At 31.7% G+C, this 143541-nt stretch overlaps 16 protein-coding genes and 1 long non-coding RNA gene across 25 annotated transcripts in view; 6 read left to right on the top strand and 11 right to left on the bottom strand.

Moving 5' to 3' along the window:
* The first annotated feature begins 14781 nt into the window (after window positions 1-14781).
* LOC118038337 (ubiquitin carboxyl-terminal hydrolase 25) lies at window positions 14782-21329 on the top strand. Of its 4 annotated transcripts, none has more exons than XR_004685749.2 (11): window positions 14782-15354; window positions 15432-15897; window positions 15976-16051; window positions 16166-16258; window positions 18249-18335; window positions 18444-19225; window positions 19654-19782; window positions 20149-20285; window positions 20398-20539; window positions 21052-21213; window positions 21266-21329. XR_004685749.2 is itself a non-coding variant. In XM_035044656.2 (9 exons), exons 1-9 carry the CDS (start codon window positions 15162-15164, stop codon window positions 20403-20405), a joined length of 1971 nt encoding a protein of 656 aa, XP_034900547.1. In that variant the 5' UTR covers window positions 14782-15161; the 3' UTR covers window positions 20406-20761. The 4 variants fall into 4 exon arrangements, 2 of the variants coding, with proteins under 2 accessions (XP_034900547.1, XP_073268670.1); XR_012171233.1 differs by having other exon boundaries at window positions 20414-20539; XM_035044656.2 differs by lacking the exons at window positions 21052-21213; window positions 21266-21329 and having other exon boundaries at window positions 20398-20761.
* Window positions 21330-22590: 1261 nt separating this feature from the next.
* Window positions 22591-24003, top strand: LOC118038339 (probable glutathione S-transferase parC). The gene is made up of 2 exons (XM_035044657.2): window positions 22591-23257; window positions 23564-24003. Exons 1-2 carry the CDS (start codon window positions 22883-22885, stop codon window positions 23909-23911), a joined length of 723 nt encoding a protein of 240 aa, XP_034900548.2. The 5' UTR covers window positions 22591-22882; the 3' UTR covers window positions 23912-24003.
* A 9750-nt stretch (window positions 24004-33753) lies between these two features.
* LOC118038340 (probable glutathione S-transferase parC) lies at window positions 33754-34893 on the top strand. Its single transcript, XM_035044658.2, has 2 exons — window positions 33754-34083; window positions 34390-34893. Exons 1-2 carry the CDS (start codon window positions 33769-33771, stop codon window positions 34735-34737), a joined length of 663 nt encoding a protein of 220 aa, XP_034900549.1. The 5' UTR covers window positions 33754-33768; the 3' UTR covers window positions 34738-34893.
* Window positions 34894-37811: 2918 nt separating this feature from the next.
* On the bottom strand, window positions 37812-38916 carry LOC118038341 (probable glutathione S-transferase parC). Its single transcript, XM_035044659.2, has 2 exons — window positions 38479-38916; window positions 37812-38373 (listed from the first exon to the last, which is right to left on the bottom strand). Exons 1-2 carry the CDS (start codon window positions 38791-38793, stop codon window positions 38029-38031), a joined length of 660 nt encoding a protein of 219 aa, XP_034900550.1. The 5' UTR covers window positions 38794-38916; the 3' UTR covers window positions 37812-38028.
* A 12049-nt stretch (window positions 38917-50965) lies between these two features.
* LOC118038321 (F-box protein SKIP19) lies at window positions 50966-52587 on the top strand. Its single transcript, XM_035044643.2, has 2 exons — window positions 50966-51288; window positions 51740-52587. Exons 1-2 carry the CDS (start codon window positions 51029-51031, stop codon window positions 52338-52340), a joined length of 861 nt encoding a protein of 286 aa, XP_034900534.2. The 5' UTR covers window positions 50966-51028; the 3' UTR covers window positions 52341-52587.
* A 1511-nt stretch (window positions 52588-54098) lies between these two features.
* On the bottom strand, window positions 54099-55068 carry LOC118038344 (probable glutathione S-transferase parC). Its single transcript, XM_035044661.2, has 2 exons — window positions 54687-55068; window positions 54099-54578 (listed from the first exon to the last, which is right to left on the bottom strand). The coding sequence occupies exons 1-2, from the start codon at window positions 54999-55001 to the stop codon at window positions 54234-54236; spliced, it is 660 nt and encodes a 219-aa protein (XP_034900552.1). The 5' UTR covers window positions 55002-55068; the 3' UTR covers window positions 54099-54233.
* A 3308-nt stretch (window positions 55069-58376) lies between these two features.
* On the top strand, window positions 58377-60168 carry LOC118038343 (F-box protein SKIP19). The gene is made up of 2 exons (XM_035044660.2): window positions 58377-58835; window positions 59289-60168. Exons 1-2 carry the CDS (start codon window positions 58474-58476, stop codon window positions 59896-59898), a joined length of 972 nt encoding a protein of 323 aa, XP_034900551.1. The 5' UTR covers window positions 58377-58473; the 3' UTR covers window positions 59899-60168.
* A 5382-nt stretch (window positions 60169-65550) lies between these two features.
* On the bottom strand, window positions 65551-66884 carry LOC118038345 (probable glutathione S-transferase parC). Its single transcript, XM_035044662.2, has 2 exons — window positions 66144-66884; window positions 65551-66038 (listed from the first exon to the last, which is right to left on the bottom strand). The coding sequence occupies exons 1-2, from the start codon at window positions 66456-66458 to the stop codon at window positions 65694-65696; spliced, it is 660 nt and encodes a 219-aa protein (XP_034900553.1). The 5' UTR covers window positions 66459-66884; the 3' UTR covers window positions 65551-65693.
* Window positions 66885-67992: 1108 nt separating this feature from the next.
* Window positions 67993-73545, bottom strand: LOC118038346 (ribokinase). Its single transcript, XM_035044663.2, has 4 exons — window positions 72796-73545; window positions 69932-70117; window positions 68901-69096; window positions 67993-68803 (listed from the first exon to the last, which is right to left on the bottom strand). Exons 1-4 carry the CDS (start codon window positions 73450-73452, stop codon window positions 68712-68714), a joined length of 1131 nt encoding a protein of 376 aa, XP_034900554.1. The 5' UTR covers window positions 73453-73545; the 3' UTR covers window positions 67993-68711.
* Window positions 73546-78298: 4753 nt separating this feature from the next.
* LOC118038322 (uncharacterized) lies at window positions 78299-80240 on the bottom strand. The gene is made up of 6 exons (XM_035044644.2): window positions 79897-80240; window positions 79591-79818; window positions 79089-79452; window positions 78864-78991; window positions 78632-78767; window positions 78299-78538 (listed from the first exon to the last, which is right to left on the bottom strand). Exons 1-6 carry the CDS (start codon window positions 80238-80240, stop codon window positions 78299-78301), a joined length of 1440 nt encoding a protein of 479 aa, XP_034900535.1.
* A 5480-nt stretch (window positions 80241-85720) lies between these two features.
* On the top strand, window positions 85721-90317 carry LOC118038347 (peptide methionine sulfoxide reductase B1, chloroplastic). Of its 2 annotated transcripts, none has more exons than XM_035044664.2 (5): window positions 85721-85957; window positions 88578-88683; window positions 89080-89145; window positions 89219-89416; window positions 90016-90317. In XM_035044664.2, exons 1-5 carry the CDS (start codon window positions 85759-85761, stop codon window positions 90044-90046), a joined length of 600 nt encoding a protein of 199 aa, XP_034900555.1. In that variant the 5' UTR covers window positions 85721-85758; the 3' UTR covers window positions 90047-90317. The 2 variants fall into 2 exon arrangements, with proteins under 2 accessions (XP_034900555.1, XP_034900556.1); XM_035044665.2 differs by lacking the exon at window positions 90016-90317 and adding an exon at window positions 89506-89730 and having other exon boundaries at window positions 85726-85957.
* A 678-nt stretch (window positions 90318-90995) lies between these two features.
* On the bottom strand, window positions 90996-92848 carry LOC118038348 (homeobox-leucine zipper protein ATHB-52). 3 transcript variants are annotated; one of them, XM_035044667.2, is made up of 2 exons: window positions 92211-92848; window positions 90996-91300 (listed from the first exon to the last, which is right to left on the bottom strand). In XM_035044667.2, exon 1 carries the CDS (start codon window positions 92726-92728, stop codon window positions 92216-92218), a length of 513 nt encoding a protein of 170 aa, XP_034900558.1. In that variant the 5' UTR covers window positions 92729-92848; the 3' UTR covers window positions 90996-91300; window positions 92211-92215. The 3 variants fall into 3 exon arrangements, with proteins under 3 accessions (XP_034900558.1, XP_034900557.1, XP_073268786.1); XM_035044666.2 differs by having other exon boundaries at window positions 90996-91303; XM_073412685.1 differs by having other exon boundaries at window positions 90996-91308.
* Window positions 92849-111713: 18865 nt separating this feature from the next.
* LOC118038350 (signaling peptide TAXIMIN 2) lies at window positions 111714-112754 on the bottom strand. Its single transcript, XM_035044668.2, has 2 exons — window positions 112544-112754; window positions 111714-112066 (listed from the first exon to the last, which is right to left on the bottom strand). The coding sequence occupies exons 1-2, from the start codon at window positions 112639-112641 to the stop codon at window positions 111943-111945; spliced, it is 222 nt and encodes a 73-aa protein (XP_034900559.1). The 5' UTR covers window positions 112642-112754; the 3' UTR covers window positions 111714-111942.
* Window positions 112755-115798: 3044 nt separating this feature from the next.
* Window positions 115799-116401, bottom strand: LOC118038351 (uncharacterized). Its single transcript, XM_035044669.2, has 4 exons — window positions 116368-116401; window positions 116099-116284; window positions 115970-116004; window positions 115799-115880 (listed from the first exon to the last, which is right to left on the bottom strand). The coding sequence occupies exons 1-4, from the start codon at window positions 116371-116373 to the stop codon at window positions 115859-115861; spliced, it is 249 nt and encodes an 82-aa protein (XP_034900560.2). The 5' UTR covers window positions 116374-116401; the 3' UTR covers window positions 115799-115858.
* An 11378-nt stretch (window positions 116402-127779) lies between these two features.
* On the bottom strand, window positions 127780-129969 carry LOC118038352 (uncharacterized protein At4g28440). Its single transcript, XM_035044671.2, has 2 exons — window positions 129588-129969; window positions 127780-128254 (listed from the first exon to the last, which is right to left on the bottom strand). Exons 1-2 carry the CDS (start codon window positions 129865-129867, stop codon window positions 128064-128066), a joined length of 471 nt encoding a protein of 156 aa, XP_034900562.1. The 5' UTR covers window positions 129868-129969; the 3' UTR covers window positions 127780-128063.
* A 7632-nt stretch (window positions 129970-137601) lies between these two features.
* Window positions 137602-140285, bottom strand: LOC118038353 (uncharacterized). 3 transcript variants are annotated; one of them, XR_012171163.1, is made up of 5 exons: window positions 140163-140285; window positions 139987-140046; window positions 139330-139425; window positions 139051-139167; window positions 137602-138540 (listed from the first exon to the last, which is right to left on the bottom strand). It is a non-coding gene; the product is annotated as an uncharacterized lncRNA (long non-coding RNA). The 3 variants fall into 3 exon arrangements; XR_012171162.1 differs by lacking the exon at window positions 140163-140285 and having other exon boundaries at window positions 139987-140152; XR_012171164.1 differs by lacking the exons at window positions 139051-139167; window positions 140163-140285 and having other exon boundaries at window positions 139987-140152.
* A 1572-nt stretch (window positions 140286-141857) lies between these two features.
* The window catches only part of LOC118038354 (D-amino-acid transaminase, chloroplastic-like), a 3542-nt gene continuing 1858 nt past the window's right edge, over window positions 141858-143541 (bottom strand). The window contains exons 3-5 of the mRNA XM_035044672.2: window positions 143334-143509; window positions 142520-143193; window positions 141858-142204 (exon numbers count right to left, since the gene is read on the bottom strand). Coding sequence (XP_034900563.1) covers window positions 142104-142204; window positions 142520-143193; window positions 143334-143509 — 951 coding nt within the window. The 3' untranslated portion in view covers window positions 141858-142103. The remainder of the gene's footprint in view (window positions 142205-142519; window positions 143194-143333; window positions 143510-143541) is intronic.

A 143541-nucleotide genomic window follows, 5' to 3' on the forward strand; every position in this document is an offset into this window, starting at 1 on the left:
TATCTACTGCAAAGGAGGATGTGAGAGTTTCAATGGTAAGAGCATTAGTGAATAAAATGGAAGGAATAATTGTTTCAATGGAGTGGGAATTACCAATTTGAATAGTGTTGGAGTAGCTTAAGTTCTAGTCTTTAACCTTTGCTAGAAACACTTCTTTATCAAACACCAAATGTCTAGAAATTTAAACCTTGTTATTTTTTAAGTCTAGACATCAATACCCCTTTTGATTGCGTGAGTATCCTAGAAAAACACATTGTTTGCTTTTGTGTGCTAGATTATATGGTTGATATGGTCTTAAGAAAGAATAACATAAGCAACTAAACACAAAGAGTTCAAAGTAATTTGGGGTTTAACCATTTAGGACTTCATATGGGCTGCAATTTTGTTGCACTTTGACAGGTAATCTATTGATCAAGTAAATTGCCATTAGAAAGCTAACTACCCCGTAGGTTTGCTCCAGACATGATTGTTAATATAATTAACCCTAGCTCTTAAATATATCTATATTTCCTTTTAGTTATTCCATTTTCCTAAGAGGTATATGAACAAATTAACTTGTGAAAAATTCCAAAGTTACTTAAGAAGTCTCTAAATTGATTGGACAAAATCCCCCTTCATTATCACTATGGAACTATGTAATAAAGAATCAAAAGAAGTTATTAGCATGGACTTTAAATTTAAGAAAAGTAGCAAAGACCTCACACTTATTATGTAAGGGATGGATATATGAGTATCCTAAGAAATCATCAATAAACAAAACATAATAACAAAAACCACTTGATTGATGAGTGGATTTTGAAGATGGCAATTTTTTTGTTTATACTAAGAGGACATTTAGAACAAAAGCTTATTTTATTATCTTTTAGAAACAAACCAATATAGTTTGACTTTGCAAGTGATTGTAGGATAGCTTATGAGGGACGACCAAGTCTTTAATGCAACTATTCAGTTGTAGTCCTTTTATCTTCTTAAACACATATCCTCTTTCACCTATAGTGGTTAACTAAACAAATAACGTTTTCTTAAGGTTTGAGGTTTTGGTTTCCCTATACTCCGTTTGATTTTATAAGGTTGCTTACCTACCTCCATTCATGATTAAGTTTCCATAGCGTAGGTCTATATGAAATGACTAACAAGTGTATTGTTGTTATAACAAAGTATAGGTACATTAAACTCATTCTGGAAAGGATATAGAGGAATATAAGAAAGAAAATTTTTAAAACTAATACTTCAACATTTACACCCTGATAGATGATGTTTTTTCTTATAAGAATATGCTTACAGAATGAGTAGAACATAAGTCATTCAAGGGAATATACCTAGTTGGCTACTCATATAATGTTAGGAATGCTTATTCTTTAACTGATTGAAACTCAAATGAGAAAATTCAACAACAATTCATATTGATCATAGAAAAAAAAATGAAAGACTATATAAGATATTGATAATAAAAAAAAACCTATAGAGGTTGTTAGATCTAGTTGCAAATAAATAATGACTATTAAAATGGTTGAATAAAAAAAAGAATACTTTTTTGACATTAAAAGAGTTGAGAAGATCTTTGATTAGTTGGTGTGTGAGGGTAAATTGAGCTTATTAACAATCATAACATTGAAAGTAAAAAAATAACCTTAGAGGGTAGGTGCATTAGGTCTAAATTGAATGTTTGATACTTTAATAAAATTAACACCTTAATTTTGACAACAACAATCACACAATTAAATAAGGAATAAATGAAATACAATAGATAGTGAGAGAAAGACATCAATGTTATAGTGATTTGAAAAACTGCTTAGTCCACTCTTTGAACTTCCATCTAAGTATCCATTATCAAATTACAATCTTCTTAGCAAGTAAAACCTTATCGAGTACACTAATATTTTTTAAGGATCAAAAATAAAAAAACCTTACAATTATAATCTTATCAAGGATCAAGATTTAAACATTTCAAATGGTTCACAACCAAATATTACCCAAGTGGTTTAAGTGGTACTTATATTTTTAGGATAGATAAAACTCTCACAAAAACTCTCACACTTCACATGAGAAGATTACAAAGGATTAAGCTCAAGTCTTTACAGAGATGCAATATAGCTCAATAATGTGAAAGAAAGATTTGATGCAATTTATGATTTAAAGCTTTACAAGAATGGAAAGAGGGATTAAAGCTTTTTGGATAAAGCATCAATTATATAATTTTGTGAAGTTGCAAGCACTTTCTCACGAAGTCAAATTGTTGTATTTATAGGTGAAAAACATTGCATAAACATTATTCTCATGTAAGAAATTTTGATGTTTCAAAGTTCTCTTCTACTTTGTTAGAAATGGCTAAGTGCATGCTTCTTTTGGAAGAAAACAAGCTGCTGCAAACAACTTGAGTATAAACTAAGTTAATCATGTCAAACAAGTTAACTCTTGAGTGTTAAACACATTTCTTCTAAAATTATAATTTTACCATTTTAGCTAAGAATGGATGAAAAGTGTTTTGGTGATTAAAAATGTAAAAACACATATAATAAATTTTATACTCTTTGTTTAAAAGGAATTAAGTGATAATACCAAAGTATTTGATAAAAGTATTTCTTATAAGGTATTTTCAACTATGTATAAGTTTTGTAAATAAAAATATTTTGGATGGAAAATTTTAGCAATTAAAATAATTTTTAGAGAAAACTATTTTTTATGATGCCAAATTAATTTCTATGAAGACTTGATTATATTCAATTAAGATTAGGCATCTTCAAGTCATATTTGAATCTAAAAAGTCTATATTCCTTCAAATTGATGTGGAAAACGTCCAACAATATTTAAACCTTTGACTAACACATAACATTACTAATTGTTGTTATCATCAAAATAATTAATTCATGGGTGTTAATGACCTATTTGCTAATAAACATCCCCACTACTAATAATATTAATAAGAATAATTACCATAAGTGATATGACTCATAGAAATATTGATACGATCCAAGTAAGGTTGGATTTAGATTTTGAGTTAAATATTCTACTATTTAGTTTTACGCTATTAAACATAACTTTCAATTAGACTGTTGGATCATGCATAAAATTTTATAGGCATTTATAGACATGCTTTTCTATATTGAATTAAAATTTCAAGTCAATTGAAGTTCAAGAATGGACTATTTTAGAGAGTCAAAGTTACTAAACGAATGTTGTCAAATCTGTCTATCTAGATCTTTATCTATAATTTGAACTATATTTAGAGCTACATAAGAAATTATGTTGATATACCAATTGGGTTGGAAAGTATACATCCACACTTTTCAGGTGGTTATGGTAGACCTGTTAATTCATCTAGACGAGAGAAAATGATATGTTTGAAATTAGGATTGAAATCTGCCAAGAATATGTGAAAATTAGAGAAATATTGTCTTCTTATGTATTGTCGATTCCAGTCAATACAAGGATTTTTTAATACACTTGGAAACATGTGTGATAGCTATTGGCTTACATATTCTACAAGGATTTCATGTCAAATAAAAAAACATTTATGGAATCAATTATTACCATAGTTTGCAAGGATTCTATATCCATTGTGGAATGTATGTAATGGTAAGGAGGCTTGTGATTCTTTTTTTTTTTTTTTTTGTTATTTTCCTTATTTTACATGATTTCCTAGCACATTAAGGAGACTATAAGGAGGCAATTTAAGGGGAAAAAAATTCCAGCAATTAAAAACAAAGTTTTCTAGCTAATTTGATGCATAATGTTTCGACAAAGCTTCCAAGGAAAGCAAAGGGGGAGATTTGGCTATACATGGGGATTTATAATAAGAGGAATTTGTTTTATAATATTTTTATTTATTTATTTTAGTGTTGAATATTATTAGGTTTAGACTTTAGTCCAAATTGGGTTTGTTTTAGTCCATTAGATATTGTTTTAGAGTTTATTTCAGTATTAGACTTATGTTAGTTAATTACTAGATTGAGCATATTGGTTTACAACCCAAAAAAGGTTCATTAGTATTATTTAGAGGGGACTATATATTGCTTTTAATGCTACAAGTTTCAGAAGCTATGATGATTTAAATGAACAAGATTTTTCCTTTGTTGCAAACAACATTTTTATATAGGGACAAAGATTGTACATCGACTTATTGAAGATTAACTAACTTTGTGGCGTCATTTACATACTTTAGATTTTTAGGTATAAGGTTATTTATGGGTTCAAGTTTTTTTTTTTCAATACTTTTGATTCTTTGATACAAGTTTATCTCTAGGTCAGGCTTTAAACCTAATATTCAACCTTCTTTGGTACAAGTATGTATTTCTTAGAAACCAAATCTAGAAAAGCACTAGAATTTAATCACATTCATTTTTTGGACAAGAAAATAAAAATGGATGATGATCCATTCCCTAAAATAACAACATTAATGGATACCCACAAGCTATATAAGTTTATTAAAAAAAAATAACAATAAAAGGTAAAGCCCAATCGACCAAGAAAAAGACTAAAATTGATTGCGGACACTAGTATTAGAAAATGATACACAGGTTATGGTAAAGCCAAAAGATGGTTTAACTAGCCAATAATATAACTATTAATAAGGTATTTACATGCCTTACCTACTTTATAATTCTCCTAACTTTAAGGATTTAGGGAGTAAAACTAAGCTAATTAAGACTCAACAACAACCCAAAACATTCAAGTCTAAGAGACTAGCTGATAATGAGTATCATAAACACCAACCATGATAGAAATCATCCAAGCCTAGTGATGAGGACAACAATGCCATTATTAATAACCATAAACATCTCCTAGACTTATAAAAAAGATAAAAGTAAAGGCAATTGTCTAAGATATAGTTTAGGAGAATGCAACACCTAAACATATTGATAATGATAGATGATGCATAACCTATATGTAAACCCTATATTTTTCTAGTGTGAACTCCCACCATAAATAATAATAAATTAGTATCCATAAAATATTTATGGTCAACAACTTGACGGGAATAAGCCAAAAATGATAAGTATTAGAAATAATTGGAGGAACAAAGATAAAATAATAATTCACAAAAAAAAAAAAGGAATTTCATATAAATTTTCCTACCATGGTTTGTGACCAAATGGAAAGAAAAAAAATAAGAAGGGTATGAGATTTTGTAAATGTTTGAGGGACAACAATAAATGTGTTGTTTCTCAAACACATGTCAGGGAATTTTTAAACACGTGTTAAAAAAGAAACTAGCTATAAGTATTATGATGTTCATTTTATGGCATCAAAAAAAAAAAAGTGATTGACAACTACTCAATTTAAGTTTTATGAGAAGAACTTTGAGGCATAGAATAAACAAAAATCAGACATGAAAATATAGTTTGCTAAAGGACTTGGTTTGCAGCCTCATCAGGATGTAATATGGTTCCAAAACTGTAGAGCTTGTTTCAAGAACAAACAACTAAAAATGGACTTTATTATTTAACAATTAGCTTTAATAAACTATAGGATGATCATGACAAACTCATTAATGAGAAGTAGAATTTAAGAGTTTGGAGTGATTGTGACAATACCCAAATTAAAACTAGTAGGATTTAGAGAAAATCAAGAGTTTAGAGTGGTTGGTTATGGTTTATAGAGTTGTGGTAGTAAAGTGCATTAAGGAAAGGTTAGTTCTTGAAATTTCTCATAAAACCCTATACATTTGAGCTGTTAATAGGTGTCAGAAAGCTTAACTTCCTTTGATTTTATTTTATTCCATACATTTGACTATCTCTAAATTATATATATTGATCGGGGTTAGGTAATGGAAATTTGAAATTTTTTTAATTAAATTTTTAGAGGCTTTGTCATAAGAATTGTATAGTTTAAGAGATAATTTGGTGTAATTGAGGTCAACCATTGGTTTCAACCCATGAGTGGTTGCCCATGATTAAGAAAAATTAGGGGAATCCTAGATTTTAAGTTTAAATTGTGCAAGCTATATGTTATAATATGGAATCATATATATAATCTAGATTATAATGATTGTAGATTGAATTGGGATGAGTTATAGCATTTTGATTTGTTTTGAAGGAATGGGCATGTAGAATTTTAATGTAAAGATGGCTTGAATAAAATGCTCATTATGTGTTTTACAAAACAGACATTGAATTTAATTATGGACATTTAAGACATTAAAATGAGGTTATGGAATTGATTGAATAAATGCATGAACATAAAAAAATTGGATTGTGAAAATGATTGACAAAGGTGTTAAACGTTGAATGCTAGTGTATGAATGGATGTTAGTGTGAATGAATAGAAATGATAGATAAAAATAGCATGTCCATTAAATTGTTCAAAAAAATGTTTGATGATGTGAAATAATAAATGTGACGAATGGACCAAAAAGTTTTAGGTATTGAATCGAGATGTTTTAATGGAATTCATGAGGGACTTCAAAAGTGGGACCTACAGCTGAAGGGACACACTCTACAAGAGTTCCAAGTAGGTGTTTGTTGCCTTCTTCTTTGAATTAAATTATTGTCTTCGTAAAAAGATTATTTAATTTCATTTAGGAAATGAGCAAAAAAGATTATGGAAATATGGAATTAAATTAAATTAAAGTTAGTCATTTAGACAAAGACTTATGGAGTTAAAATTTAAAGTTGGTTGTTTGGATAAAAACTTATCATATTAAATTAAAGTTGGATGTTTGGGCGGAAACTTATATAATTAAATTAAAGTCGATTGTTTGAATGAAGACTTATGGAATGAAGTTTAAAGTCAACTATTTGGATAAAGACTTATTATCTTAAATCTAACATCATTTATTTGGATGGAGACTTATCATATTAAATTTAACATCGGTCATTTAGATGGAGACTCATTTTGTTAAACAAGCCAATCATTTTGATAAGGGTTCTTATAAGAAAATAAACTGGCTACACAAGTAGCAGTTAATATTAAAAGAACAAGTCAGTCGTATAAGCAAGGGCTAATATAAAAAAAAATTAAATAAATGTTATGCATCTAGGGTAAAATTACTTAAGTATTATGTCTTCAGGTTATGATAACAAGATATGATGTATGTATTAATATCGAGATTAACACATGAAAATAATTCAACCATTATGATAAAAGTAATGTATAAGTTAAGTATATCAAAATATATCAATTATATTAATTAAGATAAGACATGGGTTTTGGATTGTAAAAGTAAATTAAGAGGTATATGGTTAATGTGGATTTTGGTTATGATTATTGAAATAAAATAGCAAACATATGGATATTATGGGGTACAAGTTACAATGATTAAATATGGGACATTGAATATAGTTGTCCTAGAGTATGAGTTAAGGATAATGAAATTGGATTTATGAATAGGATATATCTTAAGGTATAAGCTTTTGAGTATTTACATAAATTAATGGGTTTTGATGATGTGTGCAATATGGGTTATGAATGCATGAACAAAATAATATGTGAACTATGAACATAAAAATGAAATAATAAATTCTCGATCAACATATAATACAAGTTAAGGTGGATGGATTTAGATTGATAAATACATCTAATTTTCTAAACTCAAGTTGTGAGTATCGTTAGTTTAATAAATCCAAAAACAAATACAAACACTTTGAACTCTAAATTGAATTAATTAATCCAAAATTAATTTGACAATATAGAGCCAATACTAATCAAGTTATAAGATGATGCTGGTTTGAATTCTTATGAAAAGAATTCCATGACAAACTTTGTTATGACAAGTACGATGAGACTTGGCGGCTTTGTATTGGTTATAAACGGTTAAATTATATAACTGTGAAGAAAATACCTTTTATTGGATCTATAAATCACCCAACTAATTAAAAAAGACATGTATCTATGAAGTCATATTAAAACCAAATAATATTAGTCAAGAATAAAGGAATTGATTGTTATCGAAAATAAAAGAATATATTGAATAGACATAAGAGTACATGGATATTACATAGATGTGTAATTGCTTAAGCATCGAAATAGCTAGGGAAGTATGAAATGAATTATCTAGATCATGATGTACAGATAATTACCATTATATCATTTTGTATACTTGTAGATATTGACTAGATGAAAACTTATACAGTTTCTTATTGATTAAATAGGTTAAAGTTATGATGTACAAATAATGATGAATATATTTTTAAAAAGGTGGATCAGTTTGATGAAGGACTAAGATTATACTTTGACTTTTACTCTAAGGATGTCAAGAGTGATGATGAAAATTGTGCCTAAGCAATAGGATATTTATCATAGTAATTTGATTTCAAAATGAAATTCAGCACTATTAAGCCATGAATATATTGACTTGTAGAACGAATATGATATAAAGGTTAATTACTACAATTGTGTAAAACAAGTGTATTATATAGTTGATTACTAATTGGTTCTTATTGGTACACATATCAATAAAACTAGTATAATGGGATGAGTTCTTAGAGATTGATGGGCAGAATATTAGACTAAGAAAGATGCAAGCTACGACAACATATTACGTAAAATGATAAGAGAAAGATCTAGCATTAAGGAAAGTTAAAGATAAATTATAAAATTGGTATGGTTCTTATACATGGGAAATGGATCGTAATGTTATAGTTATTTCTAAGGTTTGATAAAGATATTAGTGGTAATAGATATGTATATCATTAATTTATAATTTACTATATTTTATGTTACATATGCATCCAACCCATTTGTTTCAACCTTATGAACATTCTTCATATTCTTCTATGTAATTAGTGTAAATATAGGAAAGTGTAAAACAATTTAATGTATTGTGTCTAGATTTATTTCTTGTGTTTTAATTAATACACTTTAAAAATCTATAAGTGAGAAGAGAGTAACACCTCTTCTTAATTTTTAATGTTGATAGTTTTATAAATGAGTATACACACACATACACATTAAGTGGATGATGATTGTGTTTTTAAGTAGCATGCATGAGCCTATATATGAGCTATTACGTTTGAGTTATTATTATTAGTTACATATATTTTAAAGCAAGATGAGATTTGTTAAAGTTCCGGTATAAGAAAAACTCTATTTCAAATTTTGTTAATAAAATAGATAATTTCTTACTTTAATAATAATAATAAATCCCGCTTATGGTGGATATATATATGTAATGTAAAAATTGTATTACATGTGATAAATGAGAGTGACTCTATAAGAGACAAACTCTAAAAATAAAATAATTTTTTTTTATTTACACTTAAATGAAAGCATCAAATGAATAATTATGGATTAGAAATTAAAGGTTGTTACATGACCATTTTAAAAACTAAATTTCATTAAAAATTTAGGGTCATTACACTATATTTTACCAAAGAAACAGGTTTTGGAGACTGAACAAACTAGTCCTATGATCAAACAACTTTAAGCACCATTTCAGCTATTTATAAGAGATATATAAGATCGATAAGCATTAAACAAGATTTTACCTAATCCTGTATAAGGCAACAATATTGATCATAAATTATTTTTTGCTAAAAACATGATCATGCCATAGCTTAAAACCTTGGTATAAATAATGAAAAAAAGGGTTTAACATCAATAACCTCTTTGTCCACTTAATAGTAGGTAAAGAATGCTTGTTTTTCTCTCTAAGTTTTAACCCCTCATTGTTCTTTCTAACCAACTAATTTTTGATATTAATTTCTTTCTATGAACATCACTACCCTTGTCATTAACTCTTTCTATCACTAAGAAGAAGACAAAGAAGAATAAAGAGAATGTTGCATTTTTTCCTTTCTTTTTGTTGCTAGAATTTTTGGTCAGCTTTAACCAAAAAAAAAAAAAAAAGAGGGAGAAATTGTTTTCTATATAATTACAAAAATGCAACTTATTTGGTCTTTAACATGCATAGTTTTTGTAAAACCTCTAGTTACAAAATCTTTCATACATAATTCTATTCTCATTTCATTTAGAATTAATAATATTCATTTAGGACATTTATCCCTAATCACAATAAATTTTCTCATGATTTTTATCATTCTTTGTTAAAAATTATGCAATTAAATATGGGGTTTATACCAACAACTGGCATGATTCATGCATACATACATACATTTATTTTATTTATTATGGTATTTACCATACTATTTTACCAATTTCAAACCAATGCCACGTGTCATTTCTAGTAATTTTACCCAGTTACAACATTTTGGCATATTACTTTATTACTTAATTCTTTGATATTTTTAAACTAACTCACTGTGAACCCTCCACTTAATTATAACATATTGTTTTTTAATTATCATAAAAAAAATCCACTAATAAACATGAATTTGACTAATTTTAGACTGCGAGTTTATAAAAGTCATCTAGCTCTAGCAATTATTAAAAAAACACCTTAGTGGGGTATAAATGTTATAACTTTTTAGGCATAATGACCTATCTTTTTAAGGTATAAAGACATACACCTTTCTCAATATCTTTTTGGCCAAATTCTTGATTATGCATCCCCTCTTAAATAAAGTTAGTCACATGTCTCTTTTTAGGAGGTTGATTGTATACCTTCTCTTTATAGGACTACTAATATATCTCTATTAAAAAGTGTTTAGCCATGCTTTCCTTATTCATATATTGGCCATCCAAGTAGCTGAAGTCCTTGGTGGTCCGGCCATGTGTCCTTTTAGATTAACCTTGCATCCCTCCAAAATGAACTAGCCACTTGTTTTCTGTTAATAGATTGGTCGTGTGTGCATACCTCTCTAGACTAGATTTATATCCTTTTTTTTAATAATATCTTATTGTTCACCCCCCTTTAAGGATCAACTATGCATCACTTTTTCAAGGGACCTTGTAACATTGTTTTTTTTTTTTTTTTTTAACAAGGTCTAGTCATACATTCCTTCTTATTGGGTTAGCTATCTAGGTAGCTAGACCTGTCTCCCTTCTTAGTAGATTAATTATGCATCTCCTAGACTAACCTTACATCCCCTCTCGGTAGACTAGCCATATGTCATTTTTAATGGATTAGTCGTGTGTCCCTACCTTTTTTTACTAGCCTTGTGTCTTTCTTCATTGTACTGAGCACATGTCCTTACATAGGACTGGTTGTGCATCCGCTATCAGCAGATTGACAATGCATCCACCCTTAAAAGTCATTTTCCTAACCATAAACTATGACCATCCAAAACAATTATTGGGTTTGTATGTGTAAACCCATGGTTAAAATAATTTTAACTATTAAAATTTTAATTTGAAGATAAAATGGGATAAATTAAATTTAGGATATTAAATTAAATAAAAATGAGTGAAATTAAATGAAGTGGAATAAATGACATGGTAGTTAATTGTTAAAGGAAAAAAGTCAATTAAGTAATAGTGGGGTCAAAATGATATATATGAGATTATAGGGTCAAAATACAAATAACAAAAAATAAATTTATAAATACCCTTCTCCTTCCCTAAAATGGTCAACAACCATGTTTAAGAGAGGGAGGTAAGGGTTTTGAGATTTTTCTTCTTATTTCTTTCCAAATTCACTTAAAAAGACTATCTTGAAGTAATTAAAAGGGGTTGTTAAAGGATTAAGAAGGGAAAGTTTGGTGGTTAGAGAAATGTACCATTAAAAGTGAGGGGTTTTAGAAAGATTTGAAGAAGAAAAAGGAAAGTGTAGGGAGCTAGAGTTGTTATTGCATTTTTTTTGCTTGAATTATCATCTACTTAAGGTACCAAACTCAACTCAAGTGATTAATTTGGATGATTTTGTAATTTGAGAAATATTAAGTATGTTAGTGTGGTGTGAATCTTTAGTTATGGATTTTGGCTAGTTGAATTGTTGTTTTTATAATTGATTTATGCTTGTTAATATGAAAAATAATTGAATAATGACTCAATTGAAAAAATTGAAAAGAAAAAAAAATCTCTTCCCCTTTTTAATGGAAAAACATTTGTATGAATTGAGATTGTTTGATGGATTCCATGAATATTGTATGTAATTGTGTTAGGATGAACGTATATTGATTATAAAAGAGGTGGAATTAGAAAAGAAAAACCTACCACTGATTGACCATGGAAATTCGATTAAGACTTGATAAAGTGGAAGGGGTTTAATTATTTAAATGGTTGGGAGATTTATGTTTAAATATGTTATATGAAGTATTTAAGATATTATAAATGAATTAATTGAGAGAAATTAGAAAGAAAATTCACTCCCTCTTTGAATGAGGGTTTTATCCAACCTTAGGTAAAAAAGTGAAATTATATTGTTGAATTAGTTAATATATGAATTTGAGATTAATTATCTTGAATATAAGATAAAATGACTTACTCATGGATGAATTAAAGAAATCTGAAAAGACTTTGACATTTTTATCTTATATATAGGTGTTGGCAAAGGTTAAATAGAGAGATGAGAAATTGATTGAATTAATTAGTATATAATGTATGAAGAAAATATATAATGGTATCAAATGGGTGATGAGATAATGGAAAAAAAATCTTAAAAACTCATGTTATGTGTTTATGAGGAAAATTTGATTTTGTAAACATGCACCGTTTAAGGAAGTTTTAAATTCTTTAGTATTGATTTAAGATTTAAGATGAACCAAAAATTTGAAAGTTGTTTTAATGGAAAAAAAAAACTTGGCAAGTGATGTACTATATACTTATGAATACAAGAGAGGTCGATGATGCTGAAGATTAGACAAGAGGAGAAGGATCATTATGAGCATTAGATAGGAGTTTGGTTCCTCAATTGTTATTATGTCAAGTTTTAATGTCAAATTTATGTAATTTTTCTTAAGTTTCGTAGCGTGGGAATGTAATGTTATGAAATGAACATTGAAAAATAAGTTTAAAACTTGACTAGTACTTGAAGAGGTATTAGAGGCTTTGATTGATCCGACAATCGGGAGTTTGAATTTGACTAGTATCTAGATAAGTATTGGAGGTGTCAATCGATCTGATGACCGAGAGCATAAATTTGACTAGTACCTATAAAGGTACTAGAGGTATCAATAAACTTGACGTTCAGAAATTAAGAATTTAACTAATACCAGGTTGGTAATAAAGATATTGGCCGATCTAATGACCGAGAAGTTTATAATTTAATTAGTCCCTCATATGAGACTAGAGGTATTGATTTATTGAGTGGCTAAAATGATTGCTCATCATTTTAAATTTTTTAATAGTTATTTATGATGTAAAAACTTAATAGAAAATTGATTATTCTATTATGTTGATTATTACTTTATATCTCTTATAATATAAATTAAATTATTTTCAGGATTTTCAGAGGTTCAAGATGTGTAGTAGAACCATCTTAGATTGCATATATTAGTTGTCAATGATGTTGTTAGGATTGATGTTAACTCTCATATAATTTTGAAAAACATCTTTTGTTATATAATTAAATTCAATGTCTTTAGTTATGACTATAAAACTTTATAATGTTTTCTTCTTTTACTAATTAACATAAAATGCAAAAGATTTAGCTATTATTTTTTTTTATCTTTCATTTATGTTAAATTCTGTGATATAAGCATGACATAATTATTAAAATGTATGTGATGATGAGATGAATGTAATTTATTATTGATTGTGTAATATGTAAAATGATTCAGGATAATTAAACCTAATAAATTTTGTGAAAAATGGTCCGAGATGATTTGACTTTGAGATGAATTGATTTTTTTATGGAAAATATCAATGATGTTGATATTTGAGACAATCTTATTATAATAAAAACTCTGTCAAAATTTAAATAAAATCTTAACACACTAAAAAATATGAATCGGTCAAAAAGAATTTATTCCGATTATTTATAATTTCACATAAGTTGTTGGGTTGTTATAGGATGAGTGAGTAGATGGGCAACATATATCAAATAAATTTCATTGACTTACTAACCAATAATCCATGTCATTAAAGTCATCACATGTTTAAAACATATGGCTTTGTCTTAATTAGTCGTACGATTGCTTCTTATAAAAAGCAAAGCCTATACTTTAAAAATCAGTTTTACATTAACATGATTTATCTTCTAAGATCTTATTCCATAATAAATGCATGCAGGTTCAAGTCTATATAAAAGGCCTTGAGTCCCAATTGAACTCTGTTTTATTGTGCAAATGTTTCTTGTACAAGAGCCTCATTTTTTCAATTTTTCACAATAATAATCCAATTTAACCTAAAAAACAAATATATTCAGTGAAAGTTTTTCCTTGACCTCATAACCAGGTACAAAAGCAACGCTTATCTATAGATTTAATGTTACACCATATCCAAGTATAAAATTACCATATCTTTTAATCTTGAGGAGTATAACTTAATTAGTTAAATTTTAGATTTGGTTTGTAAATATCAATAGTTCGAGTCTCATAAATTTTAAAATCATCAAATATTTATATAATTAGTAACTTCAGGGCTTATAAGATTAATCGAGTACACATAACCTATTTAAATTACATGGTACAAGTTAATTATTTTATTTTAAACTAAATGTACCTTATTTTAGACATGAAGCAACTAATGATAGACGAAATATAGGTATTATTACAAAACCTATTGGTTTAGAAGGGGGTATAGAACTTGTGACAATATAATTATGGTTGCTTTTCAAATAATATTTTATTTTAAAAATATATGTCATAATATTTTTTTATTTTTTTAAAATTATTTTTAACATCAACATATTAAAATAATTTGAAAATATTAAAAATAAATTAATTTGAAATAAATAAAAAATAAAAAAATTTAATTTTTTTTTTAAATATTTTTAAAATAAAAAAACAAAAAAGCTCGTAGAGGTCTTAATAAGATAATACCCAAAAAAAGCTCAATGACAAAGGAAGGGGTAATTCCTCGAAAACCTGAGAGAGAGAGAGAGAGAGAGGCCTTTTTTCGGGTTTGGTGATCGTGGCCTGCTGCCTCTGCAGCTTCTTCCTCCCTTTAAAAAATGCCTCTATTTTTAATTCCAACCCTTCCCCTCCTAGTCAATAATCCCTAATTCTTTCTTTCTTTGGCCTACCCTAAAAATATAAAGAAAGAAAAGCAAAAAGAAAATAACTACGATTCGTCTCGTCTCGTCTCGTCTCGATTCGATTCGATTCGTTTCGATGCGATTCGCCTTCTCACGGCGGCTCCGGTGGTGGTTGACGACAAGAATCGACATCGTTTCAAATGAAGAGGAAGAAACAACATCATCGATTTCGTTTTGCTATTAATGAATGGGCGGGTTTCAGCTGCAAAAATTGCAAATGAGTTGGCAACCGAGTTTGCTTAGTCAAAAACGAAAAAATGGTCCTCCTTTAGGGTTAAAGAATCTCGGCAACTCTTGTTATCTCAATAGCGTCCTTCAGTGCCTCACTTACACTCCTCCTCTTGCTAATTTCTGCCTGCGCCTCCAGCACTCCTCTCTCTGTAAGCAATTTTCACTTTCAATTTCTGCTCTCTCTCTCTTTCAATATTTTTGTTAATTTCTTAAAGATTTTTTCAAGGTGATTCCGTTGCTAACGGAGATAGAAAGAGAGACTGTCCGTTTTGTATTCTCGAAAAACGGATAGTCCGTTCACTCAGTTTGGATCTCACGCTTGACGCGCCAGCTAAGATTCAAAGCTGTTTGAAGATTTTTGCTGAGCATTTTCGCTGTGGACGACAGGAAGATGCTCACGAATTTTTGCGGTATGTGATTGATGCGTGCCATAATACGTGTTTGCGTTTGAAGAAACTCAGAAGGAAAGGGATTGAGAACGGTGGTGGTGGTGTGAGTGTGGTTAAGGAGATATTTGGAGGTGCATTGCAAAGTCAAGTGAAGTGCTTGTGCTGTAATTATGAGTCGAATAAAGTTGATGAGATTATGGATATCAGTTTAGATGTTCTGAATAGTTATTCGGTAAGAGATGCAATGCAAAAGTTTTTTCAGCCAGAGGTCTTGGATGGGAATAACAAATACAAATGCGAAAAGTAAGTAGTTTTGATTTATTTGTATTTTTTTTTAATGTTTGTTGTTGCTGTTGTGTTTGAGAAACTTTGCTTGTTTAGATGTCAAAAACTAGTGGCAGCTAGGAAGCAAATGTCAATACTTCAAGCGCCAAATGTTCTTGTTATCCAACTGAAGGTGGGTTTTAACTTTCCTTGATCCTGTTCTTGTTGTTGTTATTTAGGTGTTTAAAGTTGGTTGTGTTGCTGCTTTTGAGTAATGAGAGTTATTGTTGGGTTTTGGTGTTTGCAGAGATTTGAGGGCATATTCGGAGTGAAGATTGATAAGACCATTGCATTTGAAGAAGTTTTGGTTCTTTCAGGCTTAATGAGCAAAACAAGCCAGGTACTGATGATTTGATGGGTTCAATCAGTCTGTTGAGTAGATTTGCGTGGCTGGACTTTGGTTCTTTACAATGAGTATAGTTTGTTATAAATGCAGTTCTCATTGTTTGATATGTACAATATTTCTGACAACACACATTGACCTTGTTTGAAATTAAATTAAGTAAACTATTAGACTTGCAATTTCTTGATGATGGAGTGTAAACTGTAGATTATATCATTATCATATTTTTCACATCACCTTGAATTTACAAGATTCAAAAACTTAATTAATGGGCTCAGACTTCAGAACCAGGCTTTAGCTGGTAGAGTTGCATTTGTCTGAAACAGAAGGCTCTTGCAGTGGTTTCAAGTTTTGGATGTCCTGTTATTTGCAGAATTGAAGTCTTAGACATCTTTATGCTAGACTCTGTCTTAAAACAGTGGAGTTCAGATTGAATGTGTATATAATGAGAATGGAAACACAACCCCTAGCCTGTCATGAGCGCCATTTTATGGATAAGACAAATGAGCACCATTCCATGTGTGGTTATTTTCCATCTCTCTTCTTGAAATATTAAAGCAAGCAAAAACCAATCTGTGGTTCCATGGGCACCATTCATATTCCATTTGCTGTTGTATTGTCATAAAGAATGTTATTTCCACCCTTCCTTTTTAATTGTTAAAAAGGAAGGCTGAAAAAGAGAAGACTCCTGCTATGCTGTGTATTATTTTTCAATTGTAATCTCCCTAGTCCCAACAACATCATGATACCTTAAATCATCTTCAACTCCTCTAGCACTGCCATTCAATTTGTCTGTATGACTTGGAATCATAGCATGTCATAATGAATTTTGTTGATAGAGAGCATACAATAAATGAATGTGACTGTTTTCTTGCTCAACTTTGAACTTTTGTCATAAATTAATCCCTGAACCGATTTAAACTTATGTTTGAGACTGATAGAACCAGTTCAGAGTGTCAAGCACAAATGATTATGCCATTGATTTTCAATATCATCATTTGCAGAAACAACATAGGATAACAGTCCATTACAACTAGGGGATCTTCTGTTAAACTAGTTTGCTGGTGGTTTGTAGAATTCCTCCTATTAAGAGACATTGTATGCCAAACCATCGCTTCCCAAGCTTCCACACTCCACCTCAATCACCATTTAGTTCTCTTTATTGCCCCATTCTCTTAGAAATTGGAAAAAGAATTAGGGCATCACAGCCTTTTGATGCTTTGAGACAAATAATTTTGAACTTAAGCAGAAGAGGACCATATTTTGTCAATGCTTTGAGCTTTTTAATGTAATTAATTGATCAGAACCTTATGCTGCATACAGGCGGCTACTTTTCAGATAAAACTGAATGTGCTTTTGCAGTAGAAAACAAAATTAACAGATATTACGTCTGACCGAAAGACAAAATTCATTGTTTTAGCATGTGTCCTTTCTCTTTTGAGATCAATTAATTGGTATTTAAGTATCTTATTTATGATTTTTCTTTTAATTTACAAGATTTGGTTACTGGTGACAAATTGACAATAGAGAGATTTCAATTTGATGGTGACTGCCACCTCCCAACAAATAAGAAAAGGAACAATAAAACTATATAAAGAAAAAAGCTACCTGATTGGCACACATGTAATCCATAGTTTGCATTGACATCGTTTGTTTTTGTTTTTCTTGTTTGTAATTAATTGTTATCAATATTTCATCTGGCTGATTGTTCTCTCTCATGACTGTATATAAAAAGATAAGGCAGTACATATATTTTTTGGGGTCCCATATTTATAAAAGAATTGATGGGAAGTCGAAGTACATTATGATATGTTAATTAAAGTAATTTCTTTGATGCAATGCCTTGTATGATTGAAACTCTAATGTATGATTGAGCATAAGGTTCATCCTTACTATAGCTGTCGGTATCTTGCTATGGTATATTCTCTATATGTATATATATATATATTTATTTATTTATTTCTCGTGCTTTTTTAATCCATCACAGGACCCACAACCCGAGTATAATCTTTTTGGTACCATTGTGCACTCTGGATACTCCCCGGAATCTGGACACTATTATGCATATATAAAGGTTTGTTTACTGGGTTTTTATGTACTTCATTATTAATTTTGGTTTGTGCTAGTTATAAAAGCAGCAACTTCAATTGTTATTGATGTTATTTCATTGTTGTGTGTGCAGGATGCAATGGGTCGGTGGTATTGCTGCAATGATTCATACGTGACACTCTCTAACCTGCAGGAGGTCTTGTCAGAGAAGGTCTATGTTCTCTTCTTTTCTCGTACTAACCAAAGGCCAGCATCCACTGCCTCCTCTTTTGCTTCCTATGGAGTAAAATCACGCGAATCAAATGGATGTGTGGAATTTAAAAGTTCAAAGGGTGCTGTTCCTCTGAAAACATTACCTACAAAACCACAAGTTGAACAATCTTCAAAAAAGGATATTTCAGCCATGTCTAGGATTGATAGAGTGCCTTCAAGCCCACTGGTAAAGTCTAGCATTTGTGGGAACTCTGGATCCAAAAGTACCCCTCTATCCGTTAATGGAAAGGTTGGTCATCTGAAGGGTCAAAACAAGGGAATGAATGGGAATGTGAAAGAGACAGTTCGTGTGGAGAAACGTGATAAAGATGTGTCAACAGTAACAAGCAGTAATGGTTTTGAAAAGCATAAAAATGTTGATGCTGTAGAAGGTGAAAACTGTCATGCATTTGCAGCAGCAAGTGAAAATGGTCATTCTCAAAATGCTGCTTTTAATTCTGTAAAGCCCCTTGTCTGTGACAGTAATGGTACAACAAGTAAGGTGACAACAGGAAGAGTACATGATCACCTTGAATTGCAAAGTGGCAGTATGAAGTGTTGTGCTGACATTTCAGGTTTGAAGAGAAAGCTAAAGGAGGACACCTCCATTTTGCTTGCACAGGATTCTCAATCTCTAGCCAAAATTGAAGAATTTAAAGAAGCGTATGTTACATTATACTTAATCTGTTTTGAAGTCTTATTTAAAACTGATTAGCTTCTGTGGAATAACCTAAATTTCCCAATTTATATTGAAGTTTATTTTGATTGATGTGTGTTTATTAAATTTTGTGGTTGTGATTAATTAGTGATTTTAAACTCTCAAGTTAGATCCTGATTGTGACTAGTTGGATTGAAGCTGTGTTGGACTTTTAGATCTTAATACTAAAGCCTAGTATTCTGATGAATTTCTTTTGAAATTGTTTCATTGGTGAGCCATTTCATGAATCAGTTGTTTAAACTGGATGTCTACATTAAACATTATTCGGATAGTTGAATGTTAATTATGTGCTTGCTAACCATTTTGGTTAATCATCTTTACTTTTCTTACCATTTTTTTTTGCTTGTTTGTGTGCTTCTATATTCTGTTTCAGCCTCAAGCAACAAGCATCTTTGATTTTGGGATCATGCGGTTTTTTTGATAAGGTTTATGATTTTATGCGTGTGAAAAAGAGGTTGTGTGTTCAAGAAGCAGGAAACAATCCAAGTGGTACTGAATTAAAGTAAGTCTCATTTAGTTTGATTTTCTGTACAGTTTGATTTATGTTCAAAGCTTTGATGCTAGTAATTTCCCTTCATATTCAATGTCACCAGAGAAACATGCAAAGCCATTTAGATTCTTGCAAGTAGAGAATATGAATCTGGATTCTGGAGGCAAGTAGAGAATTGTGCCATTCTGGATCATTGCCTTTGCATGATCAGAATATGTATAAATCTCCAAATCTTTGTGTCAAAAAGTTTTGTATTAAACTTGTGCCATTCTTGTCATGTTTCTCTGGTGGTTGCATGTTTATACAATTAAATAGAGTTATCTAAATAGGATTAATGTTATGGCTTTAAACTGGTGTTCCCTTTGCTCTGAAATGCAGGAAGTTGTTGATTGCAGATGCCAAGAGAACCTTTATTTCACAAATACCCGAGTCATTGAAAGAGGACCTTGTCAAACGCCTCCAGTCATTTAGTCAAGAGAAACGGCATTCCTCAGCAGTTTTAGGGAACTCAACTGGTAATTGAGGGTATTTTTTTTTTTTTGGTTTTTCATTTATTTATGTGGAGTCCTCGTATCACAGTTTGGCTGGTTGCATGACCATTACTTTTCTGCTATGATATTTTTGCAGTCTCTTGATTTTGTAGCTGGAGGAGCTTGGTGTATAATCTGTACCACTAATTAATGGATTGACATAGATGCCTGTTCTTGAGATCGCAGCTGGGTAACTGTTGTGACCTGTATCTTTGAGCAATTGCTTGCAGTGACAAGAGGTCATTATCTTGTCTTTTTTATTCTTAATTGCGGCAATATGTTATACTGGTAGATGCACCATTGTTGGTGCTGAGAACGGCTGGGTTCAAAATCTTGCCAGAAATTTTCTTCCTTAAGGCTGTAAAGTTAGTTTTTGGCCGAGAACGAGTCAGAGATCCTATAGATTTTGTACCATACCTTTTTTGGCTATATTTTAGCATAAAATCCTCATTTTATGGATACATTGCATTTCTTTTAGTAAAAATGTTGCTGGATAGTCCTTGAATCCATACACTATCTATGGATTTGCCCTTAAAGCACGACATGGTTTTATTCCTGTAATTGCCCTCCCGCTCCACCTTCTTTGATAACATTGATGCTTAATTAGCTCATAGTTGTCTTTATTATTATTATTATTATTATTATATTTTGCTTTTGCCTTGCATGCATTTTTGATCGCATTTTTTTCTGGGATGTGCATCTGATCCGAGGGCATGGATGTGTTGTATGTTGGCTTGTTACACGCCTAAAGTCCTTTTCAAATTAAACATTTTCCATGGAAGCTGAACATGAATCTGGATTCTGGAGGCAAGGGGAAGTATCATATACTATCCTTATGTGGCGTAATCAAGTAGAGATGCGTCGAATATACAATTGTAATGGAGAGTCACGGAGACCTAGAGCGACGTTGCAGGTAGCTGTTTTACTTTTGGCTAATCTATTTTATTTTATTTTATTTGTTGCAGATAGAATTATATAAAAACTTAAGTGGAGGGATTATCTTAACCGAGTACAGATTTATTATTACTTTTTTTTTTTTTTGTCAGTTTCTTTCAGTCAGGCATTTGATGATTATTTATTTTGTTGGGCACGTTAATCTGCGTATCTTTGGCCCTGGCATTATAATATTGTTTTTAAAAAATCTTGATTTAATTTATTTTTAGTGTTTGTAGATTTTACTGATGTTAAAAATAAAATTAAAAAAATAAAAATATATTATTTTAATATATTTATAAAATCAAATGCTTTAAAAAATAACTTATATTTTCAAATTGGTCTCCTAAACAAATTCTAGATAGATTAAGATCCGAAATACAGCAGGCCCGGTTTATGTTTTGTTAGACGTTTATGTTAAAACAATGGATGGTTTGCTTCAGACCCAAGCGAGGGCGTTGAAATTGGTACGAGGATACTAGTACTGTCAAAATGATAAAAAGAAAAGAAAAGAACACAATGCAAGTAGTCCGTCATGAACATTCTTTAGCGGTCGAGGTTTCTTTATTATTTTATTTTTCAAGTAATACAAGGGAGGGATAGAAATCTAATGGCTGAAATAGTAATAGGAAAAAAAAACCTAAAGTATGAAATTGTAAAAAAAATAATTAAATTTAAATAAAATAAATAATAATTAAAAGAATGGAGGTTAGATTTGATAGATAAAAAAAAAATTAAAGGAGATGAAATTAAAATATGGTTTTATTTGTATAAATTATTTTAAATAAAATAAATAATAAAAAAATTAAAATTAATTTTGAAGGGAAAATAAATTGAGGAGTTATTTGTAAATTTGGAGTGAGCATGAAATGAAAAAGGGTTGAAAATGTCAAATCAGACACTTATCAATTATTAGTGGAGGGGTTATTATGATGATTTATATGTCACCAGGAATCCAATGTTTGGTCGCACATCATTCAAAACACATAACAATTATTCTATCATGTTACACGACAATAACTTGAAGAAAAAGATAAAAATGAAAAGACAAAAATATCTTGTGCATCAACTTTAGATTTTTTTTATTATTATGAAGATAATTCTATCGTTTTGGTGTGAAAAAATAAAAAAGATGAAAAAGTCTTTTTGCAATTTTAATAATCTTTTTGCTTTCACATCATTTTATCATGCAAGGAATTTTAGAAAGATGAAAAAACCCTAAAAAAATGATTTTGCTCCAAAATAAGCTTTGTTTGTTTTTTTTATAAGAAAGATAAAATAATACAAAATACTGTTTCAATCCATAAAAATAATAAAAATACTGTTTTCTTTGATGCTTCTTAGACTTTTTTTTTTTTAATATATATATTTTGGGCCAAAAATCAACGGTAAAAAACGTAAAGCTGGAGGGAAAAAGATGTAGATGATAAAGAATTCGCATAAGCGGGTCTCGTTTGTACTCCCTTGTCCTTTCTGTTCTTTTTTTACCCCTTCGATCCACAATTTCATTTGTACCTGACGTTTTCAAACACGACATGCAAGACTTCTCTCACAAGAAAAATCTGAGATTGGATCTCCGGCATTGATAACTTAGTCAAATTGTTAGGTCTTACGCAAGCAATGACGGCCTTAAAAGAACCTAGACATGCATGCATGGGAAAGTATTCAGTTATAAATATGGAAAGCGAATAAGAAGTTGTGAGATAATAATGGCAGAAGAAGTGGTATTACTGGGTTTTTGGGCTAGTCCTGTTGCAATGAGGGTGAAAATTGCTCTGGCAGAGAAGGAAATAGATTATGTGTCCCGAGAACAGAATTTGTTCAACAAGAGTTCTTTGCTTCTAGAGATGAACCCTGTTTACAAGAGAATCCCTGTTTTGATCCATGAAGGAAAGCCGATTTGTGAATCACTCATCATAATTCAATATATCGATGAAGTTTGGAAACACAAAGCTCCTTTATTTCCCTCCGATCCCTGTGAGAGGGCTCATGCTAGGTTCTGGGCTGACTATGTGGATGAACATGTGAGCCATCCTTTTCTTTTCCTCTAGCTAGTTAATTTGTTCTCCTTTATTCAATATATCGATTTCTTTTTTTAAACATTGTTTTTTCGGAAAATTTCCTTTTCTCTCATTGGAGAACATACTAGACATTAGGCATATGTAATGGAGGAAGCTCTTCCTCACTCTAACTTCTCATATATTGATCATTCCAAGATGCGAAGTTTTGAGACTTCCAAATTTGTAGCCATGATTCTTACGCAACTAATCACGTCAAAGCTCAGCACTTCTTCACCTTTATAAAAACTGTCTGATGATGGGCATTTGCAGATTTACCCAAACGCACAGTTGTTATGGGCAAGAAAAGGTGAACGCCAAGAAGCAGCGAAGAAGAGTCTCATAGAAAGCTTCAAAGCATTGGAAGGAGAGCTTGGAGACAAGCCCTACTTTGGGGGTGCCAGTTTTGGTCTGATAGACATTGCACTTATTCCCTTCTACAGCTTTTTCTACGCATTTGAGACCCTCGGAAGATTTTCCATGGAAGAGGAGTGCCCCGAGATTGTGGCATGGGCTAAGAGATGCTCGCAAAGGGAAACTGTTTCAAAGTCAGTAGTGCTCGACCAGCACAAAGCTTATGAATTTGTTTTGGAGCTCATGGCGTGGCATGGGGTTAAGTGATAGAGATAATCCGAACAATGAATAACACAAAGAGATAGCGATTCTATTGAATAAAGCCTTTCTTTTCCCCCCTATTTATGGGAGGGCTGATATTTCTCTTTTAAACACTACGAGATTTTACAGTTTTACTGACGGATATATTCCGTCAGTATGTGATTACGAGTTCGTTGGTAATTTATTTATTGACGTCTTCACCGACGGAATATGTCCGTCGACTTTCCTTTCTTTGGTAATGCCACATTCCATCGCTATATCAGTCGGCAACATAAAAAAGCATTTGCTGATGGTTTTACAGACGGAAATTACGTGCTAAAAAAAAATTTCTTGCTTGAAATATACCAACGGATTTATCCCGTCGGTGATAGTGTGACATACCGACGGATACATATCGTCGGTAAAGTTGTCAGCGAGTGTTTGAAATACCGACCGAAGATATCCGTTTGTACATTCATCGGTCATTGTGGCAGGTACTGTCAAATACCGATGGATTAAGTCCATTGGTAAATCTGTCGTTCATTGTTTGAAATACTAACCGAATATATCTGTCTGTAAATTCATCAGTGAATGTGGCAACTATTGTCAAATGCCGATGGATTCATTCCTTCGGTAAAACCCTTTGTGATTATTTTTTAAATTTGTTTTTAAAAAATTATTTAGAATACATAATATAAAATTATATAAATTAATGGTAATAAAAACCAATTATGTAAATAAAATTTCTATTAAACATAAAAAAAATAAAGTTAAATAATATTCATTAAAAACTAAATGTGTTTCAAAAAAAATATTAAATGAACTATTAAAGGTAAATAATATTTATTACAAATTAATATAAAGGTGGAGTTGGAGGAGGAGGAGGAGGAGGCTGGTGGTTATACAACAAAAAAGGATGAGGCGCACATGTTACACTCTGTGATGCAATGTTCATGACCATTTCACGAAGTTGTTCATGATCCGCTTTTTGTTGTGCATGCTCCGCTTTGAGTTGTGCATACTCTGTTGATAAGTGATCATATTTTTTAGTGAGCTGAGCCGTATGTTGCTGCAAGGTCACGAAATCCTTAGATTGGGTGCTCGATACTGATTGGGAGTTCCCAATGGTTGAAACACTACGGGCCGCCCGCAAGTTTTCGGCCATAGTGTTGGAGAGCCCGTAAACCCGATTTTTATCGGGTCCACCAGACAATTCAACCTTCATCCACAAATCCAGATTGAATTCCAGATGGGTTAAAGGATTGTCCCCATATCTCTCCCTCAACCGGTTATTATAGGTCTCCTAAAAATAAAAAAAGCAATCATCATATTCAATTCAATAAACATAATAACTTACAAAATAAAATGGTTGAAGAAACATACCACGAAATGTTGAGCACGGTTGTCAACGAACTGTTGCGCTCCCTTTTGATGATTTTGACTCCGCACGTGCGTCTCCACAAACAGCTCCATTGTGCTTGGCTCACATCCAAGAGACGTAGCCTATAATAAAAAAAGATTTATTAACAACATATTAATTCAACAATATATTTTATTTAAATTAATCTTACCATCTGTTTCGTATGTGTAGCAAACGGAACAGAGCCGCCGGTGTGCGTTGTCACCGAGCAATGGATTGGCCGATTTCGGTTACCAGCATCAGACTGTGAGCGTTGTGTGAACCACTCAGACGTCACATGCTCAAGATAGAGCAGCCATATATCTGCCGGATGTATATATCGGCTTGGCTCACGTCCAAGAGACGTAGCCTATAATGAAAAAAAAATTATTAACAACATATTAATTTAACGATGTATTTTATTTAAATTAATCTTACCATCCGTTTCACATGTGTAGCAAACGGAATGGAGCTGCTGGTGTGCGTTGTCACCGAGCCATGATTTGGCTGATTCCGGTTGCCAGCACCAGACTGTGAGCGTCGTGTGAATTACTAAGACGTCACGTGCTTAAGATAGAGCGGCCATATATCTACCGGGATGTATATCGGTTTGAAATCCCTCCAAACCGCCACATCGTTTCAGCCTTGGAGAGCATTATCTCTCGTAGTTTTTTTTATGCTTCATACCGAAAATCACGCAACCTACTTCCATAGCGAGAAATTAAAATTTGAAACATAAATTTTTTTTCTAAAAAAAAGTTGTGTTGTTTTTTATGTTTATCTAGTTGCCTGCCGTGATTTTCCCACACCCTCCTCACAATAGTGTCATTTTCACTGTGCGAGGAGAATTTTTCCAGTGTATAAATAAATAAATTTCAATAAAAATGATAATTCATTTACAATTATATTAATAATTTATTAGAAATAAGTTGGAAATTATATATTAACACCAACCTCAAATCTGTCAAACCATGCATTGATTTTAGGCATCCATTTAGGATGTCTTGATATCTGACTCCATTGAAATAATAGAATCTCCATCGACGATTTAAACGCCGATGATATTACTCGGGCGGCCTCAATGTTTGTGAACATGAAAATAAATGAAATAGTGATTACTTCATAAATTATGTTATTATTATTATTTTTTTTAAAAAACTAAAACCTTAACAAACTTATATTAAAAGGTCGTCCTTCCACTATGCCTCGTACTTGCGGGTAAATTGATTCTGCTGTGAAGGCACGCTGCCTCTGTGCTATGAACCAACGCTAGAAGAGGCAACATCAGTTGATGACGCAGGTGGTGTAGGTGCCTCTTCTTGAGAGGCACAAGGAAATATTGTCCTTGCTGTTGGACGAACTTGATGCGACCAGACGTGAACGACCAGCTCTGGTTTTCATTCTGCGCATCTACCCAATTAAATGAAAATGTTAAAAAAAAATTCGATAGCACCTCCCCTATACTGGATACTACCCAAATCCTCAAACCTGCAAATATTAACAATAGCCACAACCAATTGACCCAATCTATACTAATTATTCCAACATATTCAATTACTAATCTTAAGGTAAATTCAACATTAACAATTACAATTCAAAACATTATTCAATAATTATGCCAATACAACAAAACAATAAATTCAAAATAAATGAAAACAATTAAACACAAATCAGGCAATAATAGAGTAAAATTAATAATTCTTCCAACATATTCAATTACTAATTCTAAGGTAAATTCAACATTAACAATTTAATTCAAACAAATTATCAATAATTATGCCAGTACAACAATAAAATATATATTGAATAAATTAAAAAAGAATTATAGACTAACAATTAAAATCAATGGACACAATTACACAAATCATGCAATAATATAGTAAAATTACTAATTATTCCAACATATTCAATTGACTAATTCTAAGGTAAATTCAACATCTAACAATTATAATTAAACAAATTAATCAATAATTATGTCAATGCAACAATAAAATATATTCAATAAATTAAAAAAAAATTATAGACTAACAATTAAAATCAATGGAAATAATTAAACACAAATCATGCAATAATAGAGTAAAATTACTAATTATTCAAACATATTCAATTACTAATTCTAAGGAGTAAATTCAACATTAACAACAAATTAACTAACAATTATGCCAATACAACAAATAAAACATATCAATAAATTCAAAAAAAAAAAAACTATAGACTTTATGAAAGAAATATACATACCTTAATAATGTGTTGAATTCAAAACTTTATCTGCATTACAAAAAAAATACACTAAACAAAAAAAACATAACAAGAATAAAAATAACTAAAAATAAAATAAAATGAAATAGAAAAAAAAACAAATAACTTTTAATGTGATGAAGATTCACAATAAATCTTGCTAGAGATTCTAGTTGAAAGCCTTGAAGGATTGAGAGGAAAAAAAATCGAAATTTTGAGGTGAAAAAATGGATGAGAAGAAAAATAAACTGAAGGGGCGTTCGCTGGGACTTATAGTCAGTTTTACCGACGGATTCATTGACGAAAATAAAAAATTATTATTATTTTAATTAAATCCGTCGACAACGTGTCAAAAATCCGTCTGTAATTTTTGAATTTTGCACCAAAATTTTTAATTACCCTCCGTATTTTTCACGGTCCGTCGGTAATTCTATTGGTAATATCACACGGTTAGAGGTGCATTCAATGCATACCCTTTGGAATTCACACATTTTGTCGGTATTTTTGTTGGTAAAATTTGTCCACCGATGGACATTAATTATGTTGGTATTTGATGTCGGTGATTGTGGGCATTTTGTTGTAATTATTTTAGAACTCTCTATGAGATGCCAACGGACGTTATTCCGTCGGTATAAACATCGGTGATTGTGGCATTTTGTTGTAATTATTTTTCAACTCTCTGTGAGATGTCGACGGACATGTTTCCGTCAGTACGGATGTCAGTTAATTCGTCGGTAAGTACGTCAGTGATTGTGGAATTCTATTGTAATTATTTTTGAACTCTCTATGAGATGCTGATGAACGTTATTCTGTCGGTATAGACGTCGGTGATTGTTACAATGTACAATAAATGTGTCATGACCTAATTTTTAAATAAATAATACAAAATGAATGGATAAAAATATATTTGAAAATGGGGTTAAAACAATACAAATTGAAAGATCATGGATGAAATTATCAGATTTGAGAGTAAATTTGTCAGAAATTGAAGAATTAATAAGTTTGGAAATTTAGTTAAAATTTGGATTAGTTTAATTAATGAAATTCAAAGAATTAATAAGTTTGTGGACTTAATTAAACTTTGATTTAATTAATTAAATAAATTCAGGGACTTAATTGAAATTAATCCAAGGGTAAAATTAAAAATTTATTGATTAAGGGACCCAATTGATACATTTCAAACTATTTAGGGACCAAATTGAAAAAAGTCATGCCAAGGACACAACGACGCCATTTTGGAGGCATTGTTCATCGTCTCCTATGCTTGCGTGGATGAAGCTGGTTCAACAGGGAAATCAGCAGCAATTCAATCCGATCAAGGGTCACGTCTCCTGCCTATTATCCTCAAGTTGTTATTTCCAGTGCCAGGAGGTTAATTGCAAAGGTGGCACTCTGTTTTTCCAGAAAAAGAAGCAGAAATGAACGTGCCTCACGATCGTGAGGCATGAAGCCATTCTCTGGCTTTATATAAAAGCCAGAGAAGGCCATAAAAGGGGGAGGGCCTCAGCAACAGAGGGGGAGCTGACGAAAAAAAATCAACCCAGAAACCAGAGCAAAGACAGGAGGAAGAACACTGGAAACAGAGAAGGAGTGGAAAGTCAATAACACAGGGCACTGAAACAAGAAAAAAAATAGGGGGCAGAGCAGGATCCGAAACAGCAAAACTGGGGAAAGAATCGACAGATCATAGAGCCGAACAGAGACTAAAACCTAGGGAAACAGAGAGAGGGAGAGACTGGGAACGAATAAAAAAACCAGAGACAAAGAGAACAAGAACATAGACACGCAGAAGAACAAAGACGGAGAGAAACAGAACTAGGGGAAACAAACAAGAGAAACAAAGAATGACCAGAAAGAAAGAAAACGAAAAGGGAGACAGAAGGTTATTGTCCAGCCAGCGCGCCTTCGCCACCACCATCGTCTTCGTCCCTTTCGTTTCCTGCACTGAGGTAAGCGCCGCTCCCTTTGCATTTTAATTCACTGCTACTGTAGCAGTGAATTACAATTCATTGGGCAGGCGTGCCACCCAACCGGGTCACTGGTTTAGACCAGTGACCCAACCGAGTTAGCCTAGCCCCCAAAATAAAAAAAATAAAAAAATAGAAAAATAGAAAAGTATAATAAATAATAAAAAAACAGAAAAATAAAAAAGGTAAAAATAAAAAAAATGTGTATGCACAAATAAAAATAATGTAAATTTATTGGTTTATTCACTGACGCCAGAGTCAGGAATAAAAATACTGGTTTAAATTTATATTATTTTTATTCGTTGTATTTTATTTTATTTAGCTAGAAAAATAAAAAAATATGTGCATATGTAAAAATAAATTTATTTTTATTTATTTGTTCACTTGCGCTAGAGTCGGGAATACAAAATATTGATCTAATTTATTTTATAGCTACGTGATATTTACCAACGCCAGAGTTGGAATTATCCGTAGTTGAATATTCACTAGTCCTAGAGAAAGGAATATTGCAAGGAAACCATCAGAGCATAAACCAATAAATATTTAGCAATTTAAGACAAAACCAGCAATGCAGTCTGCCTCCAGCAGAATGTAAAAGGGGTGATAATGTCTTCCCTATTACGTAACCAGTCCCGTATCATAGAATCTCTGTTGACCAGTTAGGGTTCTTAGTGAGCATAATACTAGGTGGCGACTCCTTAAACTAAACCTTTTTTCTAAAAGAACCAGATGCCAGAAATCCATTCTTTTTCCATAATCTAGATAATTTTTTAATTGTTCGCCGTGATGTCCAGGTGCGACAAAATATTGTATTTGTATTTTCTATTTACCTTCCTGCAAAAACTTCAATGATAAACTGTCCATCGCACAAAACAATAGCAACAATGCTTAAACAATAAATATATATTTCGTGTTACAAAATATATCATCCATAATGTAAATTACATGAAGAAAAGGGTTTTACACAGGGCTTCATTTTGATAGTTAGTCAGAATTTTCTTCTTCTTCGTCATCAATTGAATAGTCATCACCTTCATCGCAATCTTCAATATGGATATCATCTTCTTCAATATGGTGTGGCAGAGGGCAGAATTGGGTTGTGGTTGGGGCCGGTTTGGTAAGTAGTAGGCTGAAAGGATGGAGGAGGGTTCAAGGATGGAAGATAGGTAGGTGGGGTAGGAGGTACCGGTGAGGATGTTACCTGTTCAGACTTTGGAAAAGGAAAGACATTTTCATGAAAACGAACATGACGGGAGATATAAATACGATCAGACTCTAAGTCAAGACAACGATAACCAAGATGGGATGAGCTATAACCTAAAAACACACAAGGTGAAGACCAGAAATCTAATTTATGAGCATGATATGGACGTAAAAAGGGGAAACAAAGACACCCAAAAGTACGTAGGAAGTTATAATCAGGAGTGCGTCGAAACAGACACTCAAACGGAGATGTATTTTGGAGAACAAGAGTAGGCATACGATTAATAAGGTAGACCGATGATTCAAAAACATAGTTCCAAAATCGCAATGGGGCACTACACTCGCCTAAAAGGGTTAGGCCAATTTCGACAATATGTCGATGACGACATTCAACAGTGCCATTTTGTTCATGAGTATGAGGACAAATTAACCGATGATGAATACCAATGGTCTGAAAAAATTTATTTAATTTACGATATTCACCGCCCCAATCAGTTTGAATAGATTTAATTTTAAGAGAAAACTGACGCTCAACAAGTGTTTGAAAACGTTGAAAAGTGAAAAAGACATTAGATTTGGCAACAAGCGGATAATACCATAAATGTTTGGTATGCGCATTGACAAAAATAACAAAATAGCGGAAGCCATCAGAAGAAAACATAGGGGTAGGACCCCAAACATCACTAAAAATTAATTCAAGTGGGGCAGACGTTTTGTGACCCGTAGGTCGTAATGAGAAACGAGACGACTTTCCTAAAGGACAAGCTTGACATTGAGTAAAAGAACATCTAGAAGTACATACAATTTTATTGCCAGAAACCAACAAATTGAAAATGCGAGGGTTTGGATGACCCAAACGACGATGCCACAGGTCGGTAGTCGCAGAGATGCAAGGAGACCAAAAAGCTTGAGGAACTGATGTGGCAAAAGACTCGGACAGGATATAAAGACCACATGACTCTGACCGGAAAGGAGAACTTCCTTGGTGACGAGATCCTTCACATAAAACATACAAGCTTGAAATTCAAAATAAACATGATTATCACAACAAAATTTTTGAACAGATAACAACGGTTTGGTAATGTGAGGCACATGGAGAACATTAGATAATGTAAACATGCGTTTTGGGGAATGTAATTTAGTATGTCCAATATGGGTTATGTCAAGGCCCTTACCGTCACCAACATGCAAATAATCATTACCAATATAGGGTGCAGAATCGGTCAAAGATCCAAGATCAGGTGTGACGTGTTGATTTGTGCCGGTGTCAGGGAACCAAGTCGCAGCATAAATATTCCCAACAACACGATGAGCAGAGGGCTGCGGAGAGCTGCTATGAAATTGGGAACAATAGAGAGCTATGTGCCCAAAACCAGAGCACAATTGGCAGCGTACATGCTACTGTCTAGACCACTGCCCAACACCAGAATTGCACTTGGTCTACTGCCAGTGGTTTGGCCGCCAATCTACAGCAGATTGGCTCCTGTTCTGGGGAGTGAAACGGTTGCTATGGGGACGCCAATTACCTCTAGAGCGACCCCTGTTGCGACTGAAGTTGGGGATGTGATGAGACATAACATGGTGTGTAGAAAACTATGGTGTTGGCAACAGAGGTGGTTGCTGCGGCAGAGAAGAAGAAGACAACAAAGAGGGAGATGCAGCCATGGAATGGAAGGAGTTGTTGTGCAAAAATTCATGGGTAAGAAGGTGGTTGTGAAGATCAACATAGGATAACGGTTTTGCCTTAGTTATGAGACTCGTTACCAAGTCTTTGAACTCACCACGAAGGCCACGAAACACATAAATATTGAAATTTTCAAGAGACATGGGGCGACCAGCAGCAGCCAATTCATCAAATAATGATTTGGCTTGCTGCATGTATAGACTAACTAATGAGTCACCTTGCCGAAGCTCTTGAAAGGAGCCATGGAGGTGCATGATGCGAGAATTAGATGGAGAGGCAAGCGCTTCCTCAAGAGTGGGCCAAACACAATGCGAAATAGAACAATCTACCACGAGATGCAACACATCCACAGAGAGAGAGGAGAGTAAAGCACTCAAAATAAGTTGATCCTGTTGCTTCCAGCGAAGAAAAGAAGGGTTGATGATAGAGGAAGAACTAGCAGAGTTGTCAAAAATATGAGATGGAGGACACAACACTGAGCCGTCAATGAAGTGAAAAACACCTTGACCAAGGAGATATGGCTTCATTTGCATTCTCCAATAGAGATAATTTGTGTTCGTAAGCTTTAGCGAAACAACTTGGTGAGTGTTCGCTAAAGGAATAATAGCTGTAGTGTGGGTTCCAATGAGAGGTAAAGGAACGGCAGGGACTTGGGAGGAAGAATCAGAGACAAGCTCTGCAAGTGGAGGCTGCTGTGGGGAGGAAAAAGCACCAACGGCAGCAGCTTGGGGGATGGCTGGCCGGTTGTGCTGCGCCACCTGTGGAGAGGGAGAAGTCAGTGGCAGCAGTAGAATCCATGGAGAGAAAGTAAAGAGAGGGCCGGCTGCAAAGGGAGGAAGGGAGAAAAGAGTTCTGACGGCAGAAGGCTCTGATACCAAGTTGATAATAATTGGGAGGCTTAACCTAATAGGTAGCCAACCCTTTCTATATATATATGTAGGACAATATACAATAGTAATGGTGGAGTTTACCATACAAGAGTATGTCTATAATATTTCCTATATAAGTATATTCTATAATATAATATATATATATATATATATATATATATATATTTTGGGCCAAAAATCGACGGTAAAACGTAAAGCTGGAGGGAAAAAGATGTAGATGATAAAGAATTCGCATAAGCGGGTCTCGTTTGTACTCCCTTGTCCTTTCTGTTCTTTTTTTAGCCCTTCGATCCACAATTTCATTTGTACCTGACGTTTTCAAATACGACATGCAAGACTTCTCTCACAAGAAAAATCTGAGATTGGATCTCCGGCATTGATAACTTAGTCAAATTGTTAGGTCTTACGCAAGCAATGACGGCCTTAAAAGAACCTAGACATGCATGCATGGGAAAGTATTCAGTTATAAATATGGAAAGCGAATAAGAAGTTGTGAGATAATAATGGCAGAAGAAGTGGTATTACTGGGTTTTTGGGCTAGTCCTGTTGCAATGAGGGTGAAAATTGCTCTGGCAGAGAAGGAAATAGATTATGTGTTCCGAGAACAGAATTTGTTCAACAAGAGTTCTTTGCTTCTAGAGATGAACCCTGTTTACAAGAGAATCCCTGTTTTGATCCATGAAGGAAAGCCGATTTGTGAATCACTCATCATAATTCAATATATCGATGAAGTTTGGAAACACAAAGCTCCTTTATTTCCCTCCGATCCCTGTGAGAGGGCTCATGCTAGGTTCTGGACTGACTATGTGGATGAACATGTGAGCCATCCTTTTCTTTTCCTCTAGCTAGTTAATTTGTTCTCCTTTATTCAATATATCGATTTCTTTTTTTAAACATTGTTTTTTCGGAAAATTTCCTTTTCTCTCATTGGAGAACATACTAGACATTAGGCATATGTAATGGAGGAAGCTCTTCCTCACTCTAACTTCTCATATATTGATCATTCCAAGATGCGAAGTTTTGAGACTTTCAAATTTGTAGCCATGATTCTTACGCAACTAATCACGTCAAAGCTCAGCACTTCTTCACCTTTATAAAAACTGTCTGATGATGGGCATTTGCAGATTTACCCAAACGCACAGTTGTTATGGGCAAGAAAAGGTGAACGCCAAGAAGCAGCGAAGAAGAGTCTCATAGAAAGCTTCAAAGCATTGGAAGGAGAGCTTGGAGACAAGCCCTACTTTGGGGGTGCCAGTTTTGGTCTGATAGACATTGCACTTATTCCCTTCTACAGCTTTTTCTACGCATTTGAGACCCTCGGAAGATTTTCCATGGAAGAGGAGTGCCCCGAGATTGTGGCATGGGCTAAGAGATGCTCGCAAAGGGAAACTGTTTCAAAGTCAGTAGTGCTCGACCAGCACAAAGCTTATGAATTTGTTTTGGAGCTCATGGCGTGGCATGGGGTTAAGTGATAGAGATAATCCGAACAATGAATAACACAAAGAGATAGCGATTCTATTGAATAAAGCCTTTTTTTTTTTTTTTTCTATTTCTGGGAGGGCTGATATTTCTCTTTTAAAACTATTATATAAACATATATTAATTTATATATGATTCTACCATCAAAATTGAATCGAAGCTTGGTATAAAATGGGCCAGTGTGTGTTTGTCCATAACGTCATTAAATTGTTCATAGCCTAATAAATATGGTCATCGAATATAACTAGAGAATTGAGGGGTTGTGGGTCTCAATTGATTTTTGACAGCGTCTAATTACATGAAATTAATTACTTTTGTTCCAATTAAAGATGTTTAAGCTTAAATTGAAACAATAGAGACTAAATTGAAATTTATCAAATTTCCAATTAGAAAACCCTAATTTTAGGGTTTAAGTAGATGACATGTCACTTGTTTTTAATGAATAAACCAAGTGACACATCGTCTATCCCTATTTTAGTGTCTTTTTTAGCTGAGAAGGCTAATCGAGTTGCCATCTTCAAGTGAATAAACATGAATCTCTGCCCACGCTAGAGGCTCCGACCACTACAACTCAACTGAGAAACATCTCATCTATAAGGATCAACTATCCTTGTCATAACTCATTTTTGGGTTATTTCTCGATTCATATTTTTTTTCTCTTAAAAAAATACAAAAAAATAAAAAATATTATCAAAAACATATAAGAGTGAAAAGAGGATGTCAGAACATTCAGAAAATGGTTAAAAATTGGTTGAGGAGGTTCAAAAATACAAAAATTAAAATTTGAAAGTATTTTGTTGACTAATGAGAGCCCTGTTAACAAAGAAAATTTAATTTGAGGAAGAAAAGTCCAAAAATCAGATGTTTATTGGACTCAATTAAATTTATTGTTGGTTTAAATTAATTTATGGAGGGTTTGATTGTAAGGAAAATTGATTTTGAAGTCAATTTGAGCTTTAATTGGAAGAAATTAAAGTCCTACGGTCAAATTATAATTTTTGAGAGTTAATGTGGTTAAATTAGGGGTTTAATTGCATAAATATTGAAGTTTGATGGCCGATTAAGGACTTAATTGAAGAAATTCAAAACCAAAGACCAAAATTAAAAACGCGTGTAAATAGAGGGGCTGCAATTAACCCAATTTAGGGGCCAAATTGAAGAAATTAAAAGTTAAGGTGAAAAATGGGGAAGATGAAAAAATGAACTGAAGTTAGGGCACATGTCAATTTTCTAGTATCCTAAATCGAGGGGTTTCATCATGGACTTCGCAACATAGAAGTTCTCTTTCAGCCTGTTCCCTTCAAGTAAAATGCTTCTCACCCATTCAATAATTTTGTCATACCCGGCCTCACTCAACCCGTGATCTAACTTGATGGTGAACACCTGTGCTAAGGTCGATAATTTACTGTGGTTTGTGCAGCCATCCCATAATGGTTCGTTAGAATCTTTCAACAAATCAAAAAACCTAGCTGCATCTGCATTAGGTTCTTCTTCTACGATTGGACATTGACTGTCATTACCTTGATTCATTCTTATTACATCCATAACCATATTTCTGTAAGGATTAATGTTGTCATTTGTCGTTTCATGCACGTTGCTAGCACTAGAAGTTGACCTAACCACCGTTTCTCCCATTCTCCTTTTACTAAACATACTTCTTCATGTGCATACCAACACTGATAATTCTCCATAAACTCCTTGTGTAGAAGATGCATCATTACAACATCTGGATGCTGATACTTTTTATTTTGACACTTCCAGCATGAACACATAAACACTGCCTCCAGTAAAATTTCTGGGAATAGATGTTGGGAAATTAATAAAACCCTGAACCCCGTTATAATAATCCATCCTCCACAATCCTTGGGGTGAATCTCGATACATCCATGAACGATCATCTATGACTTATATATATCAAACCTTTATAAAATTATGATGACATCATGTATTAATTAACTAAGTTAGGTAAATAAACTTGCAAAAATATTACTTTACCTCGAGATTATCCAACAAACCAATCACAACTTCTCATAAATATTAAATATTCATTATCATAATTTATTTAACGTCCATACGTACAAATTAATATATATAAATTTACAAAAATTACCACATCGCAAATACCATTGATAAAAACTAAAAAACAGACCCATTAAGCAAGCTATTAATTATTTCAAAACAACACTTGTAATTCGGTAATTCCATAAAGTTTTAACGATTTACAAACAAATACAATCTTACAAAATCTAAAACAAACCATAACATGTATAAAGTTATATATTCATATACTACAAGTTTGTTTGAGAAATAACAATAAAACATGTACATCTACTAACAAAATACATATACTAAAAAAAACAACAAAATTGACATTTAAATGTTAAAATTTAAAAAGATAGAATTACTTAAAAAAATTGAAAAAATCCATTGGAAAATCAAAACACAAATGCTGTGATCACAAAACTTCAAGAAATATAACTTGTTGTGCTGAGATGAGGAAGATTTTTGTTTGGGTGTTAGCTGTTTGCAGATGGGGAGAGTTGAGATTTGGAAGAAGAAGGAGAAATAGGGGAGTAGAGGGTCGACAACAGGAAATTATATTAACTTTTGCTGATAGATTCACCGACGGATATTTCAGTCGGTGTATCCATCAGTCCATATGTCGGGAAAATAGACACGTCATCGTATGGATCAGCCATTTCAAATCTGTCGGTGATTCCGTCGATATGTTGAACGGTGAACTGGTCATGTCACTGTACGGGCATATCGTTTTGAATCAGTTGGACAAAACCTCCCCGCCAAAACCTCCACATCAGCGACCTGCCTCGTTTTTTTTTTTTTTTTTTTTTTTTAATTCTGAACTTTCCGTCGATAGTTACCGACTCAATTACGGACAGATAAATTCCGTCAGTAATTTCAATCTCAAATTACCAATAAAAATATTCCGTTGGTAAATCCGTTGCTATTAAGCGAATTTTTGGTAGTGACACAACAAGAAGGGAGGAACAATTGTTTTTTGCTAATGCATTATGTTGTTATTTGCCATTTTTTGCCGGTCCTTTCTGTCATGTTGGGGTGATTTTTTTGAATCTGAAATTGGATTTGCTCATTCTGGCAAATAATAAGTCTCCCTGCTTAGAAGATCCGAGTTTAATATCCAAGAACCCTTTATTATTATCAGGCTGAACTCACCAACCGAACACTGTTCCAGAACAAGTTAAGAAAACATAAAATGCCACAATAGAATGGACTTGGATACACTCTCCATTTGCAGTTCTATATATTTATTCAATCCCCAGTTTCTGTTTGATCTGCAAAACAACTTCATAAACCTCCTTTTGGTCACATAAAGACTTGGACACGCTCTCCTTTCGCAAGCATCTCTCGCCCCACTCCACGAGCTTAGGGAACTCGGCTGCCATGCATAAGTTTCCTAGGGTCTCAAAGGTGTAAAAGAAGCTGTAGAACGGAATAAGTGCCATGTCTATATAGCCGAAGCTCTCATCCCCGAAATATAGCTTGTCTCCGAGTTCTTCTTCCAAGATTTTAAAGCACTGAATCAAGTCCTTCTTCGATGATTCCTTGAGCTCACCTTTAGATGCCCATAGATTCCTTCCGATGGGATAAATCTGGACGAAACCAATTTGCATGTCAATACTTCATTAATGTTTCCTTTCAAAAACTAAACACAGTAAGACAGAGAAAACAAAATTTGATGAGTTCTAAGAACTTACCTTCTTGTCGATGTAGTCAGCCCAAAACCTGGCATGTGCTCGTCGATAAGGATCAGAAGGCAACAATGAAGGTTTATGGCTCCAAACCTCATCAATATATTGAACTATGATCATTGACTCACAGATGGGTCTCCCATTATGGATTAAGACAGGGATTTGCTGATGAACTGGGTTCATCTTGAGAAGAGTAGAGCTCTTGTTGCTCAAGTCCTCTACCTCAGATTTATATTCTACTCCCTTCTCTTCCAAAGCTATCCTCACTCTTGCTGCAAAAGGACTAGCCTTCAAGTCCAGTAGAACCACTTCATTAGCCATTTGTTGCACAGGAAAAAATAGAGATTTTTCTCAGTAATGTGTTTCCTTTTTCAATTTGCAATGTGGAACTGAGGCTAAAACTAGAATTTATAGCAGAACATGAGTCCTTTGTGGAGTTTTCAGTTTCCCTTGTGCTTCTAGGTGCTTCGCTTTTGTTGTCATTGCTTGCATCAGAATGGTCAGCATTATTTTTGACAGGTTGGGATTTTCCTGGGCAACCCACTCGCAACATTTTTGTCAACAAAATGTTATAAATATTCTTCTTTGTAAAAAATATTAAAGTGAATTGGACTAAGTCATCACAAGAGAGAATCTCAAAATCTTGGAGAACAATGCCAAAATATTAAGGCAGGATAAAAATTAAAGCAGCGGCTTCAACAAATAAGAAATCAAAACGTTACCATGGCAAAAGTAGTGGTGGAATAACTAAAAGCCAGTTTTACTCCCCCTTTTTCTAGATTTTTTGATTTATTTTTTTCTTCAAAAGAAAGTAATAAAAATATGAAAATAAATTTGATCCCCTGCCGATATAGTCTAAATTCATCTGCATCTTAAGAATTTCTATCGGCCTGTATAAAGTGTGGCCGCCATGCATGTTGGAAGAGAAGAAAATTGTTTTCTTAATAATTTCTGCCGGTATCAAAAATTGATATTTGTAATTAAAAAATAATATCTTTCCATACTAATATACTTGTATAATTAGAAAGACACCCTTCTAATAAATTAATTGAATGACTTAATTAACAAGTGTGTCCTATATAATTAATTAATCTTTTAAAAAATATTCTATTTCACGTAATATCATAGTGCTATCATATATATAATCTGAAAAGTAAAGAGATTTTGTTATATTTTATTGATTTAATGTAAAATATAACAAAATATCTTACTTTTCAAATAAAGCTCCCTTTCCTAGTGTATAAGCTATTTTATAACATCAATAACCCACCAAACCTTCATTTCATTACGTGGCTGCAGGAAATGCCATCCAAGTAGAATCCTAATTTGAGAAGAATTGAAAAATTAAAAGACCAACCTGTATTTATTCCACAAATATGAAACACGGCAATAATAACACCTATCAGACCCAATTAGTAAAAGAGAAAAAAATTTTGAAAAAGAAAAAAGAAAAAAGAAAAGCAAAATAAAATTAAATTAAATAAAAGGGAAGAAGAAAATGACGGGGAAAAAAAAGACAACAAAAAAGAAAAGAGAAAGCATTAGTGCAAAAATTGCTCCTTCGAAAGACCCTTCAACACTTGTAAAGAGGTCAATTGTAAGCATCAGTGAATGTTAATTATATTCAAACCAATGTTGTGTGTGATTATTGTGAATGAAATCACTCAAATATCAATTGCCAAAAAGGAAAGCCTTTTGCTAAACCAAATTTCAAGGAAATTAATTACATGTCCAATTTCTAATGTCAAAACTATCCTTATTTAAATATATTTGGGCAGTATTTTGTTTTAGTGATCCAATAGCTCTTTAAATTGTTTTTGGATTTTTGTGCTTTAAATTAATTTTTTGGTATTTTTAAATTGTTTTGATATGCTAATGTCAAAATTAATTAAAAAAAAACATTATTTTGATGTATTTTCGAGCAAAAAACACTTTGAAAAACGACATTCACCATAATCTCAAACATGTTATTAATCTCGATTGAAAAAATCACCCCAATACTTCATGGAGCAACAATAAAAAGGAAACTAGACCAACTAAAGATTTCCTATAGTAATATAGAAGCCAACATTTGAGCAATTGCTTATTAATATTCCTTTTTTGAAGCTTTAGAGAAAATTTCTAAATATATTAATGAAAGTTGGAAGTTGGAAGATGAAAGAGTACAAGATAATGATGTTAATTGAAAAGAGTAGTTTAATTTTACAAAAACAATTTACCTCTTAAATTGAAATATAAAGAGAGTTTTACTATTGTACAATTGGAAATTCTTATTTTGAAAATCTCTATGTGATTTAGGTGTAGGTGTGAACTTAATGCTTTTTTTTTTTAGTGTTTAAGAAACTTGGTCTCGATAAGCTAAAGCCCACCATGATATCCTTTTAATTGGCGGATAGGTCAATCAAGCATCCATAGGGAATTATAAGAGATGTGCTTGTAAAGGTCAGTAAGTTCATTTCCCCAGCTAACTTTATTTGCTTTGCTGTCAATTTGCTTAGCTGTTAATAAAATCTGTCAATTTATGCATGCTCTTATAGATTCTTATTAGGTTGCATTTAAACACATCCAGCGTTATCTTAGAGGTATAACAACACATGGCCTCCATATTACTCGTAGTCCCTCCTTTGCCTTACATGGTTTTATAGATGCAGATTGGACAGGTAGTGTTAATGATAGAAAATCCACAGGTGGTTATCTTGTGTTCTTTGGTTAGATGCTGATTTCGTGGAAATCAGGTAAGCAACGTATAATTTTCCCATTCTTCTACTGAAGCTAAGTACAAAGCCTTAACCGATGGCAATACTAAGGTTATCTAGCTTCAGTATTTATTGATAGATCTTCAAATTCCATCCGTTTCTACTCCTACCATTTGATGTGATAATCTTAATGCCACTTATTTGTCTGCAAATCCTATTTTTTATGCTCGCACAAAACATGTTGAGGCTGATTATCATTTTGTCTAAGATAGAGTACCAAAGAAGGAGATTCAGATTTGTTCTATTTCTTATCAGGATCAACTAGTAGATGTGTTCATTAAACCACTTCCTACTGCCTCATTTACTACTTGAGGGGGCAAATTATAGAATGTACCTATATAGAAAATATTGTATATAGAAAATATTGTAGTCATACTCTTGTGTGGTAACCGCTACCATTCCTATTGTATATTGCCTAACACACACACACACACACACACACATATATATATAAAGGGTTGGCTAACCAATAGGTTAAGCCTCCTTATTATTCTCAGAAACATGTCACACTAATTCTCAAGTTATCGATACCAAACAAGCCATGATTAAGGAATGCAATGAATACTCAAAATCCAAAAGTTGAAGATATTAGGTATGACAATGAGAATATAAAATCATCCATTCAAGAGACATCTAAGTATGAATTTAAGCCATTACCATCTCATCTAAGGTACACTTAGACAAATCTTTATCTCTTCCAATTATTTCACCAACTTTGAGTGTTTTGGAAAAAAGAAAAGAAGTTGCTTAGGACTTTGACTGAGTATAAAATGAAATTGGAATGAACCATAACAAATAATTTGACATCATATGTCAAAACAAAATGAATTTTGTTAATTAAAGTAAGTCTCATTTAGTTTGATTTTCTATACAGTTTGATTTATATCTAAAGCTTTGATGCTAGTAATTTCTCTTCGTATTCAATGTCAGCAGAGAAACATGCAAAGCCATTTAGATTATGTTAATAAAAACATGGCTAGATAGTCCTTGAATCCATACACAATCTATGAATTTGCCCTTAAAGCATGACATGGTTTTATTCCTTTTATTGCCCTCCCACTCCACCCTTTTTTGATAACATTGATGCCTAATTAGCACATAGTTGTCTTTTTTATTATTATATTATTATTATTATTTTAACAATAGATTGTATTAACTCTACTGGAATTGATTTTTTTTTCAAGATATTTATATTTATTAAATTATTATGTAGCGAACTTGAATATATATATATATATATATATATATATAATATATATATATATAAGATAAAAATGAAAAGACAAAAATATCTTGTGCATCAACTTAGATTTTTTATATTATTGTTGTAACCCATTTTTGGGTCCCCACAAAAATAAATAAAATAAATAGCCAAAAGAGGCTAGAAAAATAACGGAAGGCAGAAGCACTCAGAAAATGGTTAGAAAAACTGGTCAAAGAGTATAAAGATACAAAGATTGGATTTTGACAGTATTTTCTTGAAGGATGAGAGCCCTATTGAGAAGGAAATTTTGAATTTTGAGGAGAAGCCCAAATTTGGATGTTTATGGACTTAATTGGATTTTATTTGAATTTATAAAGGATTTGATTGCAAGAAAAAATTGATTTTTCAGTCAATTTGGGCTTTAATTAGAAGAAATTAAAGTTCTGGGGCCAAATTATGATTTTTAGGAATTTATTAAGTCAAATCAGGGGCTTAATTGCATAAATATTGAAGTTTAAGGGCCAATTAGGGATTTAATTGAGAAAATGTGCCTTAATTTACTGTTCACTTTCTTCCTCAAAACGCTGCCTGAGTGGCTGCTTTCCAGGCGAGTTTTCCGGCTCGTGTGGCCTCCAAATCCGACAAACCTTACACCAACATGTTCACATGCAAACCCCTTTTATCCGGAGAATGGTCCGGTCGAGTCGAAAAAGTTAGAAACGGCTCCGTTGAGTGGCTCGAAGTGGCCACCTCGGGCAGTTCACAGCCTTGAGCTGCCAAATTTGGCAGCTCGAGGTGCACACTTTGAGCCAACGATTGAGATGCTTCCCAGCTGAATCAAGGGCTGAAATTTTTCCCCAACGTATACAAGATTGCCCTCTTCCACTTCCTATAAATAGAATCTCTTTTAAAGACCTAAGGGGGGAGAAAAGAACACACAAAGTCGGACGAAAATCAGCCATTACTGCCCAGTTTTCCTGCAACCAGCCTCTTTTTCTCTTTCCCTCTCCGCCGTTGGCCCTCATCAACCACCACCATCATCACTCGTTTTCTCACCGACATCTCCACCTCAAGAAGCCACTAAAACATCACACACGGTGGTTGCATCATCTTCTCCCCAGACGTAGCAGCACCATTGAAGAAAAGGCAGCAACCCGAGCCTCTGCTGCGAGAAGAAGAAGAACAAAGCCATCACCGCCAGCTACCACTATCTTCCTAGTCGACAACAGCACAGTTGGGAGCAGAAGGAGAAAAGGGAAGCAGAGGAGAACATAGCTGAAGAGGAACGCAGAGAAGAAAAGGAAGAAGGGCTGAACACCGCACTCCACAGTCACCGACCACCGTCCAAGTCACTCCCCGGCCACCACTACCAGCGCCTCCACAAAGCTGCCATAGAGAGGGAAGAACATTGCTGACTGAGGGAAACCAAGAGAAGAAGCAACGCCTCTGTAAAGGGGAAGAAGAAGAGAAAACAGCTGCTGTCATCGAGCTTCCCAACCACTGCCACCGTCAGAACCATCGTGAGCCCCCATTGGCTTCCTGTCCACCCGCCACCAGCATCACTGGGAGTGTTCGCCATCGTCTTCAACATCATTTCTGCCACCAGGTTTGCACCCCCTTCGTCGCTGTGCATGCACCATTTCCTTGCATTTCACTGTTGAAGTGAAAAATATAATTCACTTGAACAGTGAAATGTTAATTCACTGTTCACATCACATATAATTCACCGTGAACAGTGAAATGCTATTTCAACTGTTCACATCATATTTATTTCACTGTTCACATGAGGCCTGCTGGGTTCAGCCCAGCCATGTGGCCCCGCTGGGTCAGCCCTAAAAAAAAATAAAAAAATAAAAATTCTTCAAAAAAATTATTTCAAAGAATTTGTGATTTCTTCTGTAATTTTATTATTGTATTTTGGGTCAATACCGGTTTGTATTTTTATATTGTAAAGATACAAATTCGGTATAAAAAATACCCGGTTTTCGTCAAAAAAAAATGTTTACTAAAAAAAAATGTTTGTTTTTCATGCATACGGCTAATACACTAACATGTTTTGAATGTTCTTTTTATATATAAAAAAACAAAATATTGGAAGTTTTGAAAATGTGTTTTCACATGGATTTCTTAAACACAAATCATTTTCTTGCATTTGTGGATTTTACAACCTGTTTGTAAAACTCCAAAGGGTATTGGCCAATATTCCAAAAACTATAAAAAATCTTATTTTGGGAAGGAGAAGTTGTGGTTATTGTTCCACCGCTAATGTTTGGATGAAGAAATCCTTAAAAGGACGAACATCCAAAATATTATCGCACATGGAATTTTCTTAGATTTCTATCTAAAATAAATTGACGGGTTTAGAAGACACCAACACCATAGACTATGGAGCAAACCAAACAAAAAGCAGTTTACCTTAGGTAGGGCGTATTAGGGGTGCTAGTACCTTCCCTTTACGCAACCAGTCCCTTGCCTTAGAATCTCTGAAAGACCAGTTAGGGTTCCTAGTGACCAAATACTAGGTGGCGACTCCAAAGAACCAAATCCTTAGAACACAACGAAAATCGCCAGCCGATGTCGTGCCTTTATAAATTTTTTGAGGGGGTGTGACAAAATGGCGACTCCACTGGGGACCCTTGGACTAAGCTTGATTTTTTGTTTGTTTAGGCTATGTGTTATTGGTTTTTTGTTTTCTTACATGCTTTGTTTAAAAGCTTTAGCATACATCTTTACATTCTATCGTACATGGCATGGTCATGCAATCACTTTATTATTGTTATTATATTATGAGGGCACACACCTGTAACTTTAAGGTTAAGTGGGGACTAGTAGCTTGCCTTTATGACTTGAGTCAAGGTTTAAGTTCTGTGTAAACCCAACTCTTTGCTGAGTGTTTAGGACTGATTGTGATTGGTACACACGTGCAATCCACTACTGCTGGGACCTCCATATCGCCTTTACGAGGGTGATCACTGGAACAGCAAGAGACCCTTTTTAGAGACCCAGTAGTAAACCTACCCAATGTCTCACATAAAGGAACTAGAGCCTATCCTTAGGATGTATGCTCCATAATATCTTTTTGCATCCATAAAGGGAGAGATGTTCTAGAATTAGGAGACCCAAGAAGCTCCATTTGGTGATTTAATCAACAATGCTTGTTTGATCATTGATATTGTGTTGTTTTCCTTTTTTCAACTTTTTAAATCGAGGTTCCAAATGCCTTTTCAAAAGTTCATCTTGGTGTTTTTACACATCATTTTTCTTTTCAAAACGAATCTTCCATAACTACACCTACACTTTACACTGAGAATGAATGGCCAGACTTAGGGGTAGAAGAGGAAGAATGGTAGGAAAATAACATTAGGGGATTCACAAAAATGAACAACATGAACAAGCTTGGAAACCCGCTACAAGGTCATGCCGTTTGGGTTAAAGAACGTTGGGGGCACCTACCAAAGTGCTATGGTAACTTTATTTCACAACATGATGCAAAAAGAGATTAAAGTATACGTGGATGACATGACCTAGAGAGGGAGGTTCTTGGGAAGTTTGAATTACATTGCTCAATATATATCCCAATTAACCACGACTTATGACCTCATCTTCAAATTGTTAAGGAGGAAGAATCTTGGAATTTGGAATAAGAACGTGGAGAAGCTTTCACGAAAATCAAGCAATACCTACTGAATCCACCCCTATCTATCGAGTTGAATTGAAAAATGGCAAGTTCTACTAACTGAGTACAACATAGTATATATGACAAGAAAAGCCATGAATGTCATCGCCAATCACCTAGTTGACCATGTTGTGAAAGTTTATGGGCTGTTAAGATTTGATTTTTTGGATAAAAATATGCTTTCAGTCGAGTAAGGGAAACCAGATTGTTGGATTATGTACTTTGAGGGTGTTGTGGTAATAGAGTGGGGGCAGTGCTAATCTTTCCTAATAAGAAACAATATCCGGTTTTAGTTAAATCGCAATTTGGGTACGCTAACAACACAACTGAGTTTGAAGCTTGCATTCTCGATTTTAAAGGTTGCATTAGAGCTAAACATCAGAAAGATAGATGTGTATTGGAGACTCGATTTTGATTATTTGTCAAGTGAAAGGAAAAGGGCAAACCAAGGACGAGAAGTTGAGACTTGCCAAGAATACTTGTCTAAATGGGCTAGAGAATTTGAGGAAATAAAAGTTCACCCATCTAGGAAGGGAAAGAACCATTTTGATGTTTTGGTCACGCCAGCTTCTATGGCTAGAATAGACTTTTGGGCACAAGGTACAACCAATACACATTGATATAAGAAATAACTTAGCTCATTTATTGCTCAGTTTGAAAGAGAAATTGATGGAAACCCTTGGCAACTATGATATCAAGAATTTCATCCAAAACTTAGACATATCCCATGGGGCATCCAAAAATCAACAAGAAGACGTTGAGGAGGTTAGCAATGGATTTCTATCTTGATCATCTGACGAAACTTTGTTGAGATGTTTTGATCACGTGAAAAAAGTGGTGAAGAAATTTATGGAAAGATATTGATCTATCGATATGGTCCACTAGAAAAATAATGCCAGAATTTCAACGGCAAGATGATAATGGAGCTTTGCACTAAATGGAAAATCAAGCATTCCAATTCTTCGCCATTATAGACCAAAGATGAAATGGTGCGGTAGAAGCTGCTAACAAGAATGTCAAAAAAGATGGTAGTCACCTATAAGGATTGGCATGAGATGTTGTCATTTACCTTCATGTATATCACACTACAGTTAGAACCTTAATAGGAGCCACCCCGTACATGTTGGTATATGGAATGGAGGCGTTGATGCCTTTAGAAGTGGAACTCCCATCATTGAGAGTATTGATAGACTTTGAGCTAGAAGAGTTTAGAATGGGAGAAGGTTAAATGTGAACGGTTGAATCTGATAAGTGAAAAGAGGATAGCCGCAATCTGTCATCATCAACTTTATCAAAGAAGGATGGCCAAATCATACAACAAGAGGATTCGACCTTGAGGGTTCCACGAAGGAGATCTTATATTGAAGAAAATATTGTCTTTTACCAGGAGAAGGTCAGAGTAAATGGACGCCAAACAATGAGGGCCCTTTAGTGGTAAAGAAAGCGTTTTTGGGAGAAGCTTTAATGTTATCTAGAATGGATGGAGAAGATCTATTTAGGCCGTGAATTCTGACTCTGTAAGGAAATATTACGCTTGATGTATTTCGTAATTTCCCAATCAACAAAATTAAAGTCGACCATGAATTCTCTTTGTAAAGAGCTTTTTTATATATATATATAAAAACATATGAATCTCATAGCATTTGAAATCGTTACTTAAAAGAACTTTTTACACATGACTAAAGAGATGACTCCATCAATTGGAGAGCACCAAATCAGATCTTCTTGACATATAGTTGCACTCCACACTAGGGGCAATAAAAGATTTTTTCCTGAAAGGTTTTACATGTTTTCAAAATGGGATGAGGGCCCGTAGATTTGAAAAAGATAAAGCATTTAACAAAAGCATGACAAAGAGTGGATCTTAATTAAAATTAGTATAGTAGTTCTATTCATTAAAAAACAAAAAAACAGATGGTAAAGCCAAAAAAAGGAAAGAAAGACTGGCTACCAAAATAGATTGGTCAGCAAAGATTTGTTTTCCGTGGAATTTCATATACAGCGAGGACATAGGGGGTAGCATTGGAATTATCAATTTGGAAGGATTCCCGGACTGCAAAGTCAGAATTAAGGACAGAAAGTCGACACTCAACGGTTCTTTATTTGCGTCGGCCACCTTTTATACACATAAGTCAACAGCGAGCGCGCGCAATATATATATTTTATGATGGAAATTTTTGAGAGTAACTGATCGGAAGTTTTATTGTTTTGAAAATAATTTTTATGTTGAAATATATTAAAATAATTTTTATTAATTTTTAAAAATTATTTTTGAAATCAATGCATTAAAATGATTCAAAAACATAAAAAAAATTAAATTTTTAATAAAAAAAAATTATTTTTTTTAAAAAACACATATTAGCTTCATATTTCCAAATGTTTTTCTAAAAAAATTGACAGCTTATTAGTTTATCTAGACTTGGGTTATTTATTTTTACAAACTTTGTGTGTTTTTATTTATTGGGGTTTTATATTTACCCTATTTTTCCATTATGGTTTATTTGTTTTGTAAACTATAAACATTAGTTAGCTTTGATTTTTATTTAGAATAATATTTTGCATGTAATGAAATTGTTTATTCTCTTAGTTCTTCATGAGTTTATTCAAAATTAATTGTCTTTATAATATTTATCTTTATACTTTTTAGTTCTTAATTCTTTATATTTAAAAGATAGGATTTTCAGTCATTCAACAACTTTTATTTTTTAATTTAGGTAATTATTTGATGGTTTTTTATCAATTTAATTTTAAGTTTTTTAGGTTGTATTTTTTTTCTTGTTTATAGGATTCTAGGTTATTAAGATGTAGGTTCACATCACTTTATATGAATAAAAAGAGAGACACCAAAACTTCTTATGGTTTGAGAGCTACAAACATGTCCATGCTTGATACATCAACTGAAAAAGGTTTAATGACTTTAGAGGAATTGACATCCAATAATTACCTATCACCTTTCAAATAACAACTTTATCTAAAAAACTAAGTAAGATGAGATGATAAAATATTCAAACAATGTTGTGCGTGATTATTGTGAATGAAATACTCAAATATCAATTGCCAAAAAGATAGCCTTTTGCTAAATCAAATTTTCAAGAAAATTAATTACATGTCCATTTTTCAATGTCAAAAACAATCCTTAGGTAATATTTGTTTTAATGGTCCAATAGGTATTTAAAAAAATTTTGGATTTTTTTGTTTTAAATTAATTTTTTGATATTTTTGAGTTGTTTTGACATAACAATGTTAAAATAATTTTTTTAAAAAAAATATTATTTCGATGCATTTCTAAGTAAAAAACACTTTAAAAAAAACGACATTTTACCATAATCTTACACGCGTTATTAATCTCAATCGAAGAAATTATCCTAATATTTCATGGAGCAACAATAAAAGTGAAACTAGACCAACTAAAGATTTCCCATGGTTAAATAGTGGCCAAAATTTGAGCACTTGCGTATGAATTTTTTTTTTTTTTTTTTAAGCTTTAGAGGAAATTACTAAATATTCTAATGGAGTTGGAAGCTGGAAGAGTACAAGACAATGATGCTAATCGAAGAGAGTAGGAATTTCTTTAAACAAGGAAGCCAAAAGTTGAAGATATTAGATATAACACTGACAAATAAAAATCATCCATTAAAGAGACATATAAGTAGGAATTTAAGCCATTACCATCTCATCTTCCGTCAACTTAGACGAATCTTTATTTCTTCCAATTATCTTATTAACTTTGAATGTTTTGAAAAAAGAAAAGTTGTTTAGGAGCTGGGGTTGTTTAGGATTATGATAGTGATTGCAGTTTGAAATATTTTTTTTATTTAGAAATGTATTAAGATAATATTTTTTTTATTTTTTAAAAATATTTTTGACAATAAAAAAAATATTAAAAAAATTAATTTTACATAAAAAATAAAATAAAAAATTTTGAATTTTTTAAAAATAAAAGGTTGAACCGTATTTTTAAACAAGTCATTTAAACGGAGTATAAAATGACATTGAAATGTACCCTAACAAATATTAAGGGTGACCATTCATCTCTTTTTTATGAATAAAATTTTAATGGAAGAAAATTTCAAATCAATTGCCTAACCACAATGACAGTTAACCTAACTATACAAAAGATGTTGCAAACTGGAATGCTAAAATTATTGGATGTTATTTATTTGGTTTTTTATATTTGTTTTTTTATAATTAATTTTTTAAAAAATAAATTTAACAAAATAATATTTAAATAATTATCTGATTATTTTATTGTTTTCAAATAATATTAGTACATTTCATTCTAATATTAATAATTCTTTTTAAATAATTGTATATTAACAAAATTTATTTATGAATATTCATTGTGAAGAAATATCTATGTTTTAATTTTTTATTATAAATGTTTATATATTTTTTCTCAAATTTAGCATTCTTATGCTTTATAATATATTGACTTTAAAATTATTAATTCTTTTTTTTTATTCTTATTAAAAATTATTTCATGATTGTGGGAAGTTTTTATTAAAAAAAAATTAATTCATAATTTCTTTTTAAAAAAGCAAAGGAACACATTAACAAGAGAAAGGTTTTTTTTTTTTTATATATATATCAAAGAGATAGTTGTTGTTTTAAATCATTAAATTTTTTTATAAATATTTATTTTAATTATTAAAACTTGATTGTCATAAGTTTTATTAAAAAAACGTACTTTTGATAAAAAAAAATTAAAAAAACAAAGAAAAACATTAATAAGGCAAGTAGTTTCCATCCAAAAAAATATAGTTATAAACAAACCCTCACAATAAAATATATCCAACAGAAAAAATGGATTATTCTCATTCACCGCCGCGAATGCTAGGAGGAGGTGGAGGTGGAGGTGGAGGTGAAGAAGAAGAAGTAGGAATAGCATGTGGAAATTGGGTGGAGCTGCCGGAGGACGTGATGGCGTTCATCCTGAAGAGGGTAGGTGCAATCGGCATATTGGCAAACGTAGAGAGAGTGTGCAAGACATGGCGCAACATCTGCAAGGAACCTTCCATGTGGAGATCTATCGATATGCGTAATTTGGGTGATATTTGGGACATGGATTATGATATGGTCAAAATCTGCAGGCACGCTGTCGATCGCAGCTCAGGTGCTTTGCTTCGTATCAATATCGAGTATTTCGGCACGGATGACCTACTCCTTTACATCGCCGATAGGTATTCTCGATAATTCATCCAATTTCTTGTGATTATTTTTATATGATTTTTTTTGGGATTGTTCTTGGAAACATTCTTGTGAGAGATGTATTCATGTTCACATCTTCAGTATGTATGTAGAGGCCCTTAGGTTGTTGAATTCCTAGTCCTGGAATATAATATTGTTTTTGTTAGGTCAAGGAACCTCAGATTCCCGTAACTGCATAAATATTGTGTTTGTTGGGTGATTAGTATCTCACTTTCTTAATGTAAGATTCTTGAAGACCAAATTTTCCCCTCAAATGGGGAATTGCTTTCCCGTGCTAATTGTCCTCATTCTGGGGAATTTTACATTTGCTGGTGTTCAAGAATCCGTTAATTCCACAGGGAATATGACACTCTGAATTGAATGCATACGGTGTTAATTTGCTGGATTTTGATGATACCACGGTATTCTATGATTATTTTACAGATCAACTCAGCTCAAAAGTCTTCGGCTCGTATTTTGCCAGAATATTTCTGATGAGGGATTGATTGCAGCAGCTTCTAAAATTCCATTGCTGGAAGAGCTTGACCTTTCATACTGCTCATTCTCAAAGGCAGCTCTAGAAAAAGTTGGGCATTGTTGTCCTTTATTAAGATCATTCAAGTTAAACACCACAGGGTACAGATATCCATGTATAGAGTGTGATGATGAGGCACTAGCTGTTGCAGAAAGTATGCCCGGGCTACGTCACCTCCAAATGTTTGGGAATAAGCTGACAAATGATGGCTTGCAGGCTATTCTTGATGCTTGTCTTTACCTTGAATCACTTGATCTGCGCCGGTGTTTCAATGTTATTGTGGAAGGGCAGATGGGGAGAAGATGTAGTGAACGCATCAAAGATTTGCGGCAGCCTAATGATTCCACTGATGACTATCCATTTGATTCACGATTTCCTCACATTTTATGGTCTGATGAGGAAGACTACCCTTGTAGATTTTCTGACATTGATTTCATGTCTGATGACGATAACTATGAGTTCTCATTTGGCAGTAATTTTACTGAGGCTTATGACGAAGAAGATGGGTAGCTTTTCTGAAGCAGTTGAGGTCTCTACAGACGAGTGAAACCAAGCGATGCAAGTGCAGGCACTGACCCAACATTTCAGTGTTCTTGGTACCAGCTAGGTTTTTGTGAAGAGTTTGTACATGTGTTTTTTTAAAAAAAAAAATTATTTCGAAGACTACTTTCTCATGTGGAAAACAAAAGAAGAAGAGAGAAGAATGGCTTCCTATCATATATGAGGAATGAACCCCTTATGATTTAGTTTTGAAAAACCATCTTCAAACCTATAAGTGGTTTCACAACCACCTACCATTTTAGTTCTATAAAAGGAGAACAAATCATACAGAAAACGAGGTAGGAATCTGAGAGCAAATCATAGAGAAAAAAGAAAATAAATACATAGAAATTAAGAGGATACTTAGAATATAATTGAAAAGAAAGTTATAAAGATTTATTTGTTGAGAAAGAAAAGGTGGAATCTAAATCTAAAAAAAGTTAAAATTCCAGAAGAAAGAATTAAAGAATTCAAAGGAGAAAGTCGCATTCTCTTTACAAGATAAACTTTCAAACTCTGATGAGGGGTGAAGCTCAATGAACAGACCCCTTCCCTTTTCTGTTTTGCCCTTTTAAACTGTTGTTCAAAATGATTGTTAAGCATCATTTGAAGTCATTTGCTAGTTTTAAAAACTATTAAATATTTGTTTTGAGATGTTTAAGCATGCTTTAAAAATAGTTTGTATTATTCAAGTTTTGTTGGATTGCTTTGTTTAATATGTTAGAATGTGATTATGGTATGGTATATGATAATGTATCATGTTATTTTACATATTTAAATATTTGGTTAATCATTTGTAAAACCATGACAAGTTAGGTTAAGTTTCGATGTTGTTGTGGATTAAATTGTTTTATAATAACTTACTGGGTTTGTTGAAATTGTAGGCATTTTATTTTAAACTTCAAGATAATAATTTTAATCAATAAAAGAGTGTTTATGCATAGAAAATGTTATTTTTTCTTGTTGTCATTATGTATTTTACTAATTGTTTTGCTCCTGATTCATTGTTTCTTGTTGTTTTAATGGTTCAAGCAAATTGTGTTGAGCGTGTTTAAGTTTTAGTTGTTGTTTTTGGGTTTTACGAATTTTTTGGTTTTAAAGCCTCTACCGAGCATTTTTTGGGTTCTTATGCTTTATGGTTTTCACATTTGTCCATTGAAGATGGTCTTGGGTCCATGTTTTGCATATCTTTTTGATCAATTATTGGCTCTTGCACATGTATTTTATCTTATTGATAATTAATTTAGGACCTTGTGGGTTTAAAAATACTTAAAAATCATGACATTTGATCTTTAGTTTTTCATTTTATATTTTGCATAAAATCAAATAGTCATGATTTTAGGTTGTTTGTTATGATAATTCAGCCCCAAAATCTTGCTATATACTTTTGATTGTACATGTTTATGTGTCTTCGATTTGATGTAATATGGCTGATAATGAATCTTAGCTTTTGGGTTTGATCCGAGCGTTTATCATGTTCTTGTGTAAATTTAAATGTTTTCTCCTCTTTTGATCTTCGTTATTTCTTTTCTAGTTTTGGGTCATGTTTGTGGGTTTGGGTCTTTGGGTCAGAAAGTCTAGCCCATATAGTTGTGCTAAGTCCATTTATGCTAAGACAACATTTAGTTGACTAAAAATTCTTTAAAAAAAAAAACACCATATTTTATTCTCATGTTATATTAGTCAAACACGACCTTAAAATAATTTTCCCTGCTTAGAAGATCCGAGTTTAATATCCAAGAACCCTTTATTATTATCAGGCTGAACTAACCAACCGAAGACTGTTCCAGAACAAGTTAAGAAAACATAAAATTCCACAATAGAATGGACTTGGATACACTCTCCATTTGCAATACTATATATTTATTCAATCCCCAGTTCCTGTTTGATCTGCAAAACAACTTCATAAACCTCCTTTTGGTCACTTGTAGACTTGGACACGCTCTCCTTTCGCAAGCATCTCTCGCCCCACTCCACGAGCTTAGGGAACTCGGCTGCCATGCTCCAGTTTCCTAGGGTCTCAAATGTGTAAAAGAGGCTGTAGAACGAAATAAATGCCAAGTCTATATAGCCGAAGCTCTCATCCCCAAAATATAGCTTGTCTCCGAGTTCTTCTTCCAAGATTTTAAAGCACTGAATCAAGTCCTTCTTCGATGATTCCTTGAGCTCACCTTTAGATGCCCATAGATTCTTTCCAGTAGGATACATCTGGACAAAACGAATTTGCATGTCAATACTTCAATATTAATGTTTCCTTTCAAAAAGTAAACACACTAAGACAGAGAAAAAGAAATTTGATGAGTTCTAAGAACTTACCTTCTTGTCGATGTAGTCAGCCCAAAACCTGGCATGTGCACGTCGATAAGGATCAGAAGGCAACAATGAAGGTTTATGGCTCCAAACCTCATCAATATATTGAACTATGATCATTGACTCACAGATGGGTCTCCCATTATGGATTAAGACAGGGATTTGCTGATTAACTGGGTTCATCTTGAGAAGAGTAGAGCTCTTGTTGCTCAAGTCCTCTACCTTAGATTTATATTCTATTCCCTTCTCTTCCAAAGCTATCCTCACCCTTGTTGCAAAGGGACTCGTCTCAAAATCCAGTAGAACCACTTCATTAGCCATTTGTTGCACAAAGAGAATCAAGATTTTTCTCAGTAATTTGTTTCCTTCTTCAATTTGCAATGTGGAACTGAGGCGAAAACAAGAATTTATAGCAGAACATGAGTCCTCTGTGGAGTGTTCAGCTTCCCTTGAATTTCTAGGTGCTTCGCTTTTGTTGTCATTGCTTGCATCATTGGTCAACATTATTTTAGACAGGTTGGAATTTTCCTGGGAAACCTCCTCGCAACGTTACAAATATTCTTAAAGTGAGTTAGACTAGTCATCACAAGAGAAGGATCCAGAATCTCAAAATCTTGGAGAGCAATGCCAAGATTGTTTTTCGCTTTTGTTTAATCGCATAAGGCAGGATAAAAATTAAAACGTTACCATGGCAAAGTAGTGGTGGAAAAACTAAAAGCCAGTTCTACTCCCCGTTTTTCGAGATTTTTTATTTATTTTTTCTTCAAAAGAAAGTAATTAAAATATGATAGAAGTGTTTGATAAGAATTTTGAAATTAGCTGTTTAAATCTTGAGAGTATACAGGAGGGTAATTTTTATAAACACAGATCAAATCTACATTATATTTCACTTCAAAAACTATGAGTAATGTTTTTTTATATATAAATAAAATGCGACTTAAATATTTTAAAATTAGCCAACCTCAATCATATTTATTTCATATATAGTAATTAAATAATATTTAGATACATAGTTAATAATCTTAAATATTATAAAATTTAATAATTATAATTATTCTAAAATTATCTAATCTTAATTATTTTATTTATATGGGTTTTAAATTTATATGGATCTTAATTAAATTATATAGTAGTTCTATTTATTAAAAAAAAAAAAAAAACAGATGGGTAAAGCCAAAAAAAGGAAAGAATGACTGGCTATCAAAATAGATTGGTCAGCAAAGATTTGTTGGCCGTGGAATTTCATATATAGCAAGGACATAGGGGGTAGCATTGGAATTATCAATTTGGCAGGATTCCTGGACTGCAAAGTCAGAATTAAGGACAGAAAGTCGACACTCAACGGTTCTTTAGACTTGGATTTTTTATTTTACAAACTTTGGGTGTTTTTTTTTATTGGAGTTTTATATTTACCCTATTTTTCCATTATGGTTTATTTGTTTTGTAAACTATAAACATTAGTTAGCTTTGATTTTTATTTAGGATAATAGTCTGTAAGTAATTTACATGAGATTGTTTATTCTCTTAGTTCTTTATGAATTATTGAAAATTAATTGTTTTTATAAAGTGTATTCTTGTATTTTTAGTTCTTAATTCTTTATATTCAAAAGATAAAGATTTTCAGTCATTCAATAATTTCTATTTTTTGATTCAGGTAATTATTTGGTGGTTTTTTATCAATTTAATTTTAAGTTTTTTAGGTTGTATTTTTTTTTTGTTTGTGGGTTCTAGGATTATTATCATTAACATGTAGGTTCACATCACTTTATATGAATTAGAAGAGAGACACAAAAATTTATTATGGTTTGAGAGTTAAAAACATGTCCATGGTTGATGCATCAACTGAAAAAGGTTTAATGACTTCAAAGGAATTGACATCCAATAATTACCAATCACCTTTTAAATAACAACTTTATCTAAAACACTAACTAAGATGAATGATAATTATATTCAAACAATGTTGTGCGTGATTATTGTGAATGAAATACTCAAATATCAATTGCCAAATAGAAAGCCTTTAGCTAAACCAAATTTCAAGAAAATTAATTACATGTCCAATTTTCAATGTCCAAACAATCCTTATTTAAATATATTTAGGCAATATTTGTTTTAATGGTCCTATAAGTATTTAAAAAAAATTTGGATTTTTTTTTTTAAATTAATTTTTTTTGTATTTTTTGATTATTTTTGAGATGATGATATTAAAAATAATTTTTTTTTTAAAAAATATTATTTTAATGTATTTTTAAACAAAAAATATTTTAAAAAAACAACCATAATCTCACACACATTATTAATCTCGATTAAAGAAATCACCCTAATATTTCATGGAGCAACAATAAAAGTGAAACTAGACCAGCTAAAGATTCCCCATAGTAAAATAGAAGCCAATATTTGAGCAATTGTATATGAATATTCTTTTTTTTTTTTTTTTTTTTTGAAGCTTTAGAGAAAATTCCTAAATATGCTAATGGAACTTGGAAGCTGGAAGAGTACGATACAATGATGCTAATTGAAGAGAGTAGGAATTTTTTTAAACAAGGATGCCAAAAGTTGAAGATATTAGGTATAATGCAGAGAAAATAAAATCATCTTATAAGAGACACATAACTATGAATTTAAGCCATTACCATCTCATCTAAGGTCCACTTATTTAGACGAATCTTTATCTCTTCCGATTATCTCATCAACTTTGAGTGTTTTGGAAAAAGATAAGTTGCTTAGGACTTAGGGTTTATCAAGATTTTGGTAGTAATTTGTAGTTTGAAGTGTTTTTCATTTAAAAATACATTAAGATGATATTTTTTTTATTTTTTAAAAAATTATTTTTTATATCAGTGTATAAAATGATTTAAAAACACACAAAAAAAAAAATTTTAAGTAAAAAAATAAAATAAAATTTTAATTTTTTTAAAAAACAAGGGTTAAACCGCATTTTCAAACAAGTCGTTTAACGGAGTATAAAATGACATTGAAATGGACATAACAAATATTAAAGGTGACCATTCATCTCTTTTCTATGAATAAAATTTTAATGGAAGAAAATTTCAAATCAATTGCCTAACCACAATGAGGGTTAAACCTAACAATACAAAAGATGGTGCAAGCTGGAATGCTAAAATTACTGGATGTTATTTATTTGGTTTTTTATATTTGTATTTTATAATTAGTTTTTAAAAAATAAATTTATCAAAATAATATTTAAATAATTATCTGATTATGTTATTGTTTTCAAATAATATTAGTACATTTCATTATAATATTAACAATTTCTTTTTAAATTGTATATATTAACAAAATTTATTTATGAATATTCATTGGGAAGAAATATCTATGTTTTAATTTTTTATTATAAATGTTTTATATATATTTTATCAAATTTATTATTCTTATGCTTTAAAATATATTGACTTTAAAATTATTAATTCTTTTTTTTATTCTTATTAAAACTTATTTCATGATTGTGGAAAGTTTTTATTAAAAAAAATTAATTCATAATTTCTTTTTTGAAAAGCAAAGGAACACATTAACAAGAGAAAGGGTTTTTTTTTTTTTTTTTTTTAATCAAAGAGATAGTCCTTGTTTTAAATCATTAAAGTTTTTCATAGATATTTATTTTAATTATTAAAACTTGATTGTGATAAGTTTTTATTAAAAAAACGTACTTTTGATAAAAAGTTCTTTATTTTTTAAAAAACAAAAGAACACATTAACAAGGCTAGTAGTTTCCATCCAAAAAAACAAAATAGTTATAAAGAAACCCTTCAAAAAAACAAATTATCCAACAGAAAAAATGGATTATTCTCATTCACCGGCGCGAACGCTAGGAGGTGGAGGTGAAGAAGAAGAGGTAGGAATAGAATGTGGAAAGTGGGTGGAGCTGCCGGAGGACGTGATGGCGTCGATCCTGAAGAGGGTAGGTGCAATCGGCATATTGGCAAACGTAGAGAGAGTGTGCAAGACATGGCGCAACATCTGCAAGGAACCTTCCATGTGGAGATCTATCGATATGCGTAATTTGGGTGATATTTGGGACATGGATTATGATATGGTCAAAATCTGCAGGCACGCTGTCGATCGCAGCTCAGGTGCTTTGCTTCGTATCAATATCGAGTATTTCGGCACGGATGACCTCCTCCTTTACATCGCCGATAGGTATTCTCGATAATTCATCCAATTTCTTGTGCTTATTTTTAAATGATTTTTTTTGGGATTGTTCTTGGAAACATTCTTGTGAGAGATGTATTCATGTTCAGATCTTCAATATGTATGTAGAGGCCCTTAGGATTGTTGAACTCCTAGTCTTGGAATTTGATATTGTTTTTGTTAGGTCAAGGTACCTCGGATTCCCGTAACTGTATAAATATTGTGTTTGGTGGGTGATTAGTGATCTCACTTTCTTAATGTAAGATTCTTGGAGACCAAATTTTCCCCTCAAATGGGGAATTGCTTTCCCGTGCTAATTGTCGTCATTCTCGGGAATTTTACATTAGCTGGTGTTCAAGAATCCGCTAATTCCACAGGGAATATGACACTCTGAATTGAATGCATACGGTGTTAATTTGCTGGATTTTGATGATACCACGGTATTCTATGATTATTTTACAGATCAACTCAGCTCAAAAGTCTTCGGCTCGTATTTTGCCAGAATATTTCTGATGAGGGATTGATTGCAGCAGCTTCTAAAATTCCATTGCTGGAAGAGCTTGACCTTTCATACTGCTCATTCTCAAAGGCAGCTCTAGAAAAAGTTGGGCATTGTTGTCCTTTATTAAGATCATTCAAGTTAAACACCACAGGGTACAGATATCCATGTATAGAGTGTGATGATGAGGCACTAGCTGTTGCAGAAAGTATGCCCGGGCTACGTCACCTCCAAATGTTTGGGAATAAGCTGACAAATGATGGCTTGCAGGCTATTCTTGATGCTTGTCTTTACCTTGAATCACTTGATCTGCGCCGGTGTTTCAATGTTATTGTGGAAGGGCAGATGGGGAGAAGATGTAGTGAACGCATCAAAGATTTGCGGCAGCCTAACGATTCCACTGATGACTATCCATTTGATTCACGATTTCCTCACATTTTATGGTCTGATGAGGAAGACTACCCCTGTAGATTTTCTGACATTGATTTCATGTCTGATGACGATAACTATGAGTTCTCATTTGGCAGTAATTTTACTGAGGCTTATGACGAAGAAGATGGGTGGCTTTTCTGAAGCAGTTGAGGTCTCTACAGACGAGTGAAACCAAGCGATGCAAGTGTAGGCACTGACCCAACATTTCAGTGTTCTTGGTACCAGCTAGGTTTTTGTGAAGAGTTTGTACTTGTGTTTTTTTTTAAAAAAAAATTATTTCGAAGACTACTTTCTCATGTGGACCTAAACTGTAATTTTTTTTATGTGCGTTATGGATTGTCTCTCAATTGACTGCGGATCCCAATTCCCAGGTAGTGAGGACCATAATTTTAAATCATCTAGTTTACTACCTCTTGCCAAGTAAAATTTGTTTTCCGTTCCTTTTCATGTTTCAGGTCGTGAAAGGAAAAACGAAAGTACTAAGTTATGATTATTATGAAATTAATAATAATGTTCCATTTTCTTTGGTTCTCAGGTAGAGAGGACCTTTTTTATAACAACAAAAGCACAACCTTCTTCCTGAAGAAGGGGAAAAAATTCTGAGGTTCCTAACAGATGGTGAAACCTTACGACTGCCCCTTCCTAATTTAAACTGGAGCAACAGCAAATTGAAAATGTTTGAGAGGCATGCATGCAGATCAGAGTACCTAATGTTTGAACACTATGCCTAGGAAAAACGAAGGGTTTCCCGAGAAAAAAAGGGTCCCTTAGCTTACATATGGTTTCAAAATCTCTTGAAATATTATTTTTCTCACAATTTTGAAAAGAGTTATCCATTTCTCACCAGAAAACAGAGTAAACCTCTGCTTTCCATTTGTATGCACCGCTGCAAGTTGATGGCACTTGACCCGACTGTAAAAGGAGCGAAGGTAAAAGCCCTCAAACAAACTGAATTCAAAGCTGACATCCCGTCAGGCATGCTAGGGATGATTCTCTTCATTTGATCACAAGAGAGTTGCTGCAGTTTGTAAAAGCTCAGGGAATCATGAGGGCTTGTTAAAACAAGATCCGATATAGAGGTTGAATATAAACATAACGCATGCTCTCACAATTTTCAGCTAGGCTACCGGCGATTAACCAGCACGGCCACTACAATAGCAGCAGGGAAGGTATCTCCAGCTCCAGTAGTGTAAATTACTATGCAGCAGAAATAATAGAGGTGCTTGATTGGCTTTCCCGTCCGCAAATAAAGCCCAAACTTTGGCACCGAGCTTTGCTAGAACTTGCTTTACTCCCTGAACGCAGACATGTATATATTTCTGCACAAACTTCCAAATGAGGCTGCCATCTATTCTTATGTTGCATCATCCACCATATCCAAGCTAATTTATTTAGGGTTTTAACCAAAAAATAAAAAAGATGTAGAAATAGAAATTCTGGTATAAGCTGCTGATAGCTTGCCCACAACCATTACATAACATCTGCAACCACGATAAATAAACTACGGTCCTTCAAGTTCTTTTGGAATATTGAAGTGAATTTGTTCGATAATTATTGCTTTCAAACTCCTATTTCCTGCTTCCGTCCCATTATGACTAATGCAACATTCCTGGATTCAGTTTTGCCAAGGACAGAATTTGCCTGATTCTTCAGCAGAGTTCAAAACATCAAGAACAACTCCCAAAGCGACCCTCCATTGCAGAGCAGAGGACACAAACGGATCTTAGAATTTGAGTCCTCCTCTCATTTTGCAAACACAAAAACAATACGTGTAAGTGGCAGTGCTAATGCATAAATAATACACCTGACCCAAGTTTTACAAACACAAAATACCACTGCTGTTTCTAATCTAGCTAGGAGATATAAATTCAAGTCCCAATTATCAAAATGAATCACACATAATTCATTAGGGGAAATAATATGAAAGAGGGAGCCACATGTAGGCTCCACCACTACTTCCAGGAAGGCACTAGAATTTCCTGTCCAATCACATAGAATGTGGCTTCTTGCAAGCAGAGATGAACTGAAGATTATTTTGCTGTAAGGTGTTGGGTATGCCTTCTCATCAAACTTCTCAACCTTCACATGATTGGAGCTTGATAGGTCTACTCTTTCCAAAAATTTAGATTGATACTGCAATCTAAGCACATGGTGTCCATAAACTTATGATCAAACAACTAAAATAAATAAGATAGTCCAACTCCAATAAATAAAAAAAAAACCTAAATTCTAAATAAATAAATTTAAATTTGAAAAAAATCTTTCCATTCTCAAATAATGAGGGGCAAAGAGAATAATCAAAAATTAAAAAAAAATTAGACCAGATTTCCAAACCTTGATAACAGACCCATAGCTTTGTTGTAAGAAGCCCCTTTCTTTATTCATTCAGGGTTTTTTTAACTTCTTCTTTTTCTTCTTCTTCTTTTATCTTTTAGGTTTTTCTTTTCAATTCTATTTTTTAGTATGAGGTTTTTTTAATTTTATTCTTTAGTATTGTATTGATAATAAATTATTTTTTTGTATTATTTCTTATTAAATAATAACATAAAAAAATTAATGCGATCAAGTGGTGTTCATAACCCAAGTTGTAGTTTTTGTAGGTTAACTAGAGATAACCTGACCTATTCTTCTTCTTCTTCTTTTTCTTTGATTTTTTTTTTATTTATCCAGTCAATAAGGTCATATCAAGGTAATTTTAACATAATTTAATTTAAAATTTAGACTAAATAAAAAAGTGAGCTAAAAGTTTTGAAGTTTGAATAGTTGTATCGAGTTTAATAATAATGTCGATCTAAATATTATTTTTTTACTTTCAATTTTTTTCTGTTCAAGCCATAATGATAGCATCAGCACGAGAAATAACTTAGTTAGACCTATGTCATTTGCAAGAAAATTCAACATACAGACAGTGAAACAACATATGTACCCCCACATTCATCTTTGCACTAGCATGAGATACTATTATAAACAAATTATTAGTACGAAAACCTTCGAACAGGCCATCCAAATTAACAACATAATTTGATATTGGAAGAGTCCAACATGTCTAGTTATGACCTTATTGTTAATCACATACGGACAAGAATTGTTGTGAACATATTAATTATATATTTGATATTGTAGTAACTTTTGTGGTTGTAATTTTAAGAAAATTAGTTTAGAAAATCACTTTTGGTTGTGTTTAGTTTGAAAAATATGTGATTAATTAAAACTATAATTAAAGTTGATGTTGAAGAAAAAACAATTTAAAGATGTTTAGTTAAAATTGCTTTTAAAAGTGATTTTGATAATAAAATAACTAAAAAAACATGTAGTAATTTTATTGTTTTTGGAATTAAAATGTTATAGATTGGATTATTAATATATCATGAAATCAAGAATCCTTTGTTAATGTCTTACTTTTATCATCCCCAATTCCATCTCATACATGATCAATCCAAGAAGGTTTTTGGTATCCAACACTAGCTTCAGAAATCAATTTCTTCCTTATCCTTCAATCCTTTTTATAACCATCCCATTTGTATTTTAGTTTTGACTTGGTGAAAGCATGACTAACTTGTTTAAAGACGGTCAACAGAAATTTCCAACTAGTTCTATTTAATTGAGTGTTTTGTCTCATTCCTATATTAATAATAGCTTTGATGCAAATATCAGCAATGGTATGCACCATTTTCCTTTTCTTTGTCCAAATAACTTTATCTAGACTTTTAAAACAATCCATTATTTTATTTGATGACCTGAATCAAAATACATAATCACTAGAATAGGTATTAAATAGTAACTCAAATTATCATAAATAAATAAATATGATAGTATAAAGATTATGGAACTAACTTAATGTTTCTCACTCTTTCTCTCCAATGTCATTTGTAAGTTTACACTATATGTTTCAATTGTGCTCATTAAATGTGGTCTCAGGTAGTAAATGGTCTCATGGTAAAAACTTGGGATTAAGGGTTTTACCCTCCTGTAATTTCAGGTTCGAGCCCTATAGTTGTTAATATGATGACAACTGGATGTTTATATGGTTATTAACTTCACGACTCGTGAGATTAGTCGAGGTGCATGCAAGCTGACTCGAACACCCACATTAATAAAAAAAAAAAAATATATGCTATTTAAATATGTGTTTTACAACCTTAATGGACAGTATGTTTTAGATTCCTTATAATATATATACTGTTTAGGTGCAAATAATTATATATATTAAAGACTTTTCTTCTCTTCTCTTTTTGATTCACACATCTAAAGTTGTTAGTTCAAAATAAATGATGCGTAAGGAAGTAATCATTGGTATGTATCTAAGGAATTTGTCAAGTCAAATGATACCAATGCCATTTAAAATAATTTTTTTTTCCTCCCCACATCAAAATTGGTTCATAACAACCAGCAGAAAAAAATGAAATTCCTAAAACATTACCAGATAGCTCATTTTTTAAAAAGAGAAGCCTATACAGTAAGGGATTTCTTCAGTAATTAGAATTATTTTGTTGGTTTTGTTAAACCACTCAAAACAAGCAGACAAATACAAAGTGGAGGAGTGTAGATCAATGTACCTCTATGCTATGACAGTCCCACTTCCCTAACCACAAAACAATTGTTCTGGTCTTGGACTGCTAAGCACAGATCCACACTGAATTATCAAGATCTTGTTATCTGTCAAAACAGACAACAACAACTTCTTTTGAGCAATCGTTATTTGTCAGTTTGGCACTTCTGTTATTGCTACTGCCATTGGCTTAGAGATGTCAGTGTTGAGAGGACTCTTAGATATGGTAATCTTTAGCAGGTATTTCTTAGCAAGTGTTTAGAGGCCTAAATTACAAACCAGAGACTAATTCTGCAGTAAACTGGATTGGAGTAGCCATTTTGTTAGGTCTAGTGCTAAATTCTGGGGAAGGAGATTACTTTACTTTCCTAGATTTTACTCATACTCTGGTCAAACTGATTAGCACATGAAGAAGAAAGTGGAGGGAAACCATGAAAGAGATTTGAGGAACACGTTAGGAAATCTTTTTTTGAGATTCTCTCAAGGTTGGCTTTGTTTTTACTGATTTTGCTCCTCATTAAAGTTCGGATCATGTATGTAATTGCTCTCTGTTAGACTAATATTTTAAAGAAACGCCTTATCAGAATTTTTGTTATGATTAATTACATGGAAGATGAAATCCTTTAGCTCATACTATTTTGAGTCCAACTAAGGAGAGTTTGTTGCTTGCCTTGAATTTAACAGATCCCAGACATGTAAGATGAACATTCCCTTGAATTTGACAGATTCTTGACATGCAAACTCACTTAAATGGTCCTAAATCTTTGACTTTGTGTTTGGAAATCCCAATATACACTGAGTATTGGTATGTCTACCCTTTGAGTTTATTGTCTACCCTTTGACTTCTCCTTCTCCATTTCTGAGTTCTTAGTTCAGATCTCTCGAAGTAGTGTCACAGAATTCTGCTCCTTGCTCTAAAATTCAAGCATGCACTATCTTGAATGTAAACCAGTAGGCACTGCAACATAATTATTTTCTTGGAAATTTATTCCCATCCTGTTGTATTTCATCATCATTTAAATTGGTTTTTGTTTTGGAATGTACTATTTCATATAACATTGTTTGCATGCTTCCAAATTGCAAATTATAGCCTAATAATCTTTTAGATCATCTGAGACAATAAATTATTTATTTTAGGTTTGTTAATTGTTAGTTAATAAAAATCTATGAACATGAATAATAATTCTATTGTATTTTTAAGTTATTAAATCTTTTCTTGAATCATATATTTTAAGATGCTTGAATTGTATATAAAAATAAAATTACTTATTATTTTAGAATTCATTCTTAAAATCCGAGTTCACATTGCATTTTTCATGCAGTGTAAAACACAAGTTGAAAAACATAAAATGCCACAACATCAAGCTTCTTTTGCAGTGTTATTTATTTATTCAATCCCCAGTTCCTGTTTGATCTGCAAAGCAGCTTCATAAACCTCCTTTTGGTCACTTAAAGACTTGGAGACGCTCTCCTTTTGCAAGCATCTCTCACCCCACTCCACGAGCTTAGGGAACTCGGCTACCATGCTCCAGTTTCCTAGGGTCTCAAAGGTGTAAAAGAAGCTGTAGAACGAAATAAATGCCATGTCTATATAGCCGAAGCTCTCATCCCCGAAATATAGCTTGTCTCCAAGTTCTTCTTCCAAGATTTTAAAGCACTGAATCAACTCCTTCTTCGATGATTCCTTGACCTCACCTTCAGATGCCCATAGATTCCTTCCAATAGGATAAATCTGGACGAAACCAGTTTGCATGTCAATACTTCATTAATGTTTCCTTTCAAAAACTAAACACAGTATGACAGAGAAAAAGAAATTTAATCAGTTCTAAGAACTTACCTTCTTGTCGATGTAGTCAGCCCAAAACCTGGCATGTGCACGTCGATAAGGATCAGAAGGCAACAATGAAGGTTTATGGCTCCAAACCTCATCAATATATTGAACTATGATCATTGACTCACAGATGGGTCTCCCATTATGGATTAAGACAGGGATTTGCTGATTAACTGGGTTCATCTTGAGAAGATTAGAGCTCTTGTTGCTCAAGTCCTCTACCTCAGATTTATATTCTATTCCCTTCTCTTCCAAAGCTATCCTCACCCTTGCTGCAAAGGGACTCATCTCAAAATCCAGTAGAACCACTTCATTAGCCATTTGTTGCACAAAGAGAATCAAGATTTTTCTCAGTAATTTGTTTCCTTTTTCAATTTGCAATGATGAACTGAGGCGAAAACAAGAATTTATAGCAGAAAATGAGTCCTTTGTGGAGTTTTCAGCTTCCCTTGTGCTTCTAGGAGCTTCGCTTTTGTTGTCATTGCTTGCGTCAGAATGGTCAACCTGCTTCGAAAATAGCAATATTGTAGAATTTCCTTGTATTCTGCTGCACTATCATTATATTATTATTAGCCTCTCTTTTTTTGACGGGTTGGGATTTTCCTGGGCTACTAGTCGAAAAATCTTATGAACAATATATTTTAAAATTCTTCTTGTAGAAATATTAAAGTGAATTATACTAGTCATCACATGAGCAGGATCCTGAATCTCCGAATCTTGGAGAGCAATACTATTACCAAGTTTTTTTTTTTTCGCTCAAGGCAGGTAGCATTTCACTCTTCAGGACATTACCATGGCAAAATAGTGATACAATATCTAAAAGCCTGTTTTTTCTAGCTTTTGTTGCTTTGTTTTAAAGTAATGTAATTAAATTGTCAAAACTTATTTGATAAAAAAAATAAAAATCATTTGTTTACATTTTGAGAGCGAAAGGTAATTTTTTATAATAACATATTAAAGATATATTAGATTTCATTTCAAAAGGCATCAAATTTTGTTTTCTAAATCAAATGGTACTTATTTTATTTAAAACATAAAAATAAATTTAAATATTTTAGAATTAAATAATTAACCTCAATCATGTTTGTTTTATATATAGTAATTAAATAATATTTAGTAACATAGTTAATAATGATCTTAAATACTTTAAAATTAAATAATCTTAATTATTTTATTTTATTTTAAGTTTATTAGTTCGCAATTTGTATGGATTTGAATTAAATTATTTTTTATTTCTATTTATTTTAAGAAAACCATGTGATGTTTTGATTATTGTTTCTTTTTTATCTTATTTTTATGATATCTGTGTTTGTTTTTCAAAGAAAGAATTCATTTTGTAAACAATTCATTTGGTTTTTTTTTAATGTTTAATTTGATAAAGAAAAACGTTTAATTTAAGTTGGTAATATTTATTTAAATTATCAAACAGGTGATATCACTCATTGCACAACATAACAATTCATTACCAAATAAGTTGATATGTTTAATCTCACATGCAAAATCAAACTTTAATTTTCTACGAAAAAGTTGTAAAATAATACTTAAATATACAGGTGAATTACACTACAAATATTAAAATAATATATGAATATAATAACTTAAAATATAAAAGGGTAGATTTGCATACTTAATATAGGGAATATTTAGAAAAAATATATATATACAAAAACAATAATGCTGACACTACGAAGTGTTTACATTTATGGTAAATTAGGTAGAAGTGACTATTGTTTTGATTTGCAGGTTCAAGAAGAAAAAGAAGAAAAGAATGAATTTAATGTTAGTTATAACTCTTTTAAATTTTACATCCGTAATATTACAATAAAAAACATTATCGGTCAACCCAGGAATCACCAACAAAATATTTATTAATTATTTTTATTCACCAACAAAAAGTTAGCATAAATTAAGATAAACTAATTAAATACACAATTAAAATGCACTAGATAGAACAATCCGTATTGTTCAGAAAAGAAAACGGCTGAACAATTAATGTAAACTCAGATCTTCGAGCTATCTAACCAGGGATTAGAAAAGAAGCTTATCAATCTAGTTCAAGATTAGAAAAGAAGCACAGTGATAGTCAAAGTCCTCTCTCTCTCCTTTTCTGTTAAAATCATTAGTTTTAAATCACAATGTATTAGTCAAAAAGAATTAGTTGAGCTGATATTCAAATCAAATGCTGAGATCGGTCTATTTGTAGCAGTGTTAGCTGGCAGCAATATACAAGATCAACGTCTCATCCCCAGACTTGCTTTTCATTGGGTGCAACGTTTCCGGCTTTATTTTTTCCAAACAATACATGGATTCTTTAACAGAGCATGACTCCCCCACTAGCGTAAATAAGATTAATTCTCAATTTTTGAGAAAGAAGCAGAACGAGGAAGAGGGTCATTTTCTGGTAAATGGATTGCAAACACTCACCAGTTTTGAGTATCTAGAAAGATAATTTATTACCATTTTGAAAAACCTCACCAGTTTTTAGTAGACAGCAAGTCTTGTCTGCTTTTCATTTATATGCATTTTTGCAAGTTTTTAGAACTTGACTACGAGGAGGAGGAAGCCCTCGAAGGATCAAACAGTTTGGAGTAGATGTAAAACTGATGTCCGGTCAGGCATGCTAGGGATGGCTCCCTTCACCTGAACACAGAGAGAAGCTGCTGCAGCTGTAAATATTCAAGGGAATTGTCAGGGCATCATTCAAATGAAAAATGATATAGAGATTTATAAAATACAAACAAAAACGGCGAACACCGGTCATACCAGCAAATCTCATGCATTCCTCCTTTGTTTTGCCCTCCACGAGTGCCACAGCAAAAGCAGCAGTAAAGGTATCTCCAGCTCCAGTAGTGTCTAGGACTCTTGCAGCAGAAATTATGGTTTGTTTAATTGGTTTTTCCCCTTCTATGAATAAAGCTGACCCTTTAGCCCCAAGCTTCACCAGAACTTGCTTTACTCCCTGAAAGTAGACATTAAACAATATAAAGTTCAGTGCCAACTGCCAAGCATGGTTTCCTATCAGTGAAACTATCCACTATAACGAGATGATCAAGTTACTCAAAACAAAAAAACTCAAATGATCTTGACATAAATTCTGATTTTAAAGATATGACAAACATTTAGCTGGTGCAATACATCATTTGATGATGGCTGTCTTATTCAACCACATATTTAAAAGCATTGTAACGGCCTTATTCATAATTTGTGAATGAATGTGTGAAACAGGAATCAAACAATTGATTTCCATAAACTGAGAACAAAAGCTATTAATTGTCCTTGAAATATCCAAAACATGCCTTACAAAGTTGATAGGCAATTGTAAGAAACTACACTCGTGTTTGGCTATGTTTGGTATGCTGGGCCGTTAATTTTCCATCCCCTTCTACTTTGTTTGGCAAGATTTTGGCGGCAGGGGAAAACATGAAGGAGGGTAACAATTTTAATCCTTGTGCAGGGAAAAATCTCAGTTTTTGTGCCTTTCCCTCATTTTTTATAAAATAATACAAACTTGTTCTTCTTTTTTCTTCCTTTTCCCACTTTGGACCACGAACATATATTATTTTTTTTATAATTATATTTAACATAAAATCTGATTTGATTTATATTGGGATCCACTATTCTCCATAATTTTTTCAACTGCTATCAAACATTCTTATAACTTCAACCTTCAAAACTTTTTTAGAACTTTAACATGTCACCCTTAGAAAATTACCCTCTAAACATCTCTCCTCGAAAATTTTCACCTCATACCTGATGCAAACAAAGCACTTAATGAGAGGGGTCTCCAAACTCACCATTTTATGACACTTAACGACAGCCTGACCAATCTGTTCAAAGCTTTCAGTTGACATGCAAGTCAAGCGTGCAAGTTCACTTTCATTCGGGCTGAAGATGTCAACAACATTCAACAATTCTGGGGGCATTGGTGCATCCATTCCCCCAGCATCCAAAATAACAGGAACACCAGCGCTTTTTGCAGCCTAAAGACACGCATTATCCAATAGAGGTCAGAAATGATTGCAAGAGGAACACAAAACAAGTTATGAATAATAATAATCACGCCAACAGAAACTTGGACAAGAAAATGCAGAACCATTAAAGTCAACTGGCAGCTGAGGAATTAGATATCTTCAAACCCCAAGGTTACTCAAACATCCATGAAATTGATATAAAATTTCAATATTAATATTCACAGATAGGCAAATCAAAAGAATCAAACTATTCAAGACTAGGAAGTGGCAGCAGATATTTGCGTGCGTGGCTTTCCTAAAGTATATAATAAGCATATGCTCTGTTACACTTAATTTATGATCAACTTATATCAAGCAAACATAGAGAGCTCAAGCATTTGGGAGATTTAGTGCTACCTTAATGATTGTGTTACTTGTGCAAGCAAGTCTTTGGGTCTCCTCTAATTTGAGAAAAGAATATAAGATAAGTACAGTTTTTCCATTTCAAAATTCTTTGTCCAGTTCCTCTATATTTTTCCCTAACTGGTTTCATCCCAGTTTTTCTTTGTTGACACAATCTCAAGACGTTTCAGAAGATCAGGTGAGCATACATATAGAGAAAGCATTTATAAGGTACTTACTTCCAGTAATTCCAAGGGTTCAAGTTATCATCTTCACCCACTTACCTCTCTCCTTGTGTGTGAGTGTGTGTATGCTCAGTGTGAAGAAGAAGTTACCAGAAAACAAAACAAAAATCCCATGTCCATGCTGCATCAGGCACCCAACATTTTCATATTACAATGACAGGTCAAATTTTAACCATTCTTTGCTATTTCAATTTCTTATCTACAGATATTTACAGAAGCCAAGGTGGAAACATGCTATAAAACAACAAGGAAATTAGCCATGATGCATAAAACAAGAACAGATGATCCTGCTGTCTAAAAAATATTTTGCCCAGGGTCACCAGATAAAATTTGACTGGCTAAACCAATACAAGCTAAAGCTTTCATTCATGAGAAATTAAAGAAAAGGAAAATCTTCTTTATGGTTAAAAAATCTCAGTTACAAGTAAGAAGATTTTACACTGACAGAGACATAGAATGACTCAAAAAATACCTAAAATCCTTGTTAATAGATGAAGAACTACACTTAAAGTTGCCACTTAAAAGCAAAATCAGACACCATACTGCTTAGCTAATCTTAATTAAGATGGAAATGCATTAGCAATACATTATAGTGAGTATGCTATGTGATAATGCAACAAAAGTTTTAATGCCTGAGATGTTTCTTTGAAAGGATTTTATAATGGAAGCTACTCCTTTAATTGAAATCAGTCAGCAAAGAAAGGGCCCTACCTTCCTTAAGAAATACCATTTGGGTTGGCTACAGTAAAACATTAACCTTGGAACTCAACCAGAGGATTCTCTAAAATCTAATCCATGCATTGTGGCAGACAGCATGAAGATGATGCCAGCTAGTTTTAGAGTGAACCATTTTTAACTTCACATCCAACACCTACAACACAACAGTGCTAGACTGCTAGTTGCATTTCTGTTAAGTAGCTTACTATTTCCTCAACAAGATGTGCAAAGGAAACCTTTTGAAATTTGGAGTGCGCAAGCTAGTTATATATCATGAAAATTTCCAGGGCTCAGCAGAGCACTCTGCATTGCATAGAGCAATAACTAACTTCAACTATAAGCAAATATTAAACTAACAATCTGGAAAAGGACACTCAACATTTCCACATAGTGTAGAAGATCCTGGACCTTCTATAACCAGCAGTTCAAATGAAAAATTCCATAGGGATCTCTTTGTAATATCCTCATAAGAGAGAGATCCATTGCCTTAAACTTGAAATATCCCGAGTTCTTTCAACATTTACTGGTTCATGAAAAACATAAATATGGTTTAATTTTAAGAACTTTATCAACTCAAACTGCGTATCCATTCTTTCATCCAAATATAGAATAACAAACAATCTTTGACCTGTACATTCCTTGTATTTTTGTTTACCAAGTGACCTCTCTATCTTTGAAGCTTCTAGCAAAAACTAATTGCGACGGTGGAGTTAGGTGCTGCATATGGATTCACCTTGTTCTAGTCATATATATTGATGGAAGAAAGAAAGCACCAAGAAAACCACATCTCAATCTAGCTGGACGAACCAAATTCCAAAAAGAAAATCTAGGAAAAAGAGTTAGAAATCCATCACCAAATATGGACAACCATCAATTCATTTTGGTCCCCAAGAAATATGTCAAAAATTAACGAAATCTCAACCACAGACATTTTCTTTGATCCTCCCATCATACCTTGATGAACAATGTCACTGAGATCAACAAAGCCTAATCCCATAGCCATGGCCATTCCGCCGAGTTTATACAGCTAATGATATTCTCATCCAGAAACTCATAATGTCAAATATCCAATCCAATTTCATTTACCCCAATTGATTCAAATCCAGTAAATTAGGATCACTGGTCAATCCATGCACAAAAATCAAAACATAATAAACTAAAAGCCTCGCTAGGCAAAAGAAATCACCTAGTTCATTTACACAATTGCTTATTTAGATGCAAGAAATAAAAAGCTCTGACTTTAAACCATAAACATGATCAAATTAACATGATCGCCATTAAACATGAATGAATAACAAGTGATACATAATTTTTTTAAAAAAAAAAATCATTAAAATGCCTGACCTTTGCCACTTGAATATTAACTAAATCAGGTATTTCCCTTTGAAGCAAAACAACCCCAGCCTTCCTCACAACCTCCAAATCCTCATCGCTGAGCTTCTCAGGCCAGCAACTCATGTTAGCTCCACCAACAATAATAATAGAATTTTGCCCATCAGGCTGCAGCATCACCACAGTATGTCCAGTAGGCACATCACTCAGATTCCTCACACAATCAAGATTAACCCCACCGTTCTTTAAAGCCTCAGTGATCAACTTCCCATGTGCATCCTCGCCAACTTGCCCCACAAAGTATGTTGGATATGAAAGTTTTGCACCACATGCGGCCTGGTTAGCTCCCTTGCCACCAGCAAGAGTCTGCCCAGTCTTGGCTGAGATGGTCTCCCCTTCTTTTGGTAATCTATCAATCTCCACATATATATCTGCATTGGCTGAGCCAACAACTACTAGTGGTGGTGTATTGGGATATTTGGTTAACGGGGTTTGAGGGGTTTTTGAGGCTTTGATGGAAAATGAAGGAAAGTGGTGTTTTTTGTTGGATGGCTTCTGGTTTTGGTGATTGTCGAAGTGAATTGGGTTTGCAAGTGTTGGTTGTTTTATGGGATACTTTTGGAGTTTAAGGTTGCAATGATTTCCTGGTGAAAATGACACTGCTTTCATGTTTTCTCTTATCAGATTGATTTGTGTTTAAGGAAATTTGGATCAAAAAATGAGCTTTGACTTGTGTTGTTAGATTTTGGAGTTTTTGTTTGGTGTGCCCTTCAAAGGATAAGAAGGCCACCCACCAAGCAGTGCGTGGAATTCACATCGAAAACACTTCAAGCATTTTTATTGGTTTGTTTTGTGTATTAAAAAATGTTGTTAGAAAAGATTAAAATATTTTTTTATTTATATTTTTTTTTTTTTAAATTATTTTGATGTGGGGATATAAAAATATTTAAAAAAAAATAAAAAAAAATATTATTTTAATATATTTTTTAAATAAAAACTTTTTTAAAAAATAACAACTAATATAACTTAACAAGAGACCAGAGTTTTTAAACCTGTCTGTCCAAGGCCCGGATTTTTAGATTTTGACCGGATAACCAAGTTTTGATCATGTCAAAAATTATCCGAGTTAATTTTTGAATTTTTTTTTATTTAAAATGATATCGTTTTTAAAAAAAAATTATATATCCCCACATCAAGAGTAAAAGAGCAACTCTCATTTCATGCATAAGGTGAGTTCCAAACCAAGTGAAATTTCAAGTGATTATTGGTGAAAATAAACCACATTCTCCATCTAAATCTTCCTTATATAATCCAAAAAAGGGACGAGCTCAAATTTTAGAGCTTTATGGGTTTTTGTGAAGTGTGTGAAAACTAAAAAAAATATGTATACATATTCAATCAAGTAGACTTAAATTAAACACAATAAAATAGATTTAATCTTAGTCCCTAGTGGAGTAGACATGCTATTGCTACTTGAAGAAAACTAGGACCTTTGAAAACTAAAAGGAAACTTGAAAAAATAGAGTCGATACCAAGTTTTTGAGGTAGCTAAAACTTTCTAAAATATACAATGATTTCCAAAAACTAAGCTTTGGTCAAAATATTAATGCAAACTTGATGAAGCTTGTCAATGCATTTTTTTATCCTAGTTTGAAAAAAAAATATTTACACACTCAAGCAAACACAAAAAAAAAAGTGACATTCTAGTTTTATGAAATGATACTAATGCTATTTTTAATTTAATTAAAAAAATATATATATATGAGTGAAACATTATCAAAAATTAATTTTTATACACACGAGTGCGTAAAAACACAACAAGGCACATTTATGAAAATGATCTAATGTTATTTCGAATCCATTAAGAATAAAAACAATTGTAAAAAACAATACGTGAGCGAAAGGTTGTTTGATTTTCAAAAATGAATATTTTCTCACACACACACACATATATATATATATATGTAAAAAACAAAAGTTACTATAGTGTTTATAAAATAGATCTAACGATATTAGGAAGACAATTAAAATAAAATAAAATTTTTTCAAACCACATACGTAATTAAAATGCTGATACTATAGTATTATAAAATCAATCTAATGCTATTTTAAAGCCACTAAAAATAAAATAAAATAATGGTTGAATAATAACTATCATGCAAAAACCTAAGCTAAAAAAGAAGAAAAAGAGAGTTTTTGGGCTAGAAATGAAAGTGTTCTAAGCTAGGAAATTGTCGAAGGAAAAAGAAAAAGGATGAGAGAAAGGAAAAAAAAAACTACAAAAAAAAAAAAAAGAGAAAGACAACCAAAACCAAATCATCCAGGGCCTATCAACCATCTTTTCTACTAATATCCACCACGGTATCTCTTTCCATATTTGGAACTAGCTCCAAGTTAAGAGCCGAGCTCTTTTCTTTATTTCTTTTTCTTTTTACCCTAGTTGTTTGCATGAAGGTTACTATTCATGGATTTTATTTTATTTTATTTTATTTTTTACTAGCTTTGAAATAACATTAGTTTTATTTTGTAAAATATGTTGTGACCTTTTACATATACATGTGTGTGAAAAATATTCATTTTTAGAAATTAACAACTTTTCACTAGTCTATTTTTTTTTTTTAACGGCTTCACAACAACATTAATTTCATTTGATAAAATTTTGTTGTCATCTTTTTATGTACACACGTGTGTGAAACAATTAGTTTTCAAAGATTGATAGTTTTTCACTCGTTTTTTTTAATATTTTTTTACCATCTTTACATCAATGTTAGTTTTATTTATTAAACTATTAGGAAAACTACGTTGAATATCCCAAGGTATGATATTTTTTTCACTTTGCAACCATATTTTTAAATATTACACCTTTCATCCTCGATCAAAACTGATTTTTAAAATAAAAAAAATGAAACTAAAACCTGAACTTTTAGGCAGCAACCAATCAACATGCTAAATAATGCTATCTTCATCTGCTAAAACTCTTAGACAACCACTCATAGTAATTTGCGCACCCGCCCAACTGCCATTTTAACACACCAATTGCTAAAGTGCAAACATACTTCAACATGATTTGATTCACCACTGATAAGAAACAAGAGGGTTGAAGCTTAAAATGGTCAGATCTCCCTCTATAGTTGTCTGGTTTCCTCACCACCATCCAAGGAAGAAAGACGAGTTAACAATCTACTCAATCCTTCAAGTGACCCTCTCAAACAATGTGTTATACTTGTTATGAGATTGTGTTAGCTAGGGTTTAAACATGTTATTTTTATGGAAATATAATCATCAGGTGTTCAAGCGTTCAATATGCATTTGGACAGGGAAGATCCTCGCTACTAATAGAGGCTATAAACATTCTCTTGGGTGTGCTCATGCACAAACTATTTCTTCTTGGGAGCCTTGAGAGTTTGGCGTAAAATGGCTATTACGGTGACTAATGTTCGTCCCATAGTAGTTAGAAAGAGCACGTTTGGATTATTTGCTATATGTATGGGTGTCATAATGGTGCGAGTGACCCTTTGAGAAACTCTCATGAATGTCATTCTATTTAGTCTCTTATGGGTAATGTAATCGCCTATGGGCTCTTAGTGCAGCCTATGGTCATGACGCGAAGGCATTATATATTGTTAAGGGTGTTAAGACTTGTTGGGGGTGGAAAGATTTGATTTTACACTCGGGTTGCCAACATGGCTTGGGTGAGGAGATTGTACCTTGACTAGTAAGTTGTTTGAAGTTTAGGTTGGTAGGAGTGTCCATAATAATGAGTTGACTTGTCCCCCGTTTTAACCCAGGTGAGCATTAGTTATGATCCATGGAATGACCTAGAAATGCCAAAAGCAAGTTTTAGCAAGAAATTGATGGTTTTTTTATCAGTTTCTTATAGAAAATACCATTGATGAAGTCCCCAAAAAGAAAAAGGATTTCGGGTTAAATAATCAGTTAATCAATTAGTCCTAACAATCTCATTTATTTTTTCTAATCAAGGTGGTTGATAGTTTATACTTAGTATTTGGTAGGCCAAGATGGCTTGTGGTTAGTAACAACAAAAGTTCTTTTTTTATGGATGTAGAGACTCAAATACTTAAGTAAATATCTAGATAGAAAAAATACAATATGAGATGTAGAAACAACTAAAGCTTGAAATGAAGACTGTTCACCAAATTCATTGTGTAGTCTTGTCAAAACAATTATGAAAGCTAGCTAGATACTACATATTGTACGGAAAATAAACAAGGTAAAATACACAGTAAGTAAACGGAATTTGTTATTTTTAATTTTTGGATAAATACACAATAATAACACAAATGGATTATAAAGAGAGAAGAAAAATCCATTTTGAATCGATACAATTAGGGTTAGGGTAATCATACAAGTCATATCCATGGCGACACAGACATGGAATGAACAGAAGGAATGCGTCTAAACATTTATAGCCAAGAATCAATGAGCAATGTTTAATTATCAGAGCTAAAAAGTCATATAGCATAGCTAAACTACCAAGAAGAGACCTTAGGCCATGTTTGTTTCCTCGAAACTAGTTTCCAGGAAATCATTTTCCAAACTTTCCTGTGTTTGTTTACCATTAAAAAAGTTGGTCAACGGAAAACACCTTCCGGTCAACGAAAAATATTTCAGTCAAAGAAAAATTTGGCTTAGTTTTCAGGAAAGTGTTTTCCTTTAGCTGTGTTTGTTTTCCGGAAAGTGATTTCCAGGAAATCACTTTCCAAACTTTCTTGTGTTTGTTTGCCATTAGAAAAGTTGGTCAACGGAAAACATTTTCCAGTAAAAGGAAAAATTGGCTTGGTTTTCAGGAAAGTGTTTTCCTGGAAAATTTGGGCGGAAAACACTTTCCGGAAGTTGTGAAAAATTTAAAAGTGTCATTATTTGCTAATTATATCAAATTTGATCCTCAAACTTTTAATTGCTATATATATTTTGTTTTGAATATTTTTATTTTTCAATTTCATCTCTTAAAATTTTTATTTTTATATTAACTTTGGTCCTTATTTTTATAATTGCTATTTTGCTTTTTCCTTATCATTTTTTTTATTGAAATTTTTTATCTATCAAATTTTGGTCCTCATTCTTTTGATTGTTACTTATTTTATTTGAAAATAATTTATGAAAATGTTGAATATTATTATTTTAATTTCTTCATCTTTCATTTTTTTTTTAATTTTTTAGATTTGATCTCTATTATTTTGATTATTATTTATTTTATTTGAGATAATTTATGAAAATATATTTTTTTTTCAATTTCATTCTTATTTAACTTTTTAATTTGTAAGATTTGGTCCTCGTTATTTTATAAACTTAAGAAAAATAAAATATTTAATAAGTTATTTTTCAGCTCATTTTTCATGATATAACCAAAACACTGGAAAGTGTTTCCAACTTATTTTTCATTACACTACCAAACATCAAAAAATATTTTTTCAAAATTTATTTTTCTAAAATTTATTTCCTTAAAATTCACTTTCTAAACAAAACTAATTTTCAACCAACAAACAGGGCTAGCTTAGAACCCTAAAGAACCGAAAACATTGACTCTCTCTTTATCGAACATCTCAAAATACTGATATATGACGCTGACAGCAAGAAGAGCTCCTGTCCCCGAACCAGTAGCACCCATCATATCTGCGCACACTGTCAAGGCACCAAGGCACATTCCTCCAAATGCTGCAGCTACGGGTATATGGCGCTTCAGCACGGCTTCTAACTGCCCTTCGCGATAACCCGGCATTACCATTTTTTGATTCTGCATACAAAAATCTCACAGTTTTCAGATTCTGAATGATACAAGGTTTTATTAAGGAAATGGTTAGAGTTTCAAGGTAATAAGGAAACTTGCCTTGAGCTGTTTAGCAACATCTTTAGCAGAGGATCCAGAAACTTCAGTCCATTTTCTTGAGAACCATGCACATGCAAATAACATGAACACTAGATAAAAAAGTGCACGCATGGGACTGGCTGCCATATCAGCTAAGCTGCAAAACAATATCACAGGAAAATGTTCATATGAATGTCATTAGCATAAATACATTTTAAATGCAAGAGTAGATTTATAAAAAGGTCCTAGTTACCTTGATGGTGCAGTGATATAATATGCAAGACCACCAACAGGAATAGAATGGCTGGCCGGATACTGGGATTCACTCCAGCTACCGAGAAGATCCACCAGAACATTCCCACCAAATCTCGTGTACAGTAACTGTAAAATCACATAAAATAAAATCAGATTCCCTCAAAATAAGAATAAAAAATAAACCAAATATACTCTTGAGATTAAAACTCAACCACATCGGCACCTGAGAGAGAAAATAGATGTTTGATATGAATGCCGAGAGTCGAAAGATGGGCATATTGGAGGTATAGAACAGCTTGATCGGATACGTGCCTCGCTGCCTAAAGCAGCTGTTAAGGTTATTACTCGTCACAGTCAAAGGCACACTGAATCCTTGTAAGTAGATGGCAAGTAGAGAAATAGAGGCTGTGGAGAGCAGATTTGTAATATTAGGAAGATTTGTTCGGAAAAGGGCTTGTCGGAGAGCTAGCGTCTTGTTTCTACGTTTTAGCAGTCCATGGAACAAGGCAGGGATAGCACCTTCAAATTCAGGTCCATAAACAGTGTTTATAGTGGTGGGACTAAATGATTTCCATATGACATTTTCACTGCAGGATATAATCAGAAAACAGTTTTAAACAATGAACTTGTGAAGGTTTGCACAAGTATAGCCATTACCTTCCGAAACATTAGGCAGCAAGTATTTACTAGAGACCAAAAACTAGAAAAAACTTAGAATAACTTACCACATATGGGTTGCCGTGAAGAGGGAAATTCCAGAGCCTAGGCCATATCCAATCTGGAGAAGTTCATCTAAGCACATCATTAAGATACTGGCAAAGCAGAGTTGTGCAATGATGAGGATAGAATTTCCCACTCCAAGGAGTCCTAGAGGACCATACATTCCCGTGAAAAGGTTTGCAGCAGCTTGACCAATAGCTATCACTATGCTCAAGAACTTTTCTGCTGCCTTTCTGCAAGTGCAAAGGAATGATATGTCAAACACACAGACAGCAGAAATTATAAAGTCCTAAGGAAAACTAAGAGCTTACAGAAGCGCGCGATCTTCACGAACATCTTTGTTCACTTTAATCAACTTTGAACCAGCTAAAAACTGCATCACCATCCCGGAAGTCACAAGAGGACCTGTTCCGAGCTCCATGACAGTCCCACGGCTTGAAGCAAGAATAGCACGCATCCAGTTCATTGGATCTGCACCTGTTGTGGAGTGTATGCCATAGAGGGGAAGCTGGCTGCAGGCCAAGAAAATAACGAGAGAGATCCCGGTGTACATGGCCCTCACCCTGAAAGGAACCACATTGACAGGACGCTGCACTTCCGGTATGAACGGAAGGAATGGTTTGACTAGTTTTAGAGCACTAAATCCACTCCCCATAACTTTCCAAAACCGAACCTATTTAACCTGCAGATTCAACCAAAAGCAGTTTCATTAAATTAGTGAAAAATCGAACTTGACAAGTTTCTTAAGCTCAGACCAATCATCCGATTAGCGAAAACTACTGCTGCACTACATAAGCCATGCAAGTTAACTTCATTGTAGTACGAAACAAACTTGAATTAAGTAGAGATGACTAACCAGAAGAGTTTTATTTCTAAACAGTAATTGAGAATTGTTTCTCTTGAAAATATGCAAGGTTTTCTTGTAAGGATTGCGCAAGCAAAGCCGAAGCGAGTTTGTGACAAGACAAATACACTTAGTCACCCTCTATATTTATATTTACAGCTGTAGATAGAGCCCAAACCAATTCCGACACTGATTACTAGTTCTATGTGGATTCAGAGTTTGACTTGAAGTTGGATATACTTGTAATACATGGATCAAGTACTGTCTGTTATCCTATGAGTCCAAGTAATCCTTGTTTTCTTAGGAGTGAAAACAAATCCTATTTCTAATCAACCACTGTCTTAACTTTAAATTTTCTTTTTAAAAAAAAAAAACTGGAGTCCAATTAAATTTGATTGGTTATTGGGTCAAGGAAGAGTTTTCAATTAATCTTGCACTTATATATTAAATTTCAATTAAATCCTTAAAATATCTTGTTTTCTTTAAATAAGGGTTATAAATTCTCAAATATATTATTTTTATCCATGATCATTAGATAGATGATTTTGTTTTCAAATTATACTTCAGATGTAAAATATTTTACACAAAACTCGAGGAATTCAACTTAATTTAGTTCTATTGATCTTATAAATTTAATCAATTTCTTTGTTCAAATTTTAAATATATATAGATTAAAGCTAGATCATAAAAAATGAAAGCACATAGAGCGAATAGATCACTATGAGAAAAGTATAGCTTACAAGGCTGCTTTAATGGTAAACTAAAAGGAACGTTTTACCTATAATTAAGCATAAAAATACTAATTAAACAAACCCAGAAGAATTTATTAATCCTTGTTGTGGATGAATGATTTTTCAAATACTTTCAGCTCTTTGACGCCTTTTCTTTGTGCTATTATATAGTGTTTGATATTATTTTTAAAATTAATACATTAAAATAATTTAAAAAAATTAAAAAATTAATTTAAAATAAAAATAATTATTTTTTTACATACACACGGTCAGCTGCAGCTACAAATTAATTTGTATTGGTTCGTATACACACAATCCAAGAAGGAGAAACTTTGCTGAGAAATTAGAAACATAGGGTGCAATAGTTTTTATGGCCCCGTAAACATACAATACAAAAAGTTTATTTCCTTATTTCATTTTGGCCCATAAATTATATAACTTTTTTTTTTTTATCATAATTTGTAAATGCAGTCGATCCAACCCAAAAAAACGTTAAATTTAATAAGATTGGCCCAATTCTAAAATGTGTAATTATTATTATTATTTATTATTATTATTATTATAATACAATATAGATTATATTAAGAATGTTTTTGTATGGGTACTTCATTGTTTATATAAATAATGAAACATCTTAATTTTTTTGGAATTTTTTTTCTTCTAATTGAATATTTTTATGACCTAATTAAATGAAATTAAACTTGAATTTATGGGTATTACTTATCAAATTAAACACTTAAAGGATTAAAGAGTAAAAATACTAAAAAAAGACATAGCTAATTTAAAATTCACAAAAAACTCTCATTTTAATCCTAAAGTTTATTTTGTTCATTATTTGGTCTCTAAGTTAGACAGATAAGAGAGTAGCTTGTTGAAAAATGATGAAGAAAGAAAAAATTATCCATTGAGCCATTTTTCAACGAAGAAACTCATCATTATTGGTGCTAAAGGGTTTCATTTGACAATAAAAGTTTGATGATGGTGGTTTTAAACCTTTATTTTGCTTGAAAAAATAGATTGGGCTTGGTTTATTAGATTTTTTTATAAGGTTGATTTTCATTTTCTTAGGTGATTTTAGGTGTTTTGAGGTTATTAAGTAGTTTATGGAGTTTGAGTTTATTAATGGAGTTTCATTTTGTATAAGGTATATTTTCATTTTTTTAGCCGAGTTGCTCGAGTTGACTCGAGCCACTTTTTTTCATTCTAATTTTATATTGATTTTTTTTTTAATTTTATCCTCTAGCATTAGGTTTTTTAGGAATTAGACTGTGTAATTTTTGTTAATTTTTTTCTATGGTATTATCACCATCTCAAAACCCAAGTCATGAATTTTGCAAGTTTATCATGTTTTAGCCTTGGTCATTCTAGTTTGTCTCCATCTAATTGTTTAAAAAAAGGATTTCGTCCATTATATCAAATCCTAGTGGGGTCATTTTAGTTTGTTGTTGTCTCAATATTAAAAAAAAAAATATCGTCTCATATATCATTATCTTGATATTTAAAGTCTAATATACATTAGATTTTGAATTTATAATTAAATTTTTTTTTTGCTCGAAAACATGTTAACAATGCATTTACTTCTTTTTTTTTTTCATGTTTAAAGAAAACAACAATACAATTTGCGACGTAGTGCGAGCTATGAATCTAGTGTCATCCAAATAAGAGATATATGATGACATCCCATCATTTTATTTTATTGAAAAATACTAAATATTGGTTAAGGATATATGTTTCTTGACTTATTGATTCAGAATAAAAAAATTCTAAAAATTTATTAAATAATTATGAGTGCACCAAATCAACGTCAGAAATGTATTCTTAACATTGTTCATAGAAAAAACATAGCTCGATCACAAAATTTAGAGTTACTTAAAAATATAAATTTAGAATTATCTAAAGATTAAATAAACAACATAGTATTTAAATTTATAAATTAAATGCCTAATATCATTCAATCTACTTTTGCATTAAGATATCTCTCTCTTTTCATAAAGTTCTTTCAAGATATTTTTAACTTTCTACCACGAAGTCATTTTCTTTGAGACAACGTCCTCCTTTTAGAAGGTGAGCCCCTTTTCCTTTCCTCCACTCCATCTTCTTCACTCACTAGGGTTGTTAAAATACTTGATTGTTAGGTTTCCCGAAATATAGATACGCAATGAAAATAGTTAATTTAATTTTTTCAGGAGTCCTAAGATCTCATTAGACAGATTTAGAATTGTTTAAGGTTTATAAAAAAATTATCTTAAGTCGAGGTTGAATTGTCGCAAATCATAAGTCATCTAAATGTCCGACTTCTAACGGTAATTCATACAAACTATTAGTGAGAAATCTCTTAAATCTTTTTAGAAAAGAGGGACTTAAGAGAGAGGGATTGTTATGCCTTTGAGTGCTAGCTTTTTTTTTTTTTTTTTTTTTTCTGTTTTTTTAGGTTTTTTGTATTGTACTATGTACTACACTAAAAAAAAAAAAAAAGAGGCATAACATTCTATTTATAGGGAAACCTGAAAAGTCTATAAATGAAAAAAATATCAATGTACTCCTTGAATAATATCACATATATTATTTCAGGATAATTTTATAAATTTATTCAATCAAGTTCCCTACTTAATTTTTCTAGGTTTAGAATTATAATTTCATGTATAAATTACATTATAGTCCTTAATTTCTAAAAACTTATTTCCAATCAAGTCACACTTGATTAATCATCCGAGTTTAATTTTTAACAAATAGTTCTTATGTGTGTGATCTATTAGGTTCCCAAATAAATTGGCCCAAATATAAATTAATTAAATAAAAAAGTATTAAATAAATTAATTTATTATTAATTCAACAATTGATTAATTTATATTTGAAGATCAAGTATAATGTCTAGCAACCTGTCATGATCCCTTAATTATTAGAAAAATTATAAGTAGTTTGGCTTAACCTTTTAGTGATAAGTTTCTCAATGTAATTATTATCATTTTTTCAACAATGTTCTGATTTAGATATTATAATATGAAATATGTCTGCTTTATAAAATTATTTTTATTCTTAAGATGATATTCATTGATTCTTTGAATAAGATTTCAAAATAGATGAAACACTTTCTCTAATTCACCTAGGGTTAGGGGTGAGCAAAAAAACCGAAAAACCGATTAAACCGAGAAAACCGGAAAAAAATAACTGAAAAAAAACTGATTAAACCGATTAAAATTTTGAAAAAACCAACCAATCCGGTTCGGTTTTATAAGCAAAAAACTGAAAAAACCAAACCGAACCGAAACTGGAAAAAAATTAAGCCAAACCGGAAAAATCAAGCCAAAACCAAGAAAACCGAGCCAAAACCAGAAAAACTGAGCCAAACCAGTTTGAACCGGTTTTTCCCTAAAAAACCGAACCGAACCGAAACCGAAACTAGTCGGTTTGACCTGGTTTCGGTTCAGTTTTGGTTTTTTTTATAAAAAAAAAATTTGGTTTAGCTACTTTTTTTGATAAAAACCGAACCGAACCGAAAATAATCACCCCTACCTAGGGTGATAAATCCTTTCTTGATTACTCATATACCTTCATATAGTTTATGTTATACTAACATTTGCTTGTGTTGTTACCCTTGATTAGAACAATGTGTAGGAAGATCAAGACATAACATATTTTATATAAGATAACTTAATGATTTCAAGCCTAAAGATCACTTACACAACTGTCATATAAGCATTTCCATAAAAAGCATGTGATCTCTTCATATTGAATTCTCATGCAAGACAGTTTAATATACATGTCATTTAACAAGTACCTATATATTAGTTTTAAATATTTCTTATACATCAGTTTATAAGAACAACTATTATTTTTTTTTCATAAAAGAAAAAACATAATATGTATCAATCTCAATAATATTCTAATTAATATTCAATTTTAATAGAGCATTAATTATTAACATTTTAGAAATACTTTGATATAATAAAAATTTTATAGTTATAACAACTATATAATTTTATTCTTACAACATTTTTTCATGACACTGATGCATGAGCTTTTGTTAAACTCCTAAAATAACTCCCTCCCCTTGATTTGTTAGATTCCTGCACTAAATAGGGTGGATATGGTGTCGTTTTTGGAAAGCCAACTTGTGTAGTTTGAGTTTGTTGATGGGTTGGGTTGGTGACACAATGACTGGTGCAGGCTAGCCATGGAGGAGCATACCTTCTCCCCCACCTACTGCCCATAACAAAGCCTAGAGGCAAGGCAAGACTTTATTTTGTTAAAAATCAAAATTAGAGATGGAGGCCTTTACACAATCCTACTATCAATTCTAGAGATATAGCATTCTCCACGCGGCAAATACAGAGCCTCCATTATCCATCTGTCAAAGTCACTAAAAGATGGCCACGTATCATCAGATTAAAATTCCAGTGTTTCAAAGATCACAATACTCCTGTGAATCTACCCAATATAGCCCCCAAAATCAACAAATATTGATCATTTCTTCATCTACGGTTACTAATTGGAAAACAACATAGCCTCTCGTGATATCTATATCAGTTGATCACTTCTCTACTCTAACTATATTTTACACAAAAGGAGCTCCATTCTCTTTAAGGTCAGCCTCAGCAATGGCTTTGAGTCATAGTAGTATAAGCTTCACAACAACATTAACTTCCATTTCTTCAAAAACCCAATTTGCTATTTCTCCAAAAACCAACCCTTTTTCCTTAGATTCTAGTTGCTTTAAACTGTACAAAAGAAGCTCCTTTTCTGTTCGAGTTATGGGTTCTTCTGCTTCTTCTTCTCAGAAGCCTGACAACACTCAAGGTCCACTCTTTCTCTATTTGATAATTCCTTTTCCTTTTGGTTTATATGATTCTTGGTTCGATGAGGTTTCTTCTTCTTCTTCTCCCCCCCCCTTAGTGATTCTGTTCAAACGAGATGACACTTGTAACTTGATAATACTGGTATATGTATTGGATATTGTTCTGTTTCACTTGTTTGGAGCTCTGCTTATTAGTTTTTTCTTTGATAATTGGATTATAAGAAAAATTATAAGGGGATCGATGCAGTTTGTGTGTTTTTTTAATGAAATTTATTGGATTCTTGTTCTCATATTTGTGTTAATAGAACATGATGCTGTTTTCCTCCTCCTTTTTTTCTCCTGATGTTTTGGCCTTTTTGAAATTTGAGTGGTTTTGATGAAGAGAATATGGTTAAGTGGTAGAATCTTTTCATATAGATAGAAAAGATTGGGAATTTGTCTGAGTTTTTCCTCAAATATCACAGGTAATGGAATTCTTCGTGGCAGTGCTGAATTTTCATTTGTTATTTTGTTGGGTTTTTCCATGGTGTCTTCACTGGATTGTGTTATTGGAACTCTATATCACGCATTTCATACTTCAAGATTCTATGTGAAAAAGGTCAGAATTTGCTGTTGTTTTTTTTAGATAGGATTCTTCGAACCAACTGGTGTGAGGATTGCGGTTGTTTACTCTTTCCTTCTTTTTCTTCCACCATGCTGAGTGATAGCTTCCTTACGAATCTTAACTCAAATTTCATTCACCGAAGATCTTTCCCTTTTCTGCCCTTCATCATTTCATCAAATAAGTAGTTGAACTCTCTGGTCAAATTCACATGGAAAGTTTGATAGTTGTGTACCTCTGAAGTTAGAAAGATACACTTTGATTAATTGTGGTGATATTCAATTCATATTGATTGGGTCTGACAATGCTGTGGACTATAACATGTCTTAAATCAATTGTGTTTTCTTTCTCTTGTATTACCTAGTGTGTAGTTGGAGAATGAGACTGCAGGTTTCCTAGTCTTGGAAGGGGATTCTCTGCATGTGTTAAACTTGTAAGTTTGAGAGAACATGAAGTCTATGAGATTGAGGATGGTAATGTCATTGAAATATAAGAGTAGGAGTGAGCTGATTCTGACAGAGTGTATCAACCATCAAAGTGATTTTGTATGAGCTAAAACAGAGTTTGCTGATACATTCCTCCCCTTCCCAATACTTTCGTTGATTTCACCAAGTTCTAAATGATTTATTTGAATCAACAACAAGCGACCAGGTTGGCACAGTATCAACTCTACTGATGAAATGCTTTGTGATTTTAGCTCATTATTTGCTTGTTCATTCCGTGCAGTGAGAGATCCTTTAACTGAAGTTCTTATAGTCATCTCTTCGAAGTCACAAATTGCAGCTAAGGATTGAAGCACTTTTCTCATTGGATTGGTGTCTACATAAATCCTTACATATAATATGCACAAAAATCTATACATTTAATGTGTGCACGTGCAAAAATCTCCACATTGTTTATTTAAACTTTGGTTTCTCCATTAAGAAGCACCATTTTCAATATTGGACACTCTGAGTGGGATAACCCCAAAAATCTCCCCCTCACACATCAAGCATTGGGTAAGAGCCGGGTGTAGACGTGTTGGTAAACCTAGGCTCAGATATTTATTGTTAGGCGATCTTGGGCCTATCTCCCCCACAAAAGCTAACTTGCAAGGTGATTCTTTCCCTCGTACTTGTAAACTCTCGACCAGCCCCTTCCACAACCAATATGGGATAACCCAACAGTTGCAGTATATCTTCATAGGACTTGAGAGCATCTTGAAGAATGACAATTGGAAGGTGGAACAGTGTACACAAAGACATCATCCTTTACTCAGGGTGGAACTGGGAACTGTGGAATTTGCATATGATTACCAGCATGTGCACAACAAGGAAAAGGCAGAATAATCATCTGTCTAACTATTGCAAGTCTACTGTTTCTGTGTCATAAGCCTGGTGAAGTGCTCCTTAGTTTTACACCAGTAGCTTCACATACTGCTTAACTTTTTGGCTAATGCGAGATGAGATGGAATTATTATCTTTGCCACATCATGGTTTAACGACAATAGTCCTGAGCTTTGGCTTGAGAAATAATTATTTATAAGGGCAGATCTGTTGTGGTTGGATAATTCCAAAGGAAGGAAAGTCCATCACTTAACAATTAATTAGTATTTGTTATATCGGTAATCAGGGGAATGGGGTTATTGATCTTTCTTGGGGTTCTCAATTTGCATAAAAGATGATACTCTCTAACTGTACTGTCCAAGTCGATTGTCTGATTTGATTCCTTGTGGCATGGTGAATCATGTTGATTTAGGGAGATTATATTCTGAATGTTTTAATGACAAAGGAATTGATCCTTATGATCTCTGTCTATAATCTTCTTCATACCTTAAGGATTGAATGCTGTTTCTATTGTGAATCTTCACTACAATATGTTCTTTCTCTATTTTAATGTGAGATTTCAAAATGCATTTTGACAAGTGCTAAGCGCTTTGTAGTTCTTTGTGTATTGATGTTTCTTGACACTCTACTGCAATGCTCCGAATGATCTTATTTGTTTTACGAATCAAATTTATTTGCTGCTTGTTTTGGAGACAGGAGATGTTAACTATGCCTCCGTGAGCGATGAAGAATGGAAGAAGAAGCTTACAGCCGAAGAGTTTTACATCACTCGGCAGAAGGGGACTGAGAGAGCTTTCTCTGGGTATGATTTATTTAATGTGCTGTAAGTGCAATTTTTACATGACTAAACCTAGGGGGCTTCTGTGATCTTCTCTAATGTCTTAGAGGCTGGCTTACTTCATCATGATGAATAATTTTAAATTGAAAGAAGAAAAGGTAAATAAATGCAATCTTTCATGTGGATTGAACCATTTAAGATTTACTTGTTTCCCATATCTGTTTGGTTGCTGAACAGACCTTTCTTATCTCTGTTTTGCTTGCCCCTTGAAGTGTTAAGATCTTTAAGTGCATGGTGGCAGGAAAAGTATACTAAATTTATGCTTATCATCAGAACTGAACGGAGCACCAACATATATACTGCTCTTTTGTGCCACCACTAGTCATCGGTTTGCTAATATCTTAATTTATTCACTTTCAGGGAGTATTGGAACACCAAAACCCCGGGAACTTACCACTGCATCTGTTGTAATACACCTCTATTTGAGTAAGGGTCTCTCTTCAATCTCTTGCTGTTGCAACTTTCAATAGAACTGATTGGAATGTGCTCTGCCCTGCAGATCATCCACTAAATTTGACAGTGGAACTGGTTGGCCATCTTACTATCAGCCCGTAGGAAATAATGTGAAGTCAAAGTTAGACTTGTCAATTATTTTCATGCCTCGTCAGGAAGTTCTCTGCGCGGCTTGTGATGCTCATCTAGGGCATGTATTTGATGATGGTCCACCACCCACTGGTAAACGTTATTGTATCAATAGGTAAGTATTTCTTCCTGTCCGGAGCTCTTAATTCTAAAATTACATATTTCTTGTGGACTCATTTTAAACATTATTCGTCATATTTGCAGCGCTTCCTTGAAACTAAAGCCCAAATAAGAGACCAGAAATTTCAATTTCATGTTAAAGTTGAGTGAGGCATTTGTTTTGTATATGCACAAACTGTATAACACCTCATTAGCTTCTCAAGCTCTGAATCCGACAGATGTTCTAATGCAACTGTTATGTAAGCAAAAACTATTATACAGAATAGCTGGTGCATGCAATAAAATGATACAGATCAATTATCCTCCTTTCTTTTCTCTTTCAAAGACAACTATGTCGTTAGATGTTAACAGAAATTATTATGGCGTTGTATTATATTTTTCTTTTGTCCCATCCGAAGCCATTTATCTTTTCGAATCCATTCCCCTTCATTTCACTCCCTTGAGGCCTGAAGGTAGACTCATATGTACATGCCATCAAAAGCTTTTGGCAGGATATATGAATACTGTTGTTGGATATATGAACACTGCATATTCCTAATTTGGATGACAAAAGTCTTGGTTTATAATTTTCGTTCCTCTTTCTGTCTCTCTCAGTGTGTGTATATCTGAAATTGGAGTGGTTTAATTAGACCTGCATAGCTGTGGAATTGGCGTGGTTTGATTGGACCTGCAGAATTATTCAACGAGGAGCTTTTCCTTTCTACTATATTTTTCTCGTTTTTGGCTGGCAAACCTGGTATTTGTACGTGTAATCTAGGGTTTGTCATCCGGGCTGTTTTTCCACCCCTTCTTTTGTTGTAAATTAATCTCAAAACTCGTTGGCATCGAGTTTTTAGATACAAATATTTCCATGGATGATATAAGCATGAAATGAGAGAAGGACACATTTTTCTGGATATGGCATCTAATGATTTACCAGCTAAGGTAGCTGCCACACGCAGACATGCCACCATTGAATTGACTTCAGTTTTCCTGATCTTTGTCTGAACAGCCCCCTTGTCTTCTCTCTCCTCTACCTCCATGTCGAGACTTTTTGTCTAAATGAGTGCCTCCCGACACCGTTCTTTGGCAACGACAAAAAACATACACTACATCATTTTATCATGTTCCTGAGTTGTCATAATCATAAATTCAACAAATGAATTCAAATCCTGAAGAGGAATCACTGAACCCTATTTATACGATGCTCTTGAAGGGTGGTCAAATTCGGTGCCTAATTAGTAGACATGTACAAGAGGAATCATAGCAAGGTAAAGGTCGAAGCTTATTTATTGAGCAAGAACAAAGAAAAGAAAGATGAAGAAATGATAAGCAGATTGCCAACTAAACTCATCGTTCCAACCTCCATGCAACCAGCCATTAATTCTCTGGTTTTCCCCCTCAAATATCAGAGCTCTTCCACCTCCTGGAAAATATCGCATTAGGTTGGTCATTGAACTACTAAATAAAAGGAGAACTGTGAGTCCTCTTTCGGATTATTCAAGGCATTGAAGCTATTATATATAGAACTTACATCAGTTAAAATCCATTTTAGAATAATAAATTTTGCAGATTTGTCAAAGTATACACAGTCGTGCCTAAAATGTCAATTACTGCCGAATTATAATATTGTGAAATACACAGAGTCTGGCTGGAGTGTGCAAAGCAGTGACACGAGAATTCCAAAATGTCCAAGCTGCAGCAAAAATACGTAGCCCTTTTCAGATGGCATCTAAAGTCACAGCTGGTTTATCCAAGCTTTAAAATATAGTAGATTTCTTCTGGTCAAAGCAGAACCCCACACAGCTTTGATTGAATCAAGTCTGATCATCGACGTGACAGAGAAAAAAACCAACTCCAAACCAGTGGGCCTTCTCTGCTCCTCTTCCTTCCCATCTCCCTTCTTACCTCAAAAAAATAACAAAAAAGAATTAATAACCAAAATTCTCGTATTTTTTTTTATAATTAATTACGAGTTTAGTTTACGGCATAATTATCAATTTTATATTTATATTATGGTATTAATTGGAGTTTTATATTATGATCTAGTTATTTTTGTTTTTGTATCTTAATTTCTCTCCCTTGTCACCACATAACAAGCATTTTATCCCTGAATTTCTCTCTTCCATAACACTGAATTTATGCTTCAATTTAACAATACAAGTTCAGATCACTTTGAGAAAATGGGATCAGCTTCTCATTAACTGTACGGACAAATTAATTACAGGGTGCATAAATACAAGTTCTTCATCTCTGTCAATTCAAAACTGGTACTTTGAGATTATCTTGACCTCACTGATATACAGTTATCTACCTAGCTAAGCATACAGTATATAAGTTTGAACTTTACTTGATAGATATTCTGATACGAACTTACAGGACTAACAATACACAAAACATGTCTAGAAATTAACTAATCTTCACATCCTTGATAATTACTCTTGTAATAATTCATCTCTGCTTCAATTTTAATCTGTCTAGTGCTCCCCAGTTCCTTACCTTGCCTTACTTTCGAAGAAAAATTAAGAGAACAACTGATGGTTTGAAAGTAACATCAATGGCCAGTAATCATAATTAATAAGAAGTCAGTCTCTCCAACACTCAAGACATCATCAACCATAGGCAGTAAATATACATATATATATATATATTAGATATCCACAACAAAGTAGACTCCAATATTTGTGAAATTAACGTCTCATACTTAATTTGTTGGTGAGCTATCAGATGAACTAGGTCTACTTGAGAGTTTCTCCACTCATGGTGCAGATCAGTCGTTATATTATGACAGATGACATTTGTTGCCGCACCTTAATTAACCCCAGGTTGAGCCACCAGCGCCATACAAACAAGCATAGAGCTCTTCAAGTTGCAAGACCTCACCATTCGCTTCCTCGTGCAAGCTAGAGCTGCCTCCCTCATCACAAGAGGAGTTAGAAGAAACATTAACAGGAAGTTGAGCTGGTCCTTGGTTCAAGTGGAACACCATTTGTTGAGCCCTCCTCAGCTCCTCTTGAAGTTGTAACACTTCTCTTTCTAGTCGCCTCCTATCGGCTAATGCATCCTCTAGTTTCGCATGAAGTGTACTATAGTCGATCTCAAGGCTCTGTGTCTTCCATCTTGCTCGCTTGTTTTGGTACCATATAGCAATTTGTCTTGGGGGCACCCCTAGTTGGTTTGCAAGCTGGACCTTAAGCTCAGGCTCGAGCTTCTTGGTGGTCGTGAAGGTTCTCTCAAGGAGCCTCACTTGGTCATGTGTTAGCCTTTTCTTGTTGCTGTTGTTTTGGTGTTTTGGCGAGTGTTGGTTTTGAGAATGGAAGAAATCCATGGCTATGGACGTCGGAGAATTAAGCTGAGGAAAGTAATTGTCCTGGAAATTATGCTGCTTAAAGAAATTGACGAGTTCATTCCCCTTTTTATAGGGTAGAAAAGGGGTTTCAGACTTCCAAAATATTAAAATAATAATAATAATAAATTGTTTAGAGAGATGGAGAGCGAAATACAGGCGGCTATATAAATATATAAATAGTCAAGTACACTACTGTGGGCCTATGGAGCAATGCGAGTGGTCATCACGTGAAAATGGCCCTACTCAGTACCCATAATTATAATTACACAATTATCATCCATTTTACTTCTATTTCTAGCCTATTCTATTGACAAGCGCTTAACAGCAGGCCGGACAAAGGAAAATTTAAAACGTAATAAAAAAATTTTAAGTATCCGTAACGTCTCCTCCAAAAAAAAAAAAAAATATTATATATTTAGCACTATTTTATTTAATATTAAAATGACAATATATTTGATTAACCTAGGTTAACATCCCAAGTTGCGAGGATAATCTTAAAAAAATAATAAAATGCTCAATCCCTAATTACTTAATATTTAATGGAAGTTATAAGAAAACAAAACTTAACTAAAAAAATTTAAATGAATTAGAGTCAACAAAACAAACACATGATGTAAGATATGTATGTCATTAGATTTAATAAATTTTATACTAGAGATTGTTTTTCATTTAATCACATGACGATAAAACGCATGAAATTTTTTTGTATGAAACATTTTCTTAAAAGGAAAGAAATCGTATTAGATATATGTAGCAGAATTCTTATGAGTAGATCATTGATAAACAAAAGATGAAATTGTATTTTTTTCTTTTTAGTTTTGAGCTAAATAAAAAAAAAAAAAGATGAAAGAAGTAATAATAGTAGAAAGAGAAAATAACTTATTTCGCGAATGCATATAATATATACAACCCATTTAATATATGGCGAATCCATGTTGATTTCATGAGAACAGATAAGCTTATCATCAATAACAAATTATAAAATTATATTTTTAAAATCAAGGGACAAGAAAGTATTAAAAAAACAAATAACAGTTCAAATGCTATGGATGAACCTATAAAGCCTACAACCTAGTTCATGAATTCAATTGGATTCAATGATTTCTTTTATTGATTTTTTTTAACCTAAACATAAAACAACGAAACTTAAAACAAAATAAAAAATAAAAAAGGAGCCACACACATTAGGCCAAAAAATCCAGCCTAAGCGCGTGGGCCTCCCAGCCTAGACCGCGCTCTTGTGCCTAGCTTCATTTTTTTTAATTGCTTAATGGGTGGATGACAAGTTGTTCAGCGTCCTCACAAATCATTCATCATGTGTTGTGTAGAATCAAATTTTTTGGTATGAAAACCCAATTTTCAACCTATTTTGACCCAAAACACCTTAAACACATTAATAAATTTATCAATGACCTTAAAAAATAAAACAAAAAAATAACTCAAAAAACCAAAACCAACCCAAATCCAATAACATTCTCAAAGTCATATCTACCTCTTTGGGTAAGTAGAAGGAAAAAAGCACCTAGGTGAAAATCCCTCATTAAATGAAATCCATTAATACTAGTTTCAGGCATTTTAGTGGCTAGAATCGTTATCAATAACTACTTTCTCTCTCTTTTCTGAAATTCGGTGGTCCCTCTCTCTTCTCTAACAAAAAAAAATTGAAAAATAAGGGAAATTAACTTTGATAACAAAATTGAATTTCTAAAAACTAAAGGAACTGATCATCTATAAACCAAAGAAATAGGGGAACCAAAATAAACTTTTGGCATAAAATTCAAAGATACCACCTAGTTTACTTACCTTTTTTTACTTCAATCCTTTATCTTTCAACTCAATCCTCTCTTAAAAAAAATATATATATATACACAATTGAGGCTAATTTGAGCTTATAAGTGCTAAATTGTATCCAAAAAAAAGCTGGAGGATAATTTTTTTTTTAAAAAAAAAAAATCATTGCTTCAATCCACAATAATTAATGAGAGAGTGAACAATGATTCTAGTTAAAATAAAACGCCACAAGGCTTAGTTTCTGTTAATACTATAATACACACACACTTGCGGCAATGGGGAACTTCAATGGAAATGAAATGTCTTGTCCTAAACTTTTTCTTTTTTAAGAGACTGTTTTATAGTGTTATAAAAGTTTTTTTTTAAAGTATATTTTGTTTGAAAATATATTAAAATATTTTTTTTGTTTTATATCAATACATCAAAATAATAATAAAAAACACTATAAAAACATTAATTTGATGTAAAAAAATAATTTTTTTTTTTGCTAGATCTATTTATAATAGATGTCTTAGTACGGGGGTCCTTCATTCCCTCTTCCATGGAGAAATTACAAGTTCAAGCTGCTGAAGTTGATATAGTTTTCCATATATAAACAAATAGAAATTAATTGGGTTCAATTTGTTTAAAAAATGTTGTTGATAAATTGATATATAATTAATTTTGTTATCCAAAATTCAAAATCAAGTCATGTTTACTGTATGTAGGTTTCGTGACAGTGAAATCAATAAATATTTATGTTTGTGGTTTGAAACACGAAGCCCCGCAATTAGTCTTTGTGAGAGAGATAATTGATAGTAATCGGCCTTAACAAATATTATAACAAATCTTGACTAACCCTAGCAATTAATTAGCTAAAGAAGTTGGAAAAAAAACCCTAAAACTGTCACAACTCCCACTTGCTTTTTAGGAGTACTTGATTCATACGAAGTTAAAAGCTTTGAACAGAAGAGTCGCCCTTCCTTCAAGATTGAAGAATTTGATCGTCACTTGTCGTTTATTTGCTCAGTGCTTGCGTTCGTGTGGGGCGGCTGCACGCCACCTGAGTATCTGGAATGGATGAGCTAAGGCTTGGAATTCTGAAAGTCCATGCAACAAGGAACTTCAACACGAGCATTATTGATTTATAAGACATTGCTAGAAGCTTGAAAAATTGATCGGTGATTTGTTGATAACTGGTTGAGAGAGAAGAAATATATGTTGCCGGGCATTTGTAAAATGTTTTCTCTTGAGAGATTTAGTCTTTTTTTTTATTATTGTATATCATTATATTAATTTTAGAACCCGAGAAAACGACATTTTGTTTAGTGTTTATAAGTCTTTTGTAATATATTTTTTGTTTAATTGAATTATTAACAATTATTGCAAAGTAAGAAAAATACATAAAAAATAAGGGTTTGAATAAAAATTTTAAAGAAGAAAACAAATAAAAGCTAGACATTAAAAACCTATTTTACAATAAATCATCATCTAAAAACACTTATAAACACTATAGAGGCCTTAAAAACCTCATTTGTGGCTTTAAAATTGGGGGAATATAAAATAAAATAAAATAAAATTTATTTTTTTTTCTTTTTGGTTTTTAGTCCTTTGAAATTATTTTTTTCTTTTAGTTGTTATACGAACATCTTCATTCAAAAGGTGAGAAAAAAAGTGAATATATTAAAGCACAGGATAGTAAAAAATTCTTAAAAAAATATCATTTAATTAGTGTAAAAAAAAAAAGGTACTCCTTTTCTTTTATGTTTCTTAAAATTAGTGTAAAATTTTGAATGCCATATTAAATAAACATATCCATAAAGTTTTTAAAAATAAATTTGCATCAACATTTAGTTATCATCAGAGTTTATATATATAGAAAAGTTATCGTACATTTAATTACAGCATAAATAACCTATCTATAACCACTAAACAAGTCGGTGGTGTGGATTTAGTTTTTATACATGGAAACTAAACTAAAAAAAAAATACTATGTGAGCATGAGAGAAAACAACCTGTTTGATGAGACAAAGACAACATGTGGTCGTGTTGCAATCCCCGGTAACAATGGAGGCCTTTGACTTTGGATGTAAAAAAATTATGATATTTATTTGTAATTAATTGCTGATATATCACAACAGTTGCATTTACACAAATAATGAATTAGGCATATACATATTAGTAAACTAGCTAGCCAGTTATATTGAATAGGATCTAGTTGGAAATTTGGGATTATCAAGACATCCACAACTAAAAAATTGCTAAACATTGACAGAATATTCCATCGTTAATGGCTATTGGTGTTTTAAATTTTTATGGAATTGCTAACGAATTAATATTGTTGGTTAACTTATCGTTGGTGATTAGATGTCTACCGACATTTCCATCTACTAATCAAAATGTTGATTATTCACGCCGTCAATGTAGCAATTACCGACCAGTATTTGTTGGCAAAACCATTAGTATAATAATTATCGACAAACGTTTACATTGTTGTTCCATAGACCAAGTTGCAAATGTCACCGATGACTTTACTAATAGAATTACTAACAGTGGTTTCCAACATTGATTTCATTGGCAAACCCAAAAACTCCACAACTTTTTGTAATTTTTTGAAGAAATTGGTTTTGGTATTGCCGTCATAATCACTGATGGAATATCAATTTATATCGGCGATTCAATTAGAATTTCATTAATTATTCATTTTTCATGTTTATTTGTTATAATCCCAATTGTATTTTTTAAAACCTAAAATCACAAAAAACAAAAAAAAAATTGAACAAATTTTTTTATAATATTAATTTAACAGTTCATACAAAAACTCCTAATAAAATGAAGTTGGAGGGGGAGGGGGAGGAGAAAATCTTGAACCAAGAGTTTTAGGATGTCCAAGAGGAGGAGGGTAATATGTCGCCATGTATGAATGTATTTACTCTTAACTCTTTCTAATATTTTCTTCCAGATCAGAATAGACAATCGTTCCTTAACTTGTTCTCGAACCATCTCCTAAAGGTTAGTGATGGCTAGCTTGGTTCATATTTTGGTGTGCCTATTGTCAAAACACTAAAACCCACCCTCATATCTCGGGTCATAGTCATAGATATATTGTAAACTCAATTCCTATCGAGTTCACAAGCTGCTCTTCTTTGTATTTTAAAACTATGTTGGTGTTATATGTTCCGTACAAAAAAAAAATCAAAATCCAAAATCCATATATATCCAAAAACTTTAGAATACCTATTACAACTATACAAAAACACTTATAATTCACACTTCAACTCTGTTGTCGATAAATTGTTCCACCATTTTCTTTCTATTCTCCTTTCTTATATATGTTTCCACTTATAACTCCGTCGGAGTTAGTTTGTGCTCAAGGTGTGAAACCTACAAAATAAATATTTTGTTTAAAAAAATGTCATAAATAAACACTAAATTAATATTTGAAGAAAAATAATTATAATCATAAAACAAGGTCATACTAGGAACTTTGCATGGTTCACAAAAGAAAGCTATCCCCCGGTGTGCTTACTCATGGAACCATGAATTTTTATTTATTTATTTATGTTCTGTAACTTGGATCGTGATTGCCTCCTGAAATCATCTGACGTCATATATTCTTAAATTTTTTTTCCCAATTACTCACCGTGACGTAGCTTAGTTTATAATATCTTTATAATGCAATGTCATCGGACTTAGCTATGCCCTTTACATATTTATGGACGTCATACCACAAATCATGCAATTTAATTTAAAAAACTCATAAAAAAAATAAGGTAATGATTTTTTTTACATACAATAATATAAAAAGTTTTGCTTGCTAATTACACTATGGTTTTCCCATACTTTCCTGGCCACCATCTTGTTTGCCAAGTTCCATGAAAATATTTCCTTATAGTTGATTTCATAAACAAACTAGTTTTCTAAATTTTTTTTAAAAAAACTATATATTAACTCAAAGTAGAATTTATTTATCTAACCTTCAACTTTCTCCACAAATCCTCAGACATACTCATCCAATTCAAAATAATCTTATAGTGGACTCCATTGAAACAACAATTTTTTGAACAATGATTTCATCATTGATGTTATAATATGAGCAACTTTAATATTTATAAACTTGAAAATCACTTCATCAAAGCCATTTTCATTTTCATTAATTTAAAACTTAATTAACTTAATACAAATAGATAACATCAATAACGAGAAAAAAACATTACTTACATGGAGTGGTCGACCTTCCACTCTATAATAATCTTTTTAGTAAAATCCTCTCTAGAATATAGGATTCCAACTCTGTAACTTGTATTAGATAAGCTTTGGTCGGTATGTGTATCTTCATGGTTGACATCTAAATGCTCAATATACTCATTAACACTACTTTTTAAGTAGATATATTGCCACAACATCTTTATGGTGAAACTTTTTATTTTTACACTTCACATGTGAACATTTAATTTCATCTACACTAATATTTTTTGGATTAGAAAGTACAATATTAATAAAACTCTCAACCTCTTGAAGATAATTTTGTCTATACAACCATTTAGGTGAATATTGATGCATTCAAAAACGATAATCCATTACTTATAAACCTATATGGAATATTGATGACAACCTTTATTTATAATGTAACTTCAATTTAAAATTTAACTTTTTATTAAAAATAAATCTATAATCCAATAATCAATCATCATTTCTACAAAAATACAATGTAGCATCAAAATAAGAACTAAACAATCAAATTAAAAATAAATAATTGATACTCGATTAATTTTCCATCATTTCTTCAATTCAAATTTAATCAACCTAAATTAATATCCTTTAATTATTATTAATTCCACAAAAAATTAAATTTTCCTAAATTTTATCAAAATTCTAACTTAACAATAAAATTGACAAAATATAATTGGTACCCATTAAATAAGCCATCATTTTGTTTTTTGTTTTTTAATTATAGCATAGCTAAATTACAAAATCAAACTTGATTTTATCAAATGATAAATAAAATCAATTTCCTCCAAATCCTAAAGAAACCCTAACAGAAAAATCATGAATTAATATAACAAAATCATATCGGAAAAGGTTGTAAAATACTTAAATAAATGGGTTACATAAAAAATTTGTAGGTTTCTTACTTGGTGTAGTGAATGGTCACAACAAATAGAACCAAGAGATGAAAGCCAACATCATTGATAGATATAGGTCAATGCCAGCAAGTTAGGTGGCCAAGTTTGTGAACGGGTGATTGGATTTACGAATTAATTGGGTGAGAGGTGTTTTTGTTTTGATGGAGAATAAAGAAGAATAAATTGGGGGAAGAGAGAATTGTGGAGTTAAATTCATTTAATTGGCTAATAGAAATTTATGTCAACAATTCCATATGAATTGTTGACACGTCAAATTATTGATGAAATTTTTATTTATCTTTTTGTTCTTTATTCCATCGTTATTTTCGTTGAAAATTATTGATGAAAAATATTTCATTGCTATTTACATCGGCAATTACTGAAGAAAAATATCCCATCATTATTTATATTGGTAATTACTAACATAAATGTTTTGTTGTTATTGTCATTTGAAATTATTGATGGAATATTTTTCTTTAGCACTTTTGTTACTATTTGCCAATTTTCTAGCGGTGATCATCTAATCAATTGCAATCAAATACGAACTCTAGCACTAAGTCTGCAAACAACAATAATCAACATAATCAAAGATCAAACATTAATCCACCAAGAGCAATCTACTCAATTAATATTCAAGTCAATCACAAATCATGTGAATGATAACAAAATCAAATGTACTGGAGATTATATTCAAAGTTAGAAAAATGATTCACAATTTTAATTCATGCAGTGTAATTATAGTTTAGATTTCAACACACACACACACACCATGTATAGAATATTGACGTAACAAACTAAACTATAAATAACAATGCCTCATGCATGAAAACTGCATTGAAGTTATTTCCCAAATATTGATTTTCATATATAGTATTAAAGTTGAAAATGATCCTACCCTTTTATAAAGTCTTTACTTAATTCTACAATCTTTACTTCTATTAACAATTCTCCTCTTTCCTCTACATTTCTTACTACTACCATCCTTTCTAAAATTCAACTTACCAAGGATAATTACCTCTCCTCGAAAACTTTTATTATCCCTTATCTTTGTGCCACTACTTATCTAGATTATATTGAAGGTCACATTCCTTCACCTCGTAAAACACTTATCATAACATCAAACAACTCTTCTGAATCTTCTCCTAATCTAACCTATCTTTAATGGCTTACTGCTAATCAACTCATCCTAAGCATCCATATTTCTAATATTCATGAATACATCATACATACTATTATTGGTATTGATTTTTCTTATCCTTTATGGAACTTACTTCAATAAAGATTTTTCTAACAATCCCAAACATTTATTATTCAATGTCATCTTCATCTTTAATTAAACACCCTTGAGAAATGTAGTCAAACCATCTTTGAATATTATCAAAAAGAAAAAACTCTTACTAATACCCTTAATGCCATTAGTCAAATCTGCATGATTAAAAACATTTTCATATATTCTTGCTAGTTTTCAATCTGACTATAAACCTCTTATCACTTTTTCTTACCATACGACATGAACTTCATACTAGACACTTTGTATGGTTTTCTCCTCATATGAATTATTCATTGAACAATAATTGACCCTCACTGATCTCACTACTCAATAAGTGAAATTCTCAAATCAGCAATCTTTATTTGTTTATCATGGTACTACTTCTTATTGTGGTAATCACTATGTCCCTTATGGTCACTCACATGGTCATGATCATTGGTTTCCTTTTGATTCTACCAATACATCTTTTTTCTTCAGTTCATCATGAATGTTATGTCAAATCTGCTCAAAATCTCTACTTTCTCTCCTCTATTATTGACTTTTCTGGGTTTTCTGATGCTGATGTAAAACATCATATCATATATAATCCAAGTGATCTTAATCTTTAAACTGCTTTTTGCAATAGTTCAGATCATGTTCAAATGCGCAACGGTCAAGGTTTGTATATCCATCATATTAGATCCTTTATTATCCATTCCTGTACTAAAAAATTCTTTCTTTATAATGTTCATCATGTTCCAACTATAAATAAAAATATTCTATCACTTTATCAATTTGTTAAAGATAACAATGTCTATTTTGAATTTTACCATTCATTCTTTTATGTCAATGATCAATACTCAAGAGTTGCTTTCTCAAATTTGAAAGTAAACATGGTCTTTATCCTCTCCACGGTCTTTTTAAAATTATGAAATTCCATGCTTGTCTTGATCATCCCTCTTTAAGAATATAATTCACCCAATAACATGCTCATCTTAGTTACCCCTTTTTAAGAATTGCTAAAAAAAAAAAATGTCTTAGCATCATTTACAAGCAAAATTAAAAACTCTTTTACTTTCTATCATGCTTGTCAACTTGGCAAGAGTCACTGTCTTCCTTTTAAACTGTCATCAAATTTCTCCAAGAATCCTTTAGATTTAATATTTATTGATGTACGAGGACTTGCTCCTCAATTATCTATTAATGAATTTCATTGCTATGTTATTTTTATTAATGACTCCTTTAAATTTATTTGGTTATTTCCCATCAAAGCCAAGTCTTATGCTTTATCCACATTTCATTATTGCTAATGTCATGTTGAAAATCACTTTAATCATAAAAGGCTCTATAATCAAATTTGGGAGGTGAATATCATTGATATACACTTATATTTAACTCATGGTATTACTCATTGCATAACTTGTCTCCATACAAATAAATAAAATGGCTATGTTAAATGTAAACATTGTTACATTGTTAAAACTAGTCTTGCCCTTCTTGCTAATATTTTTATCCCATAAACATATTGGGATGATGCATTTCTTATAGCTACCTATCTCATTAATCATCTCCCCTCTCAAGTCACCTTCTATATCTCTCTTCTTAAACTCTTTTATCATTGCACTCATGATTATCAATTTTTAAAAACTTTTGGTTGTGCATGTGGCCTTATTTTCATCCATATCATCATCACAAATATGAATCTGTTTAGCACTTTATATATTCCTCATCTATAGTTATCACTATAAAGATTATAAGTTTCTTGATCCTTTCACTATTCGTGTTTATATCGCTTGTCATGTTATTTTTTATGAAAAAAAATTCATTTACCAATCTATCATATTTCCAACCTCTAAAATCTAATTAAGATTCAATATGCCACGTACCTCACTCTTTACTTCCATATAACTTTTTTATTGCACAAGTACATACTCAAGACAATCCTCAAGATTCATCACCTTTAAGCACCAAGACTCAAACTCTATCGCTATTTGTTGTAGAGAGTTCCATCATTCATTCATAATCATCTTTAGATTTACCTACTTCAATGTCACCATTAGATTATCCCACATTACCGATGTAATTCCATGTCATCTAATGTCAACAATATCTCGTAACAACATCTTCAAGCCCAAACAACTTCCTCCTGATATGATAGCTCTACCCAAACATGTTTTACTCACTGTCATTATAGATTCAACTACTAAACTAAGATGTTTAACTTCTGCTTCCAAACATTTAGAATGGAGAAAAGCCATGGTTGATGAATTTTTTACTCTTATATGGGACATGGATTCTAACCCTCACAAGCCTTATATAAATATTATTGATTACAAATGGATATTCTATATTATACATCACATCGATGGTAACATTGAATGTTACAAAAATTGTCATGTTGTAAAAGGTTTCCTTCAAATACAAGGTATTGGTGAAGATGATACATTCAATCCCATAATCAATCCAATTACCATTAAGATCATTCTTTATGTTGTAGTTCAAGATCAATGGCATATACATTAACTTGATTTTGAAAGGTAGCAAATCACATGCGCTTAATCATAATGACATTCAAGAAACAAAATGACAAGATAATCGAAGAAGAAACAAACCATGTCCAAATGATGTGATATTTACTACACACAAGCCTAAACACCAAGTATAATACGATATGTCTATAATTAGTAAAGTCTTTATATTGTTCCATTAAAAAGACTTAGGAGGGGAATTGATAGGTTTGAGACTTACACTCCTAATCACCAAGCCCATAACAACAAGGATGAGAGAATGAATAAGCCTAAAAATCTAATAGTTTATGAAACATATTCGAGGTTTCAAGGCTTAAGTGCAAATTACACCACTTTAGGCTCAAAGCATGTTATGTGACCCAATACTCAACTTGATCTAGGATGGTTGGCACAACTTTTACAAAGTCTAGTTGACCTAATTGGTCTACAATACACTCGATTTCAGATTGGGTCCTAGTGTTCATATAGCCCAATAGGATAAATTGCTAGGGTTGAGGGATAAACCCACCTAAAGGTGCAAGCTCAAACACAAACTTACAAATCTAGACAAAAAAAAAATCCATCCTCGAATTACTCTACCTACTCTTTTTATGTTTTATTTAGCATTTAATGCTCTCACATTCTCTTATCATACCTAGGCCTATAAAATGACATTAAGGATGCTCATATTTAGTGGATAACTTATATGACATCATTATTTCCATTCAATAATGAAACATTGAGTATTAAAGGATGATACCCTAGATGATTGACATTAAATCAGTTATTTTCTCCATTCTACCTTTATCTCCACACAAGTTGGTGTGGTTCTTGGTTATATAAACATTTATAAACCACTAGGTAAGGCATGATTTAATTTCAAAAGATCCATTTCTAGATTTATTTGTGCATACTCTTATCATTTTCTTTATATATATATATTTGTACAAATACGTACATTACATGATTTTAAAGCCTTGAAGCCTTCATTTCTTCAATATCTTTGTTAACTTAAGCATTAGAGGGCTACCTACACTTAACAAGAATTTATTGTACACGTGCTTGTAATCTTCAAATCTAGTGGTACAACTTCAACCTTTTAGTCCATTCATTATCCTTTACCATTAATTTGGTATTTCTTGAGTTAAGAAGAAGAAAACTGATTACATGAACATTTTGATTAACCAATATTTAAATAACAAATAACATGTTCTTGAACATGCTAGATTTTAGAACATCATCACTACCATTCAATTAAGTACTAGTAAATTGAAAAAAAATATTTGGTACTCTAAAATAATATTCTTTCACTTCGATAAAAATGAAATCCATAATGAACTGTTCTTACAATAAGCTTCATTTTGTTGAAATATTTTACAGCTAAATGCTATTATTTGAGGCCAGCATCAGCTAGATAACTACAACTAAAATGCTCTTAACGAGAACCACAACAACTTAGATAGGAGTTATGTATGAGAAAACACGAGCACAATACAAATATTCCTGTTTGCTTTTGTTTCCATTACACAAAGACACCCACATAGCATATGATTTTTGGTCTTTTCCCCCCTTCTTGCCTTCTTTATACTTTTGTTCCATCACATCCATCAGGCAACTATATAAAGTTTTTGTCATGCGGTCATATCATGCAGCCAATAAGTGCTTGTATTGAGAGAACTGTTCACAAATAATCAGGGCATAATTAAGCCTATCGAACTGGATAAATTCAAATAATTGTGTTCGTATTGATGTCTTTAATAAACTCTCTTTCTTGCGTTAAATCAATTATATTTTGTGCGTTTGGAAGGGTACACTTTCCCCACACCACGTCACGATGATTTGGTGTTTAGACCCTCTGTTCATGCACCTCTGAGTGTGATGCTAGCCTTGGCCCTCTCTAGCTCGATGCCCGAAGAGTAGCTCGGTAGAGTTGGTGGCAATTTCTTGTGGGAATAAAGGGTTTAGGCGATAGTTTCAAGGAACATCACACAAGACTCATTCAAAGTTTTGATAGATTCTTCCCCTTCCAGATGCATGAACGATTTTGAGAAGTCAACATGATCAGTTCTAAACTTGTCAGTATTTATTGTATAGGTTTATGGGTTGATTGTCTGTTGGTTTTGATTCCTTCGATGTGGAATTTTGAGAGAGAAAATTTGGACCTTCTTATTTTTAAACTCGTTTGCATGAATTGATCTTCATGAAACTCGAAAAATATTGATGCGAATCGAGGATTTCTTTCCTTCATCAATGGCTCGAAATTTGATTAATTAATTATGTATTTCTTCTTAAATTGATTTATAGCACCTTCAAAATCTATAAATTTCACATTATATCATACCGGGTTTCTTAAGAATGGTACGTTTTTCTTAACAATAATTTCTGTATTTTAATCAATGAGAGGAGAAAACATTTGGGGATTCATTTGCTGGTTAAAGAAATGTGAATATTTTTATTTTTATTTTATTTTTTTTCTGAGTTCGAATATTAGAATTAATGTCTAAAGGAATTTATTTTTTAATATATTTTTAAAATTATATTAGAAAATATAATTTTGATTGAGTATAAAATAATTTAATAATTTCAATTTCATCTTACTTTAATCTTTTTATTTATCAATTGTGGTTTATATTCTTGAAAAAAAATATTAAAAATTTATTTTTCAATTTATTTTTTATAATATAATCAAACATTAAAAAATATTTTTCATACACTAACAAATTATCATTTTCTAATTACTAAGAATACTCATAATAGAAAAGGAGTTAAGAAAGAAAAAAAGTCCGGGAAAAGCAAATTTTGAACTTGAAACCTTTACTTTGACAAAAGATGCTGATATACTAATGGTGGAAGTGGTAACAGATACTAACCAAGTCTACGACCGGCAATATTTTGATAGTAGATTACCCACAACATGGTCTTCACATCAGCCATCATTTTTTTTTTAATTAATATAAATATTTGAGTGAATTTCCATATATCTCAATTAATTTCACAAATCATGAAATTAACGATCATGTAAGTCTCCAGTGACCATTATATTAATAACTATAAGGCTCGAACTTGAAATCATAAAAAAAGCAAACCTCTTAGTTTTGAGTTCTTACCACTATACCTCCTACTAAATGGTTTCAACGATCATACTTTTAATTGAGTATAAAGTAATTTAATAATTTTAATTTTATTATATTTTAATATTTTTATCTATTAAGTTTGATTTCTATTCTTTTAATAAAAATTTTATAAAAATATTTAAATGTTATTTTTAATTTATTAATCATAATATAATATATTTTTCATCATACTAACAAATTATCATTTTCTAATTACTAAGAATACTAGTAATAGAAAGAAAATTTTGATAGTAGGTTACCCACAACATGGTCTCCATTAGGGGTGTTCACGGTTCGGTTCGGTTCGGTTTAGACTAAAAAAACCAACCGAACCGAATTACAGTATTGTTGCAAAAAATGAACCGAATCGGACCGAAAACCGATTCAAACCGAACCTGTCCGGTTCGGTTAAATCCGGTTTTTTAAGGGAAAAACCGGGAAACCTAATCCCATGGGTTTTTTTGGTTTTTTTTTTTAAATTGGCTTACGGTGGGCAGGAATTCACTTCAAAGAAAGACGACCATGGTATATAGCAATTGTTTATGCATGATCAGCAATGTTCTTTCCCCGGCCAATCTGGTCTACACATTGTGAACTCCAAGCTGGGGTTCTTGCAGTAGCTTGAGCTTAGCTTTTCGGTTGGAAGGTTTAAGGTTATCTGCGACCGAACGCTTGGTCCAAACATTAGGTAACCCATAACTGCCATTGATGCGTAGCTAAAGGAGCATAAAATAAAGCACAGAATCATGACCTGCAATTAAAACAGCACTAGGCATTAACTTTAATGAACCTCAATCATGTAAAATCGTAAACATAGAAGCCAGTTTTATGAGGAAGTAGAACATTGCAGAAATCAGTCATGATGTTTGCTTACGTTAGAGAACTGACGCTTGTTTTTCATAGAAGTGTAAAGGGTGGGGAAGACTGGATGTGCACAGTAACAGAAGGCATACAAGCTTAATGCAGTAGGGATTCCATGCCAGTTCACTAACATTCCCTTTTCCTTAAATCCGACCTCATCAAATGCACCTCTTGTAAGTAACCAAGAAGAGATAGATGCAGAGAAGATGTTGGGTTTGGTGTGGGCGGCGGCTGCAGAAGAGATAAAGCTAGAGAAGAGATATATGTGGAGATGAAGGTAAGAGGCAGAGAAAATGAAAAATTTAGGTTTGGGGTGGGTGGCGGCTGCAGAAGTAAATTGCAATGTTAGGTTTAGGTTTACACTTTATATTTATACTAGGTCAGTAGGTCGTTTCTTCTGGCTTTAGTTTTACGGTAGCCGGTTCGGTTCACCGGTTTTGGTGGTGAAACCGAAACCGAACCGAACCGGAAAGAGTTTTGGTTTTGATAATCGGTTTAATCGGTTTTTTATCTCGGTTCGGTTTTCTCGGTTAATTTTTCATTGGTTTTCTCGGTTTTTTCGGTTATTCGATTTTTTTGAACACCCCTAGTCTCCATGCCTTGTTCACATCAGCGATCAAACGTGTTTCATGCCTTCTTATTTATTTGCATGCAAGTGGACTACTGGCTTTCAAGCCTATCTTCAATCAATTTTGATTTTTCGTTCATCTTCTAAATCTATTCAGATCGATTTCAAAGGTTTTATAACATATGCTTTTCATTTTTTTTATGAATTAAACCTTTATAAAACGCTTCGTGATTTTCAATTTTCTTGATTTTTTTTCCCCTATAGATAGTTACAGCCAACAACGGTTTGGAAATAGGCTATTTATTTCTCGTGACACTGTTGCCATTAATTTGTCAATCTTGAAGCTCTTAAAAAAATTGAGAGGACAATATATTTAATTCTTGTATTGTTTTTAGTGTGCCTCTCACATGTGGTTACCAGGCTTTCATTGACTTTAGTTGATGGAGATTGATGTTGCAAGAATATTCGAGAATTTTGGAGATTGGTTAAAATAAAATAAAGTTTTTTTTTATATAAAATTGAGAGTACATTTAAGTTAAAATTTCTCCTCCTAGCCCTCCATTAATAGAGTTTGATGTTGCAATATATTACCCTAGAAGATATAGTTTAATTAGTCAAATTTTATATTTTCTCTTTAGAAATCACTAGTTGGAGTCCCACAAATCTCAGAACCATTAAAAATTTACGTGGTCGTTAACTTCATGGTTTATAAAATTAGTTGAGGTGTGCGCAAGTTAACCCAAACACCTATAAAATACTGATAGAAGTTAAATGAAACATTTTGAGTGGGATTAGAAATGGCATATAAAACCTCATTGAAATTTACCTTGAATTATTCATGTTGTTTATTTCTGAAATTCAATCTATTTTATAAAAATAAAATTAATTTTTTTTAATTAATTTTTTTTTGTATTTTTAAAATTATTTGGATATGTTAATATTAAAAATAATTTTTTTTAAAAATAAAATATATTATTTTAATATATTTTTAAATAAAAAACATTTTGAATATATTACTGTATCCTTGCTTGGGTTAAGACCCTAAGCAATCATCCAAGAAAGTATGTCTCCTTATATGTAATATATTAGTGTAGGTGTCAAGTAGTTAATCAATTAGTTATTCATGGTATTGATTTTATTCATGTAAATATATTTAATTTTTAATAAAGGCTTATTTATCTTTAATATTGGCTTGTTTATCTTTAATATTCATCAAATATTTGATTAATGAATTTAGAGTAAAGATAAATTATTTGGGATAAAAATGTTTTGCAAACAAAATTATAAAGTTTTTATAATTATAAGATTCTTATTACATCACAACATTGTTCCTAAATATTATTGGTTAATACTCTATTAAAACTGAGTATTAATTATAGTTATTGAGACAAATACATATTACACTATTTATTTTATGAAATGAAGCAATTGTTCTCATAAGTCGACGTCTGATGGATACCTAGAACTAATATGTAGATGCTTGTTATATGACATATACACTAAACTAACTCGTATTATAATTCCAAATAGAGAGATCATATGAGTCTATGGAAAAGCTCGTGTGACAATTATATAAGCCAAATTGATCCCATAACATTCTAGATATATTAGTAATAGACATATTTAATATAGTAGTTACAAATCCAATACTTCCTCATAAGTGATATCATTGTCGGCATTTAAAACGATATTATCATGGAAGTATAGTATTCCAATACAAAAAGATATTATGTAAAATAACACAACAAAACCCAAGTCTAATTTATCAATATCTTAGAGTTAATCAAAACACATAATTTTAACAAAGTTTATTTAACCAAACCATAACAATAACATAATCGATAAAAACCCAAGTTCATCAATTCTCTTCATAAATAATGAAATTATCAACTCAATTATTGTATTTCATAGCTAATTAACATATATTATACCTTGTTCTACAAAATTCATAACTTAACTTAAAAAAACCCTAATCTTAAACCCAATTTACAATCAATAACAACCCAAAATCATTGATTTTCTTCATAAATAACAAAATTAACAAATCAAGTTAATGTATTTTATAGCTAATTAACATAATTTAAATTTTATCAACAAAAAACTATTTTTTCCCTAAAATACCCTAATTTTAAACCCTAAAATGATCAAAATCAACAATTAACGCAATTCCTATAAGATTGATAAAGAAAAGGTGTGTAATATAGATCTAAGCGATGAATGTGGAGGGTGGAAGTGACATAGATGAGGGTGTTAGTGGCTACTAAAATCCAAGGGGGAGGCACAGGTTAGCAGAGAGAAAGAGAGTATGTCTTCTTCATTGTAGAGAAAGAGGGGGTGGTGGTGTCATGTTTTATAGGTGGCTATTTTGTGATAGGGAGAGAGAGATGGTGGTGGTGCACGATGGGTCGCAGCTGGAGAGAGGGGCACTAGAGCATAAGAAAAATAGGGAAAGAAATGGAAGGGAAATGAGGGCTGGGGTTTTAATTTGTTTGGAGTCATAGATAAGGCCAAATTGTGTTATTTTTTTAAATTTTTTTATGGTTTGTGTTATTTTCTTAATTTCTTTAGTTATTGTGCTAAATAAAAAAATAAAAAAAAGCCTTTAGATAGCTAAAAATAATTTAATTTGAGACCAAAACATTCGGTAATATATTTTGTGGTATTTGACTTCCATGTCTGCATCTAAACATTTTTAAATTGTTTTAAATTTTTTTTATTAAATCATCACAAACTATACCTAGATCTAGTTTTTTTTGCAACTCTCTCTCTCTCATTTTCTTACACACACACACACAACATGAGTTAAAGCTTTAGTCTCTGCAAGGGATCACTATACCTTCTCTTCTATGAACAGAGTGAATGAAATTTACGAATCTTAATTTTTCTTGTGGAAAATTTTCATTTCCTCTCTCGTTTTTCTCACATTATTTTTTATTTAAATTTGTTATCGTTATTAATTTTTTTATTATGTTACACCATGAAGAGTGATTTGTTTTAATTCAGAACTATTCACTTCTTGAATTCTACTTCTAGGTTGTATAATTTTGAAATGGTTAAGTTAAAAAGTCTACCAATTATGTAACATGATATAATTTTTTTTTTTTACCCACAACATAATTTTATTTGTGAGAATAAAAGGAATGAAAGTTAAATTAATTTATTTAAAAATCTGAACAATTAATTGATTGTACTTATTAAGTTGTAGAGCTATAAAATATTTCTAATAATTATTGATTAGAGATGAAAAGTCAACTTCTCTTGAGCTATCATCTGAGCTGTCTCACGCTAGGAAGGCAGCCCAACTGGTCAAGGGAAGGGTACTCGGGCCTAAGCCCCTGCCCAAGTTTTTTTTTAAAAAAAAAAAAAAAAAAAACTCAAAGCAGTTTGTGAATTTAAAATAGGGAGGAATCTTTGATATTCATAATTAACCAATTAATTATTGCCAAAAGCATTGAACTAGCTAATTGAAAGTTGACAAAAACTGAAATAATGGACATTAATTACACCAAAATATTTCTTTATGTTGTTTGAAAATGTTATAATGGTTGTTTTTTAAAATATATTTTTTTAATATATTAAAATAATATTTTTTATTTTTTAAAAAAAATTCTTTTTAATATTAAGACATCAAAACCACCCTCCAAGAATATAAAAAAAATAAAATTTTAAATTTTCATAAAATGCAGACAATGCCCAAGAATGCAGAATAAAATGGATGGGAATGGAACAGGGAGATTTAAAAGATGATGGGCTTTACACGATCTACGTGGTGAAGAGAATTAATGGAAATCTATTATTATAGGACGCCACGATCCCCTGAGTACACAACAACCGTTTCCCAAAACTCCATTAAACTGTACTGATTAATCATACAAAGAAAAATAATGAATTGTTGCAAAGTCACTAATTACAGCTACTGTCAATTATTAAAACTCCTGCACTGTTCTTCAAAACAAATCTGGAAAAAGAATGGGATATCCCAGCTATGGCTGGAAGAAATCAACATGGAATCAGATCAATAAACCATCTCATGACTTTCACCGGAAGCTTCACGAGGCTCACTGCAAAATTTGCCAGTCCAGCAAAGCAAATGCAACAAGGGCAGAGGCAGCTCAGCACAGTCCTGTCGTCAAATTATTCATTTTGTCAATAATCATCGACGATATATACTCCAAATAAGAAATACGATATCAAACTGACAGGGATGAAGATCAAGCTCTAAAGAGCCGGGGAAATTAATGAAGTCTAAATGTAATAACAATATGGAAACTTGAGGCAAGAAACAGGAAGTGATTTCTGATATAAAAAAGAATCACAGACTAATTAAATCTGTTCATTTTTCCTGCGCAAGACAGAGAACTATGTTTATGGGAATGAGAACCAAGAACGTACAATCCTTATTAAAAGGAAAATGAATTTGCTTTCTTCTTCTTTTTTCTCTTTCGGGGCTGAAGAAATTAACAAGAATTTGCCTTCTTGATTAGTTTATATATATCAAATGTATATTCGCATGGGTTACACAGCAAATACAGAGTAAATTGCAGCAAAAAAAGAAAGAAAAAAAGGAAAGCAGACAGGAAAGAAAGAGAAGAGTACTCACCCAATAACCCAAATAACAGCACCGATAAGAGACAAAACCAAAGCAACAAGAGCAAAGGGTAACCCAATCAAGAAACCTAAAGGCTTGCAATCACCCATAATATATATATCTTCTTCTTCTTTATCTTTCTTTCTTCAGGTGCAAACAGGGCACTGTGTTTGGCGAGAGAAGGAGAGGTTAACTGTTATGATTATGCAAATTAATTTTTATAGTAACATGCAAATGAGTAGTGGTTGGTTTAACGCGTAAACTTTGGTACGATAGGAGCAATGTTTTTCCAAGATTACCCTAAGTACAAAAAAATACGTTCACAGAATAATGGCTATATTGGGAAATTTGAGTTTAGCGTGGAAGCTTCTGATTAATTTCGTGGCAATGTATTTCTTCTTACGTTTGATGAGGGGGTTTGAATGTTTCTGCAAGGCGTGTTAGACTTTTCTTCAAAGTTCAATTTCGAACTAATAAATTGTAGGCAGCAGCTTGATTCCATGGGCAGTGTAAGAACTATGGGGATTTAGGACACGATATGTCCTTCTCTGTCCCCATCCATTCCAAGGGATTGCATGTAATTTCCTCAGAACGATCATAGGGAATACGCGTTGATGAAAACAAAACTTTAGGCGTTTTCATCAATGTGATGGAGGTTGTAATTCGGATTTTTTTTAATTGAGAATGATTATAATATATTTTTTAAAATAATCCAGCCAAAATTGAAATAAAAGTTCTACATTCATTGTTTAGAGACAGCAAAATTATCCATGTTTTCACATGTGCCAAGTCAAGTGTATATATAAATGCCAAGTCAAGTCAATTCTGTGGAATTTAGAGATCCAGAGAGAAGAACCCCATGTGACAACATGGATAAATTCTAATGTGTCTCCGAACATGCTTGGAGAACTTGTATTTTCTAGAGGAAAGTCACGGTTGCTTTGTTGGAAAATTAAAAAAAAAAAAAAAAGGCTTCGACGACGCCTTAATTTGCTTAATAAAAAGCCAAAGATCTACCTTTCTTTCTTTGGTCAATATCCGCCACAAGAAGCATATAATCCCAGTCATATTTAAACGAATTAATGTTGGGTAATGTGACGGCAATAATACTTGTATATGACTAGATCATCACGAAAAAAAATTGTTTAGAAATATAGTTATAATTTTTTTTTAAGTGTTTTTCATTCAAAATATATTAAAATAATTTTTTTTTATATATTTTTTAAAAATTATTTTTGATATTAATGTATCAAAATGATTCAAAAAAATATTAATTTGAAAAAAAAAATAAAAAAAAATTTTAATATTTTTAAAACATAAAATAAATAGGGCTGAAAACTTCAACAATAAAGCCAAATGCAAAAGCTATATAATTTGTGGAATACGATGAAAAAATTGTTAAAAATAATAGGTTCAGTAATTCAAATGCCTTTTTTTTTTTTTTTTTTAACTTAGATTAGGAGGTAATTATTAAGCAATAAAAAAAAAATGTTAGATCTTCTACTTATATAAAACCATCACTTTAATAATTATTTAGGGATTATTCCATTATCACGCCAGGGAGGGAGTACATTTTTTAAAGTAGTGTAATAATCACTTGTTAACTACTTAGTCTACCACAAATTAATGCCTCTACTTATGAAATATGAGTTTGCTACCACAAAAAATAACAAAAAATTACCTTCCAATAAAGTTGCTAATAGTAGCTTTCAATAGATTAGCCGCCTCCATTTAGGACTGTATTTAAATAGAGAATTGTTAAAATTTAATTTAAAAAAAAATTATTTTTTTATATTTTCATATTGTTTTAATATATTGATTTTAAAAATATTTTTTTAAAAAATATATTATTTTAATATATTTCTGAGCTAATAAATACTTTAAAAAACAATCAAAACTATATTTTTAAATACTCTTTATCTTGACTAGAATTTATAATTTTAACACAATTAAAAATTAAGATCTTTTAAATAAATCATACCATCCATTTCCAATTATAATCTAAATTCCTTAATAGTTTACTAAATGAATAAACAAAAGCAAATGATTGTTATTGCTATGAAACAAAGACGTTCATACTTTAGGAATAAATCAAAGAACAAACCTAGCCTTTCATAAAGTAATCATCTAGTTGTCCGATGGTTGTCACTAAAGTTAAGAATTCAAGTGTTTGAGATAAAACTTCTGAATATTTATTGAATACAAGAATTGGCTTTTAAATAGTTTTTACAATAACTGGAGTTCAAAATTGATACAACTCACATAACAGCTTTTATAGTAAACAAGTAAAAGATATATGATAAATGATTAATTTTTTTCAAGCAACAGGTGTAAGTACTAACTAAATAATATCTTATCTTACTACAGGTGCAAAAACTTCACTATAATCCACTATTAAAGAACTCTAAAACGCGTGGGGAAAGTACTGTAGCTTTCCCCACGGTTTTCTTCTCTGCAGTTGAATATCTTGCTTACTTTCCCATAAAATATATTATCACTGAACAAGTTTGAAAAAAACGACATTATAATTACAATGTCTTAAATGCTTTGAAAAATCAGACTGAAAGAAACGACTGATTACAGTGTCTTTTTAATGCTGCATTAAATGCTTTCAGGTTTTATTTTTACATAAAGTAAAGCTGACCAATCTTTTGGTGGTGTTGGCATCATTATACATACATGTTGTTCGGTTTTCATTGTCACCTCTCCTCTTCCCCAGCCAAAAACACATTAGCAATCAACATCCACCGTTGTTTTTCTGCCTTCTCAGTGGCTGCAGTGTATCACCAGCAGCTCCACCGTGCACCACCATCCTCATGATAAACCAGCAACAGCAGCAAGCACCTCCCCCAGGCCAGGTAGCTTCTTCTTTTCTTGCTTATCCAGGCGAATCATGCATCTCTCAGCTCCGACCTCTATAGCAGAGTCGAAGTATAGCAAGTGACGAGCGAGAACAAAAGCATCACAGCTGTCCAGTAATCCATCCAAGCTGACCAATAGCCCAAGCCAAGGAGAGAACTCCGGACCCTATAACAGCTGTTATGATGTGAGCACTTGCAGTCCACACAGTTCCTGTTTAGAGAAACAACAAAAGAAAGACTCATGATAAAATACACGACCATATGGCTAATATTTTTTCTTTTTCTATCAGAGTTGTCCAGAATATTAAATAAAGAAGAGTAAAGTTACCAGTTCGTTTGGGGCGGCCATCATCATCAAACCACTCGAACCACTTCGTCGATTGGTGTCAATTGAGACGCTGAAAACCTGGTGAGGGAGTTGGTTCTTTGCGGATGTGTTCTCACCCACTGCAGAATACATGAGTAATTAATTACCTGTTGCTTGCAATCTGCTTTGCCAAAGGAAATAGCCATTTCGTTAATTATTCTTTTTTGATAATTGTTAATTTTATCGCTGATAAGAGATATTGCTACCGACCTCTGGCTCTTCCTTGACTGGTAGAACTTCTTGATCTGCAATACCCAAATCACCAAATTAGAGAACTTTCAGAAATGTCTTCATTTCTTTTGAACTAATATAGGAAAAGCAAGATTTCAGTTGGCTTACGCTTCCTGGTACTAAAGTGATTTCAGAGTATGATAGATCCATAGGTGTTGAGGTCACATGGACTCCGAAAAATGTTCCTTTGTTGCGATAGGTCATTCTCACAGTGGAGTTCACAGAGATCATATCAGTTGCCACTCCTGTTGAATCAGAACCAGCTTGGATTCTAAATTGCTCAAATGTAACACTCTGCAAGAGAATAAACCAATTAAAGCCAACCAATTTCCTCAATTGTAATAATTTTTGTGAGAAGAAATTAAAATATAATATACCTTCATTGTGATCTCGGGTTGCTGATGCTTGCTTGCCCCCAAAGAATCAAAGAAAAAAACGAGAACAGGATTAAGAATCCAAGAACAAAAGCTAGGAAATAGCATTTACGAGGGAGACCCTTTCGACGCTCTTCATCATCAAGAAGTCCTTCTTCGATAGCATCACACTCCTTCCACTGCTTTTGTCCCTTTAGACCCCCTGTAGACGCATCATTTGGTGAGATCTTGTGCGATCCAGGTTTCAACGACCCAGAAAACCGGCTTGAAGAGGATTCACGTGAGTGGCGGCCAACAGAGGAGTGAGAATGAGGTGGGGATCCCATGGGGCTGAGTACAGGGGTGGAATGAAAAGATGTCGTCGTTTTCTCTCCATCGTGAGAGTCACGTGATGGGCTCTGAAGCAGTTTTCATCTATTTTTATACCATTAGATTTCTAAGGTTTTTGCCTTCCAGCACTGTCGCAACCTTTTGTTTTTGTTTTATCCGTTCCCCTCATAACCTTTTAGTGTTTTCCACATAGTTATTATTATATTATATCTATTACAGAAATTGAAAAGTGAAGATTGGTTCTGTAATATCTCGGTACAGAGGTTGAAAAGTGAAGATTGGTTCTGTAATATATCGGTGAAACAGTGTTTCACTGTGCACACAGTGCACAGTGAAACTCTTAACCTTTTTTTTAAAAAAAAACTTTTTCCTGTTTTTATTTTTTTTCCTGTTTTTTTATGCCTTTATGGGTTTTTTTTCTTTTTTCTTTGTGTTTTTTTTTTTTAATGAATTTTCTTTTTGTTTAATTTAGTTTGTTGATGTGAAAAAAAAAATTTATTTAATTATCAAACTTTTATGACAAGAATCTTAGGTTCGACGGGTTAACCCATAAATTTTTTGTTTTTTTTTCCTTTTTACTCAATTTTTTTTGTTTAGTTTAGTTTCTTAATTTTTTTTTTTAACCTGTTGATTTTTTTTTATTTAGTTACCAGACTTTCATGACGCGAATTCCAGGTTTGACGGGTTAACCTCATTTGATGAATTAACTCAGTTGATTCAGAATTTTTTTTCTTCCTTTTTAATCAATTTTTTTTTTGTTTAGTTTAGTTTCTTAATTTTTTTTTCTATTTAGTTATCAAATTTTCATAACGCGAATTCCAGGTTCAGACTTTCCCCACCCCTCTTATGCATCAGTGAATGAAAGTGTTTTTTTTTTCTTTTTTTTTTCACGCCTCACTATACTCATTATTAATATATTATTATATTATATTATATTATATTATATTATATTATTCCTAAGCATCAGTGAATGAAAGTGTTTTTTTTTTCACGCCTCACTTTACTCATTATTAATATATTATTATTATATTATATTATATTATTTAACTGTCTTATTTTTTTTCGTTTTTAATTTTTTTTTGTTTTTTTAATGAATTTTTTTTTGTTTGATTTAGTTTGTTGGTATTAAATTTTTTCTATTTAATTATCAAACTTTCATAACATGTATCCTGGCTTGACGGGTTAACTTGGTTTGATGTGTTGACCCAGTTAACTTTAGGTAAACCCGTTAATTTTTTCATTTATTTAGTTATCAAACTTTCATGATGCGAATTCTAGATTTGACGGGTTTAATCCAGTTAATTCATTTTTTTTTTCTTTTTTCTTCATTAGTTTTTTTTTTTCTGTTAGTTTTTTTTTTCTTTTTTTTCTTTTTAATCAATCTATTTAGTTATCACACTTATATGACTCGACCTTGCAGCCAGACCTACATCCAAGACTATTGGATCTGGTATTGCAGCCACCCCTACTTAAACTTGGGTCATGCAAGTTTAATTTTATTATTAATATTATAAATATTACTCTTAGGTCAGGCGTTGCAGCCAAACCATTAATTAAAAAAAACAAAGAAAAAAAATCAACTAAAAGAGAAAAACTAATAAAGAAAAAGAAAAAGAAATTAAATTAATTGAGTTAACCCTTTAAACCAGGTTATCCCGTAAAACCTGGGATTTGCGTCATGAAAAGTTTGATAACTAAATAGAATTTAATTTTTTTAATGAATTTTTTTGTTTGATTTAGTTTGTTAATGTTAAATTTTTTTATTTAGTTATCAGATTTTCATGATACGGATCTCGAGTTTGATGGGTTGACCTGATTTGACGAGTTATTTTTTTCATTTAGTTTAGTTTGTTAAAATTAATTTTCTTTCTATTTAATTATCAGACTTTCATACTTTCATGATACGTATCCTGAGCTTGACAGGTTAACTTGGTTTGATGGGTTAACCCAATTAATTCTGGGTAAACCCGTCATTTTTTTTCTATTTAGTTATCAAACTTTCATTACGCGAATCTCAGGTTTTACGGGATAACCTGGTTTAAAAGGGTTAACCCAATTAATTCATTTTTTTTTCTTTTTTTCTTCATTAGTTTTTTCCTTTTTGTTGATTTTTTTTCTTTATTTTTTTTTAATTAGTTTATTTAATTATCACACTTTTATAACACGACTTTATAGCCAGACCCACATCCAAAATTCTTGAGTCCGGTGTTGCAATTAGGCTCACTTAAACTTGGGTCATGCAAGTTTAATTTTATTATTAATATTATAAATATTATTTTTAGGTCAGGCGTTGCAGCCAAACCCAAGATTCTTGGGTATGGCCTTTGCAAAAAAACCCAAGATTTTTTAAATTTTTTGTTTTTTTTTTTATATTTTTTATACAAAAAAAATAACCCGCGGCATAGCGCGGGTACCAAGGCTAGTATATATATATATGTTGTTGAGTATACCCTTTTACAACAATACATGGTTTGCATTTGTCTACTCTCCTATTTTCAATTAGCTTTATTTTATATGCACATTTCACACCAACTTTATTTCCTCCTACTAGTAAATTTGTCAACTCTTATGTTTCATGCTTCTATATTGATTGTATCTCTAAATCCATGGAATTTCTCTCCACTTTTCACACTTTATAGCTTCTTCAAACATATTGGATCTGCAACTGCAAACATAACCAAGATAGTGATGTCTTTTTCTTTAGAAAATCCTTTTCCACTCTTATAGTCCTTCATCTAAATAACTTGTTATCTGTTTCTTCTTCTATTTGAGCCTAGTAAACTTTCATCAATCAACTTATTTGAGTTTTCCACTTCTTTTATTTCTTAATTGATGTTTGCTTTATTGTTTTTAGCATTGACAACTTCATCTTATTCATCTTCTAATTCCAAATTAGATGCTATTGTTTTCTCATGCCTTCTATCCCAATCCTAGCTTTTATCTTCTTTGAAAACAACATCTTTTTTTCACAATGATCTTATAAGTAGTTGGATTATACAACTTGTATGCTTTTGATTCTTCACTTGCTCAAAGTAGGACACAACTCACACTCTTGTTATCCAACTTGGTTTTTTTCTCATCAGATATGTGGATATGAGATAGACATCCAAAAACTCTGAAGTACTCAATTGATATCTTTACTCCGCTTCACACTTCTTCTAGAGTCTTATCTTTCATCGTAATATTGGACATCAATTAAACACATGAACTACCCAATTGATTGCCTCTGTTCAGAAAGTCCTTGGAATTTTCTTTTTATAAAGCATGATAAGAATCATATTCAGCTTATTTTACCATGGTGAGTATGCAATTGTCAATTGTCTACTTATGTCATTCTCATTGCAACAAATAGTAAATTCTTGGGATATGAATTCATCATCTCTATCTATACGCAGACTCCTTATGAATACATTTGTTTCTTTTTCCACATGGCTCTTAAAGCTCTTTAAAGTATCAAAAGCTTGTGATTTTTCTACTAAAAATACACCAAAGTCTTACGGCTATAATCATCAATAAAGGTGATTTGGTACCTTTTTTTCTGTATAAAATGGGTGTGATTGGACCACATATTTCAGTATGAATCAACTACAAAACATGAGATGCTCTCCATTTACTTCTTTTGGAAATGATTCCCTTTTTTTTTTTGTTTCCCCACTAGAACATCTTTAAAAATCCTAAAGGGAGTCTTGAGTTATGGCAAGCCATTCACCATCTCTTTATGTTTAAAAGTCTCCAAACCTTTAAAACCCAGGTGTCTATATTTGCAATATCATAACTAAGTTGGATCTTTGGTGATAGTGTAAAAGCAAGCTGAAACATCTGACTGAGAAATAGGATGTAGAAGGAACATTTTGTTCTAGGACATTGTTGTTTTCATAATTAAACTTCTCTTTAAGTGATAGACCTCGTATCTTACATGTTAAAATAAAATTGCTTGTATTTTTTCTTGTAGCTGACCAATATTTAACGGGTTATTCTTTAGTTTAAGTCATAAAATACTTCAGTAATGATTTGTGAGATTTTATTTAATTAAAATCTCACTTTTTTTTTTTCTCACTACCACCATGCTAGGATTTCTTCCAAGCTTTATGATTTCTCTTAAATTCTCATCTAATTCAAAGAACAATTCTTTCTTGCCATACACATGGTTACTGCTAAAATTCTCATCTAATTCAAAGAACCATTCATCTTCCTTCTTTGCTTGGTCATTCTCCGTATATGCCATCAAAAGCAATTCTTCCTGAGCTTTTGCAAAATTTGTTACCTTTTGTTTGCTTGGTCATTCATATTGATAATGTCCAAGATTATGAAAATGATAGCATTTCACAAAGGACTTGTTAAAGCTTGATGAGCCTCTTCCTCGACCACAAAATCATCCACGACCTCATCCTTTAACTCTTCCTGATCTATCTTCATAGACCTTCAAGGCTTGCTCTTCAATCACAGGAACACTCATGCATTGTTCATGTACCAACATATTACTTTGCAATTGGTCAATAGTAAGAGTATCAATGTTGTTTGACGCCTCAATTGAGTAGGCAACATAGTTGAATTGTTTAGTCATAGATCGCAACATCTTCTCAATACAATGGCATACTTCATAACCTCACCATGAGTTCTTATCTTGTTAGTTATTGTAAGAGATTGAGCAAAGTATTCATTCATTGATTCTTATGCTTTCATTTGATCCCATGTTTCACCACACTTGAATGTTTTTTAGATCGCAAAAGATTCTCCATGAGCATCGCCCATTGATTGAGCTTTGGAATTTCCAGCTAAACAAAGTTGCTTTTTGTTGCCATCTTCTTACCACTTATTTAAAAGAATTGATGCTTTTAAGTCTTGATCAAGCCCCTGTAACTAGGCTCTAATACAAAATATTAAGAACTTAAGTGCTTCAAATAAAAATTCTAAATATTTATTAAATACGAGAATTGGCTTTTAAATAGCCTTTACAGCCATTGGAATTCAAAAAAGATGCAGCACACATAAAAGCTTCTTAAACATGTTGTAAACAAGCAAAAGAACAGGACAAAATAACAGACTATCCTTACTAATAAGGATTTATTAAACACATCCTAATTATACAACTTAAAATATAATGCAGCTACTTTTAACAACTAACACCAACCCTTTTTTTCCTTCTTTTTCATAGCTTTAAGTCATAATAGTATTATTATTATTTTAATAATGTTGATCATGCTTAATTTTATTTTATTTTTGAAAAACTTTTTTTTTCCTCATTAATGTGTCTATATTCTTTATTCATTTTTCTATTGGTTAAAATAAAATAAAATAAATAAATTGGCATAGAACCTAAAATGAGTGAAAAGGGTCGACTAACAAATAGATTATAAGACATGGGGAAACATTAATTATTTTTTAAACTAGAGATATTATTTAATTATTTTGCAAAACTGAAGGGAATAATTTAATAATTTACTCTTGGATTTAAGTGGTCATTTTTTAGTTATTTGTTATTGGGTTGATGAGAGCTAGAACTTGTAATTTCAGCACATCTCATGCCATAATTATTAAACTTGATATGAGTTGATTCACTGATTTACTAAATTAATTTCACTTTAAATTTAGTTAGAGATTAATTCAATCAAACATGATGAATCTAATTAACCTAGTTAAATTTGGATAAGATCTGATCGGACCATTCTAAAAAAACATTTCTTCTAAAACAATATTGTTTAATTTAGAAAAGAAAACAAGGTAATTTTTAATTTACAAACACACTTGCTGTCATGCTATGGATGGAGTTCGATAATTGTAACTAAAAATGGCAAGACCTCCTGTTAGATATTTACAGCAAGGAAATTGAGGAAGGATAAAAAAAGACATGTTTGAAAGTGAAGTAGTGAAACTAAAGTTGAAATTTGTATTTGTATGTGCATGATTTAGTTAAACAGTAATAATAATAAAAAGCAACTCCACCATGGTTTTTACCAATTTCAAATGAAGACATAATGATTATTTCCAGCTTGTTGGAGAAAGACTTTCATTCGTCGTTTTAGAACTTACAACAATAAAACCAAATAATGAGATTCATTTTTTTATGATTTATTAACATTAACAAAAACTTAAAATTTCTCTTGAAATTACTGGACAACTACTCACATGTTACTATAATAATATAAATAATATTTTACCTTTACAAATTAAAATCTTTGATCTTGGGGTTGAGAGCATGATAGTCTTTTAAAAGGATTAATTTGTCATTGTCAGGTTTACTAGGAAAGAAAAGATTTTTTTTATATTTTTATTGCACAATAAAATAACTTAACCGTCCTTTAAAGCATAATTAATTGAATTGTAATGCAAGGGTTGGGTTTTTTTTTTTTACTTTTTCATTTTCAAAACAGTAAAATGATGCATTTTTCCTTAGATTAATTTTTTTTTTTTTTTCAAACTACCGGTTATGGGTGTTTGGGTCTTCTTAACTTGGTTTTTTTTAAATTGTCAGTTTTAGTTAGGGGCGTTTTGGTTTTTTCTTAATAAAAAATATTATTTCTAAAATAAATTGGTTGGCACGTTGGCATACACACATTATGATTATTTTTTGAACACATTTTACAATTATAGTGTAGAAATTAAACTAAAGATATTAATTGTTTGAAACTCCATTCTTGTGAACTTTAGAAAAACAATCTTATGATAACACATCATTGAATTGAGAATTTATTTTTTCTATCAACAAAAATGACTCCTTGTTGCAACTTGATTTTGACTTCATTTTATATCATTTTTTTCTACTTTGTTTTAAAATACAAAAGTTTTTACGAAAAATACATTCTTGATGCAATTCAACCAATTCTTGGTTATTTCAAGATTTTTAACTTTTTCATTTATTATTTTTTGTGTTTGTGAATTTTTAACAATTGGAATATAAAGAAAAATTAGAAAGAAGTGGAAGAATGTATGGGTAGTAAAATCTAATGTTTAGATGCTAATATTTCTTCATTTATTTCGTCAGTGTTAGAAATTAGCAACGAAAATGCCAATGAAAAAAAAAAACCTCCAATGAGACCTTGATAATGGTTTTTTCATTGACAATTTTGTAGTTAATGTAACTACTATTGAAATTTTCCATAAACGTGGAGAGAATATTATGTCATTGTTTTTTTTTTTTTTTTTGGTACGTAGTGTAGGTGTTTTATTGCTATGAATTATTTTTAATATTATTTAAGTTTTTTGGAATTAAAGCTCTATTTGGTAATTGGGCTGTATTGTATTTAAAAGTGCATTTGGACTATTAAAATATCAAAAATAATTTAAAAAAAAATAATATAGATGATTTTAATGGAAAAATATCAAAATTATTTAAAAATTTCTTAAAATAATATTAATTCAATTAAAACAATACTTTCACAAAAAAATATATACACATAATAATAAGCACACATTAAGAAGCAATTGCATTACGGGTTAATATCCAGGTTAAATTCAAGTGATGGGGTGGTCAGTATGTTGACTGAACTAAAAAAAATAAAATTACTATATATTAGTTTAGGGTATTTAATTCAAATTTGCAATATGATAGAAGTCTTTTCAAAAATTGACCCCATTAATTATATCTTATGAAAAAAGCTTGAATTTTGATTTAATCATACAAGTAAAGATGAATTAATAAAGAAAGTAAAAAAATAATTATTCCATATGAAAGGAACATTGCATTAGGAATAGAAATACATTTGAGAAATGCTTTTCAAAAGAATTAGTTTTTTTTTTAAAAAAAAAAAACCCCTTGAATCCTATGTATGTATGTATTCTAAGAAATATGAGAGGATCTTAGTCCAATTTGATGTCTAGAATTTATCTTGATGGTCATATCAGATATAGATCCTATGCCAGTTAGTAGCTACCAATTACGTGCATGAACGACCTTTGCTGTATAAAATATTTACAAAAAAGATGCTACTAAAGGTGCACCTAAGAATCACTCATGCTACTTACTGTTTTATGGAAAGAAATAATCATGCTTGCTATTCACAAACTATGATTTCACACTTTCTTTCCATGAATTTGTGATCTCCCTGCGATTTCTCAACCATCAAATCAGGAAAGACACAGAAAAATGAAATGAAATATTCCTTGTTTAGATTTGTAGCATCATCAAAATAGGAAATAATAGCATAATTAGCAGAGAGAAAACGATAGCAGATTGCAGCGATATATAGGAAATAAGCAACCAGGGAATTATCACACAACACAGAAGAAGGAAACCCTATTGCATGCAAGCAACATGGACTCCTGCAGTCTTCTAGCTCTCTCCCTCTCTCCCTCTTAACCTTGTCTTATCAGTTTCTGGGCATAAAATCTGACGAGGCTTTGATCCAAAACCTATGTCACAAAACACCAGAACCAGTTCAAGCCAGTTTCTCGTGGCACATGATAGTTTTCGCGGCGCCACGGTTGCCCTTGAAGATCAGGGGTGGCGTAACTGGCGGGGGACGGCCATTTATGAATTAACCACTCAAGTCACTCCTTACCTGAACCGCTGCCTGGACCTCTTCAAAAAGCAACCGGAGCTTCCATTGCCGAACACTATCTTGGTCGGGACTAATGCTGTCAACCAAGGCATTGCAATTAGCTTGGGGATTTTGAAGAATATTCCTGATAGGTTAACCCACTCATAAGTCATTGCTGTTTGTCAAGGTTCCTGCTGTTAGGATTGCTATTCATAAGGATATTAAGGTCATGATAATAACGATTTAGGAGATACATTTTCTACAGGTTTTTATTTGTGAAGGATAAATTTATCAATGAATAAAGCCATCATCCCCGTTTTTATCTTCTCCTTCTTGGTTTTTTTTCTTTTTTTAATACTTCATTCTTTAACAGGTTTGATTACAAGATTAAAGGGTGTTTAAGACACTAACAACTTTTTTAAAAAATATATTAAAATAATATTTTTTTGTTTTTAAAATTATTTTTGATATTAGTATATTAAAAAAATTAGGAATATAAAAAATAATTTAAAATAAAAATAAATTCTAAAATTTCACAAAACATGATTACATCGCTGCCTCAGTCAGGCTATAACATTAATTGAAGGACGACACCAAGCAACAATAAGAGAGGCGAACCTCCATCCGGATCGTGTTGCGCATGTGTACTATCTGGGCTTTGGCCCGTTCAAGAAAATAAAGTCGGCGCCAAGTTTCCATGGCCTATCTCTCTTTCATAAATAAATTAACAATACATTAAAACAAGTGCGAAAAGTATTGTATAAATAAATAATACTTTCCCCACTTGCTTTAGTATTGTTCTAAGAAAAAAACACTTTTTTTTTTTTTCAATCAATATATTTTTTAATTTTAGATTTTTTTTATTAGATTATCTCACTCTCATAATACAGATTGTGGGTTTGATGAGTTAATTCGGTTGATTAAGGTTTTTTTTTATTAAAATATTTTAAAAAATTTTATTTTTTAATATTGGGTTAATTCAAAATTAGGTTATTATTTGTTTAATTGTTTTATTTGCTTTTTATTAAGTTATTTCGGTTTCATAATCATGGAATAGTGCTTAACGAATTAACCCGAATTAACTTTGGTTGTTTTTTTTGTGTTTTTTTAATTGTTTTTTTTTTCTAATTTTATCATTTAATATTAGATCAGTTTGGAATTGAGTTTCATAATATATTTTGATTTATTTTTTATGAGGATATTTTAATTTCATAATCAAGATTGCAGATTTTAGTATTTTAACCCTGATTACATTAGGTTATTTTTTTTAATTCTTTTTCTAAAAGGTTATCTTAATCTCATATTCTTCAACAATTGATTTATTTTTTATTGGGTTGTCTTTGTCTCATGACACAAATTAAAATTTTGGTAGGTTAATCCAATTAACTTAGCTTTTTTTTTTTAATTGATTTTTTTACAATTTCATCATCTAATATTATGTTTGGTTGAAAATTATGTTTTATAATATTATTTTGGTTTGATTTTTATGAAAGTTTATCGAGACTTCATGACCCGATAACAGTGCTTAACAGGTTAATCCATATTGACTTGGCTCATTTTTTGCTATATTTTTTTAATTAAAAATTTTTATAAATTTCATTATTAAACATTGGGTCTGACAAGATCAATTGAGAATTAAGTTTTAAAATTTATTTTGATATGCTTTTTATAAAGTTATCTCAATCTCATGACAAAGTCGCAGATTTAACAAGTAAATTCGAATTAAATCATGTCATTTTTTTTCTATGAAGTTATTTGGTCTCATAACCCGGATCAAGGATTTGGAGGATTAACTTGAGTTATTTTTTATATATTTTTTAGTCTCATTGGATTGATTGAGAATTTAACTTCAAAATTTATTTTGGTTTGTTTTCTATTGGATTATCATAAACTCATAACTTAAGTTATAAATTTGACATGTTAACTCGGATTGATCCAAGTCAATTCAACATTTTATTTTAATATTAAAAAAAATATCATCTTGAAAAAATTATTTAATCAAATTATGCTCTTACAAATCATCCAAGTTGTTTTTAAACCTACAAGGTCAATCAAGTCATATCTAGTTAATCCCCACGCAGTTTAATTTTTTTTCCACTAAAAAATAGCAACATCTAAATAGTTTTTTTTATGTTCAAGAAAAATTTAACTCGACCAATAAACATAGCTCAGGTTCGTGATTTAGAACATGTTTTGAGAGTGACTACGGTTACTTTTTTAAAAATATTTTTTATTCGGAAATACATTAAAATAATATTTTTTATCTTAAAAATTATTTTTAACATTAACATATCAATAATATGAAAACACTAAAAATATATAAATTTAAAGCAAAAAAATAAAAATAAAATATTTTTTAAAAAATTACTTTTAAAACACAAAAACAAATAATCATTTAATCCTCATCCAAACCCCTAGCAACACAACAGAAGGTATCTGTGAAGAAAAAAATATTTGTCTGGGCCGTTATTTAAGCAGCAAGACATATATGGTAGGGGGGCTGGCAACTATACGCAAACACTGCTAAACTATAGCACAAAACTACATTCTGCAAGGATGTGCAGTCAATAACAGATCATTACAGCAAAAGTTTCCAAACATGGAGGTCAAATCTCAAAAACCATAAAAGATATCATTAACACTCGTTTACATTCCAAGTTGTGCACCTGACAACAACTGGCAAAAACCTACTTCGTTGAGGTCATTTTTAAGGAAAAGAAAGCATTGCTTTGGCTTTTGATATGTCTATGAACCAACCCAAGCTACATATACCATCCACAAAATAAACCGTAACCACATAAGAAGATTGCCCGATATTAGAATAAGCGCAACCACAATTTTGAGATTTCTTAAACTACTCTGTATCACAAAATATTGGCCAATAGATTCCCATCACTCTTCTGCAGCATTCACAAGCTCATATTCAACAAGAGAGAGATTGTTGTCTTCCTTGACTACAAATTCTGCAGGCTCAGTGACTTCAACACGACCCCATTTGTCAACTGCTAGCCTCATAGACCCCTTAAACATGTCAATCTTTGCATTGCGGAGAATAACAGTTGTTCCTGGCTTCATCAGATCAACTGAGAAAAAAAAAAAAAAAGCGTTGTTATAACAATAATGCAGTAAAGGGGGCATTTATAACGCTAAAACAAATAAACCTTAAATCGCAGAGGATCTAAATTATTGATCTATACTGTTTGCTCCACAATTTCCAAAACCATTTGAATTCGAGGACAGTGATGAATATTATACTGAGAGTTTAAAACACTATAATCAGGATCAGCAATATAAATCCCCTGAAAAGAGTGCATCTGGTTATTAAACATCCCACATGAACTATCTCAATAAAATGAAGTTTGTTGCACTGCCAAAATCCGGGGAAGCAAAATAAGATATCCTCTCCAGTCAACAAGCTCAAACTATAAACAAAAATCATTTAAAACTCAGACTATAGTTTTAAGTATTTGGAAAACAAGGCTTATATATTAAAAGCCGCACCTCCCTAAATAGAGAGGGGGGGGGGGGGGGATGGAACAACAGCTCAAAGACACATTGATATTGCATGATACAAACCAGTCATAAACCGAAAACCAGTCCTTCAAATATGTTCAACTTATTCATAGGGCAGAACCAGTGTGCAACATATAAACAGTAGCCAATAATGTGAAGAATAACACCTCTCAAGTAGAACATTAAGCTCAACAAGTAAAAAATAGCCCCCTCTAGTGAAAAAAACAAATGCAGCACTCATCCACTTCTGTTCCACAAAATCAATAACCATACTCACAAAAAGATCACGTGCACAATCAGACTTCCATTTTTGAAGGTCTGAATACTGTTATTATTTCTAGTTATGTAGGCAGTTGAATGAAGAGAAAACCATTATCCATCAAGATTCTATAGATTAGCTAGTAATTCAGTCTCTACCGTTAGGGAACATGGATTTTTTATTAGCATAGGTCAAAATGGGAGATATTATTAAATGCATAATTGACCCCTTAACTAGAGTTCCCCATCCAGACCCAGTTGTCATCATCCAGCTTCATAGAGTCACAATGAATCATAATTGTTAAACCAGGACTTTGGTTCATTTAGTGATTATCATCATACTCTAGGGAATCTCCAATCATCATAATCCAAACTGCAAATGTAAATTGTAATGACATTTTGAAGCCAAGGCCAAAAAATAATTCCACCAATCTCAGACAGAGTCAAAATCAACACAAGCAAAATCCAACCATCAATTGTAAGAGATCATTTCACTTTAAATTCATCAAGAATCCTAAAAGTCTTAAACAAAGGAAGAGAACCCATACATATTTTACATCAAGACGCATAATTCACTGATAGATACATAAAATTCAATTCAAGCGAAACATGAAACGTTGAATCTCCAATAAAGATGAAAAGAACCTTGATCGTTTCTTGCGGTGAAAATGATGGTACCAGTCTCGTCCCCAATAAGACATTCAGCTATTCGTGTCTGACGGAGATGCTGAGAGACCGATCGGCGGTCCTTTTGAAGGACAGTATTGAAATTAAGGACCTTGACAGTCAATGTGTGGCCTCCAGTTCCAGGCTTAAGCTGGTCCACTTTGATGAACACAGGCTTTCTAAGTCCCGGTTTTGCACCCGCACTCGCACTCGCACTCGCACTGCTACTCTCTTGTTCAATCTGTGTTTGTGTCGCCATTGAGTTGATTTGATGTGATATGATTTCCCTAACCCTAACTGTAATATTGATCCAAAATGGATTTTTATTTTAAATTATTATTTCTGTCAGACACAGCCAGGAAAAAGGCAAAAAGAAGAGAGTTTTAAATAAATGGTGATATTTGGAGTGCTGTGGAAGAAATGCAATATAAATAGTCAAATACTAGGCGTTAGCATGAATAATATAGATAGTAATAGCAGGCACGGGATTCAAACTATATTTCAGCGTTTTGGAAGTGATTTTTACTTAGAAAAATATTTTAATATTTTTTTTAATATTTTTAAATAATTTTGATATATTAATATTAAAAATAAAAAAATTATTTTAATATATTTTTAAATAAAAAATATTTTAAAAAATATCATGTATTATAATATAAAACACATATAATAATAATAATAATAATAATAATAATAATAATAATAATAATAATAGGAATAGGAATACATGTAGAATTGGAGCATTTTTATTGGTAAGTTATATCGCTTGACTCAAGTTTTTATTATTATTATTGAAGTTTTTTTATTTTATTATTTAATATTATATTGATTGAGAATTAGATTTATGATTTATTTTGTTTACTTTCTATCATGTTATTTTAGTCTTATGATTCAAGAAATATGCTTAATGGGTTAACCCAAATTGACTCGAATTATTTTTTTTGTGTTATATTTTTAATTGAATTTTTTTTTTCAATTTCATCATTCAACACTGGTTCAGATAGGAATTTATCTTCATAATCATTTTTTATTTTCTTTCCATGAAGGATATCTTGGTCTTATGATTAAGGTTGCTGCATTTTAATCATAATTAAATCGAGTTGTTTTTTTTTTTGTTTTATTTCTAAGAGGTTACCCTGATCTCATTATTCGGGTCACAAATCCTTTAACATTGAATTTTCTTTTTCATTGGGTTGTCCTATTTTGTGACCCAAGTCGCAAATTTAGATGATTAACCCTATTGACTCAATTATTTTTTTTTTAACTGGTTTTTTCTGATATTATAATTTAATATTGTGTTTGATTGAGATTTATGATTTATGATTTTCTTAGGTTTGCTTTCTATTATGTTATTTTGTCATCATAACCTAGAAATAATACTTAACGGGTTAACATGAGTTGCTTGACTCATTTTTTCTATTGTTTTTTTAATTAGAATATTTATAAATTTTATCATTCAATATTAGTTCGACAAGGGTGATTAGAAATTGATCTTTATAATTTATTTATTTTTTACTCTATATGAGGTTATCTTTAATCTTATGATCAAAATATGGAATTTGGCAAGTTAACTTGGGTTAAATCATACTATATTTTTTAGTTTTTTTCTATGAAACTATCCTAGTCGATGATGTGGGTTATGAGTTTGATGGGTTAACTTAGATAGTTTTTTTATGTTCTTTTTTTAATTAATTTTTTTATTTAATCTCGTCTTTCAACATTTAGCTGATTGAGATTGAAATTTATAATTTGTTTCAATATGTTTTTCATGAAGTTATTTTGATTTCATGACTCAGGTCACGGATTTGACAGGTTAACTCAGGTCACTTTTTTTAGGTTCTTTTTAAGTTTATTTTTTTTAATTTTATCTTTTAATATGAGTTGACTAAAATTATATTTCATAATTTATTTTAATTTTTTTTTATGAGATTATTATATTCTCATAACCCGGGTCGTAGAATTTACATGTTATCTCAAATTGACTCAAGTTAATTCAATACATTTTTATTTTAATATTAAAAAAGATATCATCTAGAAACTTGTTCTAGTCACACTATATTTTTTATGGGTTGTATTAATTACTTTTGACCTATAAAGTCAAATGTGTTACATTGGATGAACCTTCGTATGATTTTTTTTCCATGAAAAAAAAATTTAAAAATATTTTAATATTTTTTTTATATATTCAAGAAAAATTTAACTGATTTGGAGTGTAGCAAAAAATCAATAATTTAGTATATATTAATAATCAATTTTATTCTTCATTTAGATTTTGATCCTTGTTTATTTTATTTTATTTATAGAATCGTTCAATTAGTTTTTGCAAATAATGGGCCAAAAATAAATAAATAAACTTTTTTAATGTATATTGGTGTGTATGTTGATGGGGCCTAAAGAACTATTGCTCCCTATTTTTATATGGGCCGAGGCTCGGCCTAATTTCTTAGCAAAGTTTCTCAGGTCTTGGATCGCGTGTCTACGAATCCATTCCAATTCAAACCTCCCGCTAGTAGTAGAACCAATTTGGCATGGCAACGCAGTGAAAGTGTGTTTTGATTTTAAAAAAATTGGTTATTTTTAGATAGTTTTGATGTGTTTATATTAAAAATAAATTTTAAAAAATAAAAAGTATTATTTTAATATAATTCTAATAAAAAATATTTTAAAAATAAATTAGTAAAAAAAAAATCAAAATAGAGAGAGTCAGTGTGTTTGGTTCTTTAGGGTTCCAAGCTAAGGTCTCTTCTTGGTAGTTTAGCTATGCTATATGACTTTTTAGCTCTGATAAGTAAGTAAACACTGCTCATTGATTCTTGGCTAGAAACATTCCTTTTGTTCATTCCATGTTTGTGTCGCTATGGATATGACTTGATATATATGATTGCCCTAACCCTAATTGTAATATTGATTCAAAATGGATTTTTCTTCTCTCTTTATAATGTTATTATTGTACTGTATTTATCCAAAAATTAAAAACAATACTGTTTATTCACTGTGTATTTTACCTTACCTTGTTATTTCCGTACAGTCAATGTAGTATCTAGCTAGCTTCATAATTGTTTAACAGACTAGACAATGAATTTGGTGAATAGTCTTCATTAATTTCAAGCTTTAGTTGTTTCTTCTTGCAATGGCAAAACAATTTAGAAATTATTTAATAAAATATGATGTATGATTTCTAAATCCATTGCGTTTAAGAGTGTGTTTGGCATTGTAGCTGTTGGTTGTGGTTTAAAAAAAGTTGTTTTAAAAAGTACTTTTAGTTGAGGTTGATTTGAAAAAATAGGTGTTTGTTAAAACTGTGGTTGAAATTGAGGTTGAAAAAAAAGTAGTTTAAAAATTGAGGTTATAAATTAATTAAAATATATATATATATATTAATATGATGGTTTTAAATTTAAATATTGTAAATTAATTACTCCTATTACATCATGAAAAAAATAATACTTTATATAAAATATTTTATTATTCCATTAAACTATTTATAATTCCATTACGTGCAAAATTCATTCGATAAAAACTACAAATTGATATTACTGTGCGAGTGAATTTTAATTCACTCTATACTAGTTTTTCGAGAAAAAAATATTATTCACATCCCGAATTAATTTAATTCTCTAAACAAGTTTTTTTTAAAAAAAAAAATCAATACAATTAAGTATTAACACATTATTTAAAAAAAAAAAAAAAAAAAAGAAGCCCTGCGGACAGTGCAATTTACTACGCACTGTTCACGTGAACAGTACACTCATTTGCACTGTTCACGTGAACAGTGCAATTCACCTGTGAACAGTGCAGTGAATTGCACTGTTCCTTGTTTTTAGGGTCCGTTTGTCTACGCGGCTGCGGCTGCGTTTTATTAAAAACGCAGTCCGCAGCCGTTTGGTAATAAAGAAAAGCGATTTACTGTGCATGGAGCCCACATGTTTTTTGCGTTTAAAACGCTGAAAAGGAAAAGCTACCGAAACATGCTTTTCATTCTCTTCGGGTTAATAAAAAACAAGGAACAGTGCAATTCACTGCACTGTTCACGTGAACAGTGCAAATGAGGTGTACTGTTCACGTGAACAGTGCGTAGTAAATTGCACTGTCCGCAGGGCTTCTTTTTTTTTTTTTTTTTTAAATAATGTGTTACTTAATTGTATTGATTTTTTAAAAAAAAACTTGTTTAGAGAATTAAATTAATTCGGGATGTGAATATATTTTTTCTCGAAAAACTAGTATAGAGTGAATTAAATTCACTCGCACAGTAATATCAATTTTGTAGTTTTTATCGAATGAATTTTGCACGTAATGGAATTATAAATAGTTTAATGGAATAATAAAAAATATTTTATATAAAGTATTATTTTTTTCATGATGTAATAGGAGTAATTAATTTTACAATATTTAAATTTAAAACCATCAATATTAATATATATATATATTTTAATTAATTTATAACCTCAATTTCAAAAGCATTCTTAACCAAACACATTAAACTACTTTTTTTTCAACCTCAATTTCAACCACAGTTTTAAAAACACCTATTTTTTCAATCAACCTCAACTAAAAGTACTTTTTATAAAACAGAAGAGAATGAAAAGCATGTTTCGGTAGCTTTTCCTTTCAGCGTTTTAAACGCAAAAAACATGTGGGCTCCATGCATAGTAAATCGCTTTTCTTTATTACCAAACGGCTGCGGACTGCGTTTTTAATAAAACGCAGCCGCAGCCGCGTAGACAAACGGACCCTTAATATAAATTAGTAAAAATACGATGGAAACCAGTTTTAAAACATGCTCACATCATCGTGATGTCTTTTTTTACTGATAAAATTATTCCGGCATAGTGCAGGCCAGAAATCTACAAATCTAGTCACTGCGAAGTCCTTGTCCTTTAATTGAAAATGCCTTCATTTCTTAATTTTGTGAGACAAAAAAGAAAAGAGTTTTAAATAAATGGTGAATTTTGGAGTGCTGTGGAAGAATTGTTATTCTTTCAAAAATTGTAAGTACTAACAAGGAACAGAGAAATGAAAACACAAATACGAGGCATTGGCGTGAATAATATAGATAATAACTAGAAGATTGGTCATGCTAACGTTGGGATCCAAGTAAGATTTTCTTTAACATAAAAAAAAAAAAATTATTCAAAGTGATGAGAATTTTTTTTTTATTATTAAACTTGTCAAGTAAAGTTTGAAAACTCTCTATTTAATTCCCTGACCGAGGTATCAATTTAAATTATATGGTAGTTACCTCAATATAAATTAATTAATTTAAAGAAAAAAAATAACAAAAAAAATGTCTTGATGCATGAGTCCAAATGCAACCTAAACGGCCAATAAAATTATTGTTTGGCCTTTAAAATATATCTTAAAATAATAAATTTTTAAACATTGAGATGAGAACATATTATATCAACTTGGTTTAACCCATCAAATCTATAACTCGGGTTATAGACTCGCTAGCTCTCATATATATATATATATATATATATAATAAAAAAAAATAAAGATCAATTTAAAATCAATCAAATATTAAAAAAAAATCAAAAAAAAAATCAAGTAAAGTTCATAGGCATGGGTGGCTCATCGTGCTTAAGCCATACTTATTCTTTTTTTTTCTTAAGAAAAAACAAACGACATGTTGCTTGCTTAGTGCCAATTCAAAATCTAAATATCATTATGGTGATTGAAAAAAAATAGGATGAGGGTTTTTTTGGGTTAACAAATCCAATTTTTAACCCCATCTAGCCCTAAAATAGCTAATAAAAACCATAAAACTCTATAAACCAATCACCAAAAAAATAAAAATCAACCTTATAAAAAATCTCTAAACCAAGCTTGATTTATTTTTTCAAGCAAGATAAATTATCAAAATTATCACCATCTAACTTTTATTATTAAATGAAATCCTTTAACATTAATAACAACGAGTTTCTTCATTGAAAAGTAACTCTATAAGTTATTTTCTCTCTCCTCACCATTTTTCAATAAGCTTTTTTCTCATTTATCTAAATTAGAGACTCAATAATGAACAAAATAAATTTTGACATCAAAAAGAAAGTTTTTTGTGAATTTTAAATTAGCTATGTCTTTTCTTAGTGTTTAACACTCCAATCCTCTTAGTGTTTAATTTGTAATTTTACCTCTAAATTTAAGCTTAATTTCATGTAATTAGGTCACAAAAATATTCAATTAAAAGAAAAAAAATTAATTTTTTTAAAATGCTTCACTATTAAATAAATAAATAAATAAACTTTTTGTAGTGTTTGTTGATGGGTCCTAAAGAACTATTGCACCCTATGTTTATATGGGCAGAGGCTCGGCCTAATTTCTCAGCAAAGTTCATGAGGTCTTGGATTGTGTGTATACGAATCTAGGATAACTGGAGACTGCTATTTACATTTCTAATCCATTCCAATACAAACCTCTCGCTAGTAGAAATAGAGCATTAGACGAGGAGTTGAAGAAAATATTTGAAAAGCGATATGGATTCATAAATTCTTTTGGGTTATATTAAGTGTTTGTTTAATTAGTATTTTTTAGCTTATAGGTAAGACGTTCCCTTTAGTTTATTACTAGTTTATTGCTAGAGTTTTTACTTCGGGTTGGATTAAAATATTTTAAAAATTAAAAAAAATAATATCTAAACCATTAAAAAGTTTGTGGCATTGATATCAATCTTGGTATATTAGGTTAAACTTGAAAAATCTTAACCTAAATTTTTTAAGAAAAGGTTCATCCTAGTCATATTTGTAATCAAGTTATAGACTCCGTTTGAATTATTTTTTATATGATAAAAATATAAAAAATTAACTTACAATCAACTTAATATTAAATAATAAAATTTATTAAAAACTTGAAAGAATAAAATTAAAAAAAAAATAACGAGCATATAAAAAAAAAGCTCATGTGCATTGGCTAGAGACAAACCAGGCGCTTGAGTCTTAATTTTTTATTTTTTAACTTTATAAAGGGGCAAATCACTGTTATTTGGCATCTTTTTTTTTCTTTTTCTTTTTATAAAGTTATGTGACTGTTTGTTACGTAATTGAGTTGAAAATATTGGCAACTCTAAATCATAAAATAATCACGTTATCAACTAATTAAAATAATATATTGACTTGATTTATTATTCATATAAACAGTAAATTGACCGAAAGTCTTTTAGTTATGTTAAAGAAATAATTGAGATAAATATTCTTAATTATTTGATAACCAATAAAAGGAAAAAAAAATCAAGGAATTGAACAAATAAAGACAATTAGAAAATTATTTCTATCATCTAATAAAAGGAGATGATCAAACATTTTGTATAATTTATTCTATTTTCTTATATGTGTTGTTGTAAGATTGCATAAACTATACATAAGTTAAAGGTAATATATATAATTAAAATTATTGAATAATATCCTAAGAAAATAATGTCATGTGTTATTAGCAAAAGACATGAGTGTCTCTACATATTTCTATAAATAAAGGGTATACAAAAGAATTTTTTTAGGTATACAAAATTTTTTTTCAAGACAAACTTTTTTATAAAGAGATTTTGTTTAATCAAAGCTTAAACGTCTCATAAGAGTTTTTCAACAATATTTTAAAGATAAATTAATTATACTTTTCATAGTATTAAATCACAAAATCTCGTTTTATAATACATGCCTAAACTCGTATTCTTGTAAAGTATAAAAATTAGCTTGAATTCACAAATAAATCAAGTCATCATAAATCAAATTAAAAAAAATAGAAAATTGTTTGTTCTCTTATAAAAATATTTTAAATAGAAATTATACATGATCATATATTTTAATAAAATTAAATATTTATATACACATATTTATTTAATTTTCAATTACCATGCAAGAGAATTAAATATCCAAATTAACAAGACTTTATTTTATTGATTCAAAAATCACTTGTTGGTTTAAAACCCAAGCTGCAACTCAGCAATTTTTTCTAACAAAACAAGACACTAGTTTTTTTTTTTTTTCTTAAATCACTACTCACCTAAAACAATATCAAACTCTTATATTTATAGAAGCTCTAACCAACCAATTACAAGTCCTACATTCACTAGGAAACCAACTTTAACAAGACTAATAACAAGTCATATGCCAAGTTGGAAACCAACACAGATCAAATCCCTAAGCCTCAAGGATTGAAGACTAATACCAACTTAGTTTAATTTCAACACAAGGCTTCTTCTATACATGGCCACCATTTTTATTTCTAGTTCTGTCCATTTATTTTCTTGTTCATGTAGAGAGAGAAGAATGCTGACAGGAATGGCAGTAAAGATTAAAGAGTTCAAAGTTAACTGTCCAGTAGACTGTAAATAATAGCCATGTTGCGACCAAACAATGCCATGACAAGAAGATGAAAACGAGCGAGGAAGTTGTTGTCGGGCTAGCGACGATCAGTGGCCTGCAAATATGGTGTATTTCACAGTAAAGTCTCACATAGATGGTGACTAGAAACAAACGTGAGCCCTACAGATGTACGATAATTGCAAATCTAGATAGATGCTTTTTGAATGGTGTGAAAATGGCATATTTTCAAAGCAAGCAAGATTCCCCACATGCACCCTCAATAGTTTAACATCTCTTGCAAAATCCGTGCCAAGAATCACAACCTTTCCCTTCTGAGTTCTCCTATTCTCACACAGAGAGAGCTTGCTGGTAGAGCTATGTCCACCTATTGTCTTAGATAAAATATCAAGATAGGGTTTTTTCTTAGAAAGGAAAGGCAGTCATGGATGCTTGTCGATTCATGATTGTCAAGACATCATTCTATGGGTTGGGTGGGATAGGGAAATTTGTTTTCTTTCTTGTGAGAAACAGAGAAGAGCTGGGAGTTGTTCTGCAACGACACAACTTCTGGTATCATCTGTGGAGATAGCTGGTGGCATCATTGATGCTATATCAATTGTTACTCCTTTTTTTACAAGCTAAAAACAAAGATAAAATAACTTGGTTCAGAGAAAACAAACAAAATAAAAAGCAAGGTCTGCAGCAGAGAAGACATACAGCAACTGCACAGCGTGCAGATCAGATCAGTGAAATCAAGAGCCAGTAGTATGGATGTTAAAGCCGAGTTCAAACATGATAAATCTGGAAGACAGCAGCCTAGATCCAAACAAAAGGACAGGAGCACCGACAGAAGAACCAAGCATGCAACTTAGAGATTTTTGCAGATATGGTAAGAGCCAAATCAATTTCCCTTGAAAAAATCTATCAAGTGCTTCGTGTTGTACATGCAAATCATAAATTAATGGTTTTTTTCTCTCTATAAATTAATGTTGTGCACAAATGTCAGCAAGTTCATGCATTTCAAAATGTTTTACTGCTCTAGACTGCCCTAATCACAAACAACGATGATGGATTAATTAAGAAACGATGCGTTAGTGGCATCAATTTGACTGGATAGATTTTTTTCTTGTCCAATCTTTCTCACAAACCTGTAACTACGATGTCTAATCATAGTAAAGGTACTATTAACTTCTGCGAGAAGGGTAATCGAAAGCAGAATCTGAAGAGGTTTGAGTTCTGTTCGATATCGTTCTGAAATCTGCTCACTGCAATTTTACATATTAAGAGGGGCTAACAGGACATGAATCCTGATTAAACAAAGCAAGCATTTGCCAATTCATGCCACAATAAGCAAAGCAATTTGAAATAATTACTTTTTCCTCATTAATTTCATGGTATGTGGCTCACTACTCGTAAAGAACAGGTACCTTCTCGGGTCCAGCAACCATGTCATCCCAGAGCAGATCGGAGAGTGCCACTGTCAATTCTCCCACTTTTCCCGTCGAAAACGTAAAGAAAGAACGCTGTATAAGAACATAATACCAGACGTCTCATCTCATCCATAGTTGGTAAAAAAAATCAGTATTATATTTTCATTAAAACGATGGTTTCAAGCTTTTTTTCAAAACAATATTAAAACTTGGATTAACCCGAGTCCATGTATCATCAGAGATTTGGGCTGAATTGATCTCCAAAACCGGTTCAGTAACTATTCAATTCTCACTTTAAGGTCCGTCCTCGGAAAGAAGGGCAGACTTGTTAACAAAAACAGATCGTTGATGTTTCCTAGAAAGACTAGATAATATAAGCCTACATTAGCATTTAGTCTTGATAATTAACACAAGCTTGATATTATTATACAGTGCTCTGCATAATCCTCCCTATTTCTTGTATCCTGTTGCAAGGGAGCCCTTTCCTAATTATTGCAAGTGATTCCAAGAAAAGATAAATACTTAATGCAAGCTAATTGTTAAAAACTAGAAGAAAAAAAATTCGAGACCAATAACCAGCAAAGTATAAATTCTAAAGTGGTATAAAAAACAACGATCAATCATATAAAATACTATAATGGAGGCGATGAGTACCTCTGAGGTTGATGGGAACCTTGTCATTGCCATTTTCAACCTTCAATGAACCCATCTCTTCTTCAGAATTACAATCAAGAAAACAGAAAATCACCAAATAGCTCACAAATAATCTACAGAACACAAAGAAAGTACCCAAAATAACTAATTCAAAAGGGAAAAAGAAAGAAACTTACCTGGGATTTTTATGTTCTATGCGTGTATAAGCAGAGAAGACAGTTCAAGGATTAACACTAGTTGACAGGGATGAAGAAATAATTGAAAACGTGTTGAGATTGGTTTATTAAACATGCAGTGAGCCTCCAAAGGCTAAATTACATGTCAGGTTCATTCCGTAGGTTAAAATCATGTTGAATTTTGTGACCTAGTAATTTAATAATATATTTTAAAAAAAATTAATTAAATATGAATGAGAAATTATTCTAAAAAATCCATATACAGTAAAAATTTCAAATCTAAAATAGTTTTGTGGATTGTGAATTGAATAGTAGAGTTGTGAGTTTATTAGTTTGAACTTGGGTTTTATTAATAAAAAAATATTTATTATTAAATTTTCATTTGGTTAATAATTTTTTTTAGTTCCTAAAATATCTTTGTACATACATCAATTATGTAACAAGAATGAAATTTATTATGAGTAATTCATTAATTGAGTTTATGAAATATATATGAGTAATTAATTTGGGATCATGATTTTAGACATTATATGCATAAATATTTTGGATAGTCATGAATCATGAACATTCATTATAATTAATAAAACATTCATAAATTATGAGTATTGGTATTTTGGTTTTCAAGTTTTATAAATAGAAATTTTAGATGAGTGAAAAAAAAATCAGAATTTTCTTGAGTAATTTTTATATTTGTTGTTGAATTTTTTAAATACTTATATTTTTTTATTATTTCTCTTTACTCTAGAGTTTAGAAAATATATTAAATTAATATTTATTTTATTTTTTAAATTTATTCTTGATATTAGTGTATTAAAACAATTAAAAAAAATTAAAAACTTTAATTTGAAATAAATAAATAAATTATTTTACCGTTGGGCATTTCGCCCCTCTTGTAAAAAAAAAAGAAAAAAGAGTGGTTTAATCATGAATTAATCTCATGATGGATTTCCCTGCTAATCCAAAACTCATAATTAATGATCGTATGATTTTTGGAGTTAATATTAAAAGATTTATTCCTCAAACAAATTTATCATAAGATACCTTTCGTCGGTAAAAAATCACGATATACAAAGAGGCATATTGATAATGAACATTACAACATATTATAAGAAATTGATAAATAACATATTTTTACAAATCATTCAATACATTAATCTCTTTAATTTCTTTTGCAAATCCCATGAGCTAATTAACTCCATAAATTTACCAAACGATAATTTCGATTTTATTAAGATTTTAATACATAATTTATAACAATTATTTGACTTTTATTGAAATTTTCCTCTCTCTCTCTCTCTCTCTCTCTCTCTCTCTCTCTTTTAATTCTAAATGCTGTGGTTATTTGATTTAACACTTGCAATGAGATTGAAGCTAATTATTTTTGAAAAACATTACACAATTTTTTATGAGCTACAACAATTATATGCACAAGATTGTATTATAACTCAATAGATAAAATTTATTTATACATTTAAATACTATAATATTATAGGATTCTCCATTCTTGTCATTGCCTTACGATAATATAAATTAAAATGGTGAAATAATTTTTTCATGATTAAAAAGAGTAATAAACTTTCAAAGTAAGTATTGAATGATATAATGTAATTTATCATCAACGACAACAATATTTATATTTAAGATTCTCATTAAATTCATACTAGTTTTAATTTTCATTTTTCTTATGATGCGGTCTTGGCAAATGCTCCCATTATATATATATATAGACACAGTCGACAAAAGAGTGCATCACAAGAACTTGGCCACAAAATACTCCAAGTAAAACAAAAGGAAAGACGAAGCAAACTTGAAAATTTTATCCTAACATGAGCCATGATTAAACAAAGCAAGCAATTTCTGAGCCGTGCGACTATATATAAGCAATGAGAGCCAAGAATCTTAAATCCTTTCTCCGGCCTCACTGATTGATCTGTATGAGGTTCACTCCTCGTAAGGAACAGGCATCCTCAGGGTAGCAGGGCCAGCAACCATGTCATCCCACAGAAGATCAGAGAGTGCCATCGTCAGCTCTCCCACCTTCCCTGTTCCCACAAGAAAGAAAGAAAAAGTTCTGTAAGAATGTTGTAATAGTTGAGCATCTAATCCATAATTACTCGAGTGATTAATCTATATATATATAGGTAGGGCAGCCTTAAACAATGATTGCAGCATATATTAGTAAGTACTCGATGCACTAATGATATGGAAAGTTCAGTCTTTCCAGGCACGCCTTTAAGAGGCAGGACACTCTTGGTAAAAATATAATATAATATGTTGTGAATAATCGAAGAGCATCCAGATAAAAGGCCTCCATTAACCAAAAAAAGAAAAGTTCAGAGGATATATAGTTGTGTTACCGTCTCCTATAGGTTGCTCATCCCACATGACAATTGGCAATATAGGAAGTGTGCTTCCGACATACATCATTTCAGCAGCCCCTTTGGCTTCCTCCACAGTAAGATTTCCAGTTTTAACACTTTTTATTCGCCCTTGCTCGATCAATTTAGGCGCTAGCTGAAGAAGCCTCAATGCAGTGCATCCACTCAGGATTTTGTCGAAAATAGGCAAGATAAGCTCCTTATCTTGACTTATGAAAGCCACATTCACATTTGGACCCTCTGCAATATAGCCTTCCTCATCAATCCAGATGGAGGCAAATGCTCCCTGATCTTCAGCTTCCATTACTGATAGCACATTCGGGAGGTAGTTCACATTCTTCATTGTTGCAAACAAAGGTGACTTCATAGGGATTGTGGATGTTACCACTTTAACCCCTTCTTTGCGCTGAGAGAAGTCCTCATCAATGACTACAGCATAGAATGCAGAAGTTGGACAACCTGCAGGTGAGAGTAAGAAGTTTCCAGGACCTGCACTTAGCCAATATCTTATAGTTCCTTTCTTGCATTTAGATGCTGCAGCCAATTGAATAAGAATGCTTCGAAGAGTTGAGCAAGGGAAGGGTGAGGCTATCCTTGCTTTCGATGCTGATCTTAAAAAGCGGGCTAAATGAACATCCAGCTCATACAGATGCCTGCATTAAACAAATTGTTTAATGATCCTAACCCCAAATGCATTCTCTGAAGGAGCAAACTAGGAAGCATAAGTTAGAATCCTAGAATTGCAAGTTATTGCAGAGTGCAGTATATGGATGTTAAAGAATAGTATGCATACCCATCAAGAATGATAGCCGTATCAAACACACCATGCCCTCTATGAACCATGTGATCATCCATGGGTATTACCATCATTGCTGGATCGAGAGTAATTCCGCCATATACACTGGAATACATTGCTGGGTATGGTTGCTTTTTCACTGAACCCCACTTCTCATGCAGGCTTTCAAGCAACTGATCGATACAACAATTAAAATGAAAAAGGA

This window comes from Populus alba, chromosome 11 (assembly GCF_005239225.2).
Source record: "Populus alba chromosome 11, ASM523922v2, whole genome shotgun sequence".
In the NCBI taxonomy this organism is placed as follows: domain Eukaryota; kingdom Viridiplantae; phylum Streptophyta; class Magnoliopsida; order Malpighiales; family Salicaceae; genus Populus; species Populus alba.

Bases quoted from the DNA above. Each gene is read 5' to 3' on its own strand.
- LOC118038337 (XM_073412569.1), top strand. From the start codon at position 15,162: ATGGGCGGGTTTCAGCTGCAAAAATTGCAAATGAGTTGGCAACCGAGT. The intron at 18,336-18,443 runs GTTTGTTTACTG...TTGTGTGTGCAG, and splicing joins ACTATTATGCATATATAAAG to GATGCAATGGGTCGGTGGTA. The intron at 20,286-20,413 runs GTAATTGAGGGT...TTGATTTTGTAG, and splicing joins AGTTTTAGGGAACTCAACTG to CTGGAGGAGCTTGGTGTATA.
- LOC118038339 (XM_035044657.2), top strand. From the start codon at position 22,883: ATGCATGGGAAAGTATTCAGTTATAAATATGGAAAGCGAATAAGAAGT. The intron at 23,258-23,563 runs GTGAGCCATCCT...GGGCATTTGCAG, and splicing joins CTGACTATGTGGATGAACAT to ATTTACCCAAACGCACAGTT.
- LOC118038340 (XM_035044658.2), top strand. From the start codon at position 33,769: ATGGCAGAAGAAGTGGTATTACTGGGTTTTTGGGCTAGTCCTGTTGCA. The intron at 34,084-34,389 runs GTGAGCCATCCT...GGGCATTTGCAG, and splicing joins CTGACTATGTGGATGAACAT to ATTTACCCAAACGCACAGTT.
- LOC118038341 (XM_035044659.2), bottom strand. From the start codon at position 38,793: ATGGCTAATGAAGTGGTTCTACTGGACTTGAAGGCTAGTCCTTTTGCA. The intron at 38,374-38,478 runs GTAAGTTCTTAG...GGTTTCGTCCAG, and splicing joins CTGACTACATCGACAAGAAG to ATTTATCCCATCGGAAGGAA.
- LOC118038321 (XM_035044643.2), top strand. From the start codon at position 51,029: ATGGCGTTCATCCTGAAGAGGGTAGGTGCAATCGGCATATTGGCAAAC. The intron at 51,289-51,739 runs GTATTCTCGATA...ATTATTTTACAG, and splicing joins CTCCTTTACATCGCCGATAG to ATCAACTCAGCTCAAAAGTC.
- LOC118038344 (XM_035044661.2), bottom strand. From the start codon at position 55,001: ATGGCTAATGAAGTGGTTCTACTGGATTTTGAGACGAGTCCCTTTGCA. The intron at 54,579-54,686 runs GTAAGTTCTTAG...CGTTTTGTCCAG, and splicing joins CTGACTACATCGACAAGAAG to ATGTATCCTACTGGAAAGAA.
- LOC118038343 (XM_035044660.2), top strand. From the start codon at position 58,474: ATGGATTATTCTCATTCACCGGCGCGAACGCTAGGAGGTGGAGGTGAA. The intron at 58,836-59,288 runs GTATTCTCGATA...ATTATTTTACAG, and splicing joins CTCCTTTACATCGCCGATAG to ATCAACTCAGCTCAAAAGTC.
- LOC118038345 (XM_035044662.2), bottom strand. From the start codon at position 66,458: ATGGCTAATGAAGTGGTTCTACTGGATTTTGAGATGAGTCCCTTTGCA. The intron at 66,039-66,143 runs GTAAGTTCTTAG...GGTTTCGTCCAG, and splicing joins CTGACTACATCGACAAGAAG to ATTTATCCTATTGGAAGGAA.
- LOC118038346 (XM_035044663.2), bottom strand. From the start codon at position 73,452: ATGAAAGCAGTGTCATTTTCACCAGGAAATCATTGCAACCTTAAACTC. The intron at 69,097-69,931 runs GTGAGTTTGGAG...GTCTACTTTCAG, and splicing joins TCGTTAAGTGTCATAAAATG to GGAGTAAAGCAAGTTCTGGT. The intron at 68,804-68,900 runs GTATGACCGGTG...GAATATTTACAG, and splicing joins GGAATGCATGAGATTTGCTG to CTGCAGCAGCTTCTCTCTGT.
- LOC118038322 (XM_035044644.2), bottom strand. From the start codon at position 80,240: ATGGGGAGTGGATTTAGTGCTCTAAAACTAGTCAAACCATTCCTTCCG. The intron at 79,819-79,896 runs GTAAGCTCTTAG...TTGCACTTGCAG, and splicing joins CGTGAAGATCGCGCGCTTCT to AAAGGCAGCAGAAAAGTTCT. The intron at 78,768-78,863 runs GTAACTAGGACC...ATTGTTTTGCAG, and splicing joins TATATCACTGCACCATCAAG to CTTAGCTGATATGGCAGCCA.
- LOC118038347 (XM_035044664.2), top strand. From the start codon at position 85,759: ATGGCTTTGAGTCATAGTAGTATAAGCTTCACAACAACATTAACTTCC. The intron at 89,146-89,218 runs GTAAGGGTCTCT...TCTGCCCTGCAG, and splicing joins TGTAATACACCTCTATTTGA to ATCATCCACTAAATTTGACA. The intron at 89,417-90,015 runs GTAAGTATTTCT...TGTCTCTCTCAG, and splicing joins AAACGTTATTGTATCAATAG to TGTGTGTATATCTGAAATTG.
- LOC118038348 (XM_035044667.2), bottom strand. From the start codon at position 92,728: ATGGATTTCTTCCATTCTCAAAACCAACACTCGCCAAAACACCAAAAC.
- LOC118038350 (XM_035044668.2), bottom strand. From the start codon at position 112,641: ATGGGTGATTGCAAGCCTTTAGGTTTCTTGATTGGGTTACCCTTTGCT. The intron at 112,067-112,543 runs GTGAGTACTCTT...ATTTGACGACAG, and splicing joins GCTGTTATTTGGGTTATTGG to GACTGTGCTGAGCTGCCTCT.
- LOC118038351 (XM_035044669.2), bottom strand. The intron at 116,005-116,098 runs GTAAGCCAACTG...TGGGTATTGCAG, and splicing joins TCACTTTAGTACCAGGAAGC to ATCAAGAAGTTCTACCAGTC. The intron at 115,881-115,969 runs GTCGGTAGCAAT...TTGGCAAAGCAG, and splicing joins CAGTCAAGGAAGAGCCAGAG to ATTGCAAGCAACAGGTAATT.
- LOC118038352 (XM_035044671.2), bottom strand. From the start codon at position 129,867: ATGGCGACACAAACACAGATTGAACAAGAGAGTAGCAGTGCGAGTGCG. The intron at 128,255-129,587 runs GTTCTTTTCATC...TTTTTTTCTCAG, and splicing joins CACCGCAAGAAACGATCAAG to TTGATCTGATGAAGCCAGGA.